The sequence below is a fragment of the Cetorhinus maximus genome, chromosome 8 (genome assembly GCF_964194155.1).
Source record: "Cetorhinus maximus chromosome 8, sCetMax3.hap1.1, whole genome shotgun sequence".
NCBI lineage: Eukaryota > Metazoa > Chordata > Chondrichthyes > Lamniformes > Cetorhinidae > Cetorhinus > Cetorhinus maximus.
This window is the reverse complement of record NC_135886.1, coordinates 119379408-119501303: the sequence shown is the minus strand read 5'-3', so window position 1 is coordinate 119501303 and position 121896 is coordinate 119379408. Positions and strand designations below refer to the sequence as shown.

Genomic DNA, 121896 nt, shown 5'->3' with positions numbered 1-121896 from the left:
GCATCAAAGAGGAACAATCTTCATTAAAAATATTTAGCAGGTCATTTTGCTTGTCTATCAATGTATGATATGATCATGCCAAAATGTGGCAGCACATTGTGATTTCATCGTAATGAATTCCAGTTTGCCTGCCCAAACAGAAAGTAAGTTTGGTTTCCCAAACCTTTTTTGATGAAGAGAAAAACCCTATAAGCCTTCCAGGATTCAGAGGAATTTCAAATAAAACTTAAGCTTAGTCCTTTAAACTCACATGGACTCAAAATTCTTCTTCATGAAACGTGGGAGAGGATCTGATTTTCCCACTTATAAAATCATGGGAACGAGGGATTTCTGAAAATACAATTTCATTAAAAGGGGAATTTTGCTCTTTATGTCATAGCCTCTGGAGTCTTTTTTGATGTAGGAGGCAAATGACATTAACAATGCATATAAATCAAACATAACTGAAACCTTATTCTGGTGTTGACAGTGAGCAAATTATTTTAACAACTTTGCCATGTTGGTCAATTTGTCTTTTTGACATTTTTCTCACCACAATTTTTGGGTCTTTTTTTCAAGGTTCTAGTGGAATGATTTTAGTAAACAGCTTGTCACTTCAGCAGCCAGAAACTTAGATTGCAAGATCATCTGATCTGGTCCGATTGCTCTGTTTGCTTGTGTCACTATTCCTCCTCTTGTCAGTCACAGAAACATGGCTGTTGGGTAGTGCGCTTGTCTCCTCCTGACTCCCCTGCTTGTCATCCATCATGGCAAAATTGTCTTGGTTTTGTTTTATTGCCATATTGCTGTTGTAAGGATGGCACACAGAGTTTGTTTCTGTCAATGGGGAGACACTGAAGCCTGTCTCTATCTTGTACAGCTGTGATCCACTGTGATTGGCAAAGTACTGGTAACTAGGGGCGCAGGGCTCCGTCCTCTCAATTGGGAGCGCCCCATTCTGCTTACAGGTGGACTTTGAGACTTGGTTGTCCTTCTCACTCTTTCTACATTTCTTGAGTCCTAGATGAAATATTTCAATTAGGTTCAAAAGTAACGAAAGGCAAGCCATAACCAGCATGAATATAATGAAAACCGTTTTCTCAGTCGGACGGGAGATGTAACAGTCAACGGTGTTAGGGCATGGCAGGTAGCTACACTTGTAAAGAGGTTTGAGTTCAAAGCCATAGAGATAGTACTGTGCCAATATGAAACCAACTTCAAAAAGGGTTTTAAAAATAATGTTAAACACATAAGTACGTAGAAGAGCTCCTTCTATTCTAATTTTGCCCTGATCATTCAGCAAGGGGCATTTGGTGTCCTTGGCATTCTGCGTCAATGCCTCCTTGTCTCCAGGTTGATGCCTGCTCAGCTTCTCTTTCTCCCTCTGCTTCTGTTTCTCCTCCATCCGCACCAGGTGGAAGATGTGGCCCAGATAGACCAGCGTGGGGGTGGACACAAAGATGATCTGCAGCACCCAGAAGCGGATGTGGGAGATGGGGAAGATCCTGTCGTAGCAGACATTCTGACAGCCGGGCTGTTTGGTGTCGCAGGAAAAGAAGACCTGCTCATCTCCCCAGACCTTCTCGGTGGCAGTCCCCAGCACCAGAATACGGAAAATGAACAGAGACGTTAACCACACCTTTCCTACCACGGTCGAGTGCTGCTGGGCACTTTCCAACAGGTTCCCCAAGATACTCCAGTCTCCCATTCTTTCCTGCTTTTAGCTAAACAGGGAAAATGACAGGGGGTGGGTGGTGGAATGGAGAGAAAAGAAAAGTCAGTATGTTTAGTGTTACATCTCAGTTTCCTTAGATTACGTTATTTCTCATGATCCCTGTGTATATAGCTCCCATTTCAAACGGAGGTTGAGCTCTGAACACCACACAAGATACAAATTTCTCAATTCTAAATGGTTCTAATGAAAGGTCCTTGACCTACAACATTAGACAGACATCAGAAGGGTTAAGTCCTGACGTTGGGCAGTTTTTTGGGTGGCCAGCACGCTCAGGTGGAGGTGGGACATCCCCCGTGGTGTAAAAAGGAGATCATGAGGCAGCAGGTGGAAGAGGTGACCGATTAAGGAAGGCATGTAGGCCTCCCATGCTGCCAGCCCAGAGGCCAAGAGAAAGCAAGGGAAACACCAGTGTGACACCATTGTGAGGCACTCTCCCAGGGGTGCTAGAAAGTTGTTATTTTTGGCCAGGTCAAGCAGAGAGGCCTTTGCCGCTGGTGGAGCCTTCCTTAATGTGCCATAGAGTGCTGATACCCATCCCCCCCAAACTCCGGGAAGCCATTTGGAGTCTGCCTCCATGCAGTTAGAGGAGACCTCCCCATGAGGCGGGAGTGGCTTAAACAGTAAGTAAAAATTTAAAGCACAAATTAAACTGAGTCATTGGCTTTGTGGAGCAGATTTCCACCACTCAAAATGGTCATAAAGGGTTTCAACAGCCCTACTCTAGAGTAGGACTAATGTCTCTAAGATAGGATGGAGGCCAAGTCTCTGAAAAAATTTACACTGTAATTAGTTTACCTCCTTTCTGTGATTACAATTTGAACCAAAATAGTTGGATTTATTCAATGTACAGAACAAGCAATTTGAAAACACTATAAATAATGAAGAAATAAGAAAAGCTTAAAATAATCAAGAGCACAGTAAAAGATGTAGCAAAGCAATATCCTAGTCCAGCTTGGATTGCATATGTTTCAGGACATTCTCAGTAATGCCCAAACTCATTCCACAAAATGGACACAAGGTGGATTAGTGCCCTGTACCTAGAAACATAGAAAATAGGAGTAGATCAATCGGCCCTTCGAGCCTGCTCCGCCATTCAATATGATCGTGACTGATCCTCCATCTCAATGCCATACTCCCACGCTCTCCCCATACCCCTTGACGCCTTGAGAGTCTAGAAATCTATTTCCTTCTTAAATATATTCAGCAACTCGGCTTCCACAGCCTTCTGTGGTAGAGAATTCCATAGGTTCACCACCCTCTTGAGTGAAGAAGTTTCTTCTCATCTCAGTCCTAAATGGTCTACCCCATATCCTGAGATTGTGACGCCTTGTTCTAGACCCCCCAGCCAGAGGAAACATCATCCCTGCATCCAGTCTGTCCAGCCCCGCCAGAATTTTATATGTTTCAATGAGATCTCCTCTCATTCTTCTAAACCCTATAGAATATAAGCTTAGTCTGCCTAATCTCTCCTCATATGACAATCCTGCCACCCCAGAAATCAGTCTGGTGAACTTTTGCTGCACTGTCTCTATGGCAAGTATATCCTTTCTTAGGTAAGGAGACCAAAACTGTACACAATACTCCAGGTGTGGTCTCACCAAGGCCCTGTACAGCTGCAGTAAGACATCCTTGCTCCTGTACTCAAGACCTCTTGCAATGAAGGTCAACATACCATTTGCCTTCTTAACTGCTTGCTGCACCTGCTTTGAGTGATTGGTGTATAAGGACACCCAGGTCCCTTTGTACATCAACATTTCCCAATCTATCACCATTTACATAATATTCTGCCATTCTGTTTTTCCTAACGCAGTGGATAACTTCACACTTATCCACGTTATACTGCATCTGCCATGTATTTGCGCACTCACTCAACCTGTCTAATTTGCCTTGAAGCATCTTAACACCCTCCTCGTCGCACACATTCCCACCAAGTTTTGTGTCATCAGCAAACTTGGAAATGTTGCATTTGGTTCTCTCATCTAAATCATTGATATGATCCCTGCACCACCCCACTAGTCACCACCTGCCATTCCAAAAAAGACCCATGTATTCCTATTCTGTTTCCTGTCTGCTAACCAATTCTCAAACCATTCCAATATATTACCCCAAATCCCATGTGTTTTAATTTTACACACTAACCTCTTAGGTGGGACTTAATCAAAAGCCTTCTGAAAATCCAAATACACCACATCCACTCATTCTACCTTATCTATTCTGCTAGTTACGTCCCCAAAAAACTCCAGTTGGTTTGTCAAGCATGAGTTCCCTTTCATAAATCCATATTGACTTTGTCTAATCCCATTGATATTTTCTAAATGTCCTGTTATCATCATTTATAACAGATCTAGCATTTTCCCTACTATTGATGTTAGGCTAACCGGTCTGTAATTCACTGTTTTCTCCCTCCCTCCTTTTTTAAATTCTGTGTATTGTGGAACAGTCCCAGAAGACTGGAGGATGGCAAGTGTAATCCCACTGTTATTTTAAATTCAGTCATGGGATGTGGACTTGGCTGGCTGGGCCAGGATTTATTGCCCATCACTAGTTGCCCTTGAGAAGGTGGACAAGAAGCTGCCTTCTTGAACTGCTGTAGTCCACCTGGTGTAGGTACAGCCACAGTGCTGTTAGGAAGGGAGTTCTCGGATTTTGACCCTTCACTATTGCTGTGTCCAGATCCTGGAACTCCCTCCCTAACAGCACTGGGGGTGTACCGACATCACATGGACTGCAGCAGTTCAAGAAGACAGCTCACCACCACCTTCTCAAGGGCAACTAATGATGGGCAATAAATCCTGGCCCAGCCAGCAAAGCCCACATCCCATGAATGAATTTTTAAAAAAACAGTGGGGTTACACTTGCCACCCCCCAATCTGCCGGGACTGTTCCAGAATCTGCAGCATTTTGGAAGATGACAAAAAACACACCCACCATTTCCACGACCACCTTCTTTAATACCCTGGGATGTAGATGTTCGGGCCCTGGGGATTTATCAGCTTTCAGTCCCATTAATTTCTCCAGCACTATTGTTTTAGTAATACTAATTTCCTTCAATTTCTCCTTCTCACTAGACCTAATTTAACACGGTGATTTACAAACTTTTCTTCTATATTATTATACAGTGCTGTGGGTCACTTAGTTTAGTTGGTTACAAAAACAGAATTACCTGGAAAAACTCAGCAGGTCTGGCAGCATCGGCGGAGAAGAAATCAACTAACGTTTCGAGCCTTCATGGCCCTTCGAAGGGCCATGAAGGCTCGAAACGTTAGCTGATTTCTTCTCCGCCGATGCTGCCAGACCTGCTAAGTTTTTCCAGGTAATTCTGTTTTTGTTTTGGATTTCCAGCATCCGCAGTAGCTTTTAGCTTTTTGTTTTTAGTTTAGTTGGTTAATTGATCGTGGTGCAGAATGACACCAACAGCACAGGTTCAATAAGATAAAAGCAAAATACTGTGGATTCTGGAAATCAGAAATAAAATCAGAAAATGTTGGTAAAACTCAGCAGATCTGACAGGATTTGTGGAGAGAGAAACAGAGTTAATGTTTCGAGTCCGCACCACCCTGAAGAAGTCGTGTGGACTCGAAACCTTAACTTTGTTTCTCTCTCCACAGATGCTGTCAGACCTGCTGAGTTGTACCAGCATTTTATATTTTTATTAGCACAGGTTCAATCCCCGTACCAGCTGTGGTAGTTCATGGAGGGCTGCTTCCTTGCCTTACCCCGTGCTTAATGCAGAGTGGTGCCCCTCAAGCTATATACCCACTTGTCTGCCTCTAACAGAGAGAGATGTCTATGGCCCCTAGTGGACTGTGGATAATTACCTACACATTAATTACCAATTACATGGTAGAGAGGAAAATTTCAGCTGCAAATTTGTTTACAATTGCACACATCTAAGCCTGTCTATACTGTATATAAATGCAACTGAATTTGGATAGATGCAAAGAGTAGCTTTTGCCAAATTATTTTTTGTTGAAAAGCACTCTTCACTGAAAAGCTTTAAACATAGGTAAATAAAATGGTAGAATTTCAAACATTAAAGTACAAAAGGTCACGTAAACACTGGAGCTGCAATCACAGAAACTGGTGGAGATAAACATAGGACAGCAACAAGATACAGCCTCTGGTGTGGAGAGATAGCAGACGTTATCCAAACCAGATGACAGCAAAATTCATTCCAGTGGTAATCAGAGAAAGCCATCTTAAATGTTTGGGAGCAGAGACACAGCAATCAAGTAAATAGGCTGAAAATAATCATTTATGACCTTCCGTGCCAATGTTTGGTTATCTTCGTATTTTTGGTTGGAATATTAAAGCTGACACAAAGAATTGAATTATTATTCTTAGACATGAGGGGTCTCAATTTTGCTTTATGATGTGATTATAATTCACTGGCAGTTACAGAAAAAGCCTATGAGAACCAGATGCTCATGAAACCTGCCAACCTGGGACTCACTGCAAGAGCCCCTCAGAAATCTTGACCTTCAGTGCTATGATACATATGAACATACGATTTAGGAGCAGGAGTAGGCCATTCAGCCCCTCAAGCCTGCTCCGCCATTTGATAAGATTATGGCTGATCTGATTGTGGCTTCACATTCCTGTCTACCCCCCATACCCTTTGACTCCCTTGTCTATCTATCTAACTCAGCCTTAAAAATATTCAATGATTCTGTTGTATGATGTACCTTTGTAATGTAAAGGTGCTTAGCAAAGCATCCCCCCACGGTATGATGCATAGAGCCACATGGTAATAGACTGAGAGAACAGTCTAGAAAGAACATGGAGGTAACAGCACCATGCATGACAGTAACCTGGGGAACTGTAAATAGTTAAAGATTAACAATAAATGGTTCATGTTTAAATATACAAGTCTTAAGATTTCATCATTGAGACCTCTAAAGATCACATAATACAACATGGTGGCAGCGGTGGGATATCAGTGCTATTAGCATAGTGTAACACGGTTGGCAGTGTTGGGAGCTCCTAAAAGATATCACATCAGCAGTGATCCGAAAGGTGGCAGCATTTTAAACAATGAACCCAGAACAATATCTCAAGGTATGAAAAGTTGAAAGCAGCTGAAGCTGTACTAGTCAGGCATGCACCTAAGAAGAAAACTTGAAGAAACAATTACAGAAGCTTTGCCACAGTTTTAGAAGTTGAGGAATCCACCAGAGTGAGTGGAAGTTTATTCCAAGACCAAGCGACACAGAGTAAAAAGGAGAAAAAAAAACTTGGTCAGGTCACGAAGACGTGTGAGCAAGAATACAAAAACTTCAAGACCTTGAGTGATGCAGAGTTAAAACATTTAGTTAGATCACAAGACAATGAACAAAAACTACAAAAATTGCAAAACCTGAGTGACTCAGTTCACGAGATGGTGGGCAAAAATACAAAAAAAGTAGCTGTACTTGCATTTTAGAATAGGTGGCTGTCCCAAGGGTTCAGCATCCAGAGAGCAGCTGAAAGAGAGCTGCAAGTAAAAAACAAAGGTTTAAAAAAAACTGAAAATTGGCTGGCAGGGTCAAAAGTTTAAGCAGAACCTGCAGAGTTTGAAAAAGAAAAGACCTGCAGATTTTAAGAACAAAATGCCGTTGTCTTAAGTTTAAAAAAAAGGACTCCAATTGGAACACGAGCCCACCAAAACTCCCACAGTGTGGGACATACAAAAAGCCATTCAGGAATAAATCAGCCAGAAAAGAAATGCTCCTACCTTAAAAGCTTAAAACAGTTTAAAAAAGCAGAAGGCCCACGATTGCCAGGGAGTCCGCAAAAATCGAGAAACATGTAAGAAAGATGCACAGAGAAATCAACAGCTGCAGAAACAACTTGAGAGGAAATAAACAGTTACTGCACTGACAGCTCTTAAAGCAGTAATGACATTCAAAGCAGTAGCTACAAAACAAAAAAACCAGTCATGTCGAAAAATTAGAAGAGCCACATGTATTTGTCTTATGGAAAGGGCTAAACCATGCCAAAGAGTGGGAGTCTTGGAGAAGACAAATTTTTAGTGTACAGGAGAAGCACAGGATTAAATAAGGAATCAGAAGAAGCACAAGTTGATAAGTTTTTATTCGTCTTTGGTTCATTTGCTGGTGAAGTACACCACAGCCAATGTATAAGTCAATTCTCAACAGCACTTCATGAGATATTAAAAGGCTTTGACAGATATGTTGAACTCCAAATTGTGGAGAGCACAGACCCTAGAAGAAGGAGTAGCACATCCCCAATAATGTGCCAAGGGCAACAAGAGACCCCAGAAAGAGGGCAACTCCCAACAAAGCACGAAGGGTAACAAGAGACCCCGGAGAGAGGGCAACTCCCAATGAAGTGCCAAGGGCAACAAGAGACCCCAGAAAGAGGGCAACTCCAAACAAAGCACCAAGGGCAACAAAAGAAGCCAGAAAGAGGGCAACTCCCAATAAAGCACTGAGGGCAACAAGAGACCCCAGAGAGAGGGCAACTGCCAATAAAGTGCCAAGGGCAACAAGATACCCTAGAAAGAGGACAACTCCCAATAAAGCACCGAAGGCAACAAAAGATCCCAGAGGGAGGGCCAGAGAAGGCTGTAGAATGTGAGGTAACTCAAAAGAAGCAAATTGTGCAAAAAGTAAATGAAGCTGTTCTACAGGACAATGTTTGCATCAGAACTGAACTGGAAGATTTAAAGCACAAGATTCATAGTATATACCTTTGAAAATGCACAATAAACTGAAGTTTTCATTGAACCAAACTGTTCAAGATCTGAACAAACAAATTTCAGAGATGACGCAAAGGTATCAGGAGGAGGTAACGAACCTCAATTCAATATTTGGCAAATCAAAGCAGGGGCTAAAAAAACTCAACCAGATGTACAGCCAGGCAAAACAGCAGGCAGAAAAGGCATGCAAAGAAGTTGCGACCCTGAAGGACTCCTTAAAGGATCAATATGTATCCATGGAAAAACATGAGGAGGTAAAAAGTACGTTGAATATTACTTCAGAAAACGCTGTGTTGGAACTATCAATAGCAATGAAACGTTGCACTGAAGCCCAGAGTGAGTTGGCAAGAAGTCAACAAGAAAATTAATACTTGAATGAACAGTTGAATATTCTTCAAGATCAAATGCAAAAGGAAGGTGTGACCATTCAGCAACATGAAGAAATGAAGACAGAATTAAACAGAAGAAATGGAAGCACAGCAGAAGACACTCAAGGAGACTATGCTAAATTACAGGAAAACTCAAGATGAAGCAAGTGAGCTTCACAAAGAAAAGAAAAACCAGCTGAAGAACATTCACACGCTACAAGAATCCCTTAGGTCAAAGTTCATTCCTCTGGATAATTACAAAGGGAAGCAAAATGGATTTAACATCACTCTGAACAAACTGAACAACCGTTTGGCAGAGAAGGCTCAGCAATGTTCAATATTCCAGGACAAAACCGAAAGCTAAAAGAAACAGGCTGGAGAGCTGAAGGGGCAGTTGAAAGGGAAAAAGGAGGCATTGAAAGGAAAAGCCGTAGAACTTTCCAAGCTGCTAGCGGACAATGAAGCCATGAGCAGCACAATTACAGAACTGAAACAAGTTAAGACTTCACCCAGAGACAGATCTGGCCAACAGTGAAACCACAATGAAGGACAAGGACAAAGTTCTATTGCAGACAGAAAAAGAAAAGATAGAAACAAGGTCGGAAAATGTAAATCTGACACTGAAGCAGAAGGCACTGGAAAAAGAGAAAGCTGAGCTGAATGAATAGATTCATAAGCTTGCAAAAGGATTTCAAAATAAAACATCAAACACACGTTTGGCTGAGATTGTGAAACAAATGGAAATGAAGGTCCCATTTGTGAAGCGTCAATGTTCAGCAAGAACATGGCAGATACCATGGGAAAAGAAAATTCAAGTCCACTCTAGGAATAAACAGAGTGCACAATCCCCTTCGAAAAAAAGGAACAGACCCACAGTGTCTGAAAAAAGCAGACGAGCTGTCAATAAAGAGAAGCCCAACTTGAAGGAGTGCAAAATGCGAATCAAATTGAGATAGCCAAGTACCAGAAACATAGAATACTATTACCATTCCTCCAAACTTGACGGACCGAGATCCAGAAGAACTGTCAATCTTCCAGACCTTCCAAATTTATAAAATCAGAGACTTGAGATGGGAGAAAAGGGATAACAAGTAAAGATTGTACTACAAATAGTTATATTCCATTGGAAAGGAAAGTTTTCCTTGGAGAAGTAAGGGGGATAATGTACATCATAACGTGAAGGTGCTTAGCAGGGCAAGGGTTAATGTGGGACTGAGGAATAGCACCACCCATGGTATGATGCGTAGAGTCACATGGTAATAGGCAGAAAACAGTCTAGAAAAAATACTCTGGAACCAGCCTGCATGGAGATAACAGCACCATGCATGACAGCAACCTGGGATCTGTAAATAGTTAAAGATTAACAATAAACAGTTCATGTTTAAAGATACATGTCTCAAGATCTGACAAAAGGCTGGTATGCATGTACAGCAAATAATTAGGAAAACCAATAGAATGTTATAGTTTATTGCAAAGGGAATTGAATATAAAAGTAGGGAGGTATGCTCTAGTTTTACAGGACACTGGTGAGACCATGTACTGCATACAGCATTGGTCTCTTTATTTAAGGAAGGATGTAAATGCAGTTGAAGCAGTTCAGAGAAGGTTTACTAAACTAATACCAGGAATGGGCAGATTGTTTTATGAGGAATGATTGGACAGCTTAGGCTTGTATCTGTTGGATTTAGAAGAGTAAGAGGTGACTTGATTGAACCACACGGGTCTGAATTTTACCCTTGGTGGGCGGGCGGGTGCGATCAGCGGGCCCGCGATCAGTTGGAAAATGGGCCACCACCTGCAATCGGCACCGGACTGCGATTTCACACTGGCTGGCCTTTTAAGCCCCATCCAGCATGAAACGCGTCCTCCCAATGGTCGCAAAGGCATGGGCAGTGGCCTGTCAGCCGCCTGGTCCAATGGCGACCCGACGGGCAGTTTAAAAATGGCACAGGCAGCTCCTTGAAGGCTGCCAGGGAAGAACGTATCTTCTGCGTTGTGAACACTGATGTTATGGCATTAAATGTGGCGGGAGGGCAGGTCGGGTGGGCACTCTGCCCCCCCAGTTTTCGGATGAGTGCCTCGTGGTCCTCCTGGAGGAGGTGGCTACCAGGAGGGACACCCATGTCCCCAGAGATGGAAGGAGGAGCCACTGCACTTAACAAAAAGAGCTTGGGAGGAGGTGGCAGTGCAGGTCAGCAGCCGTGATGTTGTGCGGCACAGATGGATGCGGCACCACAAAATGTTTAAAGACCTGCTGCGCACGAAAAAGATGAGTACCATGTTGGCATGGATCAGTGTGTGGAAGTGTTAAGGTCTAGCCATCCCCCTGTTGAGCTCAGGGGTGTTAGAGTCTGAGTACCAACAGTCAATGATGCCAGAGCTGGCCAAGGGGATGGAGCCCCTGGCTGCTTGGACTGAGTGCCTTGCAGCTGAAGGGCCTCGACTCGGGTGTGCCCTGCAAGGTGCTCCTCAGGTGGCCAGGCTGCAATAGCGCTTCAGATAGAGAGTGGACTAATCTGTGCTCCCCTATCCTTTCAGGAGAAGATGACCCATAATAACATTGAAAAGTCGTGGACAGGTGGAGGCCCCCCAAACCTCCTAATCCTATCCAGATTTGAGCAGGACGCATTGGAGCTGGAGAGCCACCACACACCTCAGTCAACTGGCCGTGGAAAGGCTGGGGGTGTCAGACAAAGGTAAGCGTGCAGAGCACAGAGGTGAGAGTTTCGGATGGTGCAAACAATCCTGTGTAGTCTCATCATTGAGCCTCAAAACTGGAGTCTCCATTGATCATTGAAAGACGATGGCACCATGATGACCCCTTCTGTCTTGGAATACCTGCTGGCCCTCCCCCTCTTGTGCCTGCACCTCTCCCCCCACAGGTCACTCCCCTGGAAGCTGCATTGGGGCAGCTGGTCTCCTTTCCCTTCTGCTCCTCTCTTCCTCCTCAGAGGAGGTGCCACCAGCGGAGACCTCAATCCTCATTACCAGGGTAACAATGACATTTATTTACCTGGAAGGATCCACATGGTCAAAGTCCTCTGGGGGCCTTGGAGACACCAATGAGTCCTGAAATGAAGCCTAGAAATGCTAAAACTGAAGCTCAGAACAGAAATGAAGCTGTCATGTTCAAATAAGCGACCAGCAGCAAACTATCTCCTAAACTCCTCATTAGTCACACTGGCAATGCTGCTGAACCTCTTTACCCCATCCTTGGATGCGGTTTTGCAAAATATGGGCTGCCCGCCCGTCCATTTTGCCCGTGCAATGAGCGCGAAATCGCACGGGCAACGTAAAATCGGCTTTCAATGGCCTTAAGTGGCCTCTTAATTGATTGCGGATATGGCTCCGACTCCTGCGCATGCCCGCTGACCTGAAGATTATGCGCGTGCAGGATGGCGTCGGGAGGCTCAGACGACGCCTTCTCACGCTATTTCACACCTGATCGGGTTGGGCGTGTGCCCACCCGCAAGGCGTAAAATTCTGGCCATGAGATCCTGAGGGGTCTTAACAGGATGTGGAGAGGATGTTTTCTCTTGTGGGAGAATCAAGAACAAGAGGTCAGTGTTTAAAAACAAGGGGTCTCTCGTTTAAGACAGAGATGAGCAGAAATTTTTCCTCTTGGAGAGTAGTTAGTCTTTGGAACTCCCTTCCTCAAAAGGTATGGAGCAGAGTTTTTGAATATTTTCAAGGCAGAGGTAGATAGATTTTGGATAATTAAGGGGATGAAAGGATATCTGGGGTAGGCAGGAGGTTACAGCCAGATCAACCACGGTCTTACTGCATGGTGGAGCAAGCTCAAAGGGCCGAGTGGCCATACCTCTGCTTCTAACTCGTATGTTTGTATGTATATTCATATTTTAAGATAAACAGAACACATGAAGTCCAGCTTATAATACAGTGAAAAATAGGATTATGTCGAACTGAAAATGGTCAACTATAGGAAAGGAGAGAGGACCTGCGGGAGATAAAAACCAGCGGCAGAGAGGGAGGCCCAGCACACGGAGAGCGGACCTGCGTGAGAAGGGGAGAGGCAGCGGGAGATAAAAACTGGTGGCAGAGAGTTCCTTCAACCTGTTTCTGCCTGTCAGAGCTGAAATGTGACGTCAAAGGAAAACAGGTAGGTGACTGGTGGGTATCTCTTCCTTGTCTCTTTTGATTAGCCAAGTGGTTGAAATCAGGAGACGTTATTACAGCTGAAGAGTACAGTTAAGAGTTAAGTGTACACTTTTAAAATATTTAACATCCAAATTAATTAATCGAATAGAATAGAGATGGCTGGGCAGGCAATGTGTTGCTGTTGTAGTATGTGGGAACTGGTGTGATCCACGATGACCACATCTCCAGCAAACGTTGGCTGCTCGAGGAACTTTGGCTTAGAGTTGATGAGCTGGAGTCTGAGCTGCGGACACTGCAACACATCAGGGAGGGGAGGAGTTACCAGGACACCATGTTCCTAGAGACAGTCACACCCCTTAGGTTAATTACATCAAATTTGGACCGTGGTCAGGGACAGGAAGTTGTGACTGCGGGTGAGGCAGGTATGGGGATCCAGAGTTTAGCTTTGGAGGAGCCTCAGCCAGTGCCCTTGTCCAAGAGGTATGAGATTCTTGCTCCCAGTGTGGACGAGGGCACAGACTGCAGGGAGGATGAGCAAACTGACCACAGCACCATGATACAGAGCGCCATTCAAGTTGAGGGGAGAAAAGAGAAATGTACTAATAGGGGATAGCATAGTTAGAGAAATAGATATTGTTCTCTGCAGCTGTATTGCCTACATGGTGCCAATGTTAAGGATGTCTCTTCTGGGCTGGAGAGGAACTTGGAGTGGGAGGGGAAGGCTCCAGTTGTTGTGGTCCAAGTAGGTACCAACATAGGTAGAACTGGGAAAGAGGTTCTGCTGAGGGACTATGAGCAGCTCGGAGCTAAATTAAAAAGCAGAACCACAAAGGTAATAATCTCCGGATTATTACCTGAGCCATGTGCACGAGAGAGCGTAGACCAGGAGAGGGACGGCTGACATCATTGCCTTTACTGTGTTTGAGGAGGCTACAGTGGAGCTGGCTGGGAGGACAATAATCGCTCCTGTGGGGAAGGGGAGATCAGCTTCTCCCAGCAACATACTAGGGATCACAGCTCTATCACCTCATCAAATCCTAACATTCACTGAGGCACGTGCAGTCTTATCTAGCTCATGCTCATTAACTGAAACTCTATTTTCTATTTTCTAGGCACCAGCAGATCGAGGCCCACAAGTCAGTCGAGCACCAGTCCGAGCCCCCAGACCACTCCCGAAAAGGTAGCTTTGGAAGAACCATCATGGCTCTCACACGTGTCCTCCACGAGAGACACTCACGTTGGTGGGCACAGCTGTAGATTAAGCTTGGGCTCACTTTCTGGGGAACACGTCACTGACACTTTCCTGCAGAAGTCAGAGGCAGGGGCAGCCCAGGTCTCTGGCACTCGGAGGGCTGCTGGAGCCCAGCCACCTGCTCAGTCCAAGTCAGATGGTGAATCTCTGGAAGCGGCCACCAACTCAATGCTGGGGATGCAATGACATCCGGCAGCAGAACATCAGGCAGAGATTCGACAGTTAATCAGCAGACTAGAACGATTGATGGAGGATCCTGTCCACATTCTGTCTGATGTCTTGGCTCTGACATGCGAGCGCCTTGCGGTCACCATGGGAAGGCTGGTGACCACCATGGAGCCCTCGGTACAGCAGATCTTGCTGGATTTATGCTCGGCCCTGCAATCCATGGCCACACACCCTGGTGGGTGCCATCAAGATGTAGACGACATGGGGATGAGGCACCTTGACCTTCCTCCAGGTGCACCATCTCCCGCAGGAATCAGGACGGAGCCCTCAGGCGCCCACAGGGAGGATGAGCGTCAGCCGGACACCCCGGGAGGGCCCTCCTCTCAGTACACTCCAAGGGTGTGCAGTCGCTCACAGCCCCCTCTGTCCGTGGCTCCACCTCTGCTGCGGATGTCGGGGCTGTACCCAGGCATAGCGGTAGAGTTAGGAAAGTTAAGAAAAATTAATGTCGCTTTTGGGTCACGGGTGTGCTAGACATGTAAAGAAATTGCATTTTTGTGGATACATTTGATGGTTAAGTGAATGTTTTGGGCAACGGAAGGTGTTGCGGTTTTGTTCTTTGGAATCCTCTTATTTCAAGGTTTAACCATCCTCCCACTCAGTGAAAGTGCCCCACTGTGAAATTCACATTCCTGTGATGTCAACTTCAGTTGAACAATCTCTGCACCCTTCTTTGATGTCAGGGAGATATGTTTAAATCTTTATTTGAAGGTGTGTGATGTAAGCGTTTCTGACCCTTCTTCCTCAAGGAATACCATTGAGTGAGGGCAGCACATCAGCATTGATATTCCAGTGGCATTTGTGTCTCCTCAATGGTAGTGGCAGAAGAAAAGACATGCATGGGAGGAGGAGATCATTAGGCATGCCCACATTTTAGTCACAGTAGGCATTAGATGGCGGCGAAGGCTTCAAGTCTTCTCTCACATTGCTCTTGTTCCTAAGTGGACTCTCAGTTCCCAGAGTGAGTTCATTCACAAGGCACTGCGGACCAAAGCAACATTCATGGCCTGACAATTCATGAGGTCAGAGTGCGAAAGTGTGAATGGAGGACTAGTTCTCGCTGCAAGTGGGTGGACATCCCCTGAGGTGAAAGAGAATAGCATTGAGGGTTCGGAGAGATGTGGTCATATTCCCTCACAACTTTACTCTTCCTTGAACCTGTCTTCCTTCCTCCATTGCATGATAGCACCCAAATTGACCCTCAGCAGTGTCCTGAGGTTCCTGGACCTCCAGGTCTTCATCCTCCGATGAGCTCTTGTCCTCCTCCAGTTCATCCTCTGGCAGGGGTTCACCTCTTTGCATAGCCAGGTTGTGAAGGGGGCAACACACTGTGATGATGTGGGAAACCCTGTCAGGTGTGTTTTGCAGTGAGCCACCTGAGAGGTCCAAACATCTGAAGCGCGTCTTCTGAAGCCCTATGGTCTGCTCTATAAGGGAGCATGTGGTCCTGTGAGCAGCATTGTACCTCTCCTCCAAAGGACTCGGGCGATGCACTGGTGTCATCAGCTAGCGTTTCAGTGGGTACCTCTTATCCCCAAGCAGCCATCCCTGCAGATGTAATGGCCCCTCAAAAATCTCAGGCACCTGGGAGTGACTCAGGACGTAGAAGTCATGGGAACTCCCAGGGCGCTGTGCACAAACATGCAGTATGTGCTGCTGATGATCACACACCAGTTGCACATTAATTGAATGATAGCCCTTGCAGTTTATAAACATTATGGTCTGATGCCATGGAGCCCATATAGCCACATGGGTACAATCTATTGTACCGTGCAATCTTGGGAAACCTGAGATGACGGTGAAGCGGTGAATCTTGCAGCGTGGCTATCTTTGTCCAGACCAAAGCTGACATAATGATGAGCCTTCCTGTAAAGGGCACCTGTGGCCTCCCTTATGTATTGATGTGTTGCAGACTGAGAGATGCCACACAGGTCCCCTGTTGATCCTTGGAAAGAACCGGAGGCCAAGAAATTGAGTGTTGCTGGATTCTCTGTTCCTGCCTGCCACAAAACCCGCCGTGGGCAGCCCCTCCCCAACCCCGCTAAAGTTCTCTGAACGTACAGATAAAAGTACTTGACTTAATGACGTAGTTTAATGTAAATGTGAAAATGTTTGCTCACGTTCTGTTGAATGTTAGTCACAAATGCCATGGCATAAGAGAATATGGTTTAACTCTGTGGTCCCCAGGTTTTTTAGCTTTGTCACTGTGGGAGGTACTGAGCAATGAGAATCTTTATTAGGCTGCCTTTGTATACTCCCAGTGACTGATGACTCAACCATTTTTCCCTATGCAGCAGATACAGTCACTAATGATGGTGGCAAGGGATAGCTTGGCCATTTGCTCTTACTGCTACTAAGTTAGTAAATGTTGAGCTGAGACCAGTTATAGATCTCTAAGTCCATTCAAGATGTTCATGTGAACCAAAAAAGGGGACAAAAGCACTTAAGAATATATCTGGATTTCCAGATTTCCAGATATAATATTCAACTTCAGCTCTTTATATAACTCATTCCATCCAATCTGTAATTCTCTATGTGACGCTTCCCAATCTAAATGTTGATCCCTGTATAATTGTTTCCAGTTCATTCTCTACGAAACTCACTCCAATCCATTTGTTACTTTCGTATCACTCATTCTAACCCGACTGCTATCCTCTATGAAATATGTTCCAACTCAGTTGTAATTTTCTGTATCAAATACTCAAGCCTATCTATGTATCTTACTCCACCTCAACCATTTTCTCTGTGCAACAAACTTGATCCAATGTTAGACTTAAATGTCAATGTATATTTGTGCATGGTTGCTATGCCATAAAGTCTGTTGCTGAAATTGGAATGTTATTTCATGTTATTCGACTGGTTGAAGGGATAACAACAGGTAATGACATTAAGCTTTGAGTCTAAGATACCACATTAGAAGAAAAGGCCTGTGATAGGCACTTTGACTATTACTATAAGGCCACTGTTATATGTTTTCAAATTCTAATGTATTACTAGTTCTGGCTCTTTAACCATTAGAATTTTGTTCACAGTCGTTGTGTGAATTGTTAGAAATATATTTAAAAGGCTAGTGCCTTCAAAAAACTATATTTGGTAATTTTTATTCCAGTTCTGGGAAAAGAGTTGAGTCAGATGAGTCATGTGTCATTATGGTACTTTAATGTGACAACTATAAGACCCATACACTGAAGGCAAAAAAAATCAATTACAGGCTAAACTGTTCACATGAAAGCAAGTTATTTGCAACAAAGAACAGATTATGAGGTTAGCAATCACAAGGATCATCATGACTCAGTCACAATGTTCCACTTCCAGCATTCAGACCTCTTTATCATTTAATCATCACAAACACAGCATTCATCTCTTTTTATAACACTAGACATCTCTTCTGTTAACATTTCCCTTCTTCTCCTCTTATGTGTAAAAGACAGTGTGTGACACTGAAAGGGGACTGATTAACTCTATCCACTTCCAGTAATTTTCATCTGATCTTTGGTGTGAATATCATTTCTCTATTAGCTACAAGGTTTATTAGATCAGACATTTCCATGCCAGTATTAATGGGTGAATGGTCACTGTTTTTATGTGTCTAATTTATCCATGCAGGTGTTAACTCTCTATTTTAAAATGGATTAACATTTATGCTTAAATAGTAGACAGAGGGATTATGAAGGCAGTAAGCATTCATCAACTAATTTCGGAGCAGTAATTGCTGGGCTATTATCATAAAGCTGGATTTGCCAAACATTTTTTTCAACCTCATTATGTCTTCTCACTAGCTGAATTAATCACAGGTGGCATAGGTTGGCATGGACGGAGAGTGTGAGAGGGTGAGTGGGTGAGGGCTGGATGCTTTAATCATTTTTTTAATACCTTCAACAAGGCACAGAGGCAGGCCTTCCATCCAGCCTGCCTCCATGCCCAGCAGCCTCTGCACTTGTTCTAACTTCCAATCCAGCCCAATCACCAGGAATGAAGATCCGATCTTCCAGGCTTCTTTTTCCCAGGGCAGGGTTGCAGACCCAAGAAATGTCCCATCTGGGCCTTAGCTCCCTGACCTAAGTCATCAATATAGATTGTAAATAGCCGAGGCCCAAGTATTGATCCTTATGACACCTATCTTGTTACAGCCTGCCAGCCCAAAAATGTTCCATTTATTCCTCATCTCCATTTTCTGTCCATTAATCAATTCTCAATCCATGCTAATATATTACCCCCAATCCGTGAGATATAATTTGGCGTAATAACCTCTTGTATGGCATGCTTTTTAAAAATCCAAATAAACTACATTCATTGGTTCCCCCTTATTCATCCTCAAAAAACAGATTTTGCAAATACATTTTCCCTTTCATAAATCATGTTGACTCTTCTTAATCATATTATGATTCTCTAACGTGGCTTGCTGGCATGTTCCTAAAAATAGATTCCAGCATTTTGCCTACTAATGATATTAGGCTAACAGGCCTATAATTATTTATTTCTCTTCCTCCTTTCTTTAAACAGTGGGTTATGTTTGCTGCCTTCTATTCCCTGGGAGCTGTTCTAGAATTTAAGGAATTTGGCATCCAACATCTCCGCAGCTGCTTCTTTTAAAAACCCCTGGTTGCAGGTCGTCAAGCCCAGGGGTTTATCGCCAGTAAGCCTCAATAATTTTTCTAGTAATATTTCTTTACTTACACTGATTTATTTAATCAACAGGAAAGCAATGAAACTCCTTGCGAACAAGCATCATGACCACAGATCCTATCCCCTAGTCACTTATGGGCATATTGAACTTTTAAGTAAGCCATGTGTTTTTTGAAAAAGGACATACAAACAAAAGCTGGCTGAGACTGTAAGGTAGCCACTTGCTGGAAAATTCCTATGTGGATTTCTTGACCAAATAGTTCAGAGTGAACGGAATGTCGCACCTAAAAGGTGTGACACGGCCTACTTCAGACAGAGGCACTTCAAAGGAAAAGATACAATGCAAACTGAACTATAATCTCCTGTTGTGCAGAGGCAATGGAAAACTATTACCATTTCAGCCAAAACCACCCCCTGTTGAGATATATCTCAGACTGTGAACCTGAACTGAGTTGAAATGATCTGAGTGAAAGACATGTTTGTTTTCCCTTCCAGGAATATACAAGGAAAGGGGTTTAAAAAGCCAACTGCAACCCTAGTTCTGTCCTATTCAGGTGTTCTGTTCTGGTATGTGTGTGCTGTGAAGGTCACAGCTGAAGAACACCAACTGGGCATCCCTGCACTTGCAGGTAAAAAAGTTTTCTCTCTCTGATTGCTGGAAGCAAGTCCCAAGTCAGCAAAGTCACAGTCAAAAAGGAAGCAGGACAACTCCTATCAGCTAACCTGCAGAACTACGAATCTCCAAACCAACTGCTCAACTAGTCAAAGTCAGTGCTGCTGGAATCACCCCAACTTAACGTTTCACTATCTGCTCGTCACGGATCAGCCAAAGGACTGATTCATATATCTTTTTAAACTTTTATTTATGGCCTCAAGCCCTCATTTCTAATCTGTGTGTATGTGTGTTGCATTTTAATTATTTTTCCGCGCGTTTAGTAACTAATATACTCACTCTTTCTTTGGCTCAAGACAGCCTGGTTAAATTGGCTTCTTTTAAAACATAAATACATTTGGACTGGGAAAATATATCCATGAGGGAAGGGATCCTTTTTAAATTAACCTTGTTGTGAACAACCGAGGGGGTTGAATGAAGAAAGGGAGCCAGTTCATCCCTCCTTACCCAGGAGCACAACATTTTGGGGTATCTCATCCGGGATCATAACAAATTGGGGAATCTCACCCGGGGACCGGACATAACACAAGCCAGAGGAGCACAACATCCCAGTGCAAAACAGGTTTAAATTTCAAACTTAGATAATTTATATAAAAGTGATGCATTTATTAAATATAGAATATCTTTTTCAAACCATAACAAATTCTCATATGGGGTAGGTTGGAGAAAAAGGGTTCAAGATAAAGGGTTCAAGATAAAGAAGATGAGCTTTGAAATAAAATGTAAGACTGGAAACACAATTGTCATTGCATTTTCATTGCATTTATGCAGTTAATTAACAATAAAGGATCCCACTGGATTTTTTTTTAAATTGACAAGCTCAGCTCCTAGCAAAGCAAATATTTCAATAATTATTTTCTTCTTCCATTTGGAAAAGATTGAGCTGGAATGCTAATTTGTATCAAAATTTATGAATGCCAGCATTAACTTGGACATAATCCTTTGGTAATACGCTGAAGGATTAAAGGTCACCATGGATCTTTCTCATTTTTCTTCAATGTTGTAAAGTAGCTTCTGAGATCCAAATGCTTCCCATTCTTGCTTCAGAACTTCTAGGCTTGTGATGGAATGGCTACTTTTGAAACTTCTAACAAATATCTAGGACCAAGTTGTGAGATGGATTTGTGGCAAAAAGGGTGAGAGGATAACTTGGGAAGGGGGGGACCTGCCCTCAAGTAGCCTGCTGGAGGGACAGTTTCGTGGTGGACATAAAGTTTTACCAATGCCTCTCAGGTGAGGGCCAGGATTCAGCAGTTGATGATGATTGAGCTTGTTATACAGCATGGGATTAAGAAATGAAGAACATCAAGTTGTTTGGCATGTTACAAGTTTCTCTACCTGCTGAAGATCAATGCCCCAGTGTATGAGTTAATTCTGAAACATAGGAGGCAGTTGCTGTAAGGCATTACCTGAAGGCTTTTTATGATAATATGCCTTCAAACTGCTAGGGCTGAATTTTATGGCCACGTTGCAGCAGGGACGGGGCCGCAAAATGTAGTGAGCCATTCTAAACTCCATTGACTTCGGCAGGAAGGTAAATTCCTGTTGCTGTAAAATTCCGCTCCTAGTGTCCAGGGTCTATCATGATTCAGTTGCAAAGAATCAAGCAGCTATTGCTGAAACTCTGCATCTCCAACTGGTGAAACTGGAGTTGGAAGTGGGTGTGTGGTGCTGGTATGTCCCTGTCGAGAGATCATGTATTCCAAATCAGGGAAACTGAATCTCTACCTGTATAGATTTCATGGTAGTTTGTACATTTGTACACATGATGATAGGCTTCAGCACGTGTCAAATAGCTGTCAGACTAAAACAATTGAGCTGGAATGAATGCGGATTCGGTTGAAGCACTGAAAAGGGGAATGGATTAATTCTGGGTTATCATGGAATACAGAGAGGAGAGTTTAGCATTAAGGCCGTAGTGAGAAGAAAGTGGTTCTGGGTAGTTACGCATTCACCTAAACAGTAGAATAAGCTTCATGGACATTATGGTATCTTCTCATTCCTATCTTCCAATAACCTTATGTAGTCACTTAGCAATGATACAATGTAATGTTAATAAATGAGAAAGATTTCTTGCACCTACAGCTCGCTAGTATAACTCAAATGAAATCCTTATGGCATTTGTTGGGTTCCATATGATATGAAAAGAAATCCAGAACTTTATACTTTTGCCATTTTTAAAAATTCCTGCTGGACAAATAAAATTGGCTGCTACAAGTCACAATACCCATAGGGTTGGCCCTTTGTCTGGGAACTACCCCCAGGAATGATAAGAACAAAAGAATTATTTTCTCAGCCGATGGTATTTCACACCTTATTGTGCAGACCCCTTGCAATCACGAAAACCAGGAGGCTTGCACATTGACACTCATTATGCCTGCAGAGCTGCTAACAGACTCATCTCACACCTGGGACTTTCCAGGTCCATTTCAAAAGGAAACCAAAAAGAGATCATTTGCATCTGATAAGCTCACTTTGTTAGCAGAGTCGGTGGGTCTGCCTAGACAATGGCTTCCTGTCACTAGACCCTCAATATGGATGGTAACTCTTTCAACAACTAACAACTGGGACATTATCAGTCATGAAATCAAAGCCAGTTCCAGACACTGGATAAACATCCCTTTTGGAAGTCATTCTGGAGAAAGAAGGTCACATGACTCGAGTGACCATTTTGAAATCTCTTTCAAAGAGAACTGAAAAATGCTCGGTCTGCTGTTTCAACGTCAACTGGAAAGGACTCCAACCACCCGGCTGAGCAAGCAGTCAGTTACCATCTCTCAGCTCCGTCAAGCCTGTCTCTGCTGGAAGATTTCCTACCTTTGCCTGCAGGACCAACCCAGTCTCTGTGTACCTACTTCATCTGCAGTATCCACACCAACTGCAAAGTGAACCCAAAGCCCCTGTCTTCAGCCAGCTGAACTCGAACTACTACCTGAAAAAATTCCTCATTGGACTCTGATTCTGGAAATCACATGAACTAATATTCATTTCTGTGGTCTTTGTACAACTCCTTTTTCCTAACCACCCCCCACCCCACCCCCCCCAACCACTTTACTGTGTGTGTGTGTGTGTGTTTAACGGAGTGGAAGGAATTTTCTGCCTGTCAGGCGGGCCACACAGGAGTGGGCCCGCGATCGGGTCCACGTCGCCATTTTATGTGGGCAGGCCAATTAAGGCTCGCCCATCATGAAATGAGGCTCCCGAGGAGAGCAGGAGTGGGTGGGCGGCGATGGGACTGCTATGACCGCCGGGTCCATTGGGGAGGCCTGTTTAAAAAGCTCCTGCAACCTTCCAAAGGCCGTCAAACATGGCCAGCAGAAGGGCTCCCCAGAGCGCTGGTGGTGAGCAGGCCAGGCAGGAGGGTAGGGCAGGTGGGCACTGTGCCCCTCGTTTCTCAGACGATTACCTTGCTGGTTGGGGTGGGACGGCAGGGAAGAGATTCCAGGTACAATTTGCACTAATCAATGCTCTTCCCTCCTTTTCAGGAGAAGAATGTTCATAATGCCGCCGAGCGGTTGAGGATTGGAGGAGGGCCGGCCCAGTTGGCCATCATTACCAGGTTTGAGCAGGAGGCCTTCAACATGGAGAGGCGCCATGCGCCCAGGTCCACCAGTGTTGGTGAGACTGGGATGCCATGGGCAGGTATGTTTGCCCAGCACTGAGGTCACCATTAGTGTCCCAGCAGCCATGGCACTGCTGAGTGTTCAGTGATTGAAGTTTGCAATGTGGCTTGACCATTGTTTATGGAAGGATGAGCGCATAATGATCCGAGGGACAGGGATGCACATTGACATTGTCTCCACTTTAAGTAATGAAATGTCCTTGTTCTTCCTTTCAGCGTCAGCTGAGCAGGACTGGGAGGAGGAGGCACAGGGGCCCCCTCTCACACCGGAGGGCCCTAAAGTCTCTGACCCACCAGCATCACACCATCTCTGCCAGGCAGGCAGCAGCGCAGATATTAGCTCCTCGGTGGGAATTAGATCATCGGCTAGTGTCCCAGGGCACAGTGGTGAGGGCACTTCACAGTCGCTGGAGTTGCTGGCGGAGACAGAGAGTGCCCATGGCACCAGCAGTTGTAGGACTGCAGGGGACCAGGCACATGCTCAGTCGATGGCTGATGATTTGCCTCTGGAGTCATCCGTGAGGCAGCAAAAGCTGGAAGTCCAGCAGGGTGTGGAGTGGGGGGGGTTCTGGTGGAGATACACGAGGCTATGCTTGGCTTGGTCTCCGTGGTGGAGGAGTCCACACAGACCATCGCTGATGCAATGAGCCTCATGGCTGAGCGCCATGCCTCCCCCATGGAGAGAGTAGCGACTCTCGTGGAGAGGCTCCTCCAGGAGACCAATCAGGGCTTCCTGGGGATGCGCTCAGACCAGCAAGCCCTCACATTGGCATTGACCTCAGCTAGTCACTGCCAGTGTGGGAGATGGTCTGGGCACCAAGTTTCCCAGCTCAGTGCCCATCCATTTATGGTGAGCAGGGAGGTCTGAAGCGACCTCACATCGATGCAGCAGCTGCCTGTCATCTCTATGGGCTCTTCTCAGGGCACTCCGGATGAGGGCAGCAGCTCCTCCGCCCCTCTGCCAGTGGTTGCGATGACTGGGGAGATGCCAGCTGTGGAACTGGCCGCTCCCTCCCAGGCGGGGCCAGCACAGGTTCCAAAGGCCAGAGGACAGCCGCCCAGGTCATCGAGGCCAACAGGACAGTAGAGTCAGCAGGCTGCCAGTGCCAGTGAGGGGACAGCACCTAGACGTAGCACCCGAAAGCATAAATTTAAGGCACCTTAGGCACACCACAGGTTTCTCACTGGTGCTTTTGTGTTGCCCCGCAATGAGGCCATGATTGTGTTGGTATGTTCTTCAACACCTTTGTCATTTTGTTTCCTTAAGATCACTTTGTTATATCATTAAATTTAGACCTGTGACCATGGCTGAGGGTGACTCTTTTCCTCTGCAGGTGGATGGTTATCCATGATGTTATGAGTGAGTTGTGTGACATTGAGCTTTATCGACAAGGCCCTTAGTTAATGTTCCTATCCGGCCAGATTTAGCACTCAGGTATTGAGTATGGAGCCTGCAGCACAGGCTTTTGTTGGAAGTTCATCTGTGGTGTGCTAGCTGAAGGTTCATTGGATTAAAGCCTCCCGGGTGTCCCTGCCTCCCGGGAGGATGCCCGGGTCAGTGTCTACCCCCTCAGCGTTTCCCTGTGTGGGCTCATCCTCGGACTCACTGCTGGACTCATCGTGTGCAGCCACAGCAACTGCGTCTGCATCTTCTTCATCCACAGCATCCCCCCTTTCCAGCGCAAGATTGTGGAGAGCGCAGCATGCAACCACAATCAGTGACATATGATCTAGGGGGTACTGTAGTGCACCCCCTGAACGGTCCAGGCATTGGAAGAGCATCTTGAGAAGACCGATGGCTCTCTCCACTACAGCCCTTGTGGAGGTGTGGCTCCTATTGTAACTCTGCTCAGCTTCTGTTCTTGGATGGCGGAGAGGCGTCATGAGCCATCTTCTGAGGGGATAGCCCTTGTCACCCAGCAGCCATCCATCCAGCCGGGCTGGAGCACTGAAGAGCCCCGGCACCTGGGAGTGTTTGAGGATGTAGGCGTCATGGGACCTGCCTGGGTACCTTGCACAGACTTGCAGAATCTGCATCCTATGATCACACACTATCTGCACGTTCATAGAGTGGAAGCCCTTCCTGTTGATGAAGGCACCGGGCTCACCTGCTGGCGCCTTGATGGCCACATGTGTGCAGTCTATTGTACCCTGGACACGGGGGAAGCCAGCAACGGCCGTGAAGCCTCTGGCTCACTCTGCTTGGCTTGCCTGGTCCCAACGGTAGTGGATGAAGGTCAATGCACACCTGAACAGAGCGTCTGTCACCTGCTTGACACAAGTGCAGACAGCTGATTGGGAGACACCTCAAAGATCACCCACCGAGCCCTGGAAAGAGCCGGAGGCATAGAAGTTGAGGGCAGCTGTGACCTTTATAGCCACTGGCATGGGGTGTCCACCCACACAGTTTGCGGAGATCTCAGGGCCTATCATCTGACAGATAGAGTTGACTGTCTCCCTTGGGAGATGGAGCCCCCTTTGGCACTGCACCTCAGACATATTGAGGTAGCTGCTTTGCCGCCTGTATACCCTGGCAGCAGGATAGTGGCATCTTCCACCTTGGACTTCCTGTTGGCCCTACACCCCTTGTGCCTGCGCCTCTCCTCCCAAAGGTGACTTCCCTGGAGGCTGAATGTGCACTCCTGGCCTCCTCCCCCTTCTGGCCCTCCCTTCCTCCTCAGAGGAGGTGCCTCCAGTGGAGAGCACAACTCTCATTCCCAGGCTAAGGGAAGCCTTCCTGAAACCTGCATGCCCCAAAAAGGATCTTCACTGCAATGTGCTGACCTGAAGGTTGTGAGTCCTGTCCAAGCAGCTGGTATGAGTTTTGAAGTATTTCTGCTCACAAGTAACAGTAACTTTCCAAATTAAATATCTGACTGAGCACATTCGCGACCCCATTGACCCCTCTTATCCAGCCCATGGATGGGGTTTATACAAATGTGTCCGACCCGCTTGCCCGTTGTGCCCATGCGATGACCTGAAGATTGCACGGGCTCCGAAAAATCGCTGTCAATTGGCACCTCAAGGGCCTTAAGTGGCCCGTTAATTAATGGCGGGTGCGCATTGGAGATCATCGCGTGCCTGCCCAATGAAATATCGCGATGGCGCACCATGATATTGGGACGCTCGCCCGACATCACCATGCGTCATTTTACGCGTCTGTGTGCGGGGCCCGCCTCCGCACGCCAACGGGAAAATTCTGCCCCCAGTGTTTGAATGTGAAATAAACCAACCTTCTGAGCTAATCATAACGTGAGTTTGCTGTGGATTATTAGTAAATTGGATCACACAAACCAAGGGTTTGGGAAAAGGCTAAAAAAAAATATTCAAAATACCCGGGCCAGGGTTTTACCGCACCGCCGCTGCGCGTTGCCCCCGGTGGATGCAGCGAGCCATTTAAATCTCCAAGATAAAAGCAAAAAACTGTGGATGCTGGAAATCCAAAACAAAAATAAAAATACCTGGAAAAACTCAGCAGGTCTGACAGCATCTGCGGAGAGGAACACAGTTAACGTTTCGAGTCCGAATGACCCTTCAACAGAATTAAGGAAAAATAGAAAAGAGGTGAAATATAAACTGGTTTTGAGGGGGTGGGACAGGTAGAGCTGGATAGAGGGCCAGTGATAGGTGGAGATAGCCAAAAGATGTCATAGACAAAAGACCAAAGAGGTGTTGAAGGTGGTGAGATTATCTAAGGAATGTGCTAATAGGCGACATTAAGGGTAGAAAGCAGGACGAGCAAGGTACATATAGCCCTAGTGGGGGTGGGGGGAAGGGATCGAAATAGGCTAGAAGGTAGAGATAAAACAATGGATGGAAATTTAAATCTCCATTCAGTTCGGCTGTGTCATAATATCCTGCCAGATGGGAGGGGGTCGTAAAATCCTGGCTCTGCTTTCGAACAGGGGGTGAGAGAATGTCAGTGCAGTTTGCCTGTCTCTCTCCTGTCCGTAACACATCCCATTTGAAAATGCGTCTAAATATGAGCACAGTAGGACTCAGGGCTCTCCCAAAAAAAGTCAAATATGAAACAAGAGGTAAAACCTCTTTTAAAGTGTTTCATGATGTTGCTTTTTTTCATTGATGTTAGAGAAGTAATATTGGTTTGCTCCGTACAACTCTATTTCCTCCTGGCTGCTATGCAGAACAGCGCCACTGTTAAAAGCCAGGTTATTAATTCTCCCAGCTAAAGGAGGCATTGTGCTATAATAGCTGAATAGGAAGTGGAAGGGGACATCTGAAGTGGGAATAATCTTCAAAATAAAGGTAGTCAGAAATATTATCTGGAATCAGGAATGGCATCTGAGCAATACTGCGGATTAAGTGTGAGATAGGGAAATGCGTAGTGGATGGGAAATGATAGGTGCACAATAATGAAGCTTCCTTCACGCATATCCTTTGTAAGTCATTGAATTCTTTTCATAGCTTTTAGGTAACTGGGGTAGTAGTGGGAAACAGGCTCCTTATGGTGTTGCAGTGACTTCCTTCACAGCAGCTTGTGCTGTTTACAGCCTTTCTTTAGGACAATAGTCAGGAAGGGACGTTTTTAGTCTTTGTCCTTGAGAATGCTTGACTATGTCAACACTTAGACAATGGAGCCTTCTTTTTTTAAAAAAAAACCCTAAATGCGTCATTCACGACACTGGACATCTATTATATTCCAGGGAAATCAATAGAATCTTCTTTTTAAAACTAAAGATGAACACTAATTTGGTTCAAAGCGATTAAAGATGACTTTTTTTATTGAGGAGGTTTAAAAATGTCATATCCTGGTATAACCATACAGCATTCTGCAATAAATGGCATGCAGCCGTGCTGCAGTGTTGAATGCACTGCTAACCATGCATTGTACCAGGGGCACGATCGATAAGAGCCCACCTGTTTTTTTTCCCAGTTGAGCTGTTTCCTTAAAGCTGAGAATAAAAAGGTAGCAAATCAAAGAGGCAAATATAAAGTATTATGTCAGCCTCTCACCAATCACAAAATTGCAACGTCTGCAAGAAATGTGGTGACACTGACCCTTCAAAAAGTGGCTGCTGCCCCCCTAATGGCTCAGTCAGTAAGTGAACTGTCTGCATAGAACTGAAAGTATGATTCCCGGCTTGTTCTGAGTTATCTCTGGTCTCAACTGGAGCGGGCAGGGTGGCGGGGCAGTGCAGGGACCCAGCGGTGTTGGCCTCAGCAGTCTTAGATTAAGAAAGGAAAACACATCAATCAGGGCTCCTGCTGCTGATCATTACCTGGTGACTCCTGCCACAATATGAATAAGTGTGGGATAGCATCAGGTGCAACTCTAACGCCACTCCAAAAGTGAATCATACTTTTAAGATTCACAGATAAATAATGGCCTCCTGGCCAAGATGTCAGACAGCAATCGCTATATACCGAATATGAGTCTCTGGCTTCCAGACAGAATGGGACAAAAATGGAGGGGAAGTAAAGAAAACATTGAGACCAGGACTGGAAAATCAATGGAGATGAGCTACTGTACTGCACTGATGCAGCTAGAATGCAAAAAAACCCCTGCAAGCAATTTGTTTATCCCACCATATCTGTTCCATTTATCTTGTTATCTTTGATCCTTCAGTGTGGTTATCACTCCATCACTGATTCCTGTTAAGGTCATCCAACACCATGGGGCGGACTTTTACGTCCGAATTGCAGGGGCAGGGCCGGAAAATGCGGCAAACTGTTCAAAAGTCCATTGACTTTAGCGGGACCGCAAAATCCCGCCGGCGATAGGGGCTGTAGTCCCTTATGTAGTCCTCCCGTGTGCTTTTTATTTTTCCTCTAATTTCTTTTCCTGAAACCATTGTTTCGGGTTCAGTTCTTTTGGCAACAATCACCCACCCAGTGTCTTGCAAGGCAGCTGTTATTCATGCTTAGGTTTTGACAGTGGGGGTTGGCAGGCTATTCAACTGCGGGCGGCAGAGTCAAACATCATCCTGGAATCCACACTCCTGCGCTTCCAGTAGGGTTTACATACAGTAACCTTGTCATTTATTTTCTTTTTCCAGCTTGGTTCTAGTTAGCAATGTGTCGTTTAATCTCAACCCTGACATATCAGTGTCACCAATGACACGTATTTATTTTTGCTTGCAGGCAAAAGAAAGAAAACAAATATGTGCACTGCTACGTTAAAAGCATCCTTTGTTGTATCTTTGGGTAACTTGTACTAAAGGGCAACTTTGGCTGGATAAAAATTAATCTCAAGTAAATCTTTTGTATATGTGCTCCTCATTAAAGAGTAGCTGTTGTCATTACCCCTCTGAAACTGTCTGCAGCTTCAGGATATCTGGTGTGTGCAGATTAGCACAGAAATTCTCAAGTTGCAGCCTGTCACTCAGGGTTCCAAGATGGGCTGTGGATCCCACCTCAGAGCCAGCAATCATGAAATCAGTGAGAATGTCAACTTTCCCACCCCACATCATTGTTAGAAACCTCCTGAAAGGCTACACCTTCTTCAATCAGGTATAGCTGAGCTTTTCATAGTGACGTGATTAATAAAATTTGATGAACGGCAGGAATGGCCCTGAGAAAATAAGTTTAAAATATGAATGCTGTTAAATGATTAATAAGTACACTTTTAAAGCTAATTTTTAATAACTTCTTTAAATATTTCAGAATATTTTAGCTTTTACCTTAACCTCATGTATATGTCCCAACCATTAATTTGCTCTATGTAAAAATTTATTTGGGTGATTTTTAGCTTGTTGTTTTTTTGTTTCCTGTTTGGCAGTGAAAATCCTTTAACATGGTTGGTTGGACAGCCAGATGACATAATTGCTGCCGCACACTGCCTCACACTAATGAACAATTTTGCAATCAGTTACAGTAACACTGCATGGTGCTAGAGGGGAAATTCTCAGCAGAGAAAGCACTCAAGAAGGCCTACTTTGTGGTTAGTGGCAAGCACTATTGTTTAACCACTGTCTGCAAAATCCGGCCCGTTGAGTCCTGATTCTCCACTGCTTCAACTGTGGAGATGGAGTCTGATCTTAACATGTATTTAGCACTCTTTATAGCAGATGTAACCAGCTGATTTTCCCCTTACCTAACCCAGAACTAAAATGGCTTGACATTAGCCAAAGGGTGATCAGCAAAGATCAGAAATCAATTCTGTAGGAGGAGGGTATTAATATGATCTATTCCATAGAATATTAAACAGATTTTAAAATAAATCTTAAATAATTTGTATTGCAGAGTGAGAAGAGTTGCTGAATTGCCTGTGATGAGCTGGAATACTGTCACTGGAATGGGAAAAGGGAGTGCAAATGAATTTTTGAAATTAGAAGAAGTGCTAAGGGGAGAAATATATATATATATATAGGTTTATAATGAGGCACAATTTTTGAAACAAGTGAGCATTCTCTTGCAGCTATCAATGAGCTAGAAGTAATTTCTAGGAAGGCTTGGGTCTTGCAGATGCCGATAATGTGGCCAACAGCAGTTTTACAAAATATTATTGAATATATTCATCCTTTTGCCATTTTGATACTTTGTCTCTTCCCAAATCTGTGCCATCTCTCTCACAAATTCCTATTTGAATTTCTTTTAATCAGTTTCTGCTCTGCCTCAACACCCAAACAGCTCTAACTAAAGTCAAGGTTGACATTCTCTGTGATTTTGACTGTTACGCATTATCTCATTCTTAACTTCTCTGCAGCTTTTGGTAGGGTTGACCACACCATCTTCCTCCAATGCCTCTCCTCCATTGTCCAGCTCTTTTCTACACTGACTACACAATCAACAGTGGCTATACTTCAGAAGTACTTAATTGGCTGTAAAGAACTTTGAGATGATTGTTTCCTTCTTTCTTTTTTCTTTCTTCTCATATCCTCTCCATCCAAATACTGCCTACTTCCACCTCTTAACATTGCCTGCCTCCACACCTTAGATCATTGTGCTGTAACCCTCATCCATGTTTTTTGTTGCCTTCAGACTTGACCAATTCATTATTCTCCTGGCTTGCCTCCCATCATCCCTCTGTAGACTTCAGCTCACCCAGAATTATGCTGCCTGCATCCAATCCCAAATCAAGTCCTGCTTGTTTATCACCACAACCCTTGCTGACCTAAATTGTCTCCTTGCCCTCCAGCACTTAAAATTTAAAATTCTCATTTGTGTGTTTAAATCCTTTCATGGCCTTGGCCCACCCTATCCCCATAACCTCCTCCTGGCCTAAAGCCAGCCCAAACTCTCTGTTCCTCTGTCTCTGGCTTCTTGTGCATTTCTCCTCTCTTCACCCTATCATCGTTGCCATGGTTTTAGCAATCTAGCCCCCATGCTCTGGGATTCTCTTCCTTTTCACCTTGCCGATTTCCTCTCCTCCTTTAAGAACCTGCTTAAAACCCATTGTTTGACCAAGCTTTCAGTCAAAGTTTCTAATATCTTTGGCTTGATGTCCATTTTTAGATTATACTTGTGAAGCTCCTTGTGATGTCTTTCTTTGTTAAAGGTGCTGTAGGAATGCAACTTGTTTGTTCTTGATGTAAAAAAAAACTCAAACTTCTTCTCTAGAAACAAAATATTAATTACTCTTGTAGCTGTGATTCCAGAGTCCTCCAGTCCTACAGACTATTGAAATTCAGCAATCACAGGTTACTCATTGATACACTGGAAAGCTTTACAAAGTGGTAACAAGTCACTAAGTTCATTAACTAGCTTTCATAAATGATGTGTAGCTCACTCCCAGGGATCTGTCACTTCCTTTGCAACATTCCTAGAGATGTTTTGTCCTCGATGTAATCTTCTTCTAGGTCAGATTACACTTCATGTAATTCATTTTTCAAATTCTTTGAAGTTCATTCCCAGACATCTGTTATTCCCTATATAACTCACTCCTGAGGATCTATTATTCTTTATGTAACTCATTCCCAGAGATTCTATTTATATAGAAAAAGATCATGTCATGACAAGAATATGCAGGCCTAAATGATGTCAAGAAAGAAGGGAAGCAATGATCTATTTCGTGGCTTGGATATAAAACAACATAGGATTTTTGCTAAAATTCCTAGTCTATGTGAAGTTGCATATGCCCTATTCTTCGTAAACTATATGATTTCAAATCAAGATTATTTACCCAGAACTTAACCACTCAAACATCTCTTTTGTCTTTCGGTTGCATTTCTTACTTCTAAACATGAAGGTGTATTGAAGCATGCAAACAACTAATTTTTGCTTAATGACATGAAAGTGTATTACCAAGTAATGTAATCTTTTGAACTAAATGATTCCATACCAACCATTTTCTTGATCTGTGACTGTACTATAGTAAATTTCATTATGATGCAGAGGATGGGGTAAATAGTTGGGATTGGGTTCAGTGGATGATTTCTTCTTTCAGAGTTTCGTTGTCACTGCTGTGGTGAAGATTCAAAATCTTTTCATTCATTAATCTGCATCGGCGTTCTCTAATTACTATGTGATTATCCCTCATTCCTTGTAATTTTGCATAATTAACATGATCTTAACAAATAACAATCTTTCCTAATGTTTTGCTTATTCTTGGATAGGAGCAATTTTCAAAGTAGCTTTGTCAGCCTTGGCCCAGTGGTAGTGCCTGTGAGACAAAAGGTTGTGTGTTCAAGCCCACTCTAAAGATTTGAGCACATGGTCTAGGTTGGCACTTAAATGCTGCACTGGTGAGAGATGCTGTCTTTCAGTGGAGATGTTAAACTAAGGTCCTATCAGTCCTTTCAGGTGAGTATAAGAGGCTATCTTTACCAATGGTTATCCTACAAACATCATCTATAACAGGTTATTTATTCCATTGCTGTTTGTGGGAGCTTGTTAGGTGCAAAATGGCTGTTGTGGTTCCTACTTTATAGTGGCTTGACTTCAGAAGTACTTAACAGGTCAAGACGTGCTTTGGGAGATTATAGAGTCATGAAAGGTACTAAACTAATGCAAGTCTTTCTTTTCTTCCATTCTTTCTTTGCCTAGTAAAAGTATTTCTTGATCCTATGCACATATATTTAGTTATTAATGACATCATTTTTTGTCATGTGGGACTTTAAACTTATTGGCTGATACTATCTCACCATGATGGTGTCTTGTAATTAACTGCACAGAGGAGAGTGTACAAATGGTATTGATAGCACTTTATTGTCATCACACCATCAATCTTGGTGGTGGGACAAATTAATTTTGCTTGGTATAAATTAAAAATATTAAATGTACTGTACAGAATCTAAATGGACTATTGCACTGTTTGATATGATACCAAGCCACAAACTTTAGGTGGTCTCACTTCCATCTCTGGTCTATTGTGAGATTTTTCAGAATACACAGAATAAGCATATTCTTACAATAAAGAAAAATTCTAAAGGGAGGACCCACCACCCGTGATTAACTAAAGAAGTTAAGGAAAACATCAAACTTAAGGAAAAAGCATATAACTGTGCAAAGATGAGAGGCAGGTCAGATGATTGGTCAGAATATGAAGAACAGCAGAGAATGACTAAAAGGTTAATCGGGAGAAAGAAATTAGAGTATGAGAGGAAGCTAGCTAGAAATGTAAAAATGGTGGGCGAGAGTAGGCATTTAAACAGGAAAAGAGTAGATAAATTAAGTGTTGGTCCTCTAGAGAGTGAGAATGGGAGTTAATAGTATATAATAAGGAAATGGTGGATGAAATGAACAAATATTTTGCTCTGTCTTCACTATGGAAGATATAAAAAACATTCCAGTAATAGCTGTAAATCAGGAGGTAGAGGGGAGAGAGGAACTTGGTGAAATTACGATCACTAGGGAGATGGTACTAAGAAAACCAATGGAGCTGCAGGCTGACAAGTCTCCAGGTTTTTTTTTTCATTATTCATTCATGGACTATGGGCTTTGCTGGCTGGTCCAGCATTTATTGCCCTTGAGAAGGTGATGGTGAGCTGCCTTCTTGAACCACTGCAGTCCATATGGTGTAGGCACACCCAAAGTGCTGTTAGGAAGGGAGTTCCAGGATCCAAGTCTCCAGGTCCAGATGGACTTTATCCTAGAGTTTTAAAAGAGGTGACTAATGAGGTAGTAGATGTGTAGGTGTTAATTTTCCAAAATCCCCTAGATTCTGGAAAGGTTCAATCAGACTGGAAAGTAGAAAATATAACCTCTCTATTCAAGAAGGGAGGGAGTCAGGAAACAGGAAACTATAGGCCAGTCAGGTTGATGTCTGTTGTAGGGAAGGTGTTAGAGTTGATCATTAAAGAAGTTATAGCTGGGCACTTAGAAAAACACAAAGCAATCAGGAAGAGTCAACATGGTTTTGTGAAAGGGAAATCATGTTTAACTAATTTATTGGAGTTCTTTGAAGGGGTAACATGTGCTGTGGATAAAGAGGACCCTGCAGACGTATTGTATTTGGACTTCCAGAAGGCATTTGATAAGGTGCCACATCAAAGGTTATTGTGGAAAATAAAAGCCCATGGAATAGGAGGTAACATATTAGCCTGGATAGAGGATTGGCTGGCTGGCAGAAAACAGAGAGTATGCCTGAATAGCAGGATGTGACTATTGGAGTCCCGAAGGGGGTCTCTACTGCGGCCTCTACTTTTTACAATTTACATCAATGACTTATCTGAGGGGAGTGAAGGCATGGTAGCTGAATTTGCAGGCGACACAAGGATCGGTAGGAAATTATGTTATGAAGAAGACATAAGGAGTTTGCAGATGGATATAGGTAAGTTGTGTGTGGGCAAAAATCTGGCAGACGGAGTGTAATGTGGGAAAATGTGAAGTTGTTCACTTTGGCAGGAAGAATAAAAAAGCAGAGTATTACTTAAATGGAGAATGACTGCAGAATTCCGAGGTGCAGAGAGATCTAGGTATTCTCGCACATGAGTCATAAAATGTTAGTAAGCAGGTATAGCATGTAATCAAGAAGACTGATGGAATGCTATGCTTTATTGTGAGAGGAATTGAACATAAAAGTAAGGATTTTATGCTTCAGTTATTCAGGGCATTAGTGAGACCACATATTGAACATTGTGTGCAGTTTTGGTGTTCTTATTTAAGGAAGGATGTAAATGCTTTGGAAATGGTTCAGAGGAGGTTTACTAGATTGATGCCTGAAATGAGTGGGTTATCTTATGAGGGAAGGTTGGGCAGACTGGGCTTGTTTCCACTGGGGTTTAGAAGAGTGAGGGGTGACTTGATTGAAGTATATAAGACCTTGAATGGTCTTAACACGGTGGACATGGAAAGAATGTTTCCTCCTGTGGGTGAGTTCAGAACTAGGGGGCACTGTTTTAAAATTAGGTGTCGCCCTTATAGGACAAAAATGAGAAGATTTTTTTTCTCTCAGAGGGTTGTGCGACCTTTGAATTCTCTGCCTCAGAAGGCAATGGAAACAGGGTCATTGAATATTTTTAAGGCAGAGGTAGATGGATTCTCATTAGGCAAGGGAATCAAAGGTTATCGGGGGTTAGTGGGAATGTAGAACTCAAAACACAAGGTCAGCCATGATCTGATTGAATGGTGGAGAAGGCTCGAGGGGCTGAATAGCCTACTTCTTTCCTATTTCATATGTTCATATGAGTTAGCTGGAGTAGAGCTAGTAACACTACAGCCTGCTTTAGAGGACCAGGTGCTAAGGAAGAGAAAATAGGACCTGGATTCCAACTTCTGCTCAACGTCCAGTGACCTTTTCCGGGATGTGGATACATCTGCATGTTCAGTGAGAAAAAGGTTTGGATTTAGCATGGGCCTTCAACCCATGGTAAAATATCCTGGTAACCTCCACTGTCTAGAAGACATGAAGACATCCACTTAGGCAAATACAAGAGTGACTCTGGTGACCATTGAAAGGGAAAGAGGAGACTTAAAATATGAACAAAGATATAAGATTAAAAAATTATTTGTAACCAATGTCTCCATATTTGTGTTGGTCTTTTGTAGATCTTGTTATTAGGGCTCCAGTGAAATTAACCATTTGATGGTTTGGATTTACAGATCTTGCATGATTTGTTCATTCTAGAAATATTCACTTACTCTTTTTTAAAGGGAAAAAGATCAGCACCAAGCATTTCCTATTTACGTTATGCCATGGCCTACATACAGAATCAACTTAACTCGATACTCAGCAATATGCATTGATTCGTTACTTAGGAAAACTTCTTTCCCCCACTGTGATGTTTCCTTTTCCCATGAGTCATTCTTGTGAACTCTCCTCATAAATTTGCTAATTCAGTGATAGTTTACACAAAGTTATCAACTCTTTTGTGCCATGGGCTCATGCACACAAAGATCTGAATTAAGGCTGCACTTTGAATCTGTTATCTTTCAGTTGTTGAAAATCAACTGTTGGTGAGGGTACTGGGAAAACTCCATGATCATCATTGAAAATGTACAATGGGACCTTTTACGGATTGGGCCTTGGTTTAGTACCTTATCCAAAAGATGTAATACAGCTTCCCACTCCATATCCAAGAAGATATGGAGTGTCATGGATTATTTACACATCTCTCAAATGGATGGAACTTTGGTGGAATGGAAGGTTGGGGTAATCCCATTGCACTCCTGCTGAGGAAGTTGGCAGCACAAGTTGCATTATTTCCCTTCTAGAAGATCAGCTGTTCCTGTTGAAGGGCTTTCGGGAGTTGGGCACATTTCATTCATAGTGCTCATTTCACTCAATGTGACTGGGCTGTAATTGGGAGGCAGGATGGCAGTCAGACCTTAGCCAGTCCACCTTACAACTACCTAAATACTCGTAAAGGACCAGAGGACTTTTGAGCTTGCTTGTGATTCCAACAGGCTACAGAAAACTAGGGGACACTCAAAATCTTCCATCAAATGCCAGTGTTTCCAGCATCCATTACTATCAATCCCTGGCTGTAATGAATGATGCTGCTGCATCTAACTTTACCCCGACAGTACAACAATGACTACACTTCAATAGTCATTAAATTGTTTTTAAAGTGTCTTGAGACATACTGAAATTGCGAAAGCTGGTTTATAAATGTAAATCTTGCTTTTTAACCTGCCTGGCTGATTGAGTCCGTGTCTGAGTCTCAGGGGCTGGATTTTAACTTACTGGCCCACTGGGAGCAGAGGTGGGTTGCTGGGGAATGGTCAGTAATATGCAGGCAACCTGGAAGTCAGGGATTCCTCACAAGTTTTAACTCCACAGTATCAAATGGCTCCCGTCAGGCAGGGTGCAATCCGGTGAAGACCACAGGACAAGGTAGATCTGTACCCAGGGGAGGGTGGGGCAGACAATCCCGGGGGAAGTGTTTGACCCTAGAGGGGCTATAGGCGTGATGGTCAATCTTGAGGGGGATGAAGGCAATCACAAATGGAAGACCTATCTGGGGGAGGGCGCTGGTATATGATCCCAGAGAGGGGACATTATAGGTCAAGGGGAGGGGATGATGGTCGAATCCTGCATGGGGTACAGGGAAGGGATCGGATGCCCCAGGGGGAGGGGCTCAGAGGGCTGGGGGGGGAGGGGCAGGGGAGCGGGGGAAGTGTGGTTGGAGGCCTCAGGGGCAGGTTGGGAGAATCTCAGAAATCTGGGGTGTGATAGGCAGCATTTAATCATGGGGATGTTGCCCAGACAGCCACACTAATCCAGCAGGTAAATGAAGAGACACTCACCTGGATCCCACAATCCTGAGTACATATTTGCCTCAAAAATGTATGCATTTTACTAAGGAGTAAATCTGTTAACTGGTAGTCGGAAACGGATAAAATTCAGGAAATCTTCAAAACTATGAGATAAGAGAGAGTAAAAACATGCGCAAAAAAATCCTAACACAAAGCTAGGATCTTGAGTTAAATGTTATCATGATTCAGAGATCACAAGTATTACACACCAGTGAGAGCAAGCCCCCAGAAATTAGATTTATTTCTACTCCTGTAGTTAATTAAGGCTCTGCAAAGCTGGTGTTGATTGCAAGATCCATATATTCAAGGGTCTACATGTGCACTGCATTACCCAAGTGCGATTTGTGTCTGTCACGTTATTATTTTATTCATTGTGGTTTGAATGAAATGTGTTGTATTATTGACTTGGGAACTGGGAACTCGTGATAGTTCAATGTGGGGCTGAAATGCTAAATGGAAACATGCACCAGACTCATTAGCAGCCGAAAACAAAAAAAGAGACACCAACCTATATTATATATAAATTTGCTGCATTTGCAATTAAACATACTTGTCACTATGTGAGGCCCCTTAATATATTGCCCTTTTTAATGGAGAGTTTAGTTCAACGGATGAGGGGTGTTAATGTTGGATAATGGGCAGTCAGGCCCCTGCCAGTTCCAGGTAGTGGTCAAGGTGGTTGCTGTACTTGAGCTGATTTTATAAAAAAATCTGTTTTGTAATCAAATTCACTAACACATTCCATTCTAATCAGCACAACCCAAATCCTGGCTTTGCAGCCAGTTAAATGTCCCACGGAATTATCGTGCAAGATCCATGCGGCTGTGGACATGCAGTTAGGCCCAATGTTTATTGATGGAACTTCATTGACTTCAGATTCACTGAATTAAAAATAAATTTGATTTTGCTGTTAAACACCAATTTACAAGAACTGGAGAATTTTAGGAAGAGAAAACTGGAGTGGAATGAACAATGTGTCCCCTAGTGTTCGGTTTAGGGGCCACTGATTTTCTTCATTTTTTTAATTCATTCATGGGATGTGGGTGTCGCTGGCTAGGCCAGCATTTATTGCCCATCCCTAGTTTCCCTTGAGAAGGTAGTGATGAGCTGCCTTCTTGAACCGCTACAGTCCATGTGGTGTAGGTACACCCACAGTACTGTTGGGGAGGGAGTTCCAAGATTTTGACCCCGCGACAGTGAAGGAACGGCAGTATATTTCCAAGTCAGGATGGTGAGGAGGTCCTTCTAGGTGCTAGTGGTCGTGGGTTTGGAAGGTGCTGTCTAAGGAGCCTTGGTGAGTTCCTGCAGTGCATCTTGTAGATGGTACACACTGCTGCCACTGTGCTTCGCTGGTGGAGGGAGTGAATGTTTGTGAATGGGGTGCCAATCAAGCGGGCTGCTTTGTCCTGGACGGTGTTGAGCTTCTTGAGTGTTGTTGGAGCTGCACTTATCTAGGCAAGTGGAGAGTATTCCATCACACTCCTGACTTGTGCCTTGTAGATGGTGGACAGGCTATGGGGAGTCAGGAGGTGAGTTAATTGCCGCAGAATTCCTAGCCTCTGAACTGCTCTTATAGGATTTATATGGCTAGTCCAATTCAGTTTCTATTCAATGGTAACCCCCAGGGTGTTGATAGTGGGGGAATTCAGTGATGGTAATGCCATTGAATGTCAAGGGGTGATGTTTGAAAACGATTATTGCCTGACACTTGTGTGGCGCAAATGTTACTTTCCACTTGTCAGCCCAAGCCTGGATATTGTCCAGGTCTCACTGCATTTGGATATGTACTTCTTCAGTATCTGAGGAGTTGCGAATGGTGCTGAACATTGTGCAATCATCAGCGAACATCCCCACTTTTAACTTTATGATAGAAAGCAGGTCATAATTATATATTAATGACCTTTCTTCCATCATAAGAACCTAGACTTGAAACTACAGGCCACAATTTCAAAATTTGCAGATGACAGAAAACTAGGAAGTATTGTGAACTTCAAAGAGAATGGTGATAGACTGCAACAAGACATAGACAGGCTGGGGAAATGGCTGAACACATGGCAGATGACATTTAATGCAGAGAAGCGTGAAGTGATACATTTTGGCAGAAGAGGCAGCATCAAATAAAGGGTACAATGCTAAAGGGCACGCAAGAACCAAGACACTTGGGGGTACATGTACACAAATTGATGAGGGTGGCAGGGCAGGTTGAAAAAAATGGCATGCGGGATTCTGGGCTTTATAAATGGAGGCATAGCGTACAAAAGCAAGGATGTCATGATGAACCTTTATTAAAAACTCTGGTTTGGCCTCAACTGGAGTATTGTGTTCAATTCTAGACACCACATTTCAGGATGTGATGGCTTTAGAGAGGATGCAGAAAAAAATTTATGACATAGGTTACATGATTGAGGGACTTTAGCTACATGGATTAGATGGAAAAGCTGGGGCTATTCTAGGTTAGAAAAGAGAGGGTTGGGAGAAGATATGATAAAGACATTCAAATCTATGAGGGGTCTAGGCAGAGTAGATAGAGAGAAACTGTTCCCATTGGTGGAAGGGTTGACAACCAGAGAACAATCATTTAAGGTGGTTCGTAAGAGAGCCAAAGGCCACAGGAGCGAAATCAATTTTTACATAGTGAGTGGTTAGGATGTAGAATGCACTGCCTGATGGAGGCAGATTCAATCGGGGTTTTCAAGAGGAAATTGGTAAGCACCTGAAGAGGAAAAAGATTTGCAGGAGTATTGGGAAAGGATGGGGTAGTGGGACTAGATGAATTGCTCTTGCAGAGATTGGACATGGAGATGATGGGCTGAAAAGCCACCTTCTGTGCTGTAACCATTCTATGATTTTGTGATTCCTCACCTGGACTTAGCTGTCAGGCATCAAGAGCCTCTGCAAACCAGCTCTCCATAGTAAATTTAAAATGGGGATGAGGCTCGCAGTCTCATTGTAATATCTAAAGTGCCAATTCACCTTCTTGGAGCGGCTGGTCACCCACCCACTGTTGGGCCTGCATTAGAAAACTGAAGTGAGTGGATTGGAGATGGGTTTGGATTGGGATTCAGGTTTTTAACAATTTAACCTCCTAGCTCACCCAAATCTGCATTTTTTTCTTGATGCTAAAATTCCCCCCTCTGTATTGCTGCCTCTAATTTGCCTGTGTTGATGCCGCTCCCTTGCCCAAAGTTACAGAAACTGACAGGAGAGAAGTGAAAACAGAAAAGTAATGACAAGGAAACTGAAAATGAAATCAAAGAGAAAGACATAAATGGAAAAAAACAGCAATGGAAGAGAAAACCAATATGAAGGAGGAGAGAGGGTGAGAGAGAAGTCAGTAACAGAGACAGAGAGGTAAAATAGCAAAGTTGGATAATTCTGAGATAAATAAAAAAGACTAGGCGACTAATCGTAGACTCATAGCACAGAAGGAGGCCATTTGGTCCATTATGTCCGCACCGGTCAACAAAGATCTGACTACACTAATCCCACTTTCCAGCACTTGGCCCATAGCCCTGGAGGCTATGGCAAGGCAAGTGAATATCTAAATACTTTTTAAATGTTACTAGAGTTTCTGACTCAACCACCCTTTCAGGCAGTGAGTTCCAGACTCTCACCATCCTCTGGGTGAAAAGGTTTCTCCTCAACTCCCCTCTTAGTTTTCTACCACTTACCTTAAATCTATGCCTGTTGGTTATTGGCCCCTCTACTAATGGAAAAAGTGCCTTCCTATCCACCCTATCTAAGCTCCTCATAATCTTATACATTTTGTCGGGCTCAAACAACGAATCATATTTTGCCCAGCCTCTAGCTGTGACAAATGGAAGATGGTCACTGCACTTAAAAGTTGCAGATCCTCACAGACAGCAGTAAGAGGTAGTTGTCTGCCATGAACCTGGAACTCAAGTTCCAGGACCAAAATGATGGCGTTTTTATGGGAAACCTCACTCACTTTGTCTGGCAAACTAGGAGGAAATGTCTCCTGGAAATTTCGCTTTTTTTAAAAAAAAGATCCTCGTTACTGTGCAACACTTCCGCAATCTATCCTCATTGTTCACATTGGTTAGACAAATATTCTCAGTTAACTAGTAAACTCAGTTTTAAAACCCCCGTCCCGTGCATCACATTCCGAAGCTATTTCCTTTTACTCAACCTTAAAACGTTAAAAAAAAAATGACTCGCTGTTCCCAGAGGGTGAATAAAATTTAAGTGTGTTCTGTAGCCATATCTGTTCGAGATGTCCTCGCAATGTGAGCAGTATAATCACTGAGCAATGAACACTCGGGGAAACAAAACAGAAACATCGCCTGTCCAGAGTTAGGAGTCTAACCTGTGCTGACTGACCTACCTCGCTCGCACAGGATGGTATTAAACAGAGCGGCTCACTCGGTATATCTCACAGCAGCCTCTTCTGTCTCGCAAGTAAGACTCTCCTGGACAATTATTTCTCGAACCTCATCGATCCTTTGCCCTTGAACTTAAATAAAAACAGCTGTGTGTTTCAAGGGAAAATACAACGTTCTTCTTTCCAAATGGTTTCTGCAGCCGTTTAACATTCGCCAGACCAGAGAGTAAACTGCGCGTCTCCTCTGTCCTTATTTTAGCATTAAAAGTTCATCGCAGTCTTGAACCCAGCTGCTTGGTCTGTTGAGTGATGGCTCCTTCTTTGAAGCTCCTCACAGTAAAGTTGGAAAATGAGTGAGTGACAGTGCCACTAGCCAATGGCACCGTCCACCTATCTTGGGATCCCTTCTAAATATAAACACGGCTTGCGCTGGTTTCAGGGTGGGACTTGCTTTATCAACCCCAGGGCTGGAATTAGCCTGAGTCGTTCCGAAGTTACAATGTCTTTAAGCTCGCTTTCGGTTTTAATAGGGTTCACCACCACCAACACCACCCCCGCAGCTGATTTGATAATGTTTGGGGGTTAGGGAGCCTGCTAGAAATACTATATACCCAATAGCTTGTTAAAGATACTAAGGTAAAAGCAAAATACTGCGGATGCTGGAAATCTGAAGCAAAAACAAAAATTGCTGGAAAAACTCAGCAGGTCTGACAGCATCTGTGGAGAGGAAGAGAGAATTAACGTTTCGAGTCCGTACGGCAATTTTTGTTTTGTTAAAGATACTACTACTTGCTTGCCCGGAACCGACAGAATCAGCTTTTGGCTGAGCAACCTTTAAATTCTCATCATGAAACCCACGTTGGAATTGTATTATACTCTGGGGGTTTACGGCTGGAAGAAATAATCGCTCAAATTACGTCCCCCGCAAAACCCCCCGCCCAGGATTTGCAATATTTAGCTAGGGATTTATAATTTAGCGATAAATAGCATCTCTTTAAATAGAGGACAGGAAGAGTTCTAACCAGGCGTTAGTCTCATTTAGGTGCAACATAAACCGCCAAGGCTCAATTTCCAGTAGTTCATAAACGTTTTAAAAAGATGAGATGATGCCGAGTAGTTTGTGTTTTAATCACCTAAAGGCTGATCTGCTGTAACTTTGTTCATGCCCGGTTTAGGGTGCTGGCAATAGTGTGACGAGGGACATGTGAAATTAACTGCAGGGCACTCAATAGGCAAGACGTATACCAGTGAAACAAGAATAACTTTATCATTACTGGTGGAATATTACAGCATTGCCAACTCCTCTCTACGTGTCGGCTGTGGTGGTACTAGTCTCTGACTCTATAGGTTGTTGGTTCAAGACCTACTCCAGGGACCTGGGTACCTATTCTATGCTGGCACTGCTATACAGTACTAAGGGAGTACTGCACTGTTGACTTTCGGGTGAGATGTTAAACTGAGACTCTATCTACCCTCTTCATGTACGTAACATGTTCCACTGCAATATTCAAAGAAGAGTAGGGGACTTATCTTGGGTCATTTTTTAAAATCCCTCCGCCAAAATCAACATTTGTTTGAAAACATACCTGTGAAGCACCTTGGGATATTTTACTATGTTAAAGATGTTCTACAAATGGAAGTGCTTGTTATAAAAACAGAATATTTGGTCATTATCTCATTCCTATTCATGGGACCTTTCATTGTGCAAATTGGTTCTGCATTTCCTACATTACAACAGTGACCGCACTTCTAAAATACTCCAAAACTCATCCAAAACTCAGCTGCCCATATCCTAAGAGGGGCCAAGTTCTGTTCACCCATCACCCTTGTGCTCACAGATCTACCTTGCTCCCAATTAAACAACTCCTTGTTTTTAAAATTCTCACCCTGGTTTTCAGATCCTTTCACACCCTCACCCCTCCCTATCTCTGTAATCTCCTCCAGCCTGTCCACCATTGACAAGGCACAAGTCAGGAGTTTGATGGAATATCCTCCACTTGCCTGGATGAGTGCAGCCCCAACAACACTCACAAAGCTCATCACCATCCAGGACAAAGCAGCCCACTTGATTGGCATGCCATTCACAAACATTCACCCCCTCCACCACTGATGCACTGTGGCAGCAGTGAATGCCATCTACAAGTTGCACTGCAGAAATTCACCAAGGCTCCTCAGACAGCACCTTCCAAACTCACAACCACTACCATCTAGATGGACCAGGGCAGCAGATACATGGGAACATCACCACCTGGAAATTCCCCTCCAAGCCACGCACTAACCTGACTTGGAAATATATCATCGTTCCTTCACTGTCGCTGGGTCAAAATCCTGGAACTCCCTTCCTAACAGCACTGTGGGTATACCTACACCACATGGACTGCAGCGGTTCAAGAAGGCAGCTCACCACCACCTTTTTAAGGCCAACTAGGGATGGGCAATAAATGCTGGCCTCGCCAGTGAAGCCCACATCCCGTGAATGAATAAGAAAAATGCCCTACAAGCCTTTGCGATATCTGCGCTGTTTTAATTTGTGCCTCTTGAAGATCCGTGATTTTAAGAGCTCCACCATTGGCAGCCATGCCTTCAACTGCCCATGTCCTTAGCTCTGAATCCTCTCTGCATCTCTATCTCTCTTTCCTCCTTTAAGGCACTCCTTAAAACCTATCTCTTTGACCAAGCTTTTATTTACCTGCCTTATTACTTCTTTATGTGGCTTGGTGTCAAATTTTGTTTGGTAACACTCTGTAAAGTGCCATAGGATGTCTTACTACATTAAACATGCTATGTAAATATTGTTGTTGTAAAATATCATGAAAAGCTATAAATCTAAGTCATTTATTCTTTCTATAAATATAAATAGGGAGAGAGACTGCATTTTGTGAGCAGTTTTAGTCTATTTGGGTCTGTTCTTTTGCCAATATAGACCCCATGCTGGGAACCAGCTGTTAGTATATCCTGTAACACTGATGTGATTAAATTAACAATTGTGATGTATACACTGCAGATTCAGAGAACTATCAAGTAAAAACAATAAGTTCAATATATACATTAGTCAGATCAATATAAGGAAAGGTTTCGTGTCTGGCATATCTGTATATTCTCAGAGTGAAAAACATGCTTATTCGCTCAAATTTCAGTTTGATTCAAAAAGCAAATAAACAAAACACTTTTATTATCTCTCAAAAACGTTTAAATAATCAATAGATAAAATGTTCAATATTCCTAAACAAAAATGCCCATTTCATTTTCCAATATCTCCACCAGCTCTTGTCTGCACTGAGATCCCCTCTTTGAGCCACAGATTATACAATATGTCAATCCAGTTGGAAAACACAATATATGCTTTACAGATTTGAAAACAATATAGTCAATGCATATGGCAGCTATATATTATCCAAAGTAAGACAACTTGTTACATTTTTATTTTATGAATGGCTCTCAATTAACTTCCTTTCCCTGTACAGCAGTTATGGTTTCACAGGGCCATGCATCACTTATGACAGCATGGCAGATTGCCAAATATCAGTGACCAAGAGATTACAGAATTATTCCAGTGACAATATTTTCCCTTTCCCTTGTGCGAAAGCATTAGGCTGTACTGAGCACTTTTCCATGACCACACTGCAGAGGCCAGCTGAGGCCCGATTTTAACTGTGCCAGTCAATGAGTCAAAATCTCGCCTCTGCACAACTCAGCAGAGGCTGAAGTGGGATTGTCCAGTATACTGTAGAAGTTCTTGTCTGACTGACTACTCATGGCCTAGTGATATTCCAAGGTCCCTTTTACCATTAGCTGTTAGGTAATAATGTTAGGTAATAACTTTTAGCATCTGGACTTTATTCAATCCCCGAGCGGCCCCAAGTGGAGGTAAGCATTTTCACCTGTTCAGCCAACTTTCTTTTCAACATTCTTTTCAACATTCTTTTCTACTGCTCTTAACAATGAGGCATTTACTTGCTGTTCTTGACAATCCCTACCTTTCTTTTCATCCAATTTAATTTCAGTAACCTTGAATTTCTTTTGTTATTTCCACATCACCATGAATGATAACCTGTGCCAGGCTCCACCATTGTTGGTTCCTCCTCATGGCTCTTGCGGTCAAGAATCCATTCAGGCTGTTACTGTTTCCCATCCACCATTATCTTCCAAATAATATATTGGGTAACAGTCAATAAATGCTTAAATTAAAACCCCAATTTAAAAGAAGGCATGGATTTATATGGTGCAAAAATTTAACTTGATCCCATGAGAATCTGGAGTAAATAGTTATTCAATCTTGGATATTGCACAAATAATGGATTTTTGTTTTAATAAAAAGCATTTAATTGCTGTCCTCGATGTCTTTGTCAGTAAACACACCACCCAGTGTGCTACTTAGCAACATAGACATGAAGGCTCCGGGTTTAGCCTCTGGTTTATCCTGAGTTGGCTGATTTTATCAACTGTGACTCAATTGGTAACACTCTTGCCACTGAGTCAGAAAGTTGTGGGTTCATGTCCTGCTCCAGAGACTTGAGAACAAAAATCTAGATTGACACTCCAGTTTGGCACTGAGGGAGTGCTGGACTTTCAGGCGTGCTGTTTTTCACATGAAATATTAAACCGAGAATTGTCTATCCTGTCAGGTGGAAATAAAGATTTTGAAGAATATCTACTCTGAATCAGAACAGGGGATTTAACCCTGGTGTCCTGGGCAATATTTATCTCTCAATCAACATCACAAAAACAGATTATCTGGTCATTTTACATTGCAATTTTGGGGAGCTTGCAGTCTGCAAATTAGCTGTTGTGCTTCCTAAACTGTACCAGTGAATGCATTTCATTGGCTGTAAAGCAATTTGGGATACCCTTAGGTTGTGAAAGGCGCTCTATAAATGCAAGTCTTTCTTTTTTAATCTGTGGAATGGGGGTGATGTGAACATTACAAATGCCCTCGCTGTACCAAAGTTCCACCCATAGTTAGCCATAGACACAAGGGCTCATCTTTCAAAACACCTTTCTCTGTTTTAGAGAGGAAGTGTTATACCTCAAGGGGAACCACACAGTATTGAGCATGGCTGACTAGGAATCTCCCTACTGCCTGCCTTGGATATATTGAAAGGATTAGCAGGTTGATTATCAACCTGTGGCCATATATGGCCAACAATTGTCCTGGAGTGGGACTTGAACCCACAGCTTCTGGCTCAGAGGCAGGTGGTGCTGCCATAAGACCTCCTGTGCCTAAGTTAAATATGGGAAATCTAATATTTCACAATCAGCATAGCTGCTACTCTTCCTTGTTATCCAATTACTTCAGCTGAAAAGCGTACAGGTGCCAGATGAACTGTCAGGAATGGTGGCTTCCCCATTGTTGTATAGCCTGGCAACCCTTGCTATTGAAGTTGACACATCAGGAATGGCTACTTAGATGAGGTAGTAGGGGAAATCAGTACCCGAAGAACCAGAAGAATGAGAACCTTCAGAAAAATAGAGTATTGGAAGTATAAATAGCAAGTGTGTGATACAAATTGTCCCTCTGTCCTAAGTGAAGGAAAGTTGGGAAATGAAAGCACGGTAGTATGGGCTGGGGTTGTGTGGGTGGTGGTTGTGGCTGGAAGTGTGGGGTGGGAGTGGAGGATTTCTTTTTTGAAGCATTGAGTTTAATGAATGACAGGAACATCTGAATATCTACTCTGTAAGGATTTGTTTAGCGAAACTCTAAAAGTGTTTTAATAGTAACATCACAGTAAATAGTAAAATCTCTGATATTATGCTGTGGCATTGTCTGCCTTCAATATAGACAGTTACTTTCTATATTGAATAATCCTCTGTTAAGCCTGTACGCCTACTTTATGAAGGTTTAGCCAATGAGGTTGCTCAGTTTAGAAACTCAGGAAAGAATCTCATGAATATAGGAAAACTACAATTTTAAAATGATAGGATTAGAGGCATATTATTATTCATTTAAAATGCCAAAACAACTACATATATTTCTTTGAAAATAATGGAAAATCCCAACTTTCCAAAATGGGGGTGGGTTCAGTTAACATATTGTGGCATTGTCAGCGTGCAATACTATTTATAGGACAAAACAGAACCACTGAAATCTCAGGATGTGAAGGATGTGGTATGCCTCCTGTTGCCTTCTATGTTCCCCTAGCAAACAAGGTCCACCTGCTTTGTGGATCCTGAGCTACCATTCTTTTGTTTCTGTTCCACTGGTATCCCCTGTTGCGGAGCGTGTGGTGAGATTTATTTTTTTCCCCATCCAAATTAAAATTATAACAGAAATGTTCAGAAATGTTTACCACGATTATTTAGCACAGATTGTTGCTGAAAGCAATTGGCACAGTGTTCCTTTAAAGAGATTCATTCATCTGAATTCTCATGCAATTGTATGTTGTATAATCTGGTATTAAACACAATGGTGATCTTATCTGTGTCTATTTGTCAGACAAAAATCACTGCAAGTCTTTCCTTCAATTTCTTCCTGCTTCCCTGAAGGGACTGGCTAATTCTGAGATAGATCCTGGGCATCAGCCATCCACCTATCCAGTGCCCAACTCTGATTTTTTATAGTGAGAGCCTTGCCAGTTAGCATTGGCAACAAGCTCAGGGGGCATCACTATCAAGCCCAGTTTTTTCTCACCTATTAACAGTTTCATGCACTTTCTAGCAGAGGCCACTGAAGAATGATAATGGCTAAGTGCCGCTCCATAACCTTGAGATGCTGAGGCTAAATGAATGTTTCCTCCACCACCAAATTGAGATCAGCTTTCTCAGCACAGGCAGGGCTGATGCAGGAGTTTTAAGTGTCCTGTGCGAACCCTTGTGCCACTCCCCGTCCCACCCACACTCCCACAACTAACTTTTGAAAATCAATATTGTGCATTAGTATGAATAAAAATTCTGTATTTATAATTACACATTTATTTTACATGAAAAAGGAGAATATTATGATGCTGATTGTACAGTCTCATTGCTTTACACTTTTTACAGGATGTGTACTAGACAAAATGCACATTATAATGTGTAATATGGCTCACATGATGTAATACTATGTGTTCCTGCAACAGTCACTAGATGACTTTATGCACAATTTACACAATCAATAATCATTACAATAGAGTGGGCTAGATTAAATTATGTTCTTTGACATTATTTACTGGTTTACAGTTTTGGAATAGTCATGTAGATGTACAAATTGAATGAATAATAAATACAAAATTTTGGGAAAGACTGCAATATAAATACATGGAAATCTATATGTATATCAGTATATGTGGATGTATATCATTAGATCTACACATTTCATGCCTACTGCTGAAACCTATTTGTTTACTCATGTAGTTTCATAAATAGTTCATTCAGTTTTTTGCTGCCTCCCCAAATTTTGCCACTCTAGGCAACCTCCTGGTTAGTATAGTGGTTGTATGAGCCCTGAGCAGGGGCCAATATGTACTGCTTTTGTCTATTGGGCCATCATGGAAAACATATCCTTGTGAATTTTAAAAAAATCTATATGCAAGTAGCAACAGCAGTGATGAGATTAATGACCAGATAATTTGTTGTGCTGATGTTGGTTGAGGGATAAATATTAGCCAGGGCATTGATAGAACTACCTTGTTCTTCTTCAAAACAGCGCCATGTCACCTTTGGTGTCTACCTGAGAGGAAACAGTACATCAGTTTAATGTCTCACCTGAAAGATGCAGCTCCCAACTGTGCAGCACTCCCTTAGCATTGCATTTAAGTATTAACTTGGATTACGTCTTCAAGTCTCTGGAGTGGAATTTAAACCCACAATCCTCAGACTTGGAGGCAAGAGTGCTACCATTAAGTCAAGGCTGACACATCATGCAGCAGGCCATAGTGCACCTTTCCAACAGCATAAAATTCATCACTTTTCTACCTCTCTTCAGCTCTGAAGAAGTCATATGGACTCATAACGTTAACTATGTTTCTCTCTCCACAGATGCTGCCAGATTTGCTGAGATTTTCCAGCATTTTCTGTTTTTATTTCAGATTTCCAGCATCTGCAGTATTTTGCTTTTATCATTGTACCCTCATCCTGGGAAGGAATGGAAACACCTCACCAGGAAATCATTTAACAGGAGGTGAGCATCTCATGTTGGAAGCCTGATTGTCCATTTGCCCATTTGTTGTCCCTCAATTACCAACTCCACCAGCAGCAAAAGTCCATCTTTGGCAAAATGAAAATATGTTTGCCAGCAGGCGATTGCTCAGCGAGTATGGTAGTTCCCAGTTTACGTCCATACCATGGTTGATGGGCCCCACAAGAAATGTACGAAAGAATGACAAGCACACTTACCTTCACCTTCCTCCCGATACCAGCAAAGTTCTTCCTCATTTGCATCTAGGTGTGAAGAACTGGCTAGCTGCATTGACTTGCTCAGCAACCTCCTATAATGTAGCTTTTAATGCCACGGTGGGGGCTTCAGGCTCAAATAAAGCCACCCTCCTTTGGTGCAATTCCTGCAGCAGGATGTCCAATTCTGCAGCATCAGACAAAACAAGGCTGCTACCTTGAATTACTGCTCCCCAGCAAATTGCATTGCAGGTCAAGCTTTTTGCACAAGTTTTCATGTAAAATGTCTATTCAAATTGGATGGAGGCACTCCTATTGCGAAGTTTGGTGGAATCATTCCCCAAGCTTCTAATGCAGACCAGTCTGTGCCAAGGGCCAACTCAACTATGTCTTTGTCAGACTCGCAAAATTGGGGGTTTAAACCATAACCTTTGTAACCAGAATTACTGGAGAATATTAGTGCTAGAAAAGACATCCAATAATGGATCTGTATCTTAAGACATCAAATTATATTCTATAATAGAAAACATGATATAAAACAATGTAAGGTACAAGATCTGCCCCAGATGGAGCATTTTGCTGAATTCTGGGCATCACATTCCAGGAACGGCATGAAGATTTTGGAAAGGATACAGAAGAGATTTACTAGAATGGCTTCAGGAATGAAAGACTACAGTTCTATGGTTCGAGTGTAGTAGCTGGTGTTGTTCTCTTACAGCAGAGAAGCTTAAGAGGTGATTTGATAGACATGTTCAAAATCATGAAGGGTTTAGGTAGAGTAAATAAAATGAAACTGTTTTCAATGATTATAGGGTCAATAACAATTGGCAGAGATTTAAGGTGATTGACAAAGGAACCAGAGCCAACATGAGGCAAATATTTTTATGCAGCAACTGGTTAGGATTTGGAATGCACTACCTGATAGGATGGCAGCTACAGATTCAATCATAGTCTTCAAAATGGAATTAGGTAAATATTTAAAGGAGAAACAATTGCAAGGATTTAGGGATAGAGCTGCACAGTGAGATTAACTTAATTGTCCTTTGAAAGAGTCAACGTAGAAACAATAAGCTGTATGGCCTCCTTTTGTTCTGTACTATCCTATGATCATATGATTTTATGAACAACCCAAGCAACTGAGAGTCTAACCATCTTTTTTTGACATTCAATGGTATTATCATCACTGAATCCACAACTATCAGAAACCTGAAGGTGTGCTTCAGTCAGTTCAGGACTAGAAGCAGGGCCTGAATGTCCACGATTCTAAATCCTCACAGGTTTCACTCTTTTGAGTTGGATAAAATCAGTATGTATCATAGGTTGCACAAAGAAAGTAGATACTATGCATAGAGATTGCCACACTTCCCATTATCTTCCTTAGATATTCTTCAGTCTTTGATAATCGGCATGGCACTCAGCATTCATGACATTGTGATATTTTCTCTTTCCCCCAAATCATAAGCAGACATAATGAAGAAACAGAATTACAATTAAAAAATATATACTTGGTGACCTCTTTACATTGTTAAAATTTCTAGACAGCTCACTTAAAGATTGAATTGTGCACACAAACCATCTGAAAACAAAGGATATTTGTAAGTCCTTCCCATCCTTTTGGAGCCTTCCATAGCCAATAAAGTATATTGACTGTACTGACCAATAAAAGGTGATAACAATATCAGTTGAATTCTGCTATCAATGGCTAGATAAAATCATACAAACCTTCACTACATGGGTTATATCTTATGAGCGGTTGAAATTTGAAGTTGAATAATTTTGTCTCTTAAAGTAGAATATTAATAAGCTTATTTGTTTGAAATTATGCTGATGACCAACTCATGTTTGGAACATTTTCCCAGACATTTTATATTTTCCATGTTGGCTGAAGGGGAAAAAAGATTAATGTATTCATGCATTGTTTGTTCACAATTGGTCTTTCTCAGATAAAGGATAATTTGCCAGAAACCTTTCAAAGATAAAATAGTTAATTTTGAAGGAGGAATAATATCACAATAGTAATATAGCTCTTTCCTTCTTCTTGCAGATAAGATCCTTCCATTTTCCTTCTTATTCTGTAGTTTCCCCATGATATGTGGTAACTGTAGCTGAGAGGTTGGGTGACTGATCTCCTCTTAGCCCTCTGTCAGTGCACACTCACAGTGTGTGCAAGTGGTTCAGGGACAACTCTTCCTGATTTTCTCTTTGCTGGGAAGTGTTTAGCTTTTGTTTCATGCCTTCTTACATTGCTGCGGCTAAGATTGGAAGCTTAAACAAGAATTAAGCATTTATTCCAACGCTTCACAATCATCTGAGCTAATCTAATGCACTACACCTACATATCAGTACTTTTTAAATAAAGTAATCCAAAAATTCAATTCCTACTTGGAGGATGGAGGCAGAGGCATTGGAATTTGTGCTAGAACCCACAGCCAATGAGTTTCCATGCCTACTCTTCAGCAATCACTGTGACCTGAAGACAGTTGTGAGGCATGCCTGGGTGTGTAACCAGTCTATCCTAGGAGCCCTGGCACATACAACCTTGATAAGCCCACCAATATTTACATGTGCTAAGTGCAGGTGTAGATGCCATTTTGGGACTGCACATAGGGTGATACAAAGGAGGAACTGAATGACAATGAAAATTAGAAGAATCAAATGGTAATTGATTCTGGGCCTGCTAAGTGGGAGCAACTTTAAAGGAACTTGTCATTGCTTGCAGTCTTTGGTCCAAATTGGCTTTTGCCTCCCACTCTTGAGGTGCAGGTGTTGTTCCAAGGTTTTAACTGACCTGTGGGAAGATACAACTATAGCATCACTACTGACACAGGCACTTAACCTTATTACATTTATGACTTTACATTTGGGATTTGGAGTGGAGTTTTTGGGAGGCAAAATTCTGCCCTTTCACATTTCCGATGAAGTTTTGGCACTGCTACAATTTTCACCCCACCATCTCAAAATTCCTGCATTGCGCCTGTCTCAGCTTGGGCAGTGAATTTGATAAAGATTCATTAAAAAATTAATATAGTGTGATTGTTTACTGTAAAGCATATCACAAATGTTCTACATTTCAACACTAATTTATCCTAAACAGCTCAGTCTACTCATTCAGATAGTTCATAAAGATAGCTTTATGATGGTAAAGAGGGAGTGTTCTACTGAGGTTTGGGTGCTGGAGTGATGGAGATTTAACATTGTTAACTTGGGCGGAAAAAGTGACGAAAATATTTCAATATTCAACAGTGATGTCTTTCAACTTTATGAACACAAGTATTCATGAAAGATATATAACATGGGATAACTATTGAGGCCAGACTCAAAGGATTCCTTCCTGCAGTTTATCTCAACTCTAAGTATTTTTCACACACAAATATTTTGGAGATAATATCAGGATCCATATCCTTCCAACTCTGGTCTTCAAGGCATTTCTTGTACTGTGCTAACAAACTGCCTTAATGAAAGTGCCTCTTTATTTTGAAAACAGCCTGCAGGCATGGAAATGTAACGGAGAAATGTTAATATTGAAGCACGAGTCCAAACACAATGGTATCCATTAAATCTGAAATCAGATAAGAATCACAGAACAATTTAGCATTGTTATATTATTGCAGATGCTCATTTCCAAATGGGTTTTGAATGAGAGTCTTTAATCAGCACAGACTCCAAGATATTTAATGCAAGAAACATGTTGAAGATTGGTTTCTTTCTTCTCTGAACCTATTCAGATATATGAGATCTCTTACACATTTAAGTAAAATAATGATCATCTTTTCACAATGAAGGTGGATAACTATTTCCCAAGCACCAAAAAGTGTAAAAAAATAAGAAAGTGAAAAAATCAAATGCTGGGATCTGAAACCAAAACAGAAAATGCCTCAAAGATACATGTTGGGTAGCATTGGTGGATAGGACAAATATGGAATATACTGTATGGCTGAACTTCAAATGTTTTTCTGAGACCCAAATTTTATTTGGTAAATTTTGACCAGATGCCTGAGGAACAGCAGTGCAATTGGATGAAGAATGAGCCATGTGTGAATCCCTCAGTCACTCCAAGCTTCAGAGGAAGGGATGGGTATTTAACTTACTCATATAATGTACACTGCAGCCATTATATATATTGTATGAAGAATTACCATCAATGTATAAGGCAATGAAACCTACTAGAAAATAATATCCTTTTCTTTACACTCTCTGTTTATTTAATGAGAATTTTCTTATCCTATTTTAGATCCCTGATTCATGAATCATCTCCTAGCCCAATAGAAAGGTAGCAGTTCCGTGGTTTTTTTTACTATGTTAATGGCAGTAAATGATTGAAGTTACTGTCATTTTAGACAAACTTTCCACAGGTTCTGCCAGTGATGCTCTGTAGCCAGATCTTCAGATTTGCACAGTGATTTATCTGTTGATTTTCTCTCCTTCCCAGCCTGGAAGTCTGCACTCAGCATGTCCCTTTGATGACAGAATCAAAATTGAAAACTTCTAGCCATGAGAAATAATAGCTCTAATTACTTCATAGAATCACAGAATTTTAACAGCACAGAAGGAGGCCATTCAGCCCATCGTGGCTGCACTGGCTCTCCAAATGAGGATTATGACCTAGTGCCATTGCCCTGCCTTTTCCCCATACCCTTGCACATTGCTTCTATTCAAATAATCATCTAATACCCTCTTGAATGCCTCGATTGAACCTGCATGAAACTTCACAAGCACTACACACTGGAAATCCAATGTGTTATTCCACTGAACCACATGACTTATTACACATGAAACGCCATGGATTTTTATGTTAATGCCAGTACATTAATGCAGTTGGACTCATTGTCATTGTAGACAAAATTCCCACAGGCTTTGCCAGTGATCTGTTTACCATTATGGCTGTGCTAATGGGCTTTTAGCAGATGCAGAATCCCATTGAAACAGCTGAAATTTGGGAGATGGATAAACAAGTGAGATGGTTAACCATAGAAAAGTAATGTTCAGTATTAAGGTTGACAACATGCTAAGCAATTCCTGCAAATATTGTTCAAGCATGTGTAACCTATTTGGACAACTTGTTTTTTATGATGATCTGCAGAACAGCTGTTGAACAAAGAATACATATGAAGGGTTGATTGTTTTGTCACAATTGCATTGGATTTGATGGCCAAGTAAGATATAGAATACTGTAAAATTTTACAAGACAATAAACAAGAGGCCTAAAACAAAACTAATGGTAACATGTGTAAATATTTTAATCTTGCTGGTGATAACCATTGGCTGCAATGCATTGTGAAACTTAAAAGAAAAGTGCTATTTGATTGAAAGGCATTTCAAGAATATAAACAGAATAAAGAGAATTAATATCGCTCAGAAAAGTCCCAAGAAAATTGTGCACTGCATGCCACAATTTGTTCCACATGTCCTCCCCAAGAGCCTTTTATGCTGTCATTCTAACCACATCTATGCATCATCCCCACCATGTGGCCATTTTGAGAATACTGCCATGGGCGAGTTCAGCTCCATGAGATTAGTTATTCATCTTCATTATTTATTTCTGGACAAAAATACTTACACTGAAGTTGTAAATTTTATAAGAATTTCAAATGACATTGTTTAATTCTTATCATCAAGTAATTGCTTTGTTACAGCTGGACAGATTCAAGGAAGTCTGATCCAGTGATACAATGTGTTGTGTTGTGCCATGCACTAAGTGGCAGGAGCTGGACTGGCAGCTGCTAGAGACTTCCCTCTCACATTCCTCAGCGTTGTCTATCTAATATCATGAGGGATCAGATGTACAGCAACAACTGAAGATGAGCTTTGGAAAGGAGAAAGAAAGAAAGAAGAGAAACTTGCATTTATGTGATGCTTTTCACCACCACTGGGCGTCTCAAAGTGCTTTACAGCCAATTAAGTACTTTTAAAGTATTGTCACTATTGTAACATTGCAAATAGTTAGTAAACTTACCTCATATTTTACTTTGAGATCCAATGGCAGTACTATTAGAAATGTTCTTCATTAGCTACCTGTTTTCTCAGTGGGATTTACTTATTTCTGTAGGGAAGATGGGGTTTCCATATTCTTCAGTTATTTTTCTGCCCTTCCCTAGTCTCCATAAAGCATGGACTATCTGTGGTCAAGAAGGCGAGTGAATGGTTTGCTTCCATGTTTACACCAATGCTATTCTGAGTTGGATATTGGAATTTATGAGGAAACATAGATTGACTCTCTCTCTAATGCTTTCTTTCCTGTAAAGAAAGGCATGGTCACCGTTTATCATCAAGAACAACTCTGCTGCCAATAGGGAAATCATCAGCAAAAATTACTCCATTTAACAGCAAATTTGGGTCTCCAAATGTGGTTTGGCACTGCACCTCCATGAGTTGCTTCATTTTTTGTAAACTTCTTATGGATTTTGTGGTTGTCAGGGTGAAGTTATCAATGTTCAGTAACAGAGAACTTTCTATTTCAAGTTTTAATGTCAGTAGATTATGCATAATCCTTTTAAAGGCAGAGTAATGTTCCCTCCACTCTGCCTCCACAAAGTCCATTGTCAGATAATCATCTCTGACTGCAGAGGCCTGGCATTTTTCCTATACCAGTCAACCAATGGTCTATTTGAATGAGACGAGTGTTAACTAGTACCAAATTAGGGACACCATTATGCTATGGGTCCATCCCCATTAGGAACTGGCCTGAAACTGCCAAAACTAATTAAAACTCTGTTAGTAGAGAAGAGTTTCATCCTCTCAGACTGGATTTGAACACACATCCCAGAGGTGAAAGCCTCTATAACCCAACAGAGCACAAACTGCCCTTCTGATCGTAAATTCAACCCCTCATAAGATTAAACATGTCACATTAATTTACAATTTCATTGAAACACTCTCAGAGTTTCAGGTCAATTTTATTGACTTAGTTCTAAAAATTGATACAACAAATAATTTTCCCAGCCAAATATTCAAGTAGCATCTGAATGAAACCATTTTAATTGCATTGAGTAAATGTACCACAATTCACACACACATGTATAAGTGTGGTTGGTTTATTCAGTTAATAATTAGTACAATCATCACAAAAAAAAGGAATTGGTTGAAATATATGAACATGGTACACTCATTGCATCCAACATACTTTCTGACATATATATATATTAATATTTTGCATTTTTTCCTTCACAAAAGTGCAGTAAGAAGGATAAGATTTCAGTTACTATATTTCTGAAACGTTGGATACAGTTTATTTAAGGCACAAAATATTCATGGACTAATTACATATTAATGAATATTAGGACTTTAAGCTGCCCATGGGAATTGTCCTCCAATAAAATGAGTTACAATGATGCTGTGACATGTTTTATGTAAATGATGTACCTTGTAACGGCTTAACCTGGAATCAGATCTCTGCCCCTTTCAGATTCTGGCAACTGTGTAATTTAAATGTTGGTTTTGACCATTTCATTGGAAATGTAAATTTAAATTTAAATCATCCAATCACATCAAAAATGCTCACAATTTTCCGGCAGGTTAAGATGTTAGAAATTTTTTTAAGGCAATCGAGCACTTCCTGAAATAAATAAATCCTTCGAATCACTGTGGGGGTTCAATATTTTGCAAGCAACGGGATTAGAAAGGAAGGTTACGGGAACACGGGATAGCACACAGCAGGACCAGTGGGAGGTAAGTGTAACTGTATCTTATGCCAGCGTCGAAGGCAGAGTCTTAAAACCAATCTCCAGAAACAGGAATGAGCCATACATCACAGTGAACATAGAATGAGCTACATTAGAGTGAGTTATATTCGGTTCCCTTGTCTGTGGTTTGTCGCTAAACGACTAATGGGTCTGGATTAAGTTTTATCCCCGCAGGATATTTTAGGGCTGTGATCTGTAACGATTAGTATCAAATGTACTCCAGGCCCCCAACTACCCACTAGATTAAAAAAATCAGACTGAAAAAGGTAGAACTGATGAAAAATAAAATGGTAACATGGTGCTGGCGGTGTTGCTAATGAACTGCAAATCTATCGCATTTTGCTGACTGATCACTGTATCCGAGCCCCTTTCGTAAAAGAAGCAGGCTTAGACAATCTAGTATAGTGCAGCAATAAAGATCCTCTCCATTGGGACTACAGGTTCACCAATGAAGACAGTTCACATTTAGAGGCCAGTGATTTCTACACGGGAGATTAGCAGGGAATCGAATTGGCACGCGTTATTAGAACTGATTTCTTGGAGCTGCCAGACACCATTGTAAAATTGAAATAAATCTTATCAATTAAAAGCAATGATTGAAATGTTCTAACACTGAAGACTACACTTTTAGGGATCATTTCTATAGTTTTTTACTTGAGAAATGTGTTCTAAAAAGGTCTAACATTGAATCGACTATATACACAAATGACTGAAGATTTCCTTTTGTATTGGCGTGTGTCTGTGTGGTTAAATGTTCAGACGTGCCTGTCTGTGAACGTGTATCCTCCAGCTGATATTGTATAAAGGAACATGAAAGCGTGGGATAAGTGAATCTGTGCTTGTCCATATGTGTGTGCATGTATGAGAGGACATGTGCACACATATGTTTGTATTTACATGAAGGTGTGCGTATTTATGTAAGATTGGTGTCAGAAATAACAAGCACTTACAGTAGCCTTATTCTCAACCGTAAAGAGCAGGAGACAAGGAAACATATTCAGCATATAAGATTCATGAATTCAACATTCTATCATCATTTCAAAGATTGAATCTGCTGAGGAAAGGATCTGTAAGATGCCTCCCCGCTTCCAAAAGGCAAATCAGATTATTGTCCGTATTTTTATTTTACATTATTCATCCTTGTCCAGTTCTTTCCTCCACGTGACATTTTCACAGTCCCAGCATCTCAGGATCCACAATGTTTCACGTTGAATTCGAATATTTATGTTGGCATTCACTTTTATAACTATAAATGTTTTCCTAACCAAATACTTCCCCGACTCTTTGGATGGTATATTGTCCTGCACATTGTCTGCGGCTCTTTCGCTAACATTAATATTAAAGCTATTAATGCCACACCCTGACAGTTCATCGGTAGCACTTTTTCTGCTATTGCAATATCTACTCCATACACAAAAAGTTAAGTCCGAACTGATCCTATTTTTTTATTTGTATTTACTAAGTTTCCTGATATTTTTTATCATTTCAATCGCAAACTAATGTATTTCTATTTTTTTATATCATACATTCATATGCAAATATGTTTTTGCATTAACAAAATATATAGCAGCTGTAATAGGAATTCTTATGGGGTTGCAAGAAAACTACTCAAAATAACCGCTTGGACAAAGAAAGACAAAATCGGATTGGTTTAATATGGAGAAACCTCACTGAATAGGCCCCAGACCCACCTAGCATTGAAGTTGCTTACATGCCATGCGGCAGAGTGGCCGAGGAAAAGGTTTCTGGTCTCCACCATTAGTAAGATCCCCCAAGCAGAGAAATAAAACTGGCAGTAACGATTAGCTGTTTCCTGGCATCTCCTCGTGGCTGGTTAACGAGCGGTGTTAAGCAAATGGAAGTGGGTCACCTGGCGGGGAGAGGGTGCCCGGTGGTCGGGAGATGGGAAGGAGTTAAGAAAATAAAGTAAACAAGTAATGGTGGAAGTAGAAAATAAAGCCCAATAAAGTGGGCCACGGTGAGTAAATCTGGGAACATTACGTTTAATAGTAAGGAGTCTTTCATCTCCACAACATTAAATTATTGTTTTCAAGATGTCAATTTTAGTTTCAGTAATAAGGCCTGTTGTTTACTGAAAACAGACGTCAAAACTATCTCTTCAGCAGTGTAACTATTGTGTTTCTTCAAAGAAGATTGAAAGAACACTGACTCGACTATATTGCAAAGTATAAATGAACAGTGGTGGAAAGCCGAAATTACAATTCATTGGCTTTAAAAGATCCCAACATTTTATTGCCATTCGATTTCTAGCTTTCACACCCATTAAATTTGATGGCGTTATTTCTTAAATGTGTGGGATCTCCCATTCATTCTTCCCAGTCATTCATTCAGCAGCAGCAAATTCAAGTGGTATTACAGATTCCAATACAGAAGATATATCAATACAGATGTAAGTTTTAAGTCTGGATATTAATAAAACGCATTGAAAACAATATAAACAACCAACCAACCAACATACTGATTAGGAATGATTTAAACGTACTTGAAATCACAAGTGGTGTAAGGTCATTTACTAATGCAGTTTCTTTTTTATTCATTTTCTGCTGTTCGATGCTGCAGGTACCAGAAGTGATCATGAACCCGGGGGGCTTTTTTTTTTCAAAAAATAGTCTTGAGCTCTGAACTGATCCCGAAATCTCAACTTAGCCAAACTTGGGACAGAACCGAAGCTCAACCTTAAAAATCAGGTCCCTTTAACTAAAAATGTCCATTGGAAAGGGCAACACCTCGCACGACTTAATTCAGCTTTTGAGATTTGATAAGCGTGTCACAATGAAATGATGCTGTGAGCATGAATGAGAACACTGCTGTTAGAGTGGAATAAATATCTGTGGGTGCAGGGGAACACTGGGGCATCAGTCAGTCAGGGAGGAGAGGTCTGGAATGTCCCAAAGATGAAATCATGAATGTTGATCTTGGGATCCTGGATAGCATGAAATGGGAAGCTTTGATGGCAACTTTCTTTGATGTGGAAAACTTTGAACATCGATCCGAAAAAACCTGGCATGTCGGACGACTGAAGCTTTGAGCACCGACGACGAAGACCTTGATGGCAATTAAAAAAAAAACCTGGATTTCTGACCAGGAAAACTTGGAGTGTTGATCTACATGAAGCCTTGGGCATCAGTCTGAGAATCCCCGAGTTTTTGATGAGGGAAACTGTAAATGTCAATCAAAGAAAACTGGAGTGGCTGATGGAAAGAGCATTGAGTGTGATTCGAGTACCTGTACCCAGAAAGGTTGGTATGAGGAGCACTGGCGTCACTGATGGGAAACACTGAGTTATCTTCTCGAATACTGGGGTTTCCAATAGTGCCTGCAGAATCAATTCTCGGACGTTGAAGGGGTCTTCAGGCATCTGCAATGGCAGGACACTTTTTTCTTTAAAGATTAGTGCTGGATGGGTGGGTGACTGGCGATTAGTCTGCAATGCAGGATTAGTTTTAATGCGCTTTGAGTGTCCCCTTGTGACACGTATACAATGCAACAAATATATTAAACATAGCCCTGTAAATGTGACAAGATAAACTCGTTTTGGAACACTTAGTGCGATGTCCATTGAGGAAATTGATCAGGAGGAGTTTAGAAAGCCAACTGTGTGCAGAAGCTTAACGTCCATTATTAGATTTCCACAGTCAATTTAAGGTACTTCGCCAATCTGGTCTGTTACTCAATTGCCGATCAGGAACTCCTCCAAATTTGTTCCCCTGAACATCATTGCTAAAATTAACATTCCCACAGAAATAGATTAAAAACACAAAGGCTATTAAAAATGGTTATTCTACAATAACAACAACTTACGTTCCGGGATATTGGATTGATTATATCTGTGAGAGGAGTCTCAGTGGTGAGATCGTCTCTCCGATACATGCAGCAGATTAGTCTGCAGGAGGATACCTGGCTGGAACTCCCCCGACCAATCTCCTCACTTAGTGAGTTCTCAGAGAAAGAAGGGGACCGAGGGGCGCCTGGGAGGGAGAGGATGCAGCACTTTGTGTCCAATCAACTACAGAGTGTGATTGAAAGTGGCAAACAGAACTGCGTAGCCCAATATTATCTGCCCTCTTAACTGTGGCAGAAACTCGAACAAAAGGGAACAGTGCCAAAAAGAGGAAATATAATACTTTTGAAAAATCGATTGTTAGTCATGACCAATGATACAGAATTATATGTCTGCGAGAAATTTGTGGTTTTAGTCTCATTTTAGAAAACAACCAGAGGGTCAGCTTACATTTTATACTCAACTCTGTTTTCAAGGAACAATTATACCTTGGATAGGGCACCACAATCTATCAATTATTATATTTGTTATTTTAATGTAATTTCTTGAACGGTTAAGGTAGTTAAGAAACATTCGATACTACGGGTTTTCCCGCCAATTTAGGCGGTTTAAGTATTTATCCAAAGTAACTATTTCCACTCCTGACTTGCAGATAGCACTGCTTCATTCATTACTACACGAAAATAAACCAGTTTCATATGTTGACTATGAAAAATGCTTGAACGTTTTTGATTCCACTCTCAATAAATGTAACTTGAATGAGCTTATAAACAGAAACGTATTATCCCAGGGAGCAGCGACTTTCCATCACTGTTACCTTTTCTATTTTCTATTTTCCATACTCCAACAGTCAAGAACAATAAATTGGTTATTGACGGTCATTTCGTAATTATTTTGTACTCCTAAAGATGAGGGTGAGGGAGGAAGCCTGTCCGAGCACTGCTAAGTCAGATTGGCATTAAAGCTTCCTTTACAATCCCTCAATAATGGGCCTCAACCTTTTTTATTCATTCACCGGATGTGGGCTCACCCTAAGAAAAATGCCATTTTTTGCACCAATATGACATTTGTTTTCATTTTGTGGCCTCTGAAGAGGCACTGCTAGTTTTGCGCTAATTAGGGGCAGTTTGATATTATGGACTCTCAGAAACACTTACTGTGATTGTTTGGACTCACCACTTTATAGCCAGTGAAGACTTCAAGTCCATCATATTGACTGTAATTGAATCTGGTTTTTATAGGTAAAGGACCAGTTCCTAATCCCATGAACCACTAAATCCATTTGGAACTGGTTATTAATGTTCCTGAGTTATCTCTAATTGACTCAGCTAGTAAGAATGCTTTAAATTAGTTGGCCAAATATGGTTTAATGTACAAAAGTAAATAGGCAAACATGACCTGTTATATTGGCAGACACGAGGAAACAGGTTTCCTCTTGGCAAGAGGCATGCAACATGGAGAGAGGGAGAAGAAAATCTTGAAACAATACAGGAGGGGAAAATAATATACCATACTTGCCTAATAACTGGTGTCAGAATGAAATAATGATAGGCAAAGTGCATAGTCATTTGTATGAGTCAGTGAAGCCCACACTTTGGAAAATTGGAAGCTTCAGTTTTTAAAATAATATTGCACTATGTTCATACTGATAGCGATTGATATTAGTAATTGGAACTCTTCTCCTTTTAGGTATCTAGTGTCAGCATCAAACATTCCCAAGTCAGATATAGTACAGTCAAATGCAAAGTAAAATCCTTTCATTGCCCCAGCCTCAGAAGGACACCACCCTACTGCACCAATATAACATTTGTTCAATTTCTCACACTCGTGATTCTGTGGACTCTGTATTTTTGCTATATTAGGGAGTCTTTTTTGCTAAAGCCCCATTCATTAGAAAATGGATTGAGATAGCCAAACTCATTTCACATCGGATCCAAGATTACAAAATATGTTCAGACAAAGAAGACTCATCAATCCATTTTATCTTACTCTTTCAGAATACCAGCCTTACTGCCTTCCCAAAATAGCATCCATCTGATTATTAAATGTAACGTGCATCTTGACCTCAACCCCATTCTTGACAATCAGTTACAGTCATTGATCACCCTCTGTGTAAATAAAAGCTTCCTGACAGTGGTTTTTTGAAACCATGAATCTTCTTGCAATATTTTGAACAAAACAGTTTTACAAATCTGCATTTACAAATGCACTTTAAAATTCAGACGGCGAATACATGACTAGAATACTGTATCAACCCATTATTTCAATCAACTGTAAACCAGGGAAACAGCCTGACAGGCAGTTGCCATATAAAATATAGACATATGGGCTATACTATATTTTTGGGAAAGGGGTAGGGATTGTGATGCAGAAAATACTTATTGCTTTCTGTGTTTTTGCTGCATACAAGTTTGATCCATTATGTGCAATGACCCATCAGTTTTGAACTTTAAACTAGGACAAGGGCTTGATTTTCAAATCTCGCAAAGACGACCCTCATCACAACAATATGCATGGTTAGATGTCAAATGGGCTTTGTCAATATTACTTTCCTGACTATATTGTGTTCATTAGGATTTTCATCAAACATGTAACTTAGTTCACATAATGTAGTTATCTACCATCATAAACATTTTTCCTTTTCTAAATCTCCCCATTCTATCAAATTTCCATTAGTGAAGACAACTTCCCAGTTTTATGGATTCTTCTGTGTTAAAGTAATCTTCAATTTAAGTTTTCAAGCATATATGAAGCTTCATATTTTCTCATTGACAACATAGCATTTTCTAGAGCTGAAGTATTTAGATGAGCACTTGAAATGCCATAGCATACAGGGCTACGGGCCAATCGCTGGAAAATGAGATTAGAATAGATAGGTGCTTGATAGCTGGCACGGACACAATGGGCCAAAGGGCCTGTTTGTGTGTTGTATAACTCTATGACACCTTGCTGACTCTTATCAATCAATTCCACATCCCTTGCCTCTCTGTGATCCTAGACTTGTTTTGCAACTTAATCACCCCCACTTCCCCACCCCACAATTATCTGAATCGTTCTCCTGAGCAGAAGTGCACACCAGCCAACCTTTCCTGATCTTAGTCCATCAATATTGGGAAGCATGCTGATAGACTTATCTATATATTTTTATCTGTCCGTATGCAACATGAATAAACTAGAATGGCTCATGATGGAAGCCAGTGAAAATAATTTTTCTTTTTCATTTTCTTAATTCTTCTGAAGGTTGATTTCCTTGCTGGGATATGGATCCTCTAATATGTTACACCAATTTGACATTACCCAAATACAAGCCTTGATCGTAAGTGGCAGCAAACTGTGGTGTGCAGGGTATCACAACAAATCTGGTCCTACCCTCTTTGGACCTGTATTTTTTTATATTCATTTATGGGATGTGGCGTCGTTGGCTGGGCCAGCATTTACTGCCCATCCCTAATTGCCCTTGAGAAGGTGGTGGTGAGCTGCCTTCTTGAACCAGAAGGGTAGTTGGATAGTGATTTTCCCTTCCTTAAGTTAGGAATGACAAACTGCAGCATCCCCACCAGCACCCTGAATTAGCTAACTCAGCAAACACTGTGGAATCAAACCTAACATCTTCTTAATCTATATATCTGAGAGATGGTGTCTTTACCTCTCAGGAGAGCCCTCCAATGGACCATTGTTACTCAGGTTTACTGATAGTGATTAGTTTCCATGTTGTATAAGCTCTATTGTATATTTATTTAATTGACATTAGGCTGTTCAATAAATATAACCTCAACAGTTAACCTGTACTTGTGGCTCCAGCTCTGTTGCTATAGATCCAATGCTGAATTATTAAGTACCTACAGAAATGGTATTTGTATGTGTAACTAACCAATTCCAGTTCAACACTTCCTCCTATTGGTAAAATCAATTTGGACAAAGACGAGGTGTATAAGACAGTTGAGAAGCCCAAGTAGTGCTACATAAATATAAAACTATCACATTTATTTATCAATGCAGTTAAACATAAAAATCAGACCTCTCATTCACATAATCATTGTGTTCATCCAACTTCCCTGATTCCAGTTCTCTTCTGTTGAGAATAAATAAATTACAAAAACAGGAAATGGAAAGGGCAACAGATAAAGATCAGATTTTAAGGTCTATGCTGTGAAGCTTGTTTGGGGATTGGCAGTTAGTTGCAGAGGCAATGGTGGTTACATGAGTCTATTATTGGGTTTATATATATATCTTTTACTCATTCACAGGATGTGGCTCTCGCTGGCTGGGCCAGCATTTATTGCCCATCCCTAGTTGCCCTTGAGAAGGTGGGTGGTGAGCTGCCTTCTTGAACTGCTGAAGTCCATGTGGTGTAGGTACACCCACAGTGCTGTTAGGGAGTTCCAGGATTTTGACCCAGAGACAGTGAAGGTGATATATTTCCAAGTCAGGATGGTGAGTGACTTGGAGGGGAACTTCCAGGTGTTGGTGTTCCCATCTATCTGCTGCCCTTGTCCTTCTAGATGGTAGTGGTCATGAGTTTGGAAGGTGCTGTCGAAGGAGCCTTGGTGAATTCCTGCTGCGCATCTTGTAGATGGTAGACACTGCTGCTACTGTGTGTCGGTGGTGGAGGGAGTGATCATTTGTGGATGTGGTGCCAATCAAGCAGGCTGCTTTGTCCTTGATGGTGTCAAGCTTCCTGAGTGCTGTGGGAACTGCACTCATCCAGGCAAGTGGGGAATATTCCAACACACTCCTGACCTGTGCCTTGTAGATGGTGGACAGTCTTTGGGGAGTCAGGAGGCCAGTTACTTGTTGCAGGATTCCTAGCCTCTGACCTGCTCTTGTAGCCACAGTATTTATTTGGCTAGTCCAGTTCAGTTTCTGGTCAATGGTAACCCCCAAGATGTTGATAGTGGGGGATTTGATAAAATGGTTATATTTTCTACTATCTCCTCTCCCTTCAGGGGCTTGAATGCATGATGTACCATATCCCAAGTGAAACAGGCGACAACACCCAGCTCCTGAATTAACCCCTATGCCTTATTGTAAATAGAAGCCAGGAGATGTGCAAGGAGTACCTCAGGGTGGCACACCACTTATACTTCCTCTCTTTTTGTTGGGTAGCCATTGGTGGGGGCATGGGTGGGGGTTGCATCTGGTCACAATTCAGTGGATTAACCTCAGATGTAAATAAAGAACTTAATGCACAGGAATTTACAAATAACAAGAAAGAAACCTCGCCCTCTCCCTGGTCACTGACTGAGGCTGAACATGAACTTTCACCTTCCTATTTGGCCTTGAGATGAATTTCTGACCATAGATCCACTACATCATCAAGACTGCAACATCGGCCATCTCTGCCTTTGTTGCAGCTAATCTGCTCTTGAACCCCTCATCCGTACATTTGTTAACCCTGAGCTTCACTATTTTGGTGCTCTCCTGGCTGGCCTCCCATCTTCCACCATCCAAAATTCTGCTGCCCGTAGTCTAACTCACACCAAATCCTTTTCATCCATAACTCCTGACCTACATCGGCACCTAGTCCACCAATGCCTCAATTTAAAATTTCTCATCCCTGTTTTCAAATCCCTTCACGACTTTTCCACTCTCTGTCTCTGTAAACTTCTCTAAGCCTACAACTCTCCAAGATATATGCACTCCTCCAATCTTGCACATCATATTTTATGACTCCACCATTGTTGGGAACCTTCAGCTGCCTTGGACCTAAACTCTAGAATTCACTCCTTAAACCTCTCTACCTCTCTGTCCTCCTTTAAGATACTTCTTAAAGCTATCTTTTTGACCTTTGAAACATCTCCATTAATAGCCATTTTATTTTTTAGCAGACTGAAGAGATGTTATAGCACTAAGTACAATTAAAGATAAACACACCATCATGCATGTGGCACTAACTAATGCCCGCTTAAATGCTCATGCCCAATGCTTTCCTGCTCATTTTAGAAACTGTGGGACACCCATGACAGCATTAGGACCACTGTCCGCTTTGCAGAGACAGAGGATAAATCTAGAAACAGGGCCTGATCTAATTCTGAAGCAAAGTGGTGTGTAGCTGCTTGGAGGGTTGACCTCATAACGCTTCCATTTAACACCACATGGAGTGTTACTTCAGTAAAGTGTCAAAACCAGGTTCAAAAATGCTCACGGGTCTCCTGGGCATTTTGACCTGGTTTTGAACCTTATTTTTTGCAGCTAGACAATCACTAGACAATGCCCACGCTGCCTTCCACGCTCTCTGAACGGTTTGACATTTAGAGGTAGAATTCCCGCATGAACCTCCAGTGTAACGGCGGAAACTCTCGAGAAACGGCGCATGTGGCTGCTTGCTCTGTTGCTCCGGTGATGACACCGATCTTCGGTGGAAGAATTTTGAGCAATGGGGCGAAGTGTCGCCGAAATTACAGGCATTATGAAATGTTAACTGCTGGAAGGGGAGCTCTGCACATGTATCGGCAAAGTTCACACCTGCTCAGGAGCTCCAGCTGGGGTCGTGTGAAGGCAATTTAAACAGGGCTCATTGGTGAGGCTGCAAGCGAATAGCGAGGTGACTGAGATGATACAATGCACTGTAATATGCTCAGCAGTGTCGTGTATTGTCTACTGTCACCTGTTTCCTTACTTGAATGCTAAGCAATAAGACTTTAAGGTATGGAATCTCCTCACAAATTCAAAGCCAAACAATCCAATCAATGAAATCTGGTACATTTTAAGTGTTTTCCAACCGCGATTGGTAATACGGAAATACTGAGACAATGTGCGAATCGGCGAAACAATTTTAGAATTTGTGAAACGATTGATGCACAGTAGGCTTATTTTAACACAGGTCTCGTCAACCAAACACTTGGCATCTTCTAGTGAGATGCATGCGACAGAAAATGCCCAGCAACATGGTAGATGATGTAAAACGAATAGGTCTCACTGCTTTGTGATAGGGATGACATTGAAAACTTCAGGATAGAAAAAGTGCATTCGAAAAATATTAAAGAGACGTTAATATATTAAAAATTTTCAAGAGACATTAATATACCATAAACAGGACCAGAATCAGGCGGTGGTGGGTAGGGTCTTAAACCCAGTAAAGATGGTTCCTTTAAACACAATGCTAGGGAAGTCATGTTTTAAAATTCAAGCGGTTCTACAAACATCTTTATTAGATGTACTTTTCCGAACAGCGTTCATTTTACTGTTTTTAAGAAAGGCAGATTCATGATTTGACAGCAACTCGTTTATTTCATTCGGTCTGAATTGTGGAAACTTACGCCCGTAAAATGCACTTTTACTGGATCTCGTTTCTTTTTTCTGACACTGTCTCACACAAGCCTTGATGATCAAGTAGCCCACCTCTGCTATGTTCAGCAGCACGCAGACGCCAGAGACGACCAGCATGAAGACGGTGAAGATAGTCTTCTCGGTGGGTCTAGAGACAAAGCAATCCACTGTGTTGGGGCAAGGGAAGGCATCGCACTTGACCAAGCGGATCATCCTGAAGCCCGGGTAGATTAAGTAGAAGATGTACAAGAAGGCAACTTCGAAAATCATCCTGAAGATGATACTAATCACGTAGGTCCACCAGAGAGACCCAATGATGTGCATTTTGCGCTTGGTCACCTTCTCAATGTCCATTTCCCCAACTTCTCCGGTGAGCTGCTTGATCCGCAAAATCTTCTTTTCCACATGATGCTTATGGGCGACGTGCATAGCCACTAGGAGGGCGGGAGTGGCCACCATGATCAACTGAAGGGACCAAAGCCTGATGTGGGAGATGGGGAAAAACTGATCATAGCAGACACTATTACAACCTGGCTGCTGAGTGTTGCAGGTGAAGCCAGTCTTTTCATCGCCCCAGACACTTTCTGCAGCCACAACCAGCACCATGATCCTGAAAATGAACAGAACAGACAGCCATATCCGTCCGATCCCGGTCGAGTGCTTGTTCACCCCTATTAGAACAGTGTAGAAGACTGGCCAGTTCATCTCCACTCAGTTCTGGAAAGGAAAATAATCAATTAAGATGCCAATTCCTCCGTGTCAGCATCAACCCAACGCCTTTTGTAATTGGTGATCATATGGTCTGTAGCGTTCTACATATTATATTTGCATACAATGATTCTTTTTATTGCACTAACAAAACAGTATTCAGTTCCGACTCCTTCATCTCCACCTACACTAGATAAAGGAATCTGTGTAGTCACAGAGATACCATGTGCCTATTATCCATTGTTTTAGTTAGCCCACGTTGTCCCCTTTCTCTCATACATGAATATACTCTGTGAACGGACCCTACGGATGCAACAATTTTGCCCTATTGTTTTATTCTATCATTTATATTTTAAATTAAGGTTAATTTAATTTAACTTAACTGATTAAGGGTGTTTCTTATTTCTGGAAATTTCTACAGAATAGGAAAAAAGTACATACATGTGAACAGCTTTAGTAACGAATGAAAGGATTTCCATACTTATTTAAAAAAAAGAACTTGACTAACTTATATTCTTATCCAATTGCTAAACACATGGTCAAAAGTAATTCAAGTCAGTCCAGTTTTTTGCTTTTATGGTTTAAAGTAAAAATTGACATATGTGGTGTACACCTCCAATGGCCCAACTAACTTATCCAGGGAGTTAGTTAGCTGAACATGTAGACCAGGAAATTTTCAAGTTGGTTTCCTGATCTATGCTGAGTTTGTCTGTCTCAATAGATTTAATAATATTGCGCCACATTTAGCCTCAATATGAAAAGATGAAATCAACCAAAGTTGTCATTGCTAGTCACTGTTCAACAACAACTTGCATTTATATAGCATCTTTAACATTGTAAATAATTCCAAACCACTTTACAGGAGCATTATCAACAAAATTTGACACTGAGTTATACAAGGAGATATTATAATAGGTGACCAAAAGCTTTGCCAAAGAGTCAGGTTTTTAAGGAATGCCTGAAAGGCGGAAAAAGGCAGAGACTTCGGGAGAAAATTCCAGAGCAGAAGGTCCAGGAAGCTGAAGGCATGGTCAGCAGTAGCAGAGCGATCAAAATCAGGGGTGTGAAAAAGGTGCACAGGGATTTTGGTGGGGAGGCTGCAGAGGTAGGGAGGGGAAGGACATGGAGGGATTTAAAAACAAGGGGGAAAATTGTAATATTGACGAATTGCTGGACTGGGAGCCAATGCACATCAGTTAAGTACAAGGGAGATGGATGAAAGGGATAGGGTGAGTTGGGATTTGGGTAGCAGAAGTCTGAATGAATTCAAGTTTATGGAGGATGAAGGATGAGAGGCTGGTCAGGAGAGTATGGGAATAGTGAAGTCTAAAGGTAACAAAGGCATGGATGAGAATTTCAGCAACCGATGAGCTAAGGCCGGGCAGAAATGGGGGATGTTACAGAAGTTGAAATAAGCGGTCTAGACAATGGAGCAGATACTTGGTTGGAAGTTCATCTCAGGATTAAATAGGGTGCCAAGATTGCAAATAGCTAGGCTTAGCCTCAGACAGTGACCAGGGAGTGCGATGGAGTCAGTGGCTAGGGAATAGAATTTGTGGCAGAGAACGAAGACAATGGATTTGGTCTTCCCAATATTTAGTTGTTTAATTTGAAGATATCTGCCCATCCAAGGGTGGATGTTGGACAAGCAGTGTTCCAAAATCAGAGACGATGCAGGTCCTGAGAGAGCTGGTGGTGAGCTCGAGCTAGGTGTTGCCAGTTTACATGTGGAACCTGTTGTTGTGGTTTCAGATGATGTCTCCAAGGGGCAGCATGTAAATAAAAAATAGGAGGAGGCCAAAGATCGATCCTCAGGGACTCTAGAAGTAACAGTGCGGGCGTAGGAAAAGAAGACATCGTAAGAGTCCATTACCAAGAGTGGCTCAGTAGAACCAGTTAGGACCAAGCTGGCCGAGTCCTAAAGGACATAGCTGCTAGACTGAATCTGCGGCAGGTGGTGAGGGAACCAACAAGAGGGAAAAACATACTTGACTTCATCCTCACCAACCTGCCTGCCGCAGATGCATCTGTCCATGACAGTATCGGTAGGAGTGACCACTGTACAATCTTTGTGGAGATGAAGACCTGCCTTCACATTGAAGTTACCCTCCATCGTCTTATGTGGCACTACCACTGTGTTAAATGGGATAGCTTTCGAACAGATCGAGCAACTCAAGACTGGGCAGCCATGAGGCGCTGTGGGCCATCAGCAGCAATAGCATTGTACTCAACCACAATCTGTAACCTCATGGCCCAGCATATCCCCCAATCTACCATTACCATCAAGCCAGGGGTCAACCCTGGTTCAATGAAGAGTGCAGGAGGGCATGCCAGGAGCAGTGTCAGACATACCTAAAAATGAGGTGTCACTCTGGTGAAGCTATAACACAGGACTACTTGCATACCAAACAGCATAAGCAGTAGGCGATAGGCAGAGCTAAGCGATTCCACAACAAACAGATCAGATCTAAGCTCTGCAGTCCTGCCATATCCAGCTATGAATGGTGGTGGTCAATTAAACAACTCACTGGAGGAGGAGGCTCCACAAATATCCCCATCCTCAATGATGGGGGAGCCCAGCACATCAGTGGAAAAGACAAGATTGAAGCATTTGGTACAATCTTCAGCCAGAAGTGCAGAGTGCATGATCCATCCTGGCCTCCTCTGGGGGTCCCCAGCAAGTCTTCAGCCAATTCAATTCACTCCATATGATATCAAGAAATGGCTGAAGGCACTGGATACTGAAAAGGCTATGGGCCCTGACAATATTCCGGCAAGAGTACTGAAGATTTGTGCTTCAGAACTTGCCAAGCCCCTAGCCAAGCTCTTCCGGTGCAGCTACAACACAGGCCTCTACCTGGCAATGTGGAAAATTGCCCAGGTGTGCCCTGTACTTAAAAAGCAGGACAAATCCAACCCAGCCAATTACCGCCCCATCAGTCTACTCTCGATCATCAGTAAAATGATGGAATGGTCATCAACAGTGCCATCAAGTGGCACTTGCTTCGCAATAACCTGCTTACTGACGCTTGGTTTGGGTTCCGCCAGGCTACTCAGATCCTGACCTCATTGCAGCCTTGGTTCAAGCATGGGCAAAAGTGCTGAACTCCTGAGGTGAGATGAGAGTGACTGTCTTTGACATCAAGGCAGCATTGACCAAGTGTGGCATCAAGAAGCCTTAGCAAAACTGGAGTCAATGGGAAGCAAAGGGAAAACTCTCCACTGGTTGAAGTCATATATGGCACAAAGGAACATGGTTGTGGTTGTTGGAGGTCAGTCATCTCAGTTTCAGGGCATTACTGCAGGAGTTCCTCAGAGTAGTGTTCTTGGCCCAACCATCTTCAGATGCTTCACCAATGACCTTCCTTCCATTATAAGGTTAGAAGTGGGGATATTTGCTGATGATTGCACAATGTTCAGCACCATTTGGAACTCCTCAGATACTGAAGCAGTCCACGTCCAAATGCAGCAAGACTTGGACAATATCTAGGCTGGGCTGGCCAGTGGCAAGTAACATTTGTGCCACACAAGTGCAAGGCAATGACCATCTCCAATAAGAGAAAATGCAGCTATCGCCCCTTGGCCATCGCTGAATCCCCCACTATCAACATTCTGGGGATTACCATTGACATGAATCTGAACTGGACCAACCTTATAAATACTCTGGCTACAAGAGCAGGTCAGAGGCAGTAACCCACCTCCTGACTCCCTAAAGCCTGTTCACCATCTACAAAGCACAAGTCAGGAATGTGATGGAATACTCCCCACTTACCTGGATGAGTGCAGCTCCAACAACAGTCAATAAACTTGACAACATCCAGGACAAAGCAACCCGTTTGATTGGCACCCCATCCACAAACATTCACTCCCTCCACCGCCGAAGAACAGTGGCAGCAATGTGTACCATCTACAAGATGCACTGCAGGAATTCACCAAGACTCCTTAGACAGCACCTTCTGAACCCACGACCACTACCATCTAGAAGGACAAGAGCAGCAGGCACATGGGAACACCACCACCTGGAAGTTTCCCTCCAAGCCACTAACCATCCTGACTTGGAAATATATCGCCGTTCCTTCACTGTTGTTGGGTCAAAATCCTGGAACTCCCTCCCTCAGCACTGTGGATGTACCTGCACCACATGGACTGCAGCTGTTCAAGAAGGTTCTCAAGGGCAATTAGGGTGGGCAATAAATGCTGGCCTAGCTAACGATGCCCACATCTCTTAAATGAATAAAAATGGAGCTAGTCTTGAACATGGATAGGAGAGATTCTATGGAGAGATTAAGTGAGGAAGTGTTAAAGCCAATTTTACTGCTACCCTAGCAGAGATTGGATAAGTCAACATGGACTAAGGATTGAACCTGTTACCTTCCTAACCTGCATGGTTTGTTAAGTTTTACCATCATGCTGGGTGATGCATTTACCTCACTAAATCATGGGGGTGCTTTCTCATTGTTATGTAATTTTACAACTGTTGTAAAACAAAAGCCTAGTAGTTTCAATGCCTGGAAATATAATGAAGGAGCTACATTGCCAAAATGTCTTTACCCAGACGGCCTTATATTTCCCCCTCTTTTGTTCTTTCAGGTATCTCAATTTCTCAGTTGTGAGGGTTGACTAGAATCTGCTCCTAGGCTTCTGCTGATGTTGCTGCTCAGTTCATTGCCTGTATATGCATAAGAGTGGCTCTGGGGCAATAAACTTTATCAACGACCTATGGGGAAACAAGCGGCTTACACTATGTGTTTCTCCAGAAAGAAGAATTCTACACCTAATCAATCTACAACATTATCCAAATCTCAACTTGATTTGAAGAAAATAATTTGCTGTCCCTGTTTGGTGAACATCAAGTCTTGTTTGATAACACTCTGATCAAGTACCTTGGGACGTTTTACTATATTAAAGGTGCTCTATGAATGCAAATTGCTGTTATATGTAAATGGAAAGAAAATCAGGTAAAGCGTCAAATGAGCACCTAATTCATTATTGCTCATCTTGTGCTGCTGCCCAAAACCAGTTTGTGTCCCTCTTTCCCTTCAGTAGACTCATCCTCGCTTATAAATATAATATTTATATCTATTCTCAATCTCTCCAACATATACCAGTTTCCTCATAAAAGATCCACAAATAGCTGTTTCAAATAGCATACTGGTCATGTAGACCCAAGTTAACAGTAGTAGATTTTCGTTCTGGAGACTGCACGTTAGGATAAAGAAGAGAGGCATGATGATGGGCAAGAGATTGCAGTCCCCTCTCCCTCTGGCAACATTGGCATATACTCATCCTGTTACTAACCCTCCTTCTTGTGCTGTGCAGTCCAGAGACTTCACTTGGGGGTGTGGGGTGGCTGGTGGAAGATATACCAAAATGGCAACTTTGCTCCGTAACTTTCTTTCCAATAACATTGAATTAAATTTTTCCCTGAAATACTAAGGACCTTGAATTTAGAATGACGATTGAAGTTTTTCTGGTGATGTCAATCTCTTGCAAAAGAGATCCTTTTTTGGATATCCTGTCAGTATGAACTAATAATGGCCTTTTCATTCTTTTTCATTCACTTCTTGGCATCAGAAGTATGTTATTGCTGTAATTAATCTGTGACACTGAGCTGACTATAGTGGGGAAATGTTTTGCATTGAAGCAATGCAAATTGTGTCAATAATAATGCTTATTCAGTCAACTGCCATCACATTTATGCCATAAATGTTCTTAGTGACGATAAGCAGCAGCTGATGTAGTAAATACCATTCCTTGTCGACAATGCCAAGTTGCATCATTAGTAGTCACAGTCAGAGTGACAGTACTCCTTTTGTTTGATCTATTATTAAAAAAATCCTACACATGGTCCTATTTCATTTATTTGAGGCTTGCTGTAAAGTTCAAGGATTCTGTAGTTTGACGTTCTTTATTGTGCAGAAGTAGTAAAGGGCAGCATGTGAACTCATATTACATTTACTGAGAAATAAATTTGATTTAATTTTAAAATTGTTTCACCCAGGTTCAATAGGGTAATAAAAAGCTGCTTTAAAATTTGGTGTGTGCAGGAATATGAAAAGTCTTCTTTTCTCCCTCAGTATGTGCTTTTAACAGATGTAAGCACCCCCATTCGCGAAGAATGGCTTGTACTTAATATGACAGTCATTGCATTTTTGGTGTAAATTAAGCATGAACAACAGGTGGCTATAAAAGATAACTGTCTTTAATATCAGGTCCATAATTATAGAAACAAAGAAACATAGAAACTAGGAGCAGGAGTAGGCCATTCGGCCCTTCGAGCTTGCTCCGCCATTCATTATGATCATGATCATGGTTGATCATCCAACTCAATAGCCTGCTCCCACTTTCTCCCCAAACCCTTTGATCCCTTTCACCCCCAAGAGCTATATCTAACTCCTTCTTGAAAACATACAATGTTTTGGTCTCAACTACTTTCTGTGGTAACAAATTCCACAGGCTCACCACTCTCTGGGTGAAGAAATTTCTACTCACCTCAGTCCTAAATGGTCTACCCCATATCCTCAGACTGTGACTCCTAGTTCTGGACTCACCCACCATTGGGAACATCCTTCCTGCATCTACCCTGTCTAGTCCTGTTAGAATTTTATAGGTTTCTATGAGATTCCCCCTCATTCTTCTGAACTCCAGTGAATATAATCCTAATCGGCTCAATCTCTCCTCATTTGTCAGTCCCGCCATCCCAGGAATCAGTGGGTAAACCTTCGCTGCACTCCCTCTATAGCAAGTACATCCTTCCTCAGATAAGGAGAACAAAACTGCACACAATATTCCAGGAGAGTTTTAACCAAGGCCCTGTACAATTGCAGCAAGACATCCCTGTTCCTGCACTCGAATCCTCTGGCTATGAAGGCCAACATACCATTTGCCTTTTTTACCACCTGCTGCACCTGCATGCTTACCTTATAATGGCAAAAAGGAAACCACAACAGCCTGAAATCTAAAATGAAAATAGAAAATGCACAATAGGTTGCATCAGCATTGAAACAAATTAAAGATTTATGTTTTGTGTGGAAACTTTCAATAGAACTCGCTCACAGTTGTAGTATTTTAATGGTTTTCTTGTCTTCCTTTACTTCTCAAAAGTTCATAGGAAAGGCAAACTGGAAGATATTTAAAACAGCACAGGAATATTTTGGTAAAGCGGCTGCCAGGTAGACCTGCTTCACTTAGCACTTTTTCCAACTGTAGGACCACCACGCCCTGAAGTACTTGAAGGTTTCAGTTCCTATTCTGTAATTGGCCTTGCTATCTGAAAATACAACAGTGTTGGAATCCAAGAAAGATATCTTAAATCTGGTAATATCCTTCACCTTGAGACCAAAACAATTTTAATAGATGATCAGGACATTTTTCCCATTTCTTGAAACCAGTGCCAGCATCAAGCACACCTCAATCAGCTATATCATGCTTGGATGCAAAATTATGCTCCTTGCCTACTATTCAAAGAATGCACTTCACCCCAACCTCTGAAGAGTTTCCTTCAGGGCACCAGTGTGAAAAAAAGAAAGAGATAGAGAAAAAGAAAGAGAAAGGGAAACAAAGGGTAAGAAAGAAAGTTAAACAGAGAATGAGAGAAAGAAAGAATCTTTCACTTCTCCAAGGCAAAGTGCTGCACAATCAATGCATTACTTTTGTAGTGTTATCATTTTGTATAGGCAAATGTGGCAGTCAATTTATATACGGCAAAATCTAAAAAGTAGCATTGCGAATAATCTCTTTTGATGGTGCTGCTGTTCCCTTTAGCCTTTCCAATTTGCACAATAGCTATCTTTGTGGCCTCACTGAGTGACGTTGCTAGTCAGGATGGAAGGTGCAGGGAGTCCAGAGCAGGGAGGAGGGAGGTGAGGATGGTCATGTGACAGGGTAAGAGGGTGAAAGAGAGGTCACATGGAAGAGGAAATGAAATGATAGATTTGTGATGAGGCGAGCATGATTATGTTGTAGGATGCAGGAGGGTGAGACAGGCCACATGTTGGGTGGAAAGAGGTGGTAACCTCAATGATAGTATTGCTTGTATGTGAGCTGGAGCAAGGAAATTATCTAATGCTCTCACTAAAAAATAAAGAGATATATTAGAAAATAAAAAAAGAAAAATGACATTACACTCAAGCTGATAAGAGAGTAGACTATGAAGTCCCCTCTCCTGAATTGCAGGACCTCCATCACCACCCTGATTCAAACTGGAAAGGTTGGTTATGTTACCTGCTCCCACCTGGAATGAACTGTTTGTATAGAAATTGAGGGGCACAATCTTAATGGCCACTGACCGTTTTTGTTCTGGTGTGGGCCTTATGTCCTGCTGAAGGAGTGGTCCAGTTCAGTGACAACCACCCTCCCAAAATGGGGAACTGTCAACTCAGGAAACACACGTACTGTTTACTGTCAGTGTTGTAATCTGTGATAGCAATCTTGCCTCTGAATCAGAAGACTGTGGGTTTAAGACTCAGTCCAGAAAGTTGAGTATAAAATCTAGGCTGACACTCCAGTGCAATACTGAGGGACCTCTGCATTGTTGGAGGTACTGCCTTTTGCTTAAGACATTAAACTGAGGCCTAATCTACCCTCTCAGGTGGATGTAAAAGATCCCATGCTGCTACAACAACATTTTTGTTATCTGACACTGTCCGAACTGGAATTCTCTCCTAACGGTTTTTGCACCATTTTGCACCATTCCTTCTCCCTTTAGCAGCTTCTGCTGGAGTCCCTATAGCACCAGTATCAAAAAATAATAAACATGCCAGTTCAAAGGAAGATCAAGATTGCTTTCCATTTCTCTCCTGGTGTTTGACAAGGTGTTTACCAAAACTTGCTTCCACAGCCATATTTCCTTCCTCAGTGACTGTCTCCGTCTATGATATCTTTGGCAATCTCTCCCTTGCCTCCACCTATTACTGGCCCTCTATCCAGCTCCACCTGTCCCACCCCGCTTAAACAGCTTATATTTCACCTCATTTCTATTTCTCTCTAGTTCTGATGAAGAGTCATACAGACTCGAAATGTTAACTCTGTCTTCCTCTCCACAGATGCTGTCAGACCAACTGAGTTTTTCCAGCTTTTTTTGTTTTTGTTTCAGATTTTCAGCATCTGCAGTATTTTGCTTTTATCTTAGTGTTTAATTGACCGCCACTTCTCTTCCAGGAATGCCTACCTTGAAGAAGTACTGCTCTTCTCTCCGGCAGGATTTCCGCTCGTCTCTTTTGCCCCATTCACCTTCATTGCTTTCCATTTCTCTCCTGGTGTTTGACAAGGTGTTTATTAAAACTCACTATCACAGCCATATTTCCTTCCTCAGTGACTGTCTCCGTCTATGACATCTTTGGCAATCTCTCTCTTGCCTCCACCTATCACTGGCCCTCTATCCACTTGTCCCACCCCCCTCAAACAGCTTACATTTCACCTCATTTCTATTTCTCTCTAGTTCTGATGAAGAGTCATATGGACTCAAAACGTTAACTCTGTCTTCCTCTGCACAGATGCTGTCAGACCTGCTGAGTTTTTCCAGCTATTTTTGTTTTTGTTTCAAATTTCCAGCATCCGCAGTATTTTGCTTTTATTTCAGATCAAGATCCCTGTAAGTCATACTCTTTCTGGAGTTTGGAGCTCTTTAAAGGGCACGGTGCACTGCCTCTGTGTTGCAGAGCCAGAGGTGGATTTGGAGAGAATGCTGGAGCCTGGAAGCAGTGGTGGCCATAACAGGTTGGTCTTACACATGGTGCAATAGGCTACCTCATCTCATGCAAACAGGATGGGCGGGGAAGAGAGAGAGCTGCCGATAGGGACATCAATAGACGTTCATCAATAACTTTCTAAACAAAAATCAAAGCACGTCATTATCTGGCATTTTTGATTAACAGGGGCCACCCATTCCCAGAGCATGCTGGATAACAGAAATGTTACTGTACCTTGAAGAAGAGCAGGGGAGTGCTCCCCGGTATCCTGGCTAACAGTTATCCTTCAACCAACATCACTAAAAAATAACTGTTTGCTATTTGTGGGACCTTGCTGTGTGCAAATTGGCTGCTGCTCTCCCTACTTTAGAACAATGACTACATCTCAAAAGTTGCCTGTAAAAGTCTTTAGAATGTCCTGAGGTTGTGAAAGATGCTACATAAAGTCTTTCTTTAAGTCAAATGTAAATTAAACCCAACCAAATTGGTTCAGACAACATGGGGTGGGTGTCGCAACCAATATGTTCATCCTCTGCCCAAAAAGCAAACTTTGGACCCAAGAATTGAAGACCTAGGTGATTTTCCTACCCTAGCCCAGGGTTCCTTTTTCCAAAAATATACTTTATTCATAAAATTTGTAAAGATACATTACAAAACATTTCAAATTGAATATTATAGAAAGTGCAATGAAATTGAACTTTTCTCCATACAGCATGTTCCACTCTGGGGTGCCTCAATATAATTGATATTTTGATATTTACTCTTGATATTTACAGTTTAGATTCCACATCAGGCATACAACCTGAAGGGTTCTACAGTTTCTAGCCCCTTGGCGTACTATGGCTGAAAGGCCTTAGACAGTGACCTTCCCCCATTGCACCCCTCAACACTAAAACTTGGGGCAGCTGCTGCAGAGGCGCTAAGGACCTTGGAATGTGCTATTCTGCAACACTCAGTTGAGGTCAACTCTTTGCACTAGAAGACCAAAAAGTTTCAGGCAGACCAAAGAGCATCTTTCACTGAGTTGATGGTCCTCCAACCACAGTTTATCTCGTGACCATAACATGATAGAATTCTTCATTAGGATGGGAAGTGAAGTTGTCTGATCTGAAACTAGGGTCCTAAATCTTAACAAAGGAAACTATGAAGGTATGAGGTGTGAGTTGGCTAAGATAGATTGGGGAACTTCATTAAAAGACATGACGGTGGATAGACAATGGCTAACATTTAAGGAATGAATGTATGCATTGCAATGGTGTGCATTCCTTTCTGGCACAAAAGCACAACAGGAAAAGCGGCCTAACCAAGGCCAACAAAAGAAATTAAGGATAGTATTACATCCAAAGAATAATCATATAAAGTTGCTAGAAAAAGCAGCAAACCTGAGGATTGGGAGCAGGTTAGAATTCAGCAAAGGAGGAGCAAGAGTTTGATTAAGAGGGGAAAAATAGAGTATGAGAGTAAACTTGCAAGGAACATAAAAGCAGACTATAAAAGTATGTAAAAAGAAAAAGATTACTGAAGTCCCTTACAGTCTGAAACAGGAGAATTTATAATAGAAAGCAAGGAAATGGCAGAGCAATTAAACAACTACTTTAGTTCTGTCTTCACAGCTGAAGACACAAATAACTTCCCAGAAATACTAGGGAACAAAGGGTCTGCCGAGAAAAAGGAATTGAAGGAAATTAGTATTATTAAAACAATAATGCTGGAGAAATTAATGGAACTGAAAGCTGATAAATCCCCAGGGCCCGATAATCTACATCCCAGGGTACTAACGGAGATGACCATGGAAATAGTGGCCTGAATTTGACGTGTTCGCCAAGTCAGCAGGAGCGGAAACGGATGTGGAATCCGCTCCCGGCTGCGGTCACGTTGTAAACGCAATTTCCTGCTGGATGGCCAGTTAAGGTCCGCCCAGCGTGAAATGTGTCTTCAGAATGGTCAGGGAGGGCCAAGCAGGGGCGGGGGCCAGTCAGGTGCCAGGTCTAATGGTGACCCGGCAGGCACTTTAAAAATGGCAAAGGCAGCTCCCTGAGGGTTGCCAGGGGAGAATCTTTAGAGTCGGTCCAGAGACTGGAACAATGCCCTCGCCAGCGGCTGGAAACATCAGGCGGGAGGGCAAGTCGGGTAGGCACTTGATCCACCCGCTTCTTGGACAAGTGCCTCGTGCTCCTCGTGGGGGGTGGTTGGTGTCAGCGGACACACTCTCGTACCCAGGGATGGCAGCAGGAGGCCACTGCACCAGTTCAAGAAAGCCTGGGAGGAGGAGGCAGCCGACGTCAGCGGCCACAATGTTGTGCGGCGCACATGGGTGCAGTGCCGCAAATGATTCAAAGACCTGCTGCGCTCGGCAAGGGTGAGTACCGAGTTGGCATGGATCAGTGTGGAGAAGTGTTAAGGGCAGGCTGTCACCCCTGTGAAGCTCAGAGTCTGAGTGCCAACTATCAATGATGCCGGAGCTGGCCAAGGGGGTGAGCCCTGGCGGTTTGGCTTGAGTGCCTTGCTGGTTGAGGGCCATGACTCGGATGTGCCCTGCAAGGTGTTCCTCAGGTGGGTTTGGCCATGCTGAAATGGTGCTACAGGTACAGAGTGGATTAATCAATGCTCCTCTGTCCTTTCAAGAGAAGAGGTGAATTAACAACATAGAGAGGTCAAGGACAGGCGGAGGCCCCCCAAACTTCCTAATTTTGACTAAGTACGTAGTGGATGCATTGGAGCTGGAGAGCCGCCACCCACCTCAGTCAGCCGGTCGTGGAGAGGCAGGGGTCTCTGACGAAGGTAAGAACGCAGTGCACAGAGGTGAGTGTCGGATTGTGCAAACATTTTTGTGTAGTCTCATCATTAACGGGAACCTCAAATCTGGAGCTCCCATTGATCATTGAAAGGTGATGGCACCATGATGCAGATCTCCATTGTCTCACCAGGGCACCTGGCATGCACAGTGACAGTGTAATGACTTAAACTAATGACATGTCATTGTTCTCCCTTAGATTTGCCAGCAGGCACTCGAATGCAGGACTCTGTAGAGCCACCCTTAATGCCAGAGGACCACAGGGCTTTAGATGCACCTGCATCACACCTCCTCTCTGAACCAGGCACCAGCGCAGGTACCAGCACCCTGGTGGGTATGAGGTCATCAGCTAGAATGTCGGTGCACAGCAGTGAGGGCACTTCACACTTGCTTGTGAAGGCGGAGGTAGAGAATGCCCAGGGTGCCGGCAGTTGGAGGACTGCTGGAGACCAGGATGGTGTTCAGTCGAAGGCAGATGCTGAGCCTCTGGAGTTGTCCATTAGGCGGCAGGTGCTGGATGTCCAGCGGGAAGTGCGGGAGGATCTGGTGGAGATCCATGAGGGTATGCATGCCATGGTCTTGGTTGTGGAGGAGTCCATGCGGAGCATGAGCACTGCATTGACCCTTATCGCTGAGTGCAATGCCTCCTCTATTGCGAGAGTGGCGACTCTCATGGAGAGGCAGCTCCAGGGACATAATCAGGGGTTTCTGGGGTTGCGCTTGGACCTGTAAGCCCTCACACAGCCAATGACGACAGGTGGTCAGTGCCAGTGTGGGAGATGGATGAGGCACCCAGTTTCCCAGTTGGGTGCCCATCCATCAATGGTGAGCAGGGAGATCCAGAGCGACCTCACATTGACGCACGAGCTGCCTGTCATCTCTGCAGGCACCTCTCAGGGCGCTACAGATGACAACAGCAGCTCCTCCGCCCCTCCGCCAGTGACCGTGGCATCTGATGAGGCTGCGATGACTGGGGAAAGGCCAGCCATGGCACTGGTCGCTCCCTCCCAGGTGAGACCAGCACAGGCTCCACTGGCCAGAGGACTACCACCAAGGTCATCAAGGCCAACAGGACAGCAGAGTCAGCAGGCTGTCTCCAATGCCGCTGCTAGCGAGGTGGGGTGCAACAAGCCACAGCACTCGCAAACTTAAGTTTAAGGCACCATGAGCACAAAAGGGACAGTTCATGGGCGATCTTCTGTTCTGCCATGTTTTGTTAATATGTTTACTGGCGTGGCCATTAACACCATACATAGTTATGTTCATTTGATGTGGGTCTCAAAATGATATAAATTTTGCTTTTGTCTTAATGGCCTGAGTATGCTTCACTTGTTTTGAAGGTGCAGGGCACGCCAGTATCTAATGCTAGGTGTGAGTGGCTCTAAACTTTATTGCACAGGCACTGAGAGGACTTCAAAGGAAAGAATCATTTCAAACATCCGGGATGGAGGCAGCAACCCTGGCATGAGGTGGAAGCAGATCTTTGGCAGCCTAGCTGAAGGAGTGTTAGATCAAGGCGTCTCTGCCTCTCTGGAGGTTACTGAGCCCTTGTCACCCAGCATGCCTCCACGCCCTCAGCGTACTCCTCACCGTGCTCCTCTTCTGACTCACTACTGGATTTGTCCTCTGTGGCCCGTTGAGTTGCCTCAAGATCCTCTTCCTCCATTGGGTCCCCCCTTGCCAGTGCCAGATTGTGAAGAGCGCAGCCCGCAACCACAATCAGTGACACCCACTCTGGGGGGAGTTGTCATGCTCCCCCTGAACGGTCCAGGCATCGGAAGCGCATCTTCAGATGACCTATGGTCCTCTCTATCACTGCCCTTGTGGAGGCATGACTCCTATTATAACGCTGCTCTGCCTCTGTTCTTGGGCAGCGAAGAGGCATCATAAGCCACCTTTTCAACGAATAGCCCTTGTCACCCAGCAGCCATCCATCCAGTCGGGCTGGAGCACTGAATAGCCCTGGCAACAGTGAGTGTCTAAGGATGTAAGCGTCATTGGAGATGCCAGGGTACCTTGCACACGCTTGCAAAATCTGGGTCTTGAGGTCACAAACTATCTGGACGTTCATGGAGTGGAAGCCCTTACTGTTGACATAGGCACCCGACTGACCTGCTGGTGCGTTGATGGCCACATGTGTGCAGTCTATTGCACCCTAGATACAGGGGAACCCAGCAATCACTGCAAAGCCTCTGGCTCGCTCAGCCTGGCTGGCTTTGTTCATTCAGAAATGAATAAATGTCATTATCCACCTGAACAGGGCATCAGTCACCAGCTTGAAGCAACTGGACAGCTGGATGGGTCACTCCACAAAGATTCCACACTGACCCCTGGAAAGAGCCGGAGGCATTGAAGTTGAGGCCACTGTGACCTTCAGAGCCACTGGTATGGGGTGTCCACCCACACAGTTGGGGGTGATCTCAGGCCCAATCATATGGACAAATGAAGTGGTGAGGCAGAGGCTGTGGCAGAGAAGCAGTGGGCTGCCTGCCTGCCCGTTTTGGCCATGCAATGAGTGCGAAATCTCACGGGCAATGTAAAATTGGGATCAATTGCCTTTTTAATGGCCTTAAGAGGCGTGCACGCCCGCCGACCTGAAGATTGCTCGTGTGCAGGATGACGTCGGGATGCTCACCCGACGTCATCTCGCGCTATTTCATGTCCGTTTGGGTCGGGCACGCGCCGAGTCATAAAATTCTGCCCAGTGGATGCGTTAGTTGTCATCTTCTAAAATTCTGTAGATTCTGGAACAGTCCCAGCAGATTGGAGGGTGGCAAATGTAACCCCACTACTTTAAAAAAGGAGGGAGGGACAAAACAGTGAAATACAGGCCGGTTAGCCTAACATCAGTGATAGGGAAAATGCTAGAGTCTGTTCTCAATGATGTGATAACAGGACACTTAGAAAATATCAACAGGATTAGACAAAGTCAACATGGATTTATGAAAGGGAAATCATGTTTGACAAACCTACTGGGGTTTTTTGAGGATGTAACTAGCAGAATAAATAAGGGTGAACCAGTGGGTGTGATGTATTTGGATTTTCAGAAAGCTTTTGATAAAGCCCCAAATAAGAGGTTAGTGTGTAAAATTAAAGCACATTGGATTCAGGGTAATATATTGGCATGGATTGAGAATTGGTTAGCAGACAGGAAACAGAGAGCAGGAATAAATGGGTCTTTTTTGGAGTGGCAGGCAGTGACTAGTGGGTACCACAGGGATCAGTGCTTGTCTCCAGCTATTCACAATATATATCAATTATTTGGATGAGGGAACCAAATGTAATATTTCCAAGTTTGCTGAAGACATGAAACTTGGTGGGAATGTGAGTGATGAGGAGGATGTTAAGGGGCTTCAAGGCGATTTAGACAGGTTGAGTGAGTGGCAAATAGATGGCAGATGCAGTATAACATGGATAAGTATGAAGTTATCCACTTTGGTGGGAAAAACAGAATGGCAGAGTATTATTTAAATGGTGATAGATTGGGAAATCCAAAACAAAAATAGAATTACCTGGAAAAACTCAGCAGGTCTGGCAGCATCGGCGGAGAAGAAGAGTTGACGTTTCGAGTCCTCACGACCCTTCAACAGAACTCAATAATATTAGGAGGGGTGAAATATAAGCTAGTTTAAGGTGGGGGGGGGGGTGGGGGGAGAGAAGTTGGGGGGGCGGTGGTTGTAGGGACAAGCAAGCAGTGATAGGAGCAGATAATTAAAAGATGTCACAGACAAAGGAACAAAGAGGTGTTGAAGGTGGTGATATTATCTAAACGAATGTGCTAATTAAGAATGGATGGCAGGACACTCAAGGTACAATATAGATTGGGAAATGTTGATATACAAAGGGAGCTGGGTATCCTTTTACATCAATCACTGAAAGTAAGCATGCAGGTGCAGCAAGCAGTTAAGGAGGCAAATGGTATGTTGGCCTTCATTGTGAGAGGACTTGAGTACATGAGCAAGGATGTCTTACTGCAGCTGTACAGGGCCTTGGTGAGGCCACACCTGGGCCTGAAGTTTTCAGTTGGCGTGCGGAGGTGGGCCTGACACGCTGGCACGTAAAATGACGCGCGGTGATGTTGGGCTTGCGTCCTGATGCCATCGCGCTGTCTCGTGATGTTTTGTTGATATTAAGGCCATTAAGAAGTAATTAATATAATTGTTAATGCTGCCTGTCCAACCTTAAGGTTGGCGGACGGGCGTAAAGGCCAAGCGGCCTTCACGTTTTTAATGAAACCTTATCCACGAGCGGGATGAGGTTTCCCAAGGCTTTTATTAATTAAATAATTTTTTTCCCCGAAACATCAAAACATGTCCGATCTCATGTGACACAGTCACATGAAGGGTATGTTTAATTAAATTTTTAATCCATTTATTTAATAATTTCAAAAGCACTTCAATCTCCCTGAGTCAGCTTTGTTGGTTCCGTGAACACCCCCGCCCGCTCCTGCCAACTGAAAAATTCTGCCCCTGGAGTATTGTGTGCAGTTTTGGTCTCCTTACCTAAGAAAAGATATACTTGCCATTGAGGCAGTGCAGCAAAGGTTCACCAAACTGATTCGTGGGATGGCAGGATTGTCGTATGAGGAGAGATTGGCCGACTAGGCCTGCATTCACTGGAGTTTAGAAGAATGAGAGGTGATCTCATTGAAACATATAAAATTCTGACAGGCCTGGACAGACTGGATGCAGGGATGATGTTTCCTCTGGCTGGGGGGTCTAGAACAAGGGGTCACAATCTCAGGATACGGGGTAGCCTATTTAGGACTGAGATGGGGAGAAACCTCTTCACTCGAGCAGTGGTGAACCGATGGAATTCTCTGCCACAGGAGGCTGTGGAGGCCAAGTCACTGAATATATTTAAGAAGGAAATAGATAGATTTCTGGACTCTAAAGGCGCCAAGGGGTGTGGGGAGAGCGTAGGAGTAAGGCTTTGAGATAAAGGATCAGCCATGGTCATAATGAATGGAGGAGCAGGCTCGAAGGCTGAATGACCTACTCCTGCTCCTATTTTCAATGTTTCTATGTGTGAATCCCTGGGAACAACCTTTAGAGCACAGAGTCCTGCATCGCAGAACTGCTTGTAATGAACCTTGATACAAACCACTGCATCACTCTCCAGACATTCTTTGCAAAGGCACATTCCAGAAAGAGGTGGACAATGGTCTCTCCCGCACCACAGCCACCTCGATGGCATCGTGGAGGTTGTGAGGCTCCTGGCATGCAGGAAGGATCTAATGGGGTGTGCATTTCTCACCACCAGCCAAGCTACATTTTAGTGCTTGTTTGAAAGTTCTGTTGATGAGGTATTATGTAAAATGACTTTGACTGTCTGCTCAGGGAACCATCTAACAAGATCTACCTTCTGCTTTTCCTGCAGGGCCCTAGAACATTACGCGCAGACCACTGCCTGACGAATTTATGGTCAAAGATGTATTTCTGCATAAACTTTTCTACGAATGTTAACTGAATGGAGAGTTCCGTGGCGATGTGATCAGACCTATCCTTTGCAACACCGGGGACAGGTAGAACCTCAGCACATACTGACACTTGGTGCTCGCACAGCTTAATGCAGCCGCACACAAGGGTGGTATCAGCTTCAGGGTGATGTTGGATATGTCTTTTTCCCCTTTATCTAGAAGTTTGTACATTGTGTCCCTGCGAACATGGTCTCTGTTTGACCTCTAGCTAAAAAGCAAGATGGCTTGGGTAACCACCATGGTGCATTAGTGAGTAGTGGGCCAGATTTGTGCCATGTACAGCAACACCAGATGACCAGGTTCTTACTTGCAATGGAGAGGGAGCGTGCCCAGTACTGAGCCTAACTGTAGTACGCCTCCCCGCCCTCGCCTCCCGTTGTTGCATCAAACTGAAATCAGCTAACTCAACATAGATGAGGAACCAAACAAACTACCTGCATAATCAATATGGCTGACCAACTGACTGGGTGAATTTGCTCTGCTATCAAAGCAGACCCCACATTATTCAGTTTTATCGAACTACTTCTTGTTCTGGGCTTTCTAATGGATTTTGTTTGCAGCCAGACTTTGGACACACTGATCCAGGAAGTAGCTAGGAAATTATCAAAATTCAACAAGAATGTGTGTAGTATCAATACAATGCCACATGGTGGCATTAAGTATCAGTTTAAGTTACATAATTATGTCCCCACTAACTTCAGTTACTGTAGCAACCAACTGTTATAAAGTTATATAGCACAGTCACATGGGCAAAGTAACAGAGAAAGTATAATTTGCTGGATAATGGGTAGGCAGGGGAGTGTTACATATGTTACTATGAGGTTTATAAAATTGTTTTGTTTTGGGATGTGTCTTTAAATTTAAAGTAAAATTAAGGTGGTCATGTGAACTGTTCTGCAGTCTGCCTGATAGTAAGCCTGAGTAATTTGATTGTTAGAGATTAAAGAAAGGCTTAGAAAAAGAAAATACTGCGGATGCTAGAAATCTGAAATAAAACAGAAAACGCTGGAAAAACTCAGCAGGTCTGACAGCATCTGTGGAGAGAGAAAGAGTTAACGTTTCGAGTCCATATGGCTCTTCTAGAGAGTCAAGCCAAAGGAAGGCTTAGATTGTTTTACTGGGAAGAAGGTGCAAGGTATTTGCGCATGGAGTCAATTGCGGCAGCCTGTGTGTTAACAGTGGAGTCTGTGAGTCTCCAAAGTCCCAGTAAAGTGTTGAGAATGTCTGGTTGTACAAGGTTGTGTTTTAAACTGTCCATTTAATTCCAAGATCAGAGTTTGGCTATCAAGGATAGCTATTTAGCATTTCTATCTAGATACAAGGTCGAAGTGATTGCCATGGCGAAGGAGGCAGAGGAAGCCATTGTAAAGATCATGTTACAGGTTTTATATTCACTGAATATTACAGGCAGTGTTTTGTCTGCCTGAATCTAGGAGAGAGCTAATAGTTAAAGGCCCTTTGATTCGGCACACAGGAGTGTGGGTGGAAGCTCATGTTTAGATTGAAAAGATCAAATTCACGGGGAGTTAAAACGAGGCTGGAAGAGTCACCTAGCATGGGACTAAATGGATAATCTCTGGGAAAAGACAACTTCATTGTTGAAGACACATCTAAGATTACAAGTTACCAGGCTGAGAAAAGAAAAGAACAGGAATAAACAAACACCCTTGGACTTGAGGAAGTGAAGAAGGAAGTCAAAGTAAGGCAATCAACCAACATGGGAGAAAATAAAACTTTTAATGGGAACAACTGCATCAAAAGTGGAGCAGAGAGAGTCTTTAACAGATCGACAGATGCCAAAGGCAGCTTGAAAGTGCAATTATAAGTGATTTGGGTGAGATATTTTTCTAGGGTGGATGTAAGAAAGTAGGGCTAGACGTGGGTGGAAATGTTTTTGTCAGTCATGAAAACAATGGGAGCAAAGAGGCCATGTGAGATGGAAAATTTGGGGCTGATGGGATGACCGGGGGTATCGCTAAGATAATTTATATTGGGGGAGATGTTAAGGGAAGATAGGTGGACAACAAAATCAGAGTCAATGGGACAAGGTGAATTGAAATGGAGATATGGAGACTGATGACACTGATTGAATGTAGCGGTTGGGAGAGAAACGGAATTAGAATGGCTTGGTGAGAAACTCAGGATGGAATTTGACAGTAGAAAATAAACAATTTAAAGGCGAGTTGAGGTGTTCAAAGGAGAGGACGATAGGCTGAGGGGATGGAAAACCAAGATGTGATTAGGTGATATATTGTCACAATAGTGTTCGGGAGCTCAGATCATTGCACTACTTCTTAAATAATGCACTGAGTTACCAGCTTAAATTGTGAACTTTTTTTTTAATCACTTGTGCAAATTATGCATCGCTGACAAGGCCAACTTTTATTGCCCATCCCTAGTTGCCCTTGAGAGAGTGGTTGTGCACCATTCTTGAACAGTTGCAATCAATTTAGTGTAGGTATCTGACAAGGATGGAGATCCAGGCTTTTGACCGAGCGACAGTGGAGGAAAGGCGATACATTTCCCAAGTCAGTAAGTTGTAGCTTGGAGGGGATCTTGCAGGTGGTGGATTGTTCTTCTAGCTGGCAGAGCTCGTGGGTATGGAAGGATCCATACCAAATTGCTGCAGTACATCTTGTAGATAATGTTACACGCTGCTGTCATGGTGCACCGGTGGTGGAGGGAGTGAACGTTTAAGGTTATGGATGGGATGGCAATCAAGCAGGTGGCTTTATCCTGGATGGTGTTGAACTTCTTGTGTGTTGTTGGAGCTACACTCATCAGACAAATGGACAGTATTACATCACACTCCTGACCTGCGTCTTATAGATGGTGAACACGTTCTGGAGAATCAGGAGGTGGGTTACTGTCTGGAATTCCCAGCCTCTGACCTGCTTTTGTAGCCACAGTATTTATATGGCTGGTCCAGTTATGTTTCTAGTCAATGGTGACCCCCCCAAGATGCAGCTGGTGGGAGATACAGCAATCATAATCCTGTTGGATGTTATGGGGAAAAGACTTAGATTCTTACTCGAGATTGTCATTGCCTGGAGTGAATGCTATTTGCCACTTGTGAACCAAGGCTGAAAGTTTTCTAAGTTTTGCTGCATGCAGTAGAGACTGCTTCATTATCTGAGGAGTTGTGAATAGGACTGAGCACTGTGGAATCATCAATGAATATCCTCACTTTTGACCTCATGATGTCGGGAAGGTCACTGATGAAGCATACAAAGATGGTTGGGCCTGGGTCACTGCCCTGAGGAACTCCTGCAATGATGTCCTGGGGCTGAGATGATTGTCCTCCAACAACCACAACTCCAGTCAATGGTGAATTCTCCCCAATTCTCACCGACTTCACTTTATTGGGCTTCTTCTTGCCAAATTTGGTAAAATGTTGCCTTGATGTCAATACCAGTTTCTCCCACCTCGCCTCTAGAATTCATCTCCTCTGTCCATGTTTGGACAAAGGCTGTAATGCAGTGCTTCCCAAACCTTTTTCCCAGTGTGACCCCATTTTAGTGCCTAAGAATTTGTGTGACCCCCAGAGTGAAAATTTGGGGAGTGTGGGAGGTACAAGAGTTGTTAAGTGGGGGTTGGGCAGGCAGGGGGAGTGGCAGCCTTCAGTTGTTGAACTGGGGGCAGTTGCCTTCGGATGCTGAGCATGACCCCAATCGCCAAAATAAAACAAAATAGCAGGATAATAACACGCAAGATTTAATTATTAAAGTGTAACAAGATCTGGAACAGAGTGGCCCTGGCTGAACTCATACTGAATATCAGTAGCAGGTTATTGATAAGTGCCGCTCCATAGCACTGTCAATGACACCTTTCAGCTCTTTACTGATAATTCAGAGTAGGCTGATGGGGTGGTAATTTGGTTGGATTTGTGTTGCTGCTTGTGGACAGGGCATTACTGGACAATTTTGCACATTGTCAGGTAGATGCCAGTGTTGTATCTGTACTGGGACAGTTTGGCTGGGGGCATGGTTAATTCTGGAGCACAAGTCTTTAGTGCTACAGCCAGAATGTTTTTGGGGCTCACAGTCTTTGGTACATCCAGAACACACAACCATTTCTTGATAAAATGTGGAATGAATCAAGTTGGTTGAAGACTGGCATCTGTGAGGAAGACGACAAGATGGATCACCCACTCAGCACTTTTGGCTGAAGAAGGTTACACTCATGCTCTGGGGCTCCCCCATTGTTGAGGATGGGGTTGTTTTTCAATCCTCTTCCTAACATTAGTTAATTGTCCAGCGTCATTCACAACTGGATGCGGCTGCAGAGCTGCAGAATTTTGATCGTTAATTGTGGGTCTGCTTAGCTCTATTGCATGCTGCTTCCACTGTTTAGCATGCATGTAGTCCTGTGCTGTCGCTTCACCAGGTTGGCACCTGATTGTTCGGTATGTCTGGTCCTTCTCCTGGCATGCTTTCCTACACTCCTCACTGAACCTCCACAATACCTCCAAAAATACACTACAGTACTTCCAGCGACTGCAATAGCAGATGTTATTGTAAATCAACTTATCTGCAAGTTGGTTGCCTGGCCCTTTAAATAACACGAGTGGTGGGTCCATTTTCCAGCTTTGTACATGTTCTTTGGTGAGTGACAAGCAAATAGTTGAATGGACCTATATGGTCCAAGTTTGTAAATTATGCGTCGAATCAGCTGGTAAGGTTGTATGATGTCATGATCTGGTCAGCTGGGAGACTTCCAGTGCACGGACTGCAAGCCAGCACGAGGCCCTTCCAATCATGATATGCCAGACAGTGAGCAGTCGGATGGGCAGTGCCCCCGGCTGCCTTGGCACCAGCTCCCACTATGTTACAAATCTGAGTTTCACATCTATTATCTTGCAGCAACAAACTAAGCTGAACAATTTTCTTTCCATAGCAGAACAAATATTCTTTCCTTCCTTTACTACACTGTTAAAAACGAATATTGTAAAATGTATGAAATTGCATCAATCATGTGTGTGCCTATGCAAATGTAAAAAGAGTAAAGGATCTTTCTAGAAAGAACAAAATTCAACTTGCTTGGAATTTATTGGAGGACCTAAATAACCGAGTTGGAATTCCCTGCAGTAGCTGATGCAATATTATCTCAGATTTCCTCAGTGTCATATCCAGGCTTATGGAAGGGGAGGAGGGATGTAAGTTGATACTGAGACAGTTTGCAAAAAATGTTCTGTTTCCCAGCAGAAGAATCCCTTACACTGCAAGCAAAATTCATTGACATTCCCCAATAAAACAAAAACCAACAAAATTACTGTAAAACAAAAGACTAAAAGCCCTAAAAACACTCTGACTGTAGTACTAAAGACTTGTGCTCCAGAACTAACCATGCCCCCAGCCAAACTGTCCCAGTACAGATACAACACTGGCATCTACCTGACAATGTGCAAAATTGCCCTATAATGCCCTGTCCACAAGCAGCAAGACAAGTCCAACCAATTACCATCCCATCAACCCACTCTTAATCATCAGTAAAGTGATGAAAGGTGTCATCTGTGAAACAAAAGAATACTATTTGTGGCAAATCTATTGGAGCTCATTTGATAACATTTTGGGGCTATAAACTGAAGTAGACTTCAGTGGCCTTAAAAATACCTTGATGTCATAACTTGATATTTTTTAAGTTGCATCGCTGATGTGTAGTTTCTTTACTTCTTAGACTGTCAAGTGTTTCATGAATTCTTCTCCAATCCACATACTTGTTACCAGGTAATTTTATAATGGAATATAATGGATAAAAACCAAAAATAACATTATAACTCAAAAATCTTAGAGGTCAATGACTCTATTTTCCCTCATTTGCTAACTTGAGCATGAAGTAGACATAGTCTACCCCAGATCAGTTACTTTTGACAATGAATTATCCAATAATTCAAATTAAACAATCTAAGTAACAGAGCAAAGTGGTAATTTAGTGTTTAAGTATCAGAAAATACAAACTAAGTGACTTTGAATTAAAAGAGCTACGGTGCTGTTTTATGATTACGTTTACTTTTTTGTTAAAGTTCACGAACAAATAAAAATACACCCCTAGATTCAATTGGTAAAAACTGATTCGCCTCAGCCTTCCTTTAGAACTGTACACTGGAGAGTCTAAACAGACAGGAAGATGATGAAATTGGGTTGAAATTGTCCTGTGATATTGGTATTACATTAACTAGTTCAGATAAAATTCCTTGCTCTGCTATTTAACAAAGGTATTAACCAGCATTTAAATGAATTAACACATTCAAGAGGATATTCCGCAGAGGAATTTTGTATGAATACATTAGCTTGTTCTCTTCAGATATCATAAATTGTGATATCAAGGGTTCAGCACTTGATTTAGGTGTCTGCAACAGCAACATTTAATTGTTTGCTCTCTCAGCAAAAAAATAACAAAACATGAACATGTGGTTAATTTTTTGTATTTTGACCGTATTGATGGAAAACCTTCATTAAAAAATGAAAGAAATTAGAAATATAATAACAATGACTGAAAGCTTTCATTCAAGTTCGGATTCGCACAATGCTTGCTAAATGTAGGATTAAATGATGAAAGTTGAACAACATTACCAAGCACTAGTCAGTTAGTGTTTTCCAGTCAAAAAGGTGATTTTTTTTTGGTGCAATGAGTAGTTCAAACATTAATGGTTAATATAAGCAAGTTAAGAGTTACTTAACTTTGGCAAAGGGCTCAGTTTTAAACATCTGGAACAACTCAGGCAGAATCAAAGCTGCTTTTCATTCCTAGAAGCTGAATCCTCCAATCAGATGTGGACACGACAATTCTCCACTACCACCTCTGAATCTTCAGCCAGACAATGTAGCAACAGCTAATTTTGGTTTGCAGCCTTAAACATTATAGAGAATCTATAAGTGGACATTAGCTTTTCCAAAAAAAAATCCTTGCCTCCATTGCTGGCTAGAGATGTTAAAATTATGATTCCACCCAACAGCATGAGCCCATTTTAGCTTCTCAGAAACTAAATGATCCACTATGTATTTCCTGTTTTTAGTTCAGATTTTCAGCGTTTGCAGATTTAGTTTACCTTTATTGAGGCATTTTAAGGTTTACCACAGATTGTAAAAAATATATATATTTATATAATGCCTTTAATGGTCAATCTTTTACAAAGCTGCAGCAACCATGTTTAGCAAGGGAAGAAACAGGAACAAAGACTGGTTCGAGACCACCCTTGCAGAAATGACTCCTGTCATTTAAGCGAAGAACACAGTTCAATTGGTTTACAATCTGTCTCAAAAGCTTAAAGCATGTGACAATCTCATGCCAGCCAAGCCAGTTGTGCAAAAGACAGAAGGGTACTGTGCCAACAAATATTAGATCAACTGATGCGAAGAAATACAAACTGCCAGTGACGGTGGTAATATTTGCACTATGCATGACGGTAACAAAAGAGCATTCAGCCCCATCATCTCCAAAGTTTCCCCTTTGAAATCTGCAGATGGGGAAGTACTCACTGACAGGAATAAGCAAATGGCCCATTGAGTGGAGCCCTACTCTGAGCTATACTTCTGTGACATGGATATCTCTCTGCCCGTACTTGACGATCTTCTGCAGTTACCCGTCATGAATTAGCTTGATGCTGAACCCTCACTACTAGAGCTTGAAAAGGCCATTGACTCTCTAGCAGCAAGGAAAACAGCTAGAAAGGATGGAATACCGGATGAGCTATTCAAGTATGGAAAACCCCACCTGCTGCCATACCATCACGACCTCCTTCGCTGCTGGAGAGAAGGGTCTGTCCCACAGGATGTGTGTGACACAAACATCATCACGTTATATAAGAATAAAGGCGATTGTGAGGATTTCAACAATAATGGGGCATCTCACTCAGCGTCACTGGGAAGGCCTTTGCCAGAGTCATTCCAACGAGGCTCCATTGACCAACAAAACATACCCGGAGGCTCAATGTGGCTTCAGGGCAGGCAGATCCACAGTTTACATTACGTGATATTCTCTCTACATCAGCTTCAAGAGAACTGCAGAGAGCAGCAAACGTCACCCTACCTTGCTTTTGTGGATCTTAGAAAAGCATTTGACACTGTGAGCAGGACAGGCCTCTACCAGATAGTAGAGAAGATCCTCCCAAGCTTCGCAGTCTCATATGTTCCTTCTGTGAAAACATACACGGCACCATTAAATTTGATGGCTCCACCTCTGACAGTTTTGAGATTAGCAATGGTGTGAAACAGGACTGCATCTTAGCCCTTATTCTGTTTGGTATCTTTTTCTCTGTACTACTGACCTATGCTTTTCCTATTGACATGGAAGGAGTATACCTCCACATGATCAGGTGGGGGAAACTCATCAATCAATTAAGATTGAAAGCAAAGGCAGAAGTGAGGCATGTCCTGATCACAGAACTTGTGTGTGCTGTACTAGTTGCACAGACAGAAGACCGACTCCAAAAGCTCATGGTTTCTGTCCCATGCCTGTGTAATGTTTTTCCTTAACATCAGTATCAACAAAACTGTAGTTATGGGATAAGGGGTTATCTCTTTGCCTGCAATCAGACTCAACAACACACAACTGGAAGCAGTCGGCAAACTCTGCTACCTTGAATCTACAGTGACAGACAACCTGTCTCTTGATGAAGAGCTCAGCACATGCATTGGAATGGCAGCCACCAACTTTGTCCGACCAACAATACAGAGATGGAAAAACAACAAATTGACCCACGGGACCAAAGTGCTTATCTACAAGGTCTGTATCGCCCAGCACACTGCTGTATGACAGTGGAGCCTGGATAACTTACACCTACCAAGAAAAAAAGGCTAATAACTTTAACTGCGTGTCTACAACACATTCTTGACATCATGTAGAAAGAGAAAATCACCAATGAAGCACACTTTTCTATGCCAAGCATGCTAGCAAAATAAAGCAAAAAAGGTTTTGCTGGTTTGAGCTTGTGCATAAGAATGAACATGGCCACATCCCAAGGATATGCTATATGGGGAGGTAGCCCACCCCAATTGAACAGTAAGGTGCCCAAAGTTCTGATTCAAGGATGCTGTCAAAAGAGACATGAAAGCTCTCAACATCAGTCATGAAAAGTGGGAAAGTCTAGCTGACGATCGATGCAAATGGCGATACCAGCTATGGGCAGGCGCTCACCACCATGACGTGTGGTTTCAGAAGCTCCAAAGCAGATGCGAGCCCTGCAAACAAGGCGTCAGCAGAGGTCATCCCGCACCAACAGCAAGGAACAACTTCTTGTGTGGCACTTGTGGCAGACTTTGCCTTTCCAGAATCACCTTGTTTAACCATGAAAAGTGCAGCAGACGATCTCACCAAAGTTCTGAGGCTGCATTCTCATCATCTCTCAGATGGAAGGATGCCAACTCCACAAAGGAATATGGTTGTGGTTGTTGGAGGTCAGTCATCTCAGCTCCAGGACATCACTGCAGAGTTCCTCAGGGTAGTGTCCTTAGCCCAATCATCATCAGCTGCTTTATCAATGACCTTCCTTCCATCATAAAGGTCAGAAGTGGGGATGTTCGCCGATAATTGCACAATGTTCAGCACCATTCATGACTCCTCAGATACTGAAGCAGTCCAGGTCCAAATGCAGCATGGTCAATATCCATGCTTGGGCTGACAAGTGGCAAGTAATGTTCACGCCATATAAGTGCCAGGCAATGACCATCTCCAACAAGGGAGAATCTAACCATCACCCCGTGACATTCAATGGCATTACCATCACTGAATGCCCCACCATCAACATTCTGGGAGTTACCATTGACCAGAAACTGAACTGGACTAGCCATATAAATACTATGGCTACAAGAGCAGGTCAGAGGCTAGGAATCGTGTGACGAGGAACTCACCTCCTGACTCCCCAGTGTCTGTCCACCATCTACAGGGCACAAATCAGGAGTGTGATGGAATACTCTCCACTTGCCTGGATGAGTGCAGCTCCCACAACACTCTAGAAGCTTGACACCTTGCAGGACAAAGCAGCCCGCTTGATTGGCATCACATCCACAAACATTCACTCCCTCCACCATCAATGCACAGCAGCAACAGTCTGTACCATCTACAAGATGCACTGCAGGAATTCACCAAGGTTCCTTAGACAGCACCTTCCAAACCGACGACCACAGCTATCTAGAAGGTCAAAGGCAGCAGATAGATTGGAACACCAACACCTGGAAGTTCCCCTCCAAGTCACTCACCATCCTGACTGCAAAACTGAACTGAGCGCAACGGACCCCGACCCGGCGCTGAATCCCACCAAACCACCCAATCCAACTAACCCCTCCCCCCTCCCTCCCAGACCTAACCTGAGACAACTATCCCCCCCTCACCCCCCAGACCCGACCCCTTCATTCGTGCCTTTGTTTTTTTTTATTATTCATTCATGGGATGTGGGCTTTGCCACTCCTTCACTGTCACTAGGTCAAAATCCTGGAACTCACTTCCTAACAGCACTGTGGGTGTACCTACACCACATGGGCTGCAGCGGTTCAAGGAAGCTCACCACCACCTTTTCAAGGGAAACTAGGGATGGGCAATAAATGCTGGCCCAGCCAGCAAAGCCCACATCCCGTGAATGAATAATAAAAAAAAACGAAGGCACGAATGAAGGGGTCAGGTCTGGGGTTGGTGGAGATGGGTGGGATCGGGTGGGGGGGGGGATAGTTGTCTCAGGATTCAGCGCCGGGTCGGGGTCCGTTGTGGTGCTCAGTTCAGTTTTGCAGGCTAATCTCCGTGTTACACCAGAGATTAAATTGTGTAACATTTCCAGGGTAAGTATCAAGCTAAGTCCCACTTATCTAGCCCAAGTTTCCAACACTGAGCTCAGTGTCTGAGACTTATGCGGAGAGTCCCAGGCAGCGCAAATCAGCCCATTGGAAGTTTAAATTTTCTGGACAATTACAGCGCATGTGTGTGCACCTGGACTTCTGCAGGGTCCTGATGCGCAGCACAGACTTAAGTCCACATTTCGCTGCTTTGGACGTTGGAAGATTCAGGCCATTGGCTTCAGTATTCCCAAGTACTAAATGTCTTCATCCAGTTCTAAATGTCAGATAAGCAATCTGACAAATTAGCAACAGCAAAAGAGTGGTAAGGTAGAGCCAAGTGCCATCAGTGTACGGATGAAAATGAATGTTACGCTTTTGGGTGACGTTGCAAGGGGCAGCATAGGATGCGCCCAAGGAAAGATAAATGGTGCATGAGTGGGAAGAGAAGCCATTGTAGGTGATATAATAAATCCAAGGTTGGACTATGAATTGGTGCATGTAGGATAAATGCCTTAGATCAGCATTATACAAAATAAACCCACATGGCATTCCCCTTCTCATAAAAGTTTATTAATAATTATCTCAGTCAATAAATACATCATGAGTTGAGATACAGAGCCACACACACCAAGAAACTTCTAGATTTGATCTGTGGTCTGTGATGAATATGGCTAATTTTACAATGTGGTGACTGGGAGAAATCTACTATTAGCTTCAGTATTGCTGGACATCAGACAAAAGACTCCTACTTGAACCTCCTCTGAAAATACCAATGAATGAATGCTCAATGAGGCCAGGGAAACCCCACAGATCATGTTGATTTTAGCCACATACTGGAATAAAGAGGGAGATTAACGAATTCAACATATAGTTAAAGTGGTGGTGTCAGGAAGAAATGGTGGAAATTCAGTGGATGTGGACTTTCAGAAAACCTTTGATAAAGTATTACAAAAGGAGACTAATGGAGAAGATCAACAGATATGAAAGTAGCAGAAGGGTTGCAAATTGGATTACAATTTGGCTAGAAAGGAAACAGTGAGTAGGACTTAACGGTAGTTTTTCCAGCATAATTAGAGCATTGAATTCTCTTCTGGGACTGATTCTGTGCACCATGTATAGCAATGATTTGAATATATGGCTCAAGAGGTGGCGTCCAAATTTGCAAATCAGACTACAATAGGAGGCACTACAAATAATTCTGGGGACCAAAGGAAGGAGATATTGATAAAATGTGGTACATTTTGGAAAAAAATAAAGAATAATTATACTTTTATTGGCAGATTGCTGGATGATGGGTAGGACTAGAAAGATTTGGGGATTCAGGTTCGTAAGACACCAAAAGCAGCAGCTCAATTACACAAGGCTATAAAAAAAGCTAATGGAATACTGCATTTTATGGTAAGATGTATAGAATGCTCAAGTTGAGATTCAGATGTGGATCTAAATAAAAATCTTAATAAGACCACATTTAAGAGTACTGTTGAACTCCAAATTATGGGAGCAATGAGACACAAGAAAAGGGCTACATTACCAATCTGCTAGGATTCTTCTAGTATTAGGAAACATAAATCTGAAAACTTGAAAAAAATTTTTTTTTAAGAACACAGGAGATTATAGGACAGAATAGATAGAAAAATATGGTTACCAGCTGGGGTCTAAAATGAGGGAACATCGATAAAAGAGTAAATTCAAGCAATTTAGGACAGGGTGAAAGCTTTGTTTTAAAAAAAACATAATGAGGCTGAAGAATAAATGGGATATAAAAACGGAACAGGCATATGGTATTATAAAGTCTGATGCCTGGGGGATAAATACCAACAAAGACATGCTAGGTCTGTTTCCATGTTGTGGTTTCTGTGGAATTCAATGTAATCATGAAGAAAACAAAGTGAACACACCCTGTAAGTGTCCAACAGTGAGCGGTTGCTACCATAAATAACCCAACTGACTTTAAAAAGTTAAAGTAACATCAAGACAGTCATCATAACTACACTAAAACAATAATTATAGCAATCAGTGAAATGGTTTATGGCATCAAGCACTCTAAAACATAAAGGCCTCCAACATTCTTTGATTTTTCTTATTCGTTCATGGGATGTGAGCCATTTGTTGCCCATCCCTAACTGTTGAGAAGATGGTCACTAACTAATGTGCTTTTCATCTTTGCATGACATTTTAATACATGGATTAATCCTTTAAAATGAACAGATTGACAAATGTGTTCCAATAATACAGAAAGGAATTTTATGAAAATCCACTGACTGGCGTGCTGCCAAATTAAACCAAATTCCAAGCTGGAAATGAGGAAAGGCTGAGCAGTCCAGCTTTTTTACCCATATGTATTGGCCTTGACACCAAATCAGAACTCAACAATATCCAGTCTGCATAAGGGAAAAAAAAAATCATTTAGAAAACAAAAGCAGATCCTTCAAACTTCTCTACAACTACCTTAAACATATAGTTGTACAGTATTTTTTTGCAATTTGTACAAAATAGTACAATATGTTTACAATGAGAATAATCACTTCTGCTAGCATGGTGATAGAAAGGAGGGAGAACTACAGACCTGTTAGTTTGGCGTCAGAAGAAAGGAAAATGTTAGAACTATTACAAAGGGTGTGATATTAAGAAAAGAATAGTAAAATTGGGCAGAGTCAACATGAATTTATGAAAGGGAAATCATGTTTGACAAACTTGTTGGAATGTTTTTTTTGAGGATATTACTTGCAGCATTGATAAAGGAGAACTAGTGGATGTGGTGTATTTGGATTTTCAGAAGGCTTTTGAGAAGGTCCCAAACAGGAGGTAAGTTAATAAAATGAGAGCACTTGGGATTGGGGGAAAAATATACTAGAATGGATTGAGAATTGGTTAACAGATAGAAAGCAGAGAGTAGGAATAAATGGATCACTCTCAGGATGGGAGGCTTTTACTAGTGGGGTACTGCAAGTATTAGTGTTATGTCAAAAGCTATTCATAATTTATATAAATGATATGGATGAGAGGACCAATTGTAATATTTCCAAATTGCTGATGACACCAAACTGGGTGGGAATGTAAATTGTGAGGAGGATCAAGGAGGCTTCAAGAGGTCTTAGGCAGGCTAAGTGAATGGGCTAGAACATGGAACATTGAATATAATGTGAATAAGTGTGAAGTTATGCACTTTGGTAGAAAAAAAACAGAAAGGCAGAATATTTCTTAAATGGTGAGAGGTTGGGAAGTGTGGGTGTCCAAAGGTACCTGGGTGTCCTTGTTCATGAGTCACTAAAAGTTAGCATGCAGGTGCAGCAAATAATTAGGAAGGCAAATGGTATGTTGGCCTTCATTGCAAGGGGATTTGAGTACAGGAGTAAAGCTGTCTTGCTGCAGTTGTACAGAGCCTTGGGGAGACCTCACCTGGAGAACTGTGTACAGTTTTGGTCACCTTATCTAATGAGGAATTTACTTGTCATACAGGGAGTGCCACAGGGGATCACAAGATTAATGCCTGGGATGGCAGGATTGTCTTATGAGGAGGGATTGAGGAGACTGAGTCTGTATTCCCTAGTTTTGAAGAATAAGGGGTGACCTCATTGAAACTTACAAAATTCTTACAGGGTGTGACAGGGTGAATGTAGATAAGATGTTTCCCCTGGCTAGTGAGTCTAAAACCAGGGGACTTAATCGCAGGGTAAGGTGTAGGCCATTTAAGACTGAGATGAGGAAGAATTTCTTCACTCAGAGGGTGGTGAATCTTTGGAATTCTCTACCCTAGAGGGCTGTGGAAGCTCAATCATTGATTATGTTCAAGACAGAAATCAACAAATTTCTGGAGACTAATAACACCAAGAGATATGGAAATAGTGCAGGAAAGTGGTATTGAGGTAGCTGATCAACCATGATCTAATTGAGTGGGGGAAGCAAGCTCAATAGGCTGAATGGCTTACTCCAGTTCCTGTGTTAGGATTTATCATCCAAGAATTTGTTGCTGCATTCTTTTGTTTCAAGAAAATACAAGTTTCTTCCTTTATAGGTAACATTGAATACAACTGAAGCCACCGATAAGAGCTTTGGATTCTGGTGCTGTTCATTAGCTACAAAAGCCTTCAGTACTATCTGGACCCTTGACGCGTTGCTGCTTGTAGCATACCCAGCTTCCTCTTACCTACATAATTATTACACATTGGAACATACCTGGTCATTTTCTTAAGTTGGTTGGTTCTGACAGTAACTTTACAAGGCGTTGTTTCCAGTAAAGCGGAATACTTGCTCCAGTTTTGGGTGAAGCTTTAAGTAAAAAAAAATCTCTCACCCAGAAGTTTTTTAGCCACCAGTGTTTAGAACCATTCAAAACAATATTAATATTTAAGAAGGTATATTAATGATAAGGAAGTGCAATATTTCTTTGCAGGTACAGATTTGAATTACAGTTTCCTCTGATATTCAGGAGATTTAATTGCTGAACCAGATTGTTCACACCTCAATATCGTGTTGGACTTGAGATGATCTTCCAACCACTTACCCGCTCCATCACTAAGACCGCCTACTTTTACCTCTGTAACATCGCCCAACTTTGCTCACCTACCGCTGAAATTCTCATCCATGTCTGTTATTCTAGACTTAATTATTTCAATGCTCTCGTGGCCAGCCTCCCATTTTCTGCTTTCCATAAAATTGAGCTCATCAAGATACTGCTGCACATATCCTAAATCACAACAAGTCCTGTTCACTTATCACCCCATGCTCGCTGATCTACGCTGGCTCTCAGTCCAGCAATGCCACCATTTTATAATTTTTATTCTTATTTTCAAATCCTTCCATGGCCAAGACTTTCCTTCTCTCTGTAACCTGCTCCAGCCCTACAACCCTCAAAGATCTCTGCACTCTTGCAATTCTGACATCTTGTGCGTCCCCAATTTTAACTACTCCACCATTTGCTGCCATGCCTTCAACTGTCAAGCTTCTAAGCTCTGGAATTTCCCCCCATACCTCTCTTTCCTCCTTTGTGATGCTTCGTAAAACTAAACTTCTGCTCATTTGTCCTACTATCTCATTATGTGGCTCATTGCTCCGTGTCACGTACTGTTTGATAACACTCCTGCGGAATGCCTTGGGATGTTTTACTATGTTAAAGGTCCTATTTAAATCCAAGTTCTTGTTCATATAGAAAATAGCTGAGCCACACTGAACAAGGAGCTCCCAGGTTCAAACCCTGATCTTTGCAGTTAGCTACAAATAGGAGAGGTATTACAATGGGCGTCAGTGCTCTTGTAATTAGGGATGGGAAAGTGTTCCAGGTCATTATACAAAAATCTCTGAAGGAAAAAGTGTGCTTCACTTACATTAACAGTAGCCCTTTGTGAAGAGCAGAAAAAACAGAAAAAACTGCATTTGAATATGTGATCAGGTGAAAATATTATACAGTAAAGTGTGATTAATTGGGTAACTAGTACTGGTGTACAGCACATGATATTGAGCCAAGAGTACACATGGGGCAGAATCCTCTTCCTGTCGGGTGGGCTGTTTGGGAGTGGGCGAGGGCGGGTGCGGAGCCGATTGCCGCCCACGATCAGCTGTGTGCTGCCATTTTATGTAGGCGGGCCAATTAAGGCCCGCCCAGCGTGATGCATAGCCAGTAGTGCTCAGCGCTACCTGTGTAGGCAGGGGGAGGAGGGAGAGTCAGGGCCTGTGCTCTTTCACGCATGCACGCGAAAGGGCGCAGAAATCTCCCCGAGGCACAGAGCTGCCTCAGGGAGATTAAGGTAAGTTTCAAAGTTCAAAATAAAGAAAATGATAAATCATTTACATATGTCCCCTCATGTGACAGCATAACATGAGCTTGGGACATGTTTATCAAATGTTTGAAAAATATTTATTAATTTAACAAACCCTTCGTGAAACCTCATCCCGTCCGTGGATGAGGTTTCATGAAAAATGCAAAGGCTGCTTGGGCTCTTTGCCTGCCCAATTTTCGGCGCCTGCTGAACGGAAGATTGGAATGACGCGCGATGACATCTGGATGCGCGCCTGCCGTCACCGCAAGTCATTTTATGCGTCGGCATGCGGGGGACGCCCCTGCACATCGACGAGAAAATTCTGCCCATGGTGCTTTTTTGTATACTTACAATTGTGAAAACTATGGAGGCTAAAAGTTAACTTTAGGAAGTGAAACTGTTATTCTTGTCAGGAGGCTATGCCCCTTTATTTTTAAATATATGACTTTTCAATCTTCAACTAACAGAAAATCTTTCAGTTTGAAATGAGATAGAAGAAACTACCCAAAAATGCAAGGTCATCTTCCAAGGTGAAGGTGAAAAAGCAAACAAGACATCCTCAGGGGAATGTGAAGAGAGGGACATTTCCTATAATTCAAAGATGCATCAAAGCCCGTCACTGTCTAAGGAAGAGACATTAAAATGCAAAGTACTGGATACTGAAACACTGGCTGCCACAGAGAGACCTGCTCAAAACCCTTTTGAAAAACACAATGGGCAAAGTATAGAAGACCAGACTACCAGCCACTGCAAAGAGATTGCAAGTGATACAGGTAGTGTCAAGGGAGTTTTTAGCAGACGAAACAGGCTGAAAAGCTGCTATCTCCCTCTTTTGAGTTAGAGAAGTCAACAATCAGAAACCTACCGGCGGACAGAGATCTCGCAATAATTGCAACATCTTCTACATCGGACCGCATCCAAGAAACCAGCTAACCTAAACTGGCTGCAACATTTAAAATCTACGCCTCAAGGAAAGTTAACCGTATATTCTTTTATTTTTTTTATTGGACTCCAACTACTCTTATTTCTAATACCTGTATGTGTGGCATCACATGATTATTATTTTTTTCTTGGATTTAGTGGTTAATAAATTTGCTCTTCTTTAACTCAAGAAAACCTTGTTTGATTGGCTCCTTATTGCTCACAGCATAAACGGTTAAATACATTTGAATTTGGAAAAGGCATATCCTCGTGAAAAAGAAACTTAAACCTTTATTGTGACCAACCAAGGAGCCAGAGGTGGGCCAGTTCACCCCTTCTCACCTGGTCATAACATTATTTTGAAATTGCACAGAAGAAACAAATTTAACATTCAATAACGCACTGACTGTAATACTTACCACAATTACCTTCTGAATATCTTGCAAGCCCAGCTGCTGCCATCTTTTGGGAAAGCTTAGACCCTCTCCTAAAGAAAAACAAAGTTAAATCAAAGTTAAAGATAATTAAAGAAAAAAAGTGAAATTAAGCTGATACAGGCTTTGTAACTTTGATTGTTAAACTGGGCTAAATTATACAGCACTGCAAAAGAGAGAGATTAGACGCTGGCTGTTTATTCCCCATGTATTAACTAATATAGAACAAGATTTTGATTACTGAAATCGCGATTCTAGCCAGCAGTGAAATGACTGAGGGGCAAACTTCTTTATATATTATTCGTACTAGCAGGTCTCCTGTGGTCATGGTGAGTCAGATGTTTGCTAAGAACATGGGCATTACCATTCATATTGATTTACTAGTGCTGAGGCAACCATGGAACCTGAAAGCATAAAGAGTGTCTATGGTCCCTTGACAGGCATTGTAGCAATTTAGGGGTGGTGGTGAAAGAGAGGGGAAGCCTTGCAACATTTAAGGGAAGGTTTGAACTAATCAAATCACTTTTGAAAAAATCTGTCAACTATTTAGATGTTCAACAAATATCTAATGGCAACAATAAGTTGCAAGGCTCGCATAGTTTAACCAGGGATAAAATATTCTTCTGCCTGAACTCTCCTCTCCACCTGTGGATGTGCTTAAATAACAAGCTTAAAGCAGTCAATTTCCTCCTGCCAAGTACTATCACAGTGACAATTCTATACCTGTCACCATCACTACCTGTTTGAATAAAGTGCATCAGGTGAAAGGGGCCCATGCGTAAGGATTAAGATTTTTACCTGCTACAGTAAACATTAATTAAAAACAAAGCATACACTAATCAAAATAAGGGCATCACAACTCAAAAAGGACAGGGAAGTCTTGCCTACATACCTCATGATCCCTATTTTCCCTCTTTCACTGAAAAGTGCCACTGTCATGATGTTGGATTTTTGGTAAAGTCTTGCAAAGAATGTTTTGTTTTTCACTGACTTCTTGAACCAGTTGATCTCTGACCTGGACCAGGTAACACCATACATTGGAGAAACCTGCAGAAGATGATTTGATATGATATTGTTTTGTTAGCATTCCAACCTCACCACCCTGACCCTCAACCAAGCCCCAACTTAAGGACACAGAAATAGGAGTAGACCACTCCGGTGGTCCGTCAAGCTTGCCCCACTGTTCAATATGATCATGGCTAATCTTCTGCTTCAACTCCAATTTCCCACCCACTCACCATATCCCTCGTTTCCCTGAGACCCCAAAAATCTGTCTCAGCCTTAAATATATCACACACTCATTTAAAAAAAACTCTTTCAAGGCCAGCATTTGTTGCCCATCCCTGACTGCCCTGGAACTGAGTGGCTTTCCACACCATTTCAGAGGGCAGTTTAGAGTCAGCCACATTGCTGAGGGTCTGGAGTCACATGTAGGCCAGATCACGTAGGGATGGCGGATTTCCTTCCTTAAAGGACATTAGTGAAACAGATGGGTTTTTACGACAATCAACAATGGTTTCATGGTCACCATTACTGAGACTAGCTTTCAATTCCAGATTTTATTAATTGAACTTAAATTCCAATAGCTGCCATGGTCGGATTTGAACCCTTGTCTCCAGAACTTTAGCCTGGGCCTCTGGATTACTAGTATAGTGACATTACCACTATGTCACCATCTCATTGTAAAAATAACCTTTTAGGGTGTAATGTCGGTAAATCATTGTCAGTGACTGATTAGCTTAATATTTCAGTTAAAAATCATTACATGATATGGAAGTTCCATTACTAAAACTTACAGAATCTGAACATCATTACTTATTAAGGCACTGAGCGCTGGTGTTGTGGCACACTTGCATCACTTCTAACTCAGTATTTAAAAATGCCATTTTTTTTTTCAATCGATGAACATTAAAACCAAAAAAATGGTTCATATGTGGCATCATTCAATATCTTTGGTTTAGCTGTAATTATAAACAGCATCAGACTAAGAGAGTAATCCTCCCTAACCTTTGTTTATTTGTTCCTAATTTGGCATTAGATATAATAAAACCCCCTGAAATTCCAAATGCTGAATTTTCTTAAACTCGCATCCCTATGTACTTACATTTGCTAAAGACACACATAAAGCTTGCTGGGGAAGAGCACAATATGTTGGAGGCAGAGATTTTAAACAACTTAATGAAAGGCAAGCAGAGAATCCATAATCCACACATAAGACTTCTACTAGAAGGTGTTGGTAGTCATCTGCAAAAATAAAGTCAAAGATTTATCTCTTCAATGCAAATTCATCTTTTAGAAAATGAATTCAAACAGACTGCTCAGTGCAGAGGAAAAATAACTTCATCAATAATATGCTGCAACCTGATTAGCAAAAAAACCCTGGTGTATCATAAAATCTAAATGACTAAGCTCATTTATTATTTGCGAAGAGTATGTCCAACTGGGTGATCAAAGGTATGTAATAGATTGCGCTGTAACTTCCGATGGAGTGGTAACTGAGTTAGATTGCCATTCTGCTCGAAAGCACTTCCCTGGAAATCCAGGAGTTGGGCCTGGCTGGGGGGTGGGGGGGGGGTCAAGAGTCGGACCCGGAAAGGGGGGAGTTCCTGTGGGGTGAAAAAGAGTGCTGTGGAGGGGGCGGGGGGGGTAGTGGAGTGGATCTGTACAATAGTTACCCAGGGGCTAGAAGTAGTTTATTTCTTCTAACATTTTCTGGGTAACCATTGATGTAACAGTCAGAACCATCCGAAATGTGTGATTTAAATAGCATTTTTGGATGGTTCCTAGTGGAGGGCAATTGCTCATCAGAGGTTTGCACTTCCCAGGCAATTGCTGTGTAATCCTTACTTGGGAATTTCCAGGGGGGTGGGGGTTTCACAGCCCTGGAGCTTGGAAGTTGTGGCCCATTGTACCAGGGTTCCTTGAGCACAAAACCTACGACAACAAGCTGACTCAATGTTCCACATTGCCAGAACCTAACTATCAAAATTGACTCCCTGCATTATGAAAAGGAACTACCTACTATTGCCTCATTATGAAACAATACATTGATGTCAATCTGCAAGAGAAATATAAATCTGCTAAAGCACTCTCTAAAATCAGATGTTTTAAATCAATACTATGGTTACAACAGCAAGTCAAAGGTTGGGAATTCTGCAGCGTGTAACTCACCTCCTGACTTCCCAAAGCCTTTCCACAATCTACAAGGCAACAGTCAGGTGGTGATGGAATGCTCTCCACTTGCCTGGATGAGGGCAACTCCAACAACAACACTCAAGAAGCTTGATACCATGAAAGACAGTGTAGCCTGGTTGATCAACATCCCATGTTGATCATTCAATCTCTCCACCACTGGCACTCAGTGTGTAAGACTTACCACCTGTAAGATTTTGATAATGCTTCTAAGTTTGAGGGTTCTATATCGGTTTGAAGTAACATTTTAGGATTTTAGCTTAGCCATCTTTTTAAATGGTCTAGTTTGAATTCCTGCCTGAGTGAGACAATTAAACGGTTAAACAGTAGGGCTTGCAACTACAGCTCAAATTACTAGGCCTTGTCAGAGATGCTCACATCCCAAGTATAAATTTTTTAAAAATCAACAATAATCCCTCATGAATGATTCTATACTAGTCATGGTGAAATTTCACTATGTGATGGCCTATGTGCTTTTGGGAAAAATCTGTGCTTTGTGTTGGGATGATGGCCCCTTTAAGAACTAAATTTCTCTGCAAGTGATTTATTGTAAATAGCCAATTGCTGTTTTCGGGGGGTGGCGGAGGGAAGAAAAGAGAGAGAGTTTTAGATGCAAGACTACAGAGTTAACGAATATTACAACCAGGAGAGTTCTGACCCAAGGTAGCTATACTTAAGATGTCAGTGACGTCTGTGTTGATTGGGGAGCCTAAACCGTAGGACGGTCGGAGGAGATTTGAAGGGACAACCTTGCTAGAAGTAGAAGGACTAAGAAATGTCAGTTCTTATACTAATCTTTGAAACAGTACTCAGACCAAGTAGTTAATCTTCCAATTTCTGGTAAGTATCTGACTTGAGTTTATTGAGGGTGTAAGTCAAATGGATGGCGAAGGAAAATTAAGTAAAGAAGTTTGATTTAGAGTATAAGTAACTGTGTTCATTCTTAATATCTTTAACATAACTGACTATCTTAGTTAGGGTGTAGTTAACAGCATTCATGTTCTTTGATTTTTGTGTAATAAAATTCTTTTGTTTTAAACTGTGAACCTTGTGGCTTCATTCCTTTAGTAATTATCTGCGATTTCAAATTCTAGAACAAAACTAAAAAGTTACTGGTCTCTACCAAGATCATAATAATGCCCTGGTTATTGATATACTGCATGTAGAACTAATTATTATAATAACAGCAACAAAAAACAGAACAGAAGATCATAGGTTCAGTTCCCTGCTATGTGGCAAATTGGCTGATTTCAGCAGGGCACCAGTTTGGATGTTATATGGGTTAGGATATAGCACTGCACATGTACAGACGTTGGTCAAGGCCAGGCTTAGGACTGGCTTTAGTGCCCGCTGTGGGTGACCAGCTCTGTCGACAGTCACTGACTCCACTCTCACATGAAGAACGACTACTTGTGCAATCCTAGTACTCCAATGAAAAATACGGATTTGCAGGTTACGAAAACCTGCAAGTATATCATTAGTATTTTTTTCCCTCAAATGTCATTCCATTCACTATTATTATCTACATCTGCTTTTAGTATATATTTTCTTGCTTACTCTCCATACAGCCTGTGCCCATACCACGTGTCATAGTTGTTTCATTTCCCACAATCCTGATGACACAAGACCGGTACCACTGCTTGCTTTCAGGAAGCCAAGCACACACATAGGAGCTGATCAAAGGGGTGCAACACAACGTAGCAGAGTTCTTCGAGCACTCGATGCTGCAAAAAAAAAGGTAATCTAATGTTAATTTTGGCAGTTGGCTCAGCTGAGGCCTAGGAACAGGTTACCAACACAGTCTTTGGAGAAGATGCACAACATGGAGAGTCCACAGCATTGATTATTTTTGGGACTAGAAATATCCTAAGTTATGGATTAATACATCAGATTTCTGGATTCACTTCTGTAAATGGGAGAAGTATACTCAGGCACCTGCCAGCTCTACACTATTGGAAAGTCCAGTGACTGACTGCTATCTTTGGGTTGAGGCAGGTTGTTTAGTCAGCCTGGGTGAAACAATTACTATTTGGCATCCTTTGTAATAGGGGCCAGTAATAACTTAAAAACTAATTTTCTTCGGGGATCCAGGTCACATCCAAGGCTTGAAGCCCCAACACAAACCAAGGACCAATTTATGTTCTTCTGGAGGCCATTATCCCTCTTGTAACTTTGTGTATGTTTGCAAGCAAATGCATTAACTCCCATTAGGAATGGGAACCAGTAATTCTAGAATAACCTCCAACCTTTCCACACCTCCACGTAAGTGATCTTGTTTATGTCAGATGGATATTGTGCTTCCAGACAAGGCTGAAGATTGATGTATTTGGTAATGGGTGTGCCACTGGATTCCTGCCACAGTTACGGCAGGAGTTCCACAAAACAGCCAGCCAATTATATTCTGTACCTCGAAGTGTAAGTGAGAGATAGGCATCACAATAAAGTAACAAAAAAGTCTCCAGAAAGTTAATATTGCTGTATTTTTATGCTATATTTAAGGCTTTATAGCTTATAAAGCGTAGTGATGAGAATTAGGTGATAATAGGAAAAGCAAGAGATAGTGGGAAAGTGAAGGGGCAGGAAACAGGAATGGAGTGAGGGGCTGGGGAGAAGCACAAATGATTTGGAAGGGTGCTTTGTGGGGTTATATCTTCCCTGTAAATCCATCCTAGTGCTGCGGGCAGCCTCTGGTGGCTCCTTTTCCCATGACACCATGCAATTCCACACACCACTTCTCACATAAAAAGCCAAAAGAAGAAAATGACAGAAAAGCAGAGAGAAACAGAAACACAAAAATAAAAAGGGACAGATAAGATTGAGATCTTTAACTCTGACTTACCATGCCCATGCATACCAACTGGGAATATATTAAAAATATTAAGACACCGGTGCATGTTCCTGAGCAACTTTTCACATCACGAATTTCAATGCCCAAATTTATAATGGACACTCCCTACAGAACCTTGACAAGCTGTAATTACACTATTTTACCAATGGAAACATGGCAACTTCACCATTGACAGAAGGGTGTAATTATGACAAGCATTTATTAGTAGCTTTCATTAGAAATGTGAACATCAGAATTTATAATGATAATATCAAAAATAAGGACAGAAGTATGATTTTAAAATGAATTATGCCTGTGTACCCTGGTCCTGCCTCTTGCCATCTTTACCTGAATGCTACACTTGGTCTTGAGTCCCTGTATGCAACACCACAGGAGACTGTTTATTCCAAATTTAAAAATCAGATATCACAGTCTGAGATGGAGTCTTGCTCTATACTTTTAGTCAGGGAGGGGAGAAAACAAGCAATATTGCACCTATAATGCACATTGCATGTCTAAGTTATATATAACTACCAAATTAATGTCATTGTTGCCCCATTAAACTCTCCACATCCTACTGTTTTGTTCTTATGGAATTTTGTTCACTCACTCTAGAAAGACAGGATTATTTTAAAACATAAGGTAGGAAAATTCTTTCATGCACTTACTTTAATTGCCTCATTAGTTCTGGTAGCTCCTGGCTAGAGTGCTGTATATAAAAATAGTGCGGGTCAACTGCATAGCTGACCCTTATCTCCACCTCCTGCCACCGACAAAACTGGAATTCTGGGATATCACTAGCTACAGGCAGTTTCATATCCCTTTCAACTGATGAATCTGGAAAATGACTCTCAGTTAGTGGTTCCAATATACTGTTTGAGTTCAAGTGTTGTTGGGGAGAAAATATACAATTTTTGGAGGTCAACATATGTTCTATTGGATTTGGTTGGCACAATGCATCATTCAGGCTCAAGGATTCCTGAGATGAAGTGGCATCAAGAGCTGAGACCACAGCTTGTCCATTACATGTCTTTTCTTCTTCAGGTTCAACACAGCCATTAGTATCACTGTTCGATGTAGTAAATTCAAAAGTGTCCCAAACTTCCCATTCCGATCGAACTATATATGTTTGATTGTCATTTGAAGACTTTCTTCTGTCAGAAAGGATATGTGGATCTTCTTTCCTCAAGCACAGGCTTGCGTAGCTAGAGATTTCAGTAGATAACCTGTCCTCTACTTTTGTTACAATGAGCTCATTGTGTAGATTTGATGATACAACGTCTTCTGGAGGTTGGTCAGCCTCTGAAGAAAGACTGTGAAAAAAAGGGTAACCACCAGTGGAATGTTTCACAAATTGTTCTTCCTTTTGCAATTTAGATTCTGATGTTAAGTTCTCACAAGACACACCAATTACCCTGGAAACATTTATTTTGGAAAGGTCAAACTTGGGACTACGGATGCCAGAATCCTCACAAATACATGTGCTTAGATTCTTCTTAACACCTGTTATAAAATCTTCTGGAGCTAAACCATCAACGGAACTTTTGGAACCAGATGCAGGAACTCCAATAGGAAGAAGTTTCTCAGTTCGAGTCTGTTGTCCAGTCGTCAGAATTCCTAGTTGAAACAAGATGCCTGTGATGGCAGACAAAGCCTTAATGAGGAATGGAAAAATAAAACATCTAATCTTTGCTAAATTTAGGTATGATCTTTAAACAATTAACCTGTAGCAATATGCTTTGACAATTTAAATTTAAAACGCTGGAAAATAATGTTCCTTTAATTTCCTGAGAGCACCTTTGCTTACATAGTAACTTGGTATAATTGATCTTGAATTTAAAACTCTTATAATGACCCTACACAGGATGTGAAATTACAACCTAAGGAGTTGGGCCAAAGTCAGTACCAAAGGACCAAGAAGAACAAGACAAGAATGTGCTTTATAGCTGAATTTTCATCTGCAATGCCCCATATAATTGAAAGTCCTATTTCTAGCATCTGTCCGTAGCATTACACTTTTCAAAGGTTTCAGAGGTGTTACACCATAGAGCATCAAATTTGTGAAGCAAGTAAATTGGGAGTAATCCAAATAATAACCTATTTGCTAAGTTATCAACAGCTAAATCCAAAAGAATCAAAAGTAATGAAACAGTGGGAGGGCGGGGAGGGGGTGAAGAAAAAAAAATCAGGCAATCAACTCAATTTTTTCAAAGCTAATATTGACAAACGAGCAGTACCACAAACCTAAACAAAGTCAGATCTTTCCCTACAGTTTTCATCCTTGCTCCGTTGGAAATATGATTTGTAACATACATAAATACAATTGTGAAAAATCAACTACTAGTCTCTAGAATTTTACATTCAGAAAGTTCCAGCACATACTCCTTAAAAATCAGGAAAAAAGCAAATTACTTAAGTTTCTTCTGACATATCTTAACATTTCAGATTTTAGAGATTTAGTTACAAGTGATGAGGTAGTTACAGAAGAAGAATCATATGGACTCAAAACATTAATTCTATTTCTCTCTCCACAAATGCTGCCAGGCCTGCTGAGTTTTTCCAGCATTTTCTGTTTTTATTACAGATGATGAGTTACCTGTTTTAGCTTCTAGAAGCATTTTGTACAATTCTTTACTTGAACTACACAGTTGACATAGTTGATGTTGGACAATTTCGTAATTCTTGCAGAAATCCTCTTCGGCCATAATGGTAATCTTCTGAATATTCAATCTGACCTGTAAGGATACATTTTGATGTGTTAATTTTAACCAACAACTTGCATTTTATGATGTTAAAGGTGCAAATGTTCCAAGATGCTTCTCAGCAACATTGTCAGACAAAAACTGTCACAGTCACATGAGCAGATATTACAGAGCAAAGAGGTAGGTTTTAAGCAGCATCTTAAGGATGATACAGGTAGGGAGGCGTAAAGGTTTAGGAATTCCAGAACTTAATGCCTAGACAGCTGAAGGCATGACTGCCAGAGGGGTAAAGGAAATCAGGGATGCACAAAAGGCCAGGATTGCAGGAATGCAGCTATGTTAGTTCTTGGGCGTTATTCGCTGAGGATCATCTTGTAGTCTGTAAAATAAAAATACATTTTGCAGCTCTCCAAAGTCAAAGCACCATGGAATGAAAATACACCTTCCTTTCCATCAAGCTTATTTCCTCAATAGATTTAATGCTAAATGCCTATGCCAGTTAAAATTTGCACACATTTTCCAAGTCTCAAAAGTAATTAAGTACAGCTCCAGAGTATCGATTCATATCACTGCTTAACTCCGACTGGCTATCCCCCACAACCTCTAACATCACAAGTATATTTAGGTTCTGTGGAGTATGTAATTATTTCAGCCTAGAGTAAATTAAAATCTTCAGCCCATTCTAAACTACTGGGATGCTAGGGTGGAGCTACTTTCAAAGCCAAGCAAGACCAGCAAAAAGTAGAAGATCCTGGATATAACAATCAAGAGGAGTATGGCTTGGACATAGCACATTGACCATATCACTACCAGGGCAGCAGCTGGGGTGGGTCTGTGGAAGTATGCACAGAACTGCCCTCAAACTGTGTAATACCTACATCTTTATAATTCTTGAAATTGCAGCTCAGACTGGTGGATAGTGAGTCAGGCACAGATTAAGACTACAAACAGTCCAGGACTAAGTAATAAAGACAGCATATTGCTTTCTGCGCTTTATCTGATCAATTGATTGGTGCAACATCTGTGGTGGACTCCAAACAATGAAGAAAGGTTTTTTGATACTCTGGGAGAAGAACCTGCACAAAGATATCACCAATGATAGAGGAAGCAGGGCAGATCTATCATGATACCTATGCAACAGTGTGTGCATGCCTGCCATGAGTGGCAAAACTTGGCAACATTTAATCACAGAGAAGATTGTGACTGAGGAGTCAACTAAGTTCCCTGTAATCGATGCACTGATCAAAAATTCCAGAATATCAAAAGGATATTATTAGCAAGCTCCTTATATTTCTGGCTGTTTCTTTAGGAGTGTTGCGCATAATTAACTTTACTGATGATTGTTCTAGCCTTTGAAGAGGGAAGGCTTGGATCTCATTAATTTGGGCTGAATGCAATATTCAATGCCCTGTTGGTGCATTTTCATTTGAATTTCCAGTAACTATTGTAACACAGTGTCTTGACAATGCAAAGAACCTTTACTTTAGAAACAAATAAAAAACTTTTACTGCTATAAGTTAAAACATTCTATTCCTTGGGGATCTATAGTTAATTGAAGATTGCAGTAACATACCCATTCAACTAGCGGTCCCAGCTCTTTGCTAATGGCCTTCTGGTAATTTTCAATTATCATCAGCTGGTAGTAGAGAGACCGTTTCATTTTTTCTACTGTGGTAGCATGCTTCTGCTCCATAAGCGCATTTCTCTAGCAAAATAAAGTATTATATATATGTGGCATTACATGTACTTTTAAAACTGTGCACCTAGATTCAAATATCTAACAACTTTGAAGCATATAGTGCCTTTAACATAGTAAAACATCCCAAGGTGCTTCATAGGAGCAATTACCAAACTAAGTATGGCACTGAACCCCATAAAGCAATATTAGGACAGGTGACCAAAAGATTAGTCAGAGGTAAGTTTTAGAGTGCCTTAAAAGAAAGAGGCGGAGAAGTTTACGAGGGAACTTCAGAGGTTAGGGTCTATGCAGTTGAAGGCACAATCGACAAAACTGGAGCAATGAAAATCAGGGATGTGAAAGTGGTTAGAATTTGTGGAGAGCAAAGATCTCAAAGGATTCTAGGGCTGCAAGAGGTGACTAAGATTGGGAAAGATCAGGCAATGAAGGGATCTGAAATAAAGATGAGGACTTTAAAATAGTCTCCTGGTCTGGCAAACACCTCAATGTAGGTTAGCAAGTACAAGGATGATGGGTGAATGGGACATGGGTAGAAGCTTAAGTTTATGAAGGGTGGAAGTCTGGAAATTGGTTAGGAGAGCATGTGAATAGTCAAATCTAGAGGGAATAAAGGAATCAATTAGGGTTTCATCAGCAGATTAACTGAGGCAGGGCAAAGATGTTATATTGGTGGAAGTAGGCAGTCATAATGATGGAAAGGATATGTGATTAGAAGCTCAGCTTGGAGTCAAATCGGGCATCAAGATTCATAACAATCTGGTCCAGCCTCAGACATTGGCCAGGGAGAGGGATATGGAGGTAGTGGCTGGGGAGCTGAGTTTGTGGCAGAGTCCAAGGTCTTCCCAACATTTGAATGGAGGAAATTTTTGCTCATCTAATACTGGATGTCGGGCAAGTTGCATGATGAATCAGAGGAATTATCGGATGGTGGTGATAAGATAGAGCTGGATCTCCTCACCATGAGAGGTGGCAGTGAGGCAGAGCGGGATGTCATCAACGTACGTGTGGGATCTTAAGCTTGGAATGATAATTTTCAATACCTATCAAATTTTGTATGATTGCTATTCACTAGCTAACAAGTCCCTGTATAGGGCACCTGAAGGGCAAAATAGGCATGAATTACCATCACATTGATGAGCTCCTTTTGCAACCGTGGAGAAGGGAATGGAAAAGGTTGAAACAAAGAACCTAATCTTGGTTATAAATAGGAATAGAATGGAGCAGAGCCAAATTTCACAAGGGAGAGGAGGTCAAGAAAGATAAGATTTACATAGCACCTTTCATGACCTCAAGACATCCCAAAACATCATAAAGTATTTGTTATAATTAATTGCTGGAATGTTAGCATTGCTGGCAAAGCCAGCATTTATTGGCCATCCCTAATTGCTTGAGAAAGGGGTAATGAACCACCTTCTTGAACTGCTGCAGTCCATTAGTGCTATTTGGAAGGGTGTTCCAGGTTTTTGACCCAGTTACAGTGAAGGAACGGCAATATAGTTCCAAGTCAAGATTGTGCTGCCCTTGTTCTTCTAGATGATGAAGGTCAGGGGGTTGAAAGATGCTGTTAAGGCACCTTGGAGAGTTGCTGCAGTGCACCTTGTAAATGGTAAATACTGCTGTCACTATGCACTGGTGGTGGAGGGGCTGAATGCTTAATGTGGTGGATGGAATGCCCAAAAAGCAGGCTGCTTTGTCCTAGATGGTGTGGAACTTCTTGAATGTTGTTGGAGTTGCACTCATCCAGGCAAGTGGAGAGTATTCCATCACACTCCTGACTTGTGCCTTATAGATTGTGGGCAGGCTTTGGGGAGCCAGGATATGAGTTAACTGCTGCAGAATTCCCAGCCTCTGACCTGCTCTTTAAGTCAGAGTATTTATATGGGTGGTCCAGTTCAGTTTCTGGTCAATGGTAACCCCTAAGATGTTGATAGTGGGGGAATTCAGTGAACATCAAGAGAGATGGTCAGATTCTTGCTTGTTGAAGATGGTCACTGCCTGGCACTTGTCACTTATCAGCCCAAGCCTCAATGTTGTTCAGGTCTTGTGCATGCGGGCACGGACCATTTCAGTATCTGAGGAGCTGAGAACGGTGCTGAACACTACCCAGTCAGCAAACATCCCCCCTTCTGACCATACGATGGAGGAAAGGTAATTGATGGAGAAACTGAAGATAGTTGGGCTTAGGGCACTATCCTGAGGATAGCAGCAATGTCCTGGAGCTGGGATGATTGGCCACCTTTGTGCTAGGTATGACACCAACCAGTGGAGAATTTTCCTCTGTTCAGGGTTCAAAGTACACAGGGTTGGCAGACGAATTCACCCTCAAAATGTCACCAATACCCGCCGAAAAGTAAAGGGGGTGACAAATTCGAAAAAGGTCATCCCCGTTCCGTTAATCCTGGTTCCTCCAATCCAGGTATGAAGAATTGAAGGTGCAGGTAATGAGAAAACAACATACAGTTTAATTGGGGGAGCAGCGAACAAGAATGAGACAGAACCTGTGAGGAGCTGCTCCTCCAATCACAGATTCTGACTCTTGTGCTGCAGTTCCAGCTCCTCCAATGACAGGTTCCTATCTTGCTCTTTTGCTGCTCCTCCAGAGACAGAAGCTATGATTGGAGGAGAAGCAAGGCCAGGAGGTAGGGAACGCGTCATTGGGGGAACTGGAATAATTATCTTAGACAATGACCTGTTCCACACAAACAATGCAAATTCTCCAGGACCACGACGACCAGTTCAAGTCAAACTTTCAACATCTTCTGGGACCAGCATGAGGCCTAGGAGAAAAAAACCACAGAAAGGAGGCGAGGAGCAGGCTCAAAGGACCCCCATCTACTGAGAACAGAGGCAGCAGCCAGCGGGGAGAAGGTCAATTATATTTTAATTTTGTATGGTGATGATGGTGGGGACTGGTGCAGCTATGAGAAATGAGAAGCGGGAACCATTCAGATTCATTTGGCCTTTTAATAATTTACCTAAACTGCTCATGCCTATCTGATTTCTGTTTCATTGCAAAACTTTTAGATAAATCTGATATTAGTTCATTATTGCAAACTGGGAATTGTATTTAGTTGATGAACAAAGACTTTTCAGATATCAGGGCAGGCAACCTTAGCTCATGGCTGGTGACACCTTGCCTCCTTTTGCTGAAGCACACTGTACATAATCCAGTAAGGTCATGTTCTGTTATGAGTCTGGACTTCATTCTGTAATATATCAACTGCACGAAAAGCTGAAATATTGAAATACTGAGATCACTTTGGTGATTTTATACAAATGTATTGGTCCACCACAGCCTTGATAGTAATAGAAGGCAAACCAAATGAGAAAACGAATGTTATTGTTAAGTTAACATAACATTGAAGTTAACTTTAAATTATAGCATGCTGGAATCAGTATGGAGCACTTTCTGATTTGACCAAAATCTGCACAGCCCACCAGCACTATGGAAACTTTAAAAGGTGGCTTCAAGCTCATCAGCTGAAATGAAGACCGTTACATCTACCATCTCTACCTAGAAGAAGAAGCCCGTTTCCAATGAAAGCACTGAAAACACCTGGAAGCGGGACTAGAATGCAACAAACCAGTGGCAGGAGGCTGCAAATACACTGTGTGGTCTGCCATGGTGCACTGGTTTGTGCTGACTCAAAGAGCAGTTGGGGAAACAATCAAATCTGACACAACCAACATAAAAGCAATATTTGGCATTATGACACAGGCAGAGCCTAAGTCACAAGCAGCTTATAACGGATAAATCAAACCATTCAAAAGGATGCATACAGAGACACATACTTCACCACATATATTGAAGGCTCAACCTCATACACATCATTCTACAGAAAGTCACCTAAGCCTCTTATGGAGCTCAGTGAAATGGCAGGCTTATTAGAGGAAACCATCCTCACACCTACATGGGTAGAGGACTCTCATTGGGGTGATCACATGCGACAAGCACTGGCGACACTGGAAAGGAACTACCCCAGTTTGTTGACCATCTAAACAACTTAAGTGAGCAGTGGGCTACAGTCAAGAAAGAAGATGCTTCTAAAGCAAGGGGAACAGTAAAGAAGCTCACCTCCTACAAGTTCCTTCTCCATATGGCACTCCATAAGGATGTTTTGAAGGAACTATCTCACCTCTCTCTTTTCTTCCAGAGAGACAATGTAAGTTTACCTGAAGTAGTTGACAGTGTTATCACACCTCAAGAAGTCCTGCGTGGCATGACATAGGAATGAGATGGTCCCAAGCAGCGATCCATCAAAGAAGAGTGTTGTGAGGAGACCTACAGATGTACTGAATTGAAAGGGGTTACAGAAGGTGAAGCTGGCTTCTCACATTCTCACAGAAACCATATTGAACCATTGGTCCACTGCTTACAAGAGTGATTTGGCTCATTGTCAACCAACAATAGCTTTGCAGCGGTGACAAAACTTGATCCCAAGAACTGGTCATGGGAGTAGAAAGACTATGGAGACACCAATTTGAAAATACTGCTGGAACACTTCAAAAAGATATCCTTGCATCCGATGCAAGGTTAATGGAGCTATGGCCGAGTGAGTTCCACTAGAGAAGATAGTCCAGAAATATGATAGCGCAATGCCACGGCACACTTTGAGGAGCAGGCTCTTCAAAGAGGCAGAACAGTTCTCTAACTTCTTCCAATATAATTGGCCACAGCCAAAAAGGGAGAAGGCCTTCTTTCTCATGAACAGTATCAAGAGTAACTTGCAAGTCAATCTTGAAACCCAAACCATTGAAAATGTCATGATAATCTCCCTGGAGGGCCACTCTGAGAATGACTTCAGTGTGGAATCAGCTGTAACTAGGTGGTACAAAGCAGGTAAACAAGTGAGAAGATGATATGTTCAACATACAGTATGCACAGGCAATCATCAGCTATCTCATCTGAAGAATCACCAACTTCTCAGGTTGCACATCCTGCAACACGAACAAGAAGACGAAGATGAAGAAACAGAACAATAATATGGCTTTGAAAAAGACATGGAGATTGAGGAACAAGAAATGACGCAATGATGGACACGGAGAATGTGACAGACTCAAAAATTTCAGAAAACCAAGTTTTTGTTTAATCTTACAAACAGTTTGCACTTTGCACAATTACTGAGAACAATTTGAATTTTTCATGACAAATAACATATTTAATAAAATATACAGACTTAAGTAAGCATTTCTACTTATGCTTACAACAGAAATTTCCATTTTAGTCAAAGCTGCTGTTACCCACTTTCCATATGTTTTCTCTGTTCTGGTTTTGTTGAACTACTACTGCGCAAGCCATGTGCTGCTAAATAAAGGCATTATTTTGCAAAATAAGTATTAAAATCCAGCATTGACAGATGGTTAGCGTACTATTTGATCTAATTAATCCTTGGCTGGAGATACGAACTGGTTTATAATAGACAGCCTTTCCATTTGGTTTTCATGCTATTTTGTCTGAAGACAGAAACTCTGAAAAAAATTCAACATGTGACTGCATCACCTAATAAAGGAGTTAGTGTGAATGCAAAAGGGGCCTTTGAAAATCAAAAAAGATCTCAAGAAAATCTCAAAATTCTGACCACTGCAAGAGTGTGTATTTTATAGGACAGCATGGTAATGGGATCTCATGT

General features: G+C 42.3%; 4 protein-coding genes and 1 pseudogene across 5 annotated transcripts; 1 reads left to right on the top strand and 4 right to left on the bottom strand.

The window, feature by feature from the left end:
- Positions 1-327: 327 nt before the first annotated feature.
- On the bottom strand, positions 328-42554 carry LOC144683918 (gap junction alpha-3 protein-like). 2 transcript variants are annotated; one of them, XM_078547491.1, is made up of 2 exons: positions 42246-42554; positions 328-1703 (listed from the first exon to the last, which is right to left on the bottom strand). In XM_078547491.1, the coding sequence occupies exon 2, from the start codon at positions 1685-1687 to the stop codon at positions 611-613; it is 1077 nt and encodes a 358-aa protein (XP_078403617.1). In that variant the 5' UTR covers positions 1688-1703; positions 42246-42554; the 3' UTR covers positions 328-610. The 2 variants fall into 2 exon arrangements, 1 of the variants encoding a protein (XP_078403617.1); XR_013577364.1 differs by lacking the exon at positions 328-1703 and adding an exon at positions 7152-7176.
- Positions 42555-57430: 14876 nt separating this feature from the next.
- LOC144683915 (gap junction beta-1 protein-like) lies at positions 57431-70004 on the bottom strand. Its single transcript, XM_078547484.1, has 2 exons — positions 69290-70004; positions 57431-61607 (listed from the first exon to the last, which is right to left on the bottom strand). Exons 1-2 carry the CDS (start codon positions 70002-70004, stop codon positions 61600-61602), a joined length of 723 nt encoding a protein of 240 aa, XP_078403610.1. The 3' UTR covers positions 57431-61599.
- LOC144684100 (small nucleolar RNA U3) lies at positions 58844-58921 on the top strand (annotated as a pseudogene).
- Positions 70005-99291: 29287 nt separating the features above from the next.
- On the bottom strand, positions 99292-108097 carry LOC144683916 (uncharacterized). The gene is made up of 5 exons (XM_078547485.1): positions 107951-108097; positions 106739-106893; positions 105832-105899; positions 102912-103004; positions 99292-101116 (listed from the first exon to the last, which is right to left on the bottom strand). Exons 2-4 carry the CDS (start codon positions 106882-106884, stop codon positions 102916-102918), a joined length of 303 nt encoding a protein of 100 aa, XP_078403611.1. The 5' UTR covers positions 106885-106893; positions 107951-108097; the 3' UTR covers positions 99292-101116; positions 102912-102915.
- Positions 108098-110572: 2475 nt separating this feature from the next.
- LOC144683213 (uncharacterized) lies at positions 110573-116260 on the bottom strand. Its single transcript, XM_078546170.1, has 4 exons — positions 116141-116260; positions 114462-114600; positions 112534-113500; positions 110573-110762 (listed from the first exon to the last, which is right to left on the bottom strand). Exons 1-4 carry the CDS (start codon positions 116258-116260, stop codon positions 110573-110575), a joined length of 1416 nt encoding a protein of 471 aa, XP_078402296.1.
- Positions 116261-121896: the final 5636 nt, after the last annotated feature.

Bases quoted from the DNA above. Each gene is read 5' to 3' on its own strand.
- LOC144683915 (XM_078547484.1), bottom strand. From the start codon at position 70,004: ATGAACTGGCCAGTCTTCTACACTGTTCTAATAGGGGTGAACAAGCAC.
- LOC144683213 (XM_078546170.1), bottom strand. From the start codon at position 116,260: ATGGAGCAGAAGCATGCTACCACAGTAGAAAAAATGAAACGGTCTCTC. The intron at 113,501-114,461 runs GTAACTCATCAT...CTGCCATCACAG, and splicing joins GCTTCTAGAAGCTAAAACAG to GCATCTTGTTTCAACTAGGA. The intron at 110,763-112,533 runs GTAAGTGCATGA...TTTTTTTTGCAG, and splicing joins GAACTAATGAGGCAATTAAA to CATCGAGTGCTCGAAGAACT.
- LOC144683916 (XM_078547485.1), bottom strand. From the start codon at position 106,884: ATGTATGGTGTTACCTGGTCCAGGTCAGAGATCAACTGGTTCAAGAAG. The intron at 105,900-106,738 runs GTATGTAGGCAA...GTTTTTCTTTAG, and splicing joins GGGAAAATAGGGATCATGAG to GAGAGGGTCTAAGCTTTCCC. The intron at 103,005-105,831 runs GTAAGTATTACA...TTTTACTTAAAG, and splicing joins ATATTCAGAAGGTAATTGTG to CTTCACCCAAAACTGGAGCA.
- LOC144683918 (XM_078547491.1), bottom strand. From the start codon at position 1,687: ATGGGAGACTGGAGTATCTTGGGGAACCTGTTGGAAAGTGCCCAGCAG.